Source organism: Carassius auratus, unplaced genomic scaffold, assembly GCF_003368295.1.
Source record: "Carassius auratus strain Wakin unplaced genomic scaffold, ASM336829v1 scaf_tig00216545, whole genome shotgun sequence".
Taxonomy (NCBI): Eukaryota; Metazoa; Chordata; class Actinopteri; order Cypriniformes; family Cyprinidae; genus Carassius; species Carassius auratus.
In genome coordinates, this window is record NW_020528624.1 from 959,877 (window position 1) to 1,073,145 (window position 113,269).

Genomic DNA, 113,269 nt, shown 5'->3' on the forward strand with positions numbered 1-113,269 from the left:
AGGGGAGTTCCCAGACTTAGTCTGTGCACACACCGCGCAGGCGGCTACAAAACGAGGAGTGTCCCGTTTGCGGGAGGGCCACCAGAACCATTGGCCTATGGAAGCCAGGGTGCCCCTAACGCCGGGATGGGCAGCTAATTTGGACGAGTGAGCCCACTGGAGGACTGCCGGATGGACGGATGTGGGGACGAAAAGAAGATTAGTGGGACATCGATGGCCGCACCAAGAACCGGCCGCCCAGGCGGATTCAGTATGGTGGACAGCTCCGCAACAGCACAGTAGAGAGAGATCGGCAGGTCAGGAGATGAGCAGCGGCAAAACTTCTAGGCTCACACTCTCGGCAACCCCAAACAGACTGGACTAGGACTAAGACAAATGACAGGGGATAAGACATACAGGGTTAGCGATCTTTAGAGAAATAATCTGGCGAGGGAGGAGAGGGAAAGAAGTAGGAGTGCTAATCAAAGGGGAAGAGGAAACAGGTGCGGGAAGCCAAGTGCAAAGAGTAGCGCAATGAGGAGCAGCTGAAGGAGATTAACAACAGAGGAAAGGTGAGTGCAGAGTAGGAGAGGAGGAGAGAAAGAGTCTGAGAGAAAAGGGGAGGGGGAAAGGGAAAGAGAACCAGGATCATGACAATACGTGAGTGAAACAGGTAAGATTTGTGTAATAGATCACAGAAAGTCGCCACACTGTTCAGTGTTCATGTGTTTCCACACTACAGAGTGTTAAAGTAGCACTGAACCAGTGCTGGAGTTAAGAAGATAATTATGTGATGATTGACCATTAATGATGAACAGCTGCTAACAAGAGGAAACACAAGAACTACTACCATACAAAATATAATATAAAAAATAAAAGACATAAATCTCTCAAGATCTGATTAAACAACTCCTAAAACAGCTTCACCAGCTTCTCATTATTAGCCGGACTGACTTTATTTATCTCAGATGTCTAGAGAAGCTCTTATTGAGAATGAACAGAGGTTTAGATATTATTTTGTTTCATTTGAAGTCACCATCAAGGAGATCAGTGTTTCCTTGTGTTGGGCTCTTGACCCTTGAGTCTTTGGTGCTACTGTTACGCTGATTGTTTTCACTATGTGTTCTCAAAAAACAAAAAAAAACTAAACAAAAACTTAAGCATAATCAACTACACAAAGAATAAATTATGTTGTGGGCAGATGGTCCATCCGAACTTATATGAAGTCCAATTTCTGATTTAGCATTGTTCATAACTTCTAATCAAGCAATATTGTAAATATCAGATAACATGAAGAGTTAACAAAGTTTACAAAACAATTCAAAGACCAGAGATCAAGATTCAGCATATGAATCTCAACAATGTTGAGTCATCAAAATGCTTCATGTTGCAATGCATGCTGGGTATCAGCATATTACAAGACTCAACCATGTACAGTGTATTCATAGTGAATCATCTGCCTGCGATCCTGCTTCGTGAAGGTCACACATTACATTAACGTTTGTTGTCCTATGCTGTTATCAATCTCTCTCTAATCAGAGTGTGCGCTAGACTGTCAGAAGTTTATTTCCATGCTTGGGCAGTTTTTACCCCAAACTAGAGCGTGAGTGGGTGTTGAGCATGTTGGAGGAAGGGGTCCAGGAGAAGTACTGTGATGCTATGACATTTAATTTATAAGTCTGTGAAAAGTGATTTTGTGTAATAAAACGTGCTTCACTTGCAGAACACAAGCTTCTAGAGGCACATAACTCTGAAGTTATTTAGGTAAATGGGTGCAGAAAAGTGTATATAAACCGACACATTTATTGTGATATTGTGGTTTAATGGCAGTTACTCAGCAATCTGACTGTTGTCACTTTAAATGAAGTATTGAATAGAGCATTGTGGTTTAGTTTCTTCTTGGTGTTGCTATATCTATAGTTTCTCTTCAATGGCAAATCAGATTTTTCGACAGGTGGACACCTATATAAACAAATGTAAATTAATATCCACTGCATAAAATATTTATTGTTCTTTTCTTAAGCTTTAATGTCACAAAGACTATCTAGAAGTATTTTTCATCTTTTTCTTTAGTTTTAGGTTCAGTTAATCAAAAATTACTTAAACATAACATTATCTCTCGTTTTCTAAAGAGAGAATATTAGGCCAAGGCAAATGAGAAAAAGTAACGTAAAAGTAACATAACGCATTAAAAATGAACTAACCTAACTTTTTAGAAAGTAATGCAATATTGTGATGAAAAAAAAAATCACTGAATGAAAATACTTAGTAACATCACATGTAGTTATATGTAATGGTTTATGTAAATAGCTTTTTCATGCAATGATGTTTGAAACCGTTTCTGTAACTGTAATTTTGAATTTTTTTAATTATTCTTCCTTTCAGTTTTTTTGTAAGTATGTTTAAAAGTGATCCATGAGGCAAATCTATAAATTATGTCATATTAAGTTGACCAACGGCGAGTGAAATAAAAGAACGGTCCCGCCTCCCGAGCGCGATTCATCCAATCACAGGAGACGGTGTAAGTTTGAAACAGCGTCAGATCACGTAACACGCACTTCATCGCTTACAGCTGTATACAGTGTCGAAGTTTCGCTTTCATAAAAGTTCATCCTGCTCGCTGAATTAAAACTTCTGACCCGCGATCAGTATTAAAAAGTCTGCCGGAGTATAAAAGAGCAGCACATTCGCGTTTTAGATTAATGGACAGCATTGAACTCGTTTTAAATGCAAACTAATATGTGATTACAGAGCTTGGATTATCTATTGGACCGTTTTAAAGAAGAGTGTTACGTTACACTATGGCGGATGGAGCGAGTCTAAACGCAAGTTGTTTGACCTCTCGAGCAAAGAAAGTCAACAACAGCAGCAGCAGCACTTCAACAGCAGCGAACATGAGGAGAAAGACACGACAGAGCAACAGAAGAGACATCCACAACCGGGTATGATGCTGCTGCTGCTGTGTTAACTGGAAAGCTAGTTTAGAGCAGGCCAGAGACCGCACGAGTCTTCCTGTTTTTACGTTCAGTCTTACGCAACCAACTTTTTGACGCAGTTTATTAGTGTTTGTGTTCAGAAACCATTTCTGCATGCCACAGTTGAAGTTGTTGTGATTGCAGGTCGTGTTGGAGAAGGTCCTGGGCATCACTGCCTCCAGCAGCAGTGCTTTAACCTGTGAGCCCAACACTGGTTTAGTGGCTTATCCAGCAGGGTACGACCGTCTCTATACATGTGTTATGTGTCCAAGTCCATACTTTAAGGAATAGTTCACTTAAAATAAAAAAAAAAAAATGATCTACTCACCTTCTAATGGAAGTGAACGGGGACTGGAGCTGTCAAGAACTGACAACAAAACAAAACAGATAGCACACGTGCATTTGCATGATGTCTGCTTTAAGATGTCAGTTTTACATGCATTTTAAATCATAAACAAAAAGACAATCCTTGAAACATCTATTTGACTTCTGATAGAAACGTCCCATAGACGTACTACAGATGAAAACTATGTCTTGTAGACGTCAAATAGACGTCTCCATGATGTCCGTGTGCTGTCAGGGGATGTAAAGTAGTGCATATGTTTTGTGCGCTATATTTGCAGTCCTCTGGAACCATATCTTAATTGTGTTAAACAGACAAATAATGAAATCTTTCGCTGTAGCTGTCAAATATGGTTTCTTCAATGATGGTTAATCGTGAGACCTGTGGGAATCAATAGTGCATTTGGTGCAATATGCGTTTTCTTTTTGTCAGTTTGGGAGCTTATAACAACTTAAATTCTGGTTTAATATATATTTTTTCATTTCTAATGACATTTAAGACTGAAAGCTGTTTAGAGAAGAGTTTTAGAGACTTTTATTGTGCTTTTTCTTCCGTGTTTCTCCAGTCCCCATTCACTTTCATTATATGGAGAAGCCTGCAGACATTCTTCAGATATCGACCTATTTTTTTCCACAGACTAATAGTTATACAGGTTTGGAATTACACATTTTGATGAACTTTAACCTTTAATTAAGTTTGGACACCTGTGTGTTCAAGAGAAGCTTGAGTTTTTAGGTGGGACTTCCACCTCTGTTCACTAGTTTAGGGTCAGTAATGCGTTTCTCTTTTTATTATTATTCAGTAAAGGTTCATTAAATTGAGCAAACTATTTTAAACCCATTTCTCATATTAAAGACACATTATGTCATATTAAATATTACATTTTTCAACATTAGGAAATGTTTCTTAAGCACCAAACCAGCCAATATTAAAATGATTACAATAGGAAATAGTTATTTTAAATCGTAATATTTAGCAATATGTCTCTTTTTAATGTATTTTGATTAAATAAATCCAGCCTAAATGAGCATAAGAGACTTCTTTAAAATGAACAGCTTACCAAATCTTTTTCTTTTTTTTTTTTTTTTTTATTCAAACGTGTGTGTATATAATGCATCGTCTGTAAACTAATATGTTGGTGGTGTATGTTTCAGTTGTGTTATTGTCATCCTGAGCCCAAAGAAGAACAAGCAGACTCACATATTTAACACATCCAGGTAAATAACATTCATATCTTTAATGCCACAGCATTATGTTCTACACTGTAACTTAATTAAGTCCAAATCATGTGCTTGTTGCCCAGGAAAACCTTCAGTGCCTTGGCTTTCTCACAGAATGGAAAATATTTGGTGTCTGGTGAGGTAAGTGCTCTGACGACTGTGCTAAGTGTCCTTGTGTGCAGCGTGTAAGAGGGACAGGAGGCAGTCGCTCATTGATTGGTATGGTTATGATGTATATGTTGTAAAGGAGATTTGACTGGGCTGCTCCGACACATTCCGGCTCCCTGCTCGTCATGTTGAGGCCCACTGTCTGTCCCAGCTTGGTACACCAACAGAGGATGGTTGTAGCGACAGCAGATCACAAATGCTTGAGTGTAATCTGAAGATTCCTGTGTTATCTTCGTATCACAGCAGCTGCTTCTAGATGAGCATTAGTCACCATCTGAACTCGTGGAAGGCACATGTTGTCCTACTTTCTGATACACAGTTTTATTTATAAGCCTCTACTCCACCCATACTTTTCATCATTGAACACTAGAAGTAAATGAACATCCAAATAAAATTTGGTATATTACTAGTACTATATACCATTTCTAATGTGCGTATGGATAAAATACTCCAATTACATAATGCATTTTTCTAAATTAAATAATAAGGTACAAGGTACATTTTCTTTTTTTATAAAGTCATGTTAAATGTAGTTAGTTTCCCATTCATTAAGATTGAAAAATAATCTTGCGAATGACAAAAATGGACTAAAATTAAAACTATTAATTCAAATGTTAATTATGTATATAGAAACAGTTCTATAACTATATAATATATATATATATATATATAGAGAGAGAGAGAGAGAGAGAGAGAGATGCTACACACATATTACTCCATTAAAAAAAGGTTCACTCAACTTTGATTTACTTTTTGCACTGACTCAGTGATCTGAACTTCTGAACTTTAGTATTCTCAGTGAAGTGATGCTGATTTTGGTGTTATTGAATCATCTTGAGAGATTTAGTTGGTTTGATTTGCAGTTGGTATGTTTCAATCGCTGGCATCAGATCTCATTATTTGCAGTAGAAATGAATTTAAATGGGAATGAAACATTTGAAAGAGAGAATTATTTACGATTGAAATAAAAATAACAATTGAAAAAAAAGGGGTAGTGGTTCAGCAACTCTGCACTAAAGAATTTTATGATTCTGATTTTGTGCATCGCTGTCGTTCATTGGTCCGTGTCTCTTTCCCTGTTGCTGGGCAGAGCGGGCACATGCCCTGTGTGCGGGTGTGGGACGTGGCAGAGCGGACACAGGTGGCAGAGGTCCAGGGCCATAAGTACGGGGTGGCGTGTGTATCGTTCTCCCCCAACGGAAGCTACATAGTGTCTGTGGGATACCAGCACGACAGGACGGTCAACGTCTGGGAGTGGAAGGTGGGCACACAGTCACAGCCAGCTGCCACGGACCTGATATTGGATTTTGATAATATTACAAAGATATATATTTTTTATTCTACTGTATTATGTAATATTATACATTATAGATTAGAGTTTTGGCCATGTTTCAAATTGACACGTCCCTCACAAAGTAGCAACTTGTCTGTTATCGACTTTTTGTGATGATGTTGTAGGGTGTTCCCAAATGAATGCATTTTGTCAAGTAAATTGAACTTGAACAGATATCTTGTTCTCAGCGCATAGGGAGCGGTGAACACTGAGTTTGGTTTACAAGAATGCTTTTCCATCTGTTCCCTGCTTGTAGAAGGGGACTGTGATTGCATCCAATAAGGTGTCCAGCCGCGTGCTTGCGGTGTCTTTCTCGGAGGACAACAGCTACTTCGTGACCGCAGGGAACAGACATGTGAAGTTCTGGTACCTTGATGCCTCAAAGGAAAGACGGGTGAGACATTTGACACATTTCTACAGCCTTATTTACTTCTTTACTTTTCATATATGCCAGGGGTCTGCAACCTGGCTGAGATCTGCAAAAGTTATGCAGTATACATGGCAAACTGTTATACATGGTATTGTTAAAATGTGCTGGAAATGTTCAAAAAGCACTGATACACACACTTACAGCTGTCACTAGCGGTTATTTTAATAATTGATTAATCGGTCGATTATTGTGACGAGTAATCGGATAATTATAATTAGGTTTTTTTGTTGTAATAAAAATAGACCTAAGCGAACAACAGCCTTTAAAATGACTTTAAATACATAGAGGCAGTGAGGCCGTTTGTCTTTTTGCTGTGAGACTTATGTAAAAGTAAGAATAACCTTTACTATTAACATAAAAAAAATTTAAAGTCAAATATGAAACAACAGGCTTTTTTGATCCCTCAATCATTCAATTGCAATAATTCACAAATGAGTCATTAAAACCCGATGCATGAAAAACAATACTAAACAAATACGTATACAAAAAATATATATTTTCTACATTTTTATGCTTTCGTATGTGTGTTTGATAATTTCTTTTCATACATGTTTGTGTGTGTATACATGCCTGAAAATTTTTTATTGTTGATCTGAAACTAATCCAGTATAGTTAACTAAATGATTACTGACTAAATGACTGAATAAAACACTAGAAGAAGAGTCTGCACCCTACACCAAAACAATTCATCAAGTGTGACACAAAATTAATGCTTGACAACGTTATCGCCAAATCATTATTGTGAATTTTATTGCATCGTGATTTGAGTGAATCGTATCATCCCTAGGCTAGATGTAAAAAGTTCTTGATTCATAACTGCATTTCCTGTGTTTGCCCACATCCTTCTGTGGCTGTGGGTTTGTTGTCTTGCCTCGTTTCTTCTGGAAGCGTTTGTGAAGATCCTCTGTTGTTGCTGATCATGTTGTACTGATTGGCTCCTCCAGGTGAACAGCACCGTGCCTCTGATTGGTCGCTCAGGGCTGCTCGGGGAGCACCAGAACAGTCAGTTCTGTGGTCTGGCGTGTGGCCGTGGCTCTATGGCCAGCAGCACCTTCTGTATCACACACACGGGTCTGCTGTGCCAGTTCAACAGCAACAGACAACTCGATTCCTGGGTCGATCTCAAGGCAAGGAACACACTGTGCCCCTCTGTCATTGCTTGAAGCCATAGTTCACCCAAAAATGAAAATTAGCTCATTATTTACTTAACTTCAAGCCATCCTAGTTGTATTTGACTTTCTTCTTTCAGACAAATCCAATCAAAGTTATATAAATATATAAAAAACAACAACAACAACAACAAAATCCTGGCTCTTCCAAGCTTTATATTGGCAATGGTCCAAAAGAAGTTCAATAAAGTGCATTCATGAGTCATAAAAAGTGTCCCACATGGCTCCGGGGGGGTTTATAAAGGCTACGATATTGCTTTTTCCAGTCATCTTGTCTGAATCAGGAGAGAAATACGCACAGAGAAAACGCTGTTTACAAGTGACAACAGTTATAAGCTAATATGTCAGTGGATTTTGAAGTGAGAGGACAACAGGGGATGGACCTTTTCATTGGAGGAAGCATTGTTCTTGATTATTCTGGCATTTTGGCTAGAAGCGATGTTTTAAAGTTAAAATGCCTTCTTGATGGATTTGTTTCTTACCAAACATTTATTTTTCACTTCTCAAGGCATTAATTGATGGACGGAAGTGGAGTATTGTGGTGTTTTTATCAGCGGTTAGCACTCTCTTGATGCACCCGTTCACTGCAGAGCATCCAAAGAGCAAGTGATGTAATGCATGTCTCAAATCTGTTCAGTATGAACTAGTGCATCTATATCTTGGATGGCCTGCCTACATTTTCAGTGAATGATTTCTGGGTGAACTATTTCTTTAATGCCAGTATAAGAAATTCAAATATTGAATGCACAGCACGTCTTGGAGCCAAGTAGGACAGGATTTATTGGATGTTCTTCAGAAAGCATCCTGTCATGTGTTTTTGTTTTGCTGTTGTAGACGACATCAGCACAGTGTTTATCGGTGAGCGAGACGTTTGTTTTCTGCGGTTGTGCAGATGGCACAGTGCGTGTGTTCAGTCCTCAGGACCTGCGTTACATCAGCACCCTGCACCGGCCGCACTGCTTGGGAGTAGATGTGTCCCAGGGCACCCAGCCAGGGTAAGAGACAAGCCTGAACCAATGAGGAGTGGAATACAGCTGCAACTAGTACTGTATATGTTGATATCTTTAATCACTCACACAAACACACATTTGTTTCCTTTCTTTGCTATTTAAACACATTATTGTGTGGTTGCATGCCAGTGGCATGCTAGAGACCGCTGTTTTCCTTATTGTTACACTCCACTTGCTTTTTTAAATGCATGCATACATACTGTGTGAGCAGCAACTTGAACTGAAAAAACTAATATATTTTTGGGATATAGTCGTGACGGGTTGGAATTGCATATAAAAATTGCTTAAATTGTGAAATGTAATGTAAAATGCTGGTACATAAAACATCTACAATTGTTTTAAACAATATAAATTTGTATTTTAGTTTCCCTCACTCCACTAAAACTTAAATTTTGAATATTGAAGACATTTTTCATTGATTAACTCCCTTTTCATAGGCATCTGTTTGGCTCCAACCCAGAAGCCCAGTATCCAGATACCCTGGCTTTAACCTTTGACCCTGTGAAAAGGCACTTGACGTGTGTGTATAATGACCACAGTGTGTACGTATGGGACGTGCGGGACATTCGAAGCGTAGGGAAGGTCTACTCCGCTCTGTACCACAGCGGATGTGTGTGGAGTGTGGAGGTGTGTGAGAGACGAACCAGTTCATGTTGAGATTATCAGATGAATGATGCGCTATAGGGCAGTTTATTAATGCATCAGTATTCTCTGCAGACCTACCCTGAGCTTGAAGATTCATCTGCGGCCTGTTTGTCACCCGGCTCTTTCTTCACCTGCTCATCCGATAACACCATCCGCCTGTGGAAGAGCGAGTCCACGCAGAGTCAAGCCTCAGGACAGGGCCTTCGCCACAACCTTTACAGCCAGGTACTGACTACTGCTAGACAGAACATTACGGTCATGCCCTGTCCTTGTGCGGAGCGGGTACAAGCGTGCACCCACGAAAGAGCGCCTGATTACTGGACTCCGTTATCTTTCACATCTGATTTCACTAATACTGTCAGAAAACCACAGGGTAAACACAATTGGTTATGTCTGAAGTGAAAACAAACGGTTGAGAGAAACTGATGCGGACCTGTATATTAGATGTGTGCAACTCGACTTTCTTCTTTCAGACGAATCCAGTCAGAGTTATATTAAGTATTAATAATAATACTCTATCATTGCAGTCAGAGGGTGTTGCAGATGAACAGTCCAAAGTCGTCAAATAAAGCGATTGCATCCATAATAAAACGTGCATCACACGGCTCCAGAGGGTGAATAAAACACTTTTCTCTCTCTCCTGTTATCTGTCATATACTTATATGTCATATGATGTAGGATGGCAGCGTAGCGTGATTAGTGACGAATGTGGAGAGAGAACAAAACAAAACTCCGGTCACGAATAAGTACAAACCGAGGATCTGCAAAGAAAAATGTCAGAGGATTTCGATTAAAAACCAAGTGCAGCCCTGGTTTTCCTTTGCTAAAGCAAGGAAACTTTGCTTCCTTTGCTCCTATACTCAAACTCATGAGAGTAGCATATCTCAGAGGCACGCTGCTTCATCCACCGGGACGTCTTCTGTGTATGTCAGATACAGGAAGTGAGAGTAAAGTCTTTATTACGTTTAAAACATGGATATTTTTCATTCAAAAACACATATATTTACTTCAAGATGCCTTTATTTATGCCCTGGAGCCGTGTGATGTAAGTTTTATTATGGATGCACGCGCTTTATTTGACGACTTGTAGACTGTTCAACATCAACACCCGCTGACTGCAGTGATAGAGCCTGGAATAGCCAGGACGAATACCATTTTTAATTTAACTCTGACTGGATTCGTCTGAAAGAAGGAAGTCATATACACCTCGGATGCCTCGAGGGTGAGTAAAACAGCCTAATGTTCCTTTTTGGGTGAACTAACCCTTTAAAGTGACAGCAGACTGAAGCTCTTTGCACATGGAGTCCGAAATTTTTACATGCATTTTTCAGTTTTTTCGGACGAAAGTTTCTGAGGCAGTGTGTAAACATGATTGACACAACATGAGGTCGTATTTATTTTTCAAAGTGCGAAAAATTTGGACGAAAATTTCTGACTTCTGTCATCATTTACTCTCTCTCATGTTTGTCCCAAACCTGCATTAATTTCTTCCTCGAGTTGAACACAAAAGAAGATATTTTAAAGAATAAGGGTAACTAAATGTTGCTGGTCCCCATTGACCCCAAAAAAATGATAATATGGATGTGAATGGGGATCAGCAACTGTTTCATTCTTCAATATAACTTATGCTCAACAGAAGAAAGAAACTCATTCAGGTTTAGAACAACGTGAGAGTGAATCAATGATTTTTAATCACTTTGATGTTAATAATACAACAAAATAAAAAAAAATCACTTGACTGAAGAACTTTATACACACTTCACTGTATAAATTATACATGAATTCTTATTAAAGCAACTGTATTAGTGTTTTTTTCATATTTATTCAATTTCTTGAATGCTACTGATAAATACTACTGTATCTGAAAATAAAGAACTTTGTTTTTTTTGGTCATGTGTATCTTTTGTTCTTTTTATTTTATTTTTTATAACTGAGATAAAATTATGACACCAATATATTTGGATTGCTCACCCAAAAATGAAATTTCCAAAAGTCTTTCAAGCAACTTTCTCTTAATAAATCTGTTTCTGAAGACTTAAGCTGCTTATTCTTTTGTATTACTTTTACTGTCTTTATGCATTTTTTTATTTTATTTTGGTGAAATAAAATTTCAATCGAGGTACAAATATCTCTCAGATTTCATTGAAAATTTCTTAGTTAGTTTGTGTCTTGAAGTCTAAAGGCTTGTGGGTTTGGAACGATGTGAGGGAGAGTAATTAGTGATTCTAGTCTTCACTGATTTGGATGGGTGTGAATCTCTTCAGGATATCGCACGGATCGTGTATGTGGACGAGGACACGCAGTACCTCAAAGCTGAGGCTGAGAAAGCCGAGGGGGCAAGCCAGGATGGTAAATCTGGGATCAGGGTGCTGGAAATCAGCCCAGATGGCCAACTTTTGGCTGCTGGAGACCGCAGTGGGAACCTGAGGTGAGAGGAATGAGGATCTGTGCAGAGAAATAAATCATAACTGAACATACGCTGAACCATCGGTCACTTCTGCAGGATCTTTGGCTTGCATTTCATGGACGAGCTGCAGAAAATCGAGGCTCATGATTCGGAGGTCTTGTGTCTAGCCTTCTCCCCGACTGAGTCTGGTAACGAGACAGGTCTTTTTGTCCCCAAATGCATATAATGTACAAACAATTACATTTAATTTGAGTTGAAATCTGGGGCTGTGAAAAACTACAGTGTATGGTCAGTGTAGATGAGTGTGTTTCTCCTGCCAGGTTTGCATCTGTTGGCTTCTGCCAGTCGTGATCGGCTCATTCACATCTTTGACATGGAGAAGAAATGCAATCTAGTGCAGACGGTTTACGATCATTCGGCCTCCATCACTGCCATCAAGTTTACAGGTGAGTTCACAATAGACAAACACTTAATGATCATAAATGCTCTTCAAGATTCAGATGAAGACATTTCTCAAGCGTGTGATGCATGTGTATTTGTAGGACTGAGTTCAGAGCTGTGTATGGTCAGCTGTGGGGCCGACAAGAGCATCTATTTTCGATCTGCTGAAAAGGTGAAGATGTTGGAAATACATTTCATTTATTTGTACACATCAGTTTGTGTTACTGCTGCTATATTATAGAGGTGGTTTCTTATATCTGCTACATAGATAGTGTAGAGATTGTTCAGTGATAAATGGGCTGCCCTGGAGCAGAGAATTCAAAATATTGCCATGATTCTGGAAATATTCAATAGTTATTTCATTTATGTCAAGCCTCTGATACATATATTAGTAAATGAGGAAGAAAAAGGATCAAATTGCTCAGTGTTTTTAATAAATATAATGTATTAATCTTTAATATTAATTATATTCCCCATAATTAATTATTTTTATTCAATTTTTCTTTTAATTTTAGCAGTAGACATGTGCATAAATAAAAATAAATAAATAAATAAAAAGATAAATAATTGATTAGACATTCTTTTCGTTATTAAAATGGAATTAAACCAATAAAATTAAATTCAGAAAAAAAATTCAATGGAAAAACAGAATTTGGGAAAAATAGAGCCCTAAAAAATAACTTTTGGTAAACTTTATAATATTGTTGTTAGATTGTGTTTCAATTTAAATAAATCAGACACACCTTTTGATTTAATTACATTTAATTAAACCATTAAATAAATAAAAAATGCGATTGGAATTTGGGGAAAAAAATAAAATGGCAGTGGACAGGTGAGATGGTTGCTCAATAAACTTTGCTTTGCATTAGATTTTATCTGTTTGTGTGTCTCTTCTGAAAGACCTCGGAGGGCTTGAACTTCTCCCGATCCCATCACATCGTGGAGAAGAGCACTCTGTATGACATGGACCTGGACGCCACACGCACACACACGGCCATCGCCTGCCAGGACCGCAACATTCGGTAGGGCTTTGTGTGAGCTCTTACTTCCTTCTACTTATACATTTGTATTGGTCTGTTTGTATTTAACATTTTTAACACTGATACTACGATAATAAATTGAGTTATTTGCATGAATGCCATTTAAAGCCTCTTTTACATTTTCAGAGTGTACAATGTGCAGAGTGGCAAGATGAAGAAGTGTTTCAAGGGCTCCCTGAATGATGATGGGACACTGCTTAAGGTTTGTGTATGATGGGAATAATGCTTTTTATGGTAGTTCATGCTTTCGTTAAAAAAAATCTTTTCATTTTTGGCAGTGACTTTGTGTTTTTGCTCTCAGGTTCAGTTGGATCCCTCTGGGATGTTTCTGGCCACCAGTTGTTCAGACAAAAATATCTGTATCTTTGACTATGAGTCGGGCGAATGTGTAGCCGCCTTATTTGGACATTCAGGTAAGATTGATTTTTTCTTAATATGAATTCATTCTTTTCCCACATAAATCTCCTTATTGTTGAACAAACTTTTATCCCCGCTCAGAAATTGTTACAGGTATGAAGTTCAGCCAGGACTGCAGGCATCTGATCACTGTCTCTGGTGACAGGTACATCTTTAAATGTTTTTATATTTTACTACTTCATTTTCATTATTGATCTAATGTTTTTCTACAGTATAAAATATAGGAACAATTAAACTACATAAAAAAATTTTTTTATACATTCCTTATATATCATACATATAAAATATTTAGTAAAGTATAAAGCCATAAAGTCTTAAATGTTATAACCATTATCTTGAATTGAATTTTATGCGGTTTTTAATTTGGGTGTGGAAAACAGGAAACGTGACACTAATATGATTATTTAACTTCAAAAGTTTGGATAAATTAATGTGAGCGCTGATTGTTCAAAGTCAAAATGTGCTGTATTAAATATTATATAGTCTCAAGGTTTCACAGCAGTTTGCTGTCAATGAATAATTATGCTTTTATGCCAAGCAGTTGTTTATGATCTACTGCTGATGAATTTTGACTAATTAATGGTATTTGTATTTCAATATGTTGATGTTAAAGGGTTAGTTCACCCAAAAATTATAAATAGGCTGTTTTACTCACCCCCAGGGCATCCTAGGTGTATATGACTTTCTTCTTTCAGATGAATCCAGTAGGAGTTAGAATAAAAATGGTCCTGGCTATTCCATGCTCTATCATTGCCCTCAGCGGGGGATGCATTGCTTCAGTCCAAAAGAAGTGAAATAAAAAGCCCTCATCCTTAAAAAATGGTCTTGCATGGCTCCATTTATTGTTTTAAATATCCATATTTGAAGCCAACAAGGAAGTGACTAAATCTGCAATTCATTGACTGGCCACTTGAGGCTGGCTGCAAAAGGGAGTCAATGCCATAGACTCCCCATGTTAAAATGCTCAACTTTACAGCAGGAAAAAACAGGTTTACAGCCTGGTTCAAAAAATTATTTTGGTCTAAATAGCAGATTTTGCCCTTCATGACAATTGTGAGGGGGGTGAATTATTTTTTTTATAACTCATCCGTTTAAATTATATTAAGACTTAAAGTTCTGCATAATTAAGGGCGTGGCCACTTGAGTGACAGGTGGATTGCTGCTGATGACGGTGCCATCGCGCTAGGTGGGCGTGGCTTCAGCAACTAGCTCTCGCTTTTTTGCCCATTTTTGATTGTCCGGGAGAGTCGCACGCCAAGATGGCGGCGGCCCGCTCTGCACACTTTAGGCTTCAAAAACACTTCAAGAGTCTATGGGTGATGTCACGGACACTACGTCCATGTTTTTATACAGTCTATGGTCACTTCTGAGCGGCGCATGCACAAAGCTGACCTCATTCCCTCGGAACTGCTTCGATTACAACAGTGAACGCAAATTAGATTCAAGTGATTATTACGTTTTGAATATAGATATTTTTTTTCTTACAAAAACACATCAATTTGCTACAGAAGGCCTTTGTCCACCCCTTGGAGCCGTGTGAGAGACTTGTTTTTTTTTATGGCTGGGCACTTTTTATTTCACTTCTTTCGGACTGAAGCAATGCAACACCAGCTGAGTGCAATGATAGAGCTTGGAATAGCCAGGACAGTTTTTAATATAACTCCGACTGGAATTAGTAAAGCATATACATTGCAAAATAAGAGTCCCTGTGTATTTTGGGCTTGTTTATAATTAAACGTCTTGCATTTATTCTTAGTTTCCTTTTCAGTTTTTTTTTTATTGGTATTTTTGAGATTCACATCAGCCAATATTGATTGACCTTAACTCTAGAGCTGCAACTAACGATAATTTTTTCTGTCGACTAATCTAACGATTATTTTTCTACAATAAATAATTAATCTAATGTTCTTTTTTCAATTAGCTAATGAATCCTTTGGAGAACTTTACAAAAAAAAATATAAGTACAACTTCTAATATAATATTTCAACCTTTATTCATTTTCAACCAATGTGGTTGAAGTTTTTACAGTATAAAATAATAAAGTAGTCTGAGATGTCATGAAATGTTCTTTAGCATCACAAACCATAAAATGTAGTCAGGGTTCTGCTATGGTTTAGCTTGGTTTCCAGAGATCTGGAGCTGATTCGGGGTAGCTCGGTGGTTTGTGACTGTTGTCTCACGGCGCGCTGTCTTTTAACCTGATAACTGTCACTCACGTTTATGAAGATAGACTTGAATGTGCATGATACAAACCTAAATTTTTATATTTCTCGACCGAAAACATTTTGTAACATGATTTTGATGTGCCATTTACATGGTAATGCAATGTCTGATTTTAAAATGGGTTTTAAAGGATGACTTTTGAGATTTTATGTTTTCAAGTGATATATAACTTCTGATGATTTCTAAAATGTGATAGAGAAAAAGGCAACGAGGAAGTCTTTTGTTTTTTAAACAAAGGTCAAAGCTCCTTTTGTAATGTAGATTTCTGAGGGTGCACTCTTGTCATAAATTGATCTATTACTTTTCCTACATAATTTTTAACAAAAAATATTGGAATAATATATATTGGGGAGTCTTAGACCTTTCCAACGATATATAGTTTGTCAAGATTAGATTAAATTTGATTGTAATATAGTATAGTCAACGTAGGCGTCCCGTATACGGGACGGGGTGACATTTAACAGGTTAAGGGGCCGTTCACATATCACGTCATTTACAGTGTAGTCGCGCAATAAGCGCGCTCATAATGGAAGCGGCGCGGTCGCAACGCACTCTTTTTTTCCAGGCGCGTCCGCACCGCATCGAGTTAAAAACATCTGTGCTGAGTCCCAATTCGCATACTATCCGTCCTAGATAGTAGAGCTGCACGATTAATCGTTAAAAGATCGCGATCTCGATTCAGACACCCTCTCGATCTCATTTCTAAAAGACGACGATTCCCCGAGTCTGTTAAACCTTTGACAAAGTCTTACCGGATCATTCAAATCCGTGCGCGCACTGCCGCTGACACAGAGAGAGCTCTTACCATGTTTGGTTAAGAAACATCTTCACAAACAGTCTTTTCAACTACACAGTATTATATCTGTCTTACAGTCATTTATATTATCACAGAAATACTGGGATAAAGTTTATAGTTTAAATATAAACATTGATGTCTATGGCAGCGATCAAAATATAACAAATCCCCTTTTGAAAGTACTGCGCTTTAAATAACGTTTGTGTCGATTGCATTGTTTCACCAATAGGTGGAGACAAGTGTCTTAATTTATTTGTCAATGAATTAATTTTTCATTCAAGAGAATCGTTCAAAAACGCTGATTCATCCAGAAATGAAACAAGTGTAGTAGGTTTATGAGTGAGTCGTTGAATCAGTGATCTAAACAACTTTTTCATCATTCTAATATTAAAAAAACTGGGGTTTTAAATATATTATATATACACTACCAGTCAAAAGTTTTTGAACCATAAGATGTGTAATGTTTTTTTAAAGTCTCTTCTGCTCACCAAACTATATTTATCTGATCCAAAGTACAGCAAAAACAGTAAAGTTTTGAAATATTTTTACCATTTAAAATAACTACTTTCACTTGAATGTATTTTAAAATGTAATTTATTTCTGTGGTGTGCAGCTGTATTTTCAGCATCATTACTCCAGTCTTCAGTGTCACATGATCTTCAGAAATCATTCTAATATGCTGTTTTGCCGTTCAAAAAAAAACATTATTATTATTATGTTGAAAACAGATGAGTAGATTTTTTTCAGGTTTCTTTGATAGAAAGTTCAGAAGAACAATAATTGTGTGTAATAGAAATATTTTGTTATAAATGTCTTTGTCACACTTGATCAATTTAAAGAATCCTTGCAAAATAAAATAATTAATTTATATACTTGTGATAATGATAATGTTAATAGTAATAATAATAATAAAGAATCGTAGGAGAATCGTGATCTCTATGTGAGATCAAAAAATCGTGATTCTCAATTTATCCAGAATCGTGCAGCCCTACTAGATAGTATGCGAAACTAGAATTAGTACGTCCCAAATCGTAGTATGTTGAAAAGAGTATTCCAAAGTGCAAGAATATCAGACCTGAACCAGGAAGTTGGTCACCAGATCACACGGTAACCAGTTAAACCGTAACACCGGAGAGCGCCAAGATGTTTTCCTCTGAGGTGCTCGCGCATCGCAGTTGTGCTGCCGTGGTACACCATATCAGTTTTGCAAAGGGAACAAAGGGCCATTTTATTTGTCCTTTGTTTAAAGTATTCCCATAGTTTTGATAACAGTGGTCTCTGTTTTTGTGATAGAATGCAACTTTCTCCATTCCCAGTATGCCATTACGCGAGATGTAAACAAACAGTGTGACGCGTATCTTTGTAGTCGACGTAATCGATGACGTCGACGCGTTGTTGCAGCACTAATTACCTCATTGTGTGTAAAAAGGAGTGGTTCACACAAAAATACAAATTCTGTCATTAACTCATGCCTTTCCAAATGAATGACATTTTTTTTGTTCTGTGGAACATAAAAGATATAATGAAAGTCAGTCTGAACCGAAACTGTTTGGTTGCCAACTTTCTTTTATTTTCCGTAAAAGAAAGCATGAGGGTGAGCAAATAATGACACAATCTTAATTTTTGAGTGGAATATCCCTTTAAGAACTTCCCAAATCTTTGGGTTTGTGTGTGTATCCAGTTGTGTGTTTGTGTGGCGGCTGGACTCTCAGATGACCAACTCCATGAGGAAGAGGCTGGCAGAGAGGAAGCAGCAAGCAGGCCTGAGGGTTCAACAGGCCCCCAGCCAACAGCAAGCCATCAGGTAGAGTCACTGCAAATATGATCTGTAGAATATAGTTGAGAGTTTTGTTTTTTATGTAAAAAGTGCCAGCTGACTAAAGAAAATTGAAAAAATGCTCTTGTCTTTTGCTAAGAATGTAGGAAAACTAAATTAAATTGGATTATGGATGTTCGTTGTGTAATTTTTCCTAACTGACAACCGATGCTCGTTAACAGATTATTAATCGTTAACCGACACGATTATTTTAAATCATTGAATTAAAATAGAAACGAAAAATGTCTGTGACCTCTTAAAAATACTAACATTTGTTTCCCAGGGATTCATTTTACATTCACAAAAAGCAGCAAACAACAAAACCCAAAAAAGTTCTTTATCATAATACAATACATTGTCGGAACATATGGAAAAAAATGCTATGCTTAGTTTAAATATTGTCAAATCTGTACCGTTAAGCGCTATCACCATACTGCTGTAATGCAAAACATTTTGTTTTACGTGGATATTGGAACACGATGAAGTAGGCTACATAATGAATAATATTTTGACATTCAAATATGTTGCAAATACGGAAACCTTTATTTATTTTTGAATAAACATTAGTATTTTAAACATTAATTTACATAAGACAGGAAACCAGCAATTTGAATTTGTTTTGGCTTGTTTATATAGCTATAGCTTATTTTAAATTCTTGTTCTTTTTGTAAATACTGTTAATTGAAAGGATTTGTTGTAGAGTGAGGGGAGCTAAAATAGTCTAGCTATGTTTAAAGTGTTTATTATAATGTTTGTAATCATTTTGCATCGGCATTAGACCCATTTCTGAATGAAATTAATAAAATGTGACTAATGCGAGTTTATTTTATTTTCTACTTCTTTTTTTTTTATAAGCATAACATATTTTAACCATGCAGCAAACCTTTTAAAATATTAAGATAAATTACAGAAAAAAAAGTAAATAAATAAATGTCTTTTTAAACCATTTAACAGATTTTAGTTAAAGATTTTAGATTTTAGTTAAATATTTGACTGATTGATCAGTCAAATATTCTTATGGTCGGTTAATGGTTAAACAGTTAAAATGAACATCCCTAAAATGGATATGATGCATATGCTGTTGTGCATTCTAGTCCTTCGATGTTCCAATGAGGAATCTTGCAGATATTAACGAATTTCTTTCTTTTTTTTTTCTTTTTTTTTTATATTTATTTAATTTTGGGTTATACTGTATGATAAAAATTATTGCCAGCAATTCAAATTAGTGTCTCATTTAATTTATTTTATAATTAAATTCCTGTTGCTCAGGAGAGAGACCTACATCACTGTACCCTGTAGTGCTTTGCCTCACACGGAGGAGGAAGAGGAAGGCAGCTTAATGCCAGAGGAGACTCCAGACGATGATGTGGAGGACTGCAGGACTCCAGACAGGCTTGATTCTACTGATGGTGTGTTGATTTAGCTCTTCTCTGGTGATATTGAGAAGTCTTGGGCCTCTTGGTCACATTAAGTGCATAAGCAAAATGTATAGAATAAAGTTTAGAATGGAATTTAATGGGCTTGACTTTTCTTCTTTAGCATCTGTGGATTCAGTGGTGCTCCAAACCAATGGCAAAATGCCCATGTGGATTCGTAGACTGGTATGTATGTTCCTGTTATCAAAAAAAATGTTGTGCATATTGTTTTCTTTCATGACTAATGGATCTCTTTGATGTTACAGGGTGGAGGAGGTGAAAATGGTGGTGGTGGCATAGCTAGTAGAGCTCAGTACCAGCCACAGGGACGCTGGGCAGTGCAGTCAGATCCACTAGCCATCCGCACATTACTGGAGATGAAGAGCATGCAGCTTCCCCTCTCACACACTCCCTGCAGAGCCGTGGGAGAGGAAGAGTTTGAGGAAGACTCTCGCTTTCATCCGCAGAGTTTGGACAGCCTGCTGGATGAAGATGTTGACGACGATGATGATGATCTAGAGGAGGAGGAAAAGATTTGCAGTGTTAGTTATGCAAAGCTGGTGTCTGTTTTTTGTGTCCGACTGTCTTTGTGCATGGCTGCATCGTTTGGGAATAATTAAATCTGTTCTGATGAAGAAACAAACTCCTCTATATTTTATACATGGTGGGCCCGAGTAAATTTTCAGCAAATTTCATTTTTGGGTCAACCGTTCTTTAATGCGCCATTCACAATGAATGTCCCTAATCTCTATGTGTAGTCTGCACAGTTAGAGATTGGAATCAGATGAGTCATATTGCTGGTAAAATGTCAATAGTTGTTGTTTAAGAAGTAACATTCTACTGTTATGTAAACTACAGCATTGTATTGTGTATTAAATCGTTAACCAGATATACAGTCTATCTAATTTAAACTCGCACATATTGCAAATAATTCCAAAACAAATGATTATCCCTAATAATTAAACTTTGTAACATTTGTTACAGGATTCCCAAGTTGGGTTTAGCTCTTCACTCCAAGGGCCAGATTTTCTGCAGTTGCCACATGGAGAGGAGAACTTCCACCCAGAGCTCAGCTCACCAGAGAAGACGGGCTATATTTTGTACCCAGCCAATAGCACAGCTCTGTCCACTGGAGAAGGGTAAATTGCTTGTAACAGCATCTTGGCTTGGTTCATTTTTAATTTAGGAAATAGGTGTATTTACATTCATTCATTTGGCAGATACATATCCAGCAACATGAGAAATGCTGCAATGCAATTTTGTTTTTTTGGTTTAATTTATAAAAAAAATGCCTGGATGACTAAAGCCCCTTTCACACTGCGATTCCGGAAAATACATGGGTAATGTGTCTCGGCAATTGTTCCAGGGTCGCTAAATTTTGATCCTTTCACATTGCCAGTGATTACCCAGAATATGTGCGTTTGTTCACACACAAACCGTAAAGGTTCCTGTAAAGACATGTGACATCAGGATGTGACGTGTAATGTACGAGTCGAAAATACTTGGCATGTTAACTTACATTTACATTTAATCATTTAGCAGACGCTTTTATCCAAAGCGACTTACAAATGAGAACAATAGAAGCAGTCAGGTCAACAAGAGAGCAACAACAGTATACAAGTGTCATGACAAGTCTCAGTTAGTCTAGTATAAAAAGCATAGCCAGGTTATTTTTTTTTATTTTTATATAGATGAAAAGACAAGAAAAGGAAAAGTGCCAGTGTTAGTTGGTCAAGTGCAGGTGAAAAAGATGAGTCTTTAAACTTTTACTTAAGCTGGTGAAAGATCTCCGCTTCAGCGTGGATAGTGAGGAACTAAATGATCTTGGCTTCATTAGGGTTTGCAAATGTTTTGGTCCGAACGTTGATCTGCCTTCAAAACACCTGCTAAAAGAGTTGCGCGATAACGTGCGTCATCAGTATGACACAGTTTTTATGGCATTGGTTCTAGCTTTTGTTCACAAAGCGCTCGTTCCGGGACTGAACCCGGCAATGTTACTAGGCCCACGACCCGGCATCAATCCGGGAATCAATCCCGGGAAGTGTTTGCTTATTCACAAAGAAGGCGACCCGTCAATTTTCTGCCAATTTTCTGGGACCAGCGTGCAGTGTGAAAGGGGATTTACTGAAAGGAAAAGGGGGCCTGGCATCGACCCCTGAGGAATCCCGGTGTTTGCTTGATATGACTGTTTCCAGTCACCCACGAGTTAGTTTGGTTGGAGGTAATTTTACACTATTCATGAAAAGTTGATGTGCTGGAATCAAGATATGGGTGGGACCAAGCAACTTATCCATGTGACAGTCTTTATACAACCTTGTTTCTTCCATTTATTTACAGAGAAACTAAAGTAGTTTAAAGTAAACTAAATATTGCTAAATGAAAGTCCCTTGTAATCAGAATTTTTTTTCCTTCCCTCCAGAGAGTTTGATGTTAAAGCTTTGTGTGAGGGTGCAGATGAGGACCCAGAAGAAGAAGAGCTGAGCCCAGATAGCGCTTGTTCGGCTAGTTCAGCCTCCCATAGTGACCAGCCCCATGACCGTGAGTTATATTACACTGTGTTTAGTGGATGAAAGTACCTAAGGTAGTAAGACACTAGTAGTGGCCTTTTAAGAGTTGCAGGTCCACCTGTTGATGTGGCTTGATCGGTTTTGTTGCTTTTGTAGAGGACACAGACTCCCTCAGTCAAGTGAGCTCCACAGGAAGCTCGGGAGTTGAAGAAGAAGAGGATGTAGAAGAATCTGGAACATTGCTTCGCCAACATTTTGACACTTTGGGTGTGGCTGCTAATGGTACGAGATATTTGCAACTTTAGCTCTTTTACTGTGTTAGTGGAAATTAACATTTTACTGGCTTCAAAAATGTCATTTTTTCTATACATAATACATGGAGTACACTATATACTTTTGTCCAATCTGAGGATATCAAACACATTTGATATTTTGATCCAGTTTTGTAAAACGCATTGGATTATTTCCTAGCACCAAAGCACATTTCTGCATAAGTTTGTTGCGTTTAAAATAACTTAAAAGTCTGATAGTGTGTGTGTGTGATTCTCAGTCTTTAGTGTATGATGCCCAGTTTTTCACTGTCACCATTTACAATGTCGCGAGTGTTTGCATTTTCTGCAGTGAATAGGTGAACAGCTGATAAAAACATTACAGTAATCAACAAGTAAACCACACCACTCCTGTCCATCTTTTAACATCTTCTGAACAGAAAAGCTGCATGTTTGTAGAAAGAAATCCATCGTTTAGGCATTTAAACTGTTGCTTTTTGGTTAACTGGAGATGTGTGGATTACTTGTGCATTTGAATCAGCTGTTTAGACTCTCATTCTGATGGCACCCATTCACTGCAGAGTACCCACTGGGGAGTAAGTGATGTAATGCTAAATTTCTCCAAATCTGTTCCGATAAAGCAGTGGTTCTCAATTCTAGACATGGGGACCTACTGCTCTGAATGACTCTTATCTAACAAACTCATGGATTTCTCTCCTAACGAGCTGATGTTCTGAATCAGGTGTGTTAAAGGAAACATGCAAAATGTTCAGAGCAGGGGGTCTTCAAGACTGGAATTAAGAACCAGTGTGAAATCTTGGATATACATAGAACTACAATTTTAGGAATGTGTTTTTTTTACTCCTTTTAAGACGATGGTGAAATCATATTGCTAATTTTATTTGCTGTGGAAACCCTTGTAGAAAAGTTCAACACGGACTTGAGCAGTCTCCAGCCCATAACAGAGAGTAACTTCCTCAATCCTCGTCTGAGCATTTCCACACGCTTCCTCTCCCGCTTTCAGAGCCGCTTTCGGTGAGTAAACATCTTTTGTTCAAACTGTGTAATAGAGAAATATAATTTTCCATTTATAGTCCTTCCCTTTGTAAATAAAACAGTGGAAGTATCTGTGTAACTACATACTGTAGTGTGGGTGACGTGTATCTGCTGTTTCAGCACTGTTGGGACCAGTAGCAGTGCTGTTTGCCGGCCTGCAGCCTGTCTGCCCAGTATACCGGATGAATCCAGTGATAGCTGTCCAACCTTCGATGACACAATGGTAGGATGCTTAGTCTCATGAATAATGTACTCTGAATGACACATGTACAAGATGATCCCAGTGGTAGTTCATACTGATCATTATTCAGATTGAACACGGTCACGCCATTCTGTGGTGTTTCTTCTGGTGTTATTTATTTATTCTGAGAAGAACGAGCAGAATGGTGCAAACGATCATGAATTTAACCACTTCTCCCATATTGTTAAAAGTGATGGCATCCTTCTGTAATGTGCAACCTCTCTAACATTTCTTATTCTGATTCTTTAACGCGATAGTTCACCCAAAAAGGAAGGCTGTCATCGTTTATTCGCCCTTATGTCTTTCCAAACCCACAAAAGTTTATTTAAAAACAAAAACAAAAAAACAAATGACGCTGTGTAATGAAACCTCACTGTTTTCTGTTCCTCAATTTAAACTTTTTTTCTGCTAAAATCATAATACCACATCCTAAAGGTAATCTACACGAATCAAGCGGTTTAATTCAAGTCTTCTGAAAAAACACAATAGCTTTATATGATGAAAAGATTTAGTGTAGACTTGTATTTTTATATAAACATTGAGTAATGCATATAGAGTATATAGAGCACATCATATATGGTAAATGGAAGCTCAAACATGCTTGTTTGATGCTAGAGAACCAGCGAGGTTTGTTCTTGTGTCTCACTCAAGCATGATTGCACTTTCCACAAGAACCAATGAGATTTGTCCTTATGTTTAAAGTCAGTATAATTGAGCGGCAGTGGCAATATTGGATGTGCTCTATTTCTGTGCATTGATTAAATCTTTAACTGGGAGTAAAAAAATAATAATAATGATCTTCATATAAATTAAGTAAATGACAGCATTGCATTTTTTTGGGTGAACTAACCCTAAGTCTTGTGTGTATATCTGCTAAAAGTGAATTGTCCTGGTTTAGGATTACACTTTTAGTTTATTTGGCTTCAAAAATGGTTTAAAACAACAAAACTTCTGAATCTGAAGTGTTGTTGTTGTTGTTGTTGTTGTTTTTTTGGTGAAATGTTAGCTAGAAATATAACATGTTAGGATAAGATACTGTAGGTAATCTTAGTAGAAACAAAAGATTTCAGAGGTGATGAGACTTAAAGTTTATCTAGAGACTTTGTCTTGGGTTAATATTTACCTTTTTCTTCTGCTTTTAAGGACAAGTCCAAGGTTCTTTCAAACAACAGTGGAAGCATTGAGGAGAACGAGAAGAGTGGTATGTCCTGTTACCTGTTAATAGAGTGCACTTTACTTCCATGAGTGAAAATGTTCCGTAACAGGGAGGTTAAAGGCCCCGAAATACTAACTGTAAAGTTAGTTTTTTTTTGTCTTTCGAGCATTCTCATGACACCCACACCGCTGGAAGCAGTGTTCAGATGTTAATATGTGCTGCACTTTTTCCTCTCAATAACAAAAAGAACTCACAACAAAATCGACAGCAGTGAGAAAACAGCGGTTAAGAAAGCATCAGATCATTGTGATGTGGTTATGTTCGCACAAGCTCTGCAATTCGGCACTCCAGTTATGACACTTGACATTTATATAGTGTTTATGATTGTTTTAAAGCAAGCAGCTTACAATATTATACAGGAAAAAAATGCTTTCCAATATGTTCATGTTTTTATTCGCATCTGACCTCAACGGACTGATTTGGATCAAAATGGAGGCATACCAGTTTGTTCCTTAATTTCTCTAAGTATATCGGGGCCTTGACAGTATCTGACTGGTCATGTGATCTCAACATATCTGCCCCATGAGGTGCCCTGCTCCATGTAAAAAATGCACAGCTGCAATTATTGCCCTTGATTTTGCTCTCAGAATTGAATACTTTGTCTAATTAAAAGATATCAGAAGATCTGGCACTGTTTTGTAATTGTAAATGTAATGCTGAATTATAATTTATATGCTGTATGCAATATATGCTGAACTCTTGTCCTCCAGTTACCAAGAAACGCTCCTCAGTGGCTGCTCGGAAATCTTGCCATGCTCTGGGAGGTCTGTGAGAGTGTGTTGGGTGGTTTTTAATATCTGGGCTTATTGAATTACCAAATCAGAATGGTTTCACAAGGGTGTCTTAGTGTTTTCGTACTTGTTTTACTCTCTCTTTTAGTTTGTACACATCTTGGTTTTTGGTTGGCCTTGTGCAGTTGGGGTTAAACCACCAGCTTTAAAAAACGACATCTGGAATTTCTTTTTTTAATAAACTTCTAACATCTCTTTTCAGAAATCACAAACAAGAGCATTCTGTCCAAAGCTCATCATAACACTACAGGCATTCTCGCCACCAAATCTACCAGCAGTGCGTGTGACCCATTGGTTACACGCTCCCGCCAAAGCTACATGGGTCCCACTGCAAGCTCCCGTGCAAAGAAAACCCAGAGCAACTCTGTGGAGACATCAGAAGAAACGCAGTTAAACGCCCTGTCTTCGTCTCTGGACCTAACTGTGGACCAAAGCAAAGAGAACATTGTTCCTCCTTCCTCTTCAGGTCTCTCCTCTGGATCATCTCAACCGACACCAGCTCTCTCTACTCCTGCCTTGGGTAACCACAGTGCCCGGGCAGCTCTTCGATTGGACCTCATCGGCCCCAATCGTGCCAGTCTGTCACCGTTGGCGCTCAAGAGCCGTCTAGGGAAAGCTGAACGTCCCGAGTCTCCACGTCGACAGGCTTTGGTGACGCCCACAGAGATGCGGTCACTGGGGAAGGAGTGTCGGAAGCAGATCATTAATATTGAGCAGAGCTTGGTTTCGAAGACTTCAGGCAGGTCTTCGACAGGGTCTGAAATGTTTGCCAGGAACTCTACAGTGTCAGAAACCAGTCCTTCTGTGATTGAGGAGCTGCAGTTTACAGAGTCATGTGGAAACACACAGGCCACTGATCAGATCTCAATGACTCTAGACCGAGAAGATCCTTCACAAAATGACTGCGCTGGAGAGGACACAGGTACTTTTTATCCTCCATGCTAGAATACGTTTAGATAACAAGACACTAGTTGACCATGAGCATGTCAGGGATAGAAGTAACACCATATAGATGTTCACAGATTTCAAATCATGTTTACATTGCTTAAAATTAAGAGTAAGAATAGTTCACCCCAAAATGAAAATTTGCTGAATATTTACTCAAACTTAACTACATCTTGGATATCCTGAGGGTGTTCACCATCTGCTTCACATTTCTACTAACCAGATTATTGGCTTAATTAGGTTTTTCCAATTGGGTTAATTTGTTATGTTTCTTAACAGAATATGACTACGGTAAATTCTGATTAATATTGGGAATTTATTTAATTGTATTTTCCGGACTATAAGTCACACTTTTTTTCATAGTTTGGCTCGTCCTGCGACTTAGTCAGGTGCGACTTATCAAAATTTATTTGACATGAACCGGGAGAAATGAACCAATAGAAAACATTACAGGAGAACTGAACAGCATAGAGCGCCCTCTCGCGGCTGTAGACGGTATTTGCTCAGTCATTGATGGTAATGTTTATTTCTGTATCGTTTCTTTCCACAGACTCGTTGAGTGTCCAGATGTGTAAGGAGATGGTGAATGAACTCTGGCAGACCATCCATAAAGCAACTGGCTTTTATAACAAGGTGATTTATCAATCTCTATCTCTGTCAGGGATGACTTTGGGGACTGTAAACACATATTTTTCAAAATGGCACCGTTATCGTTTCCGTGTAAACATCCTGTATGGGAATCTTTTGTAATAAGTCACAGTAGACATGCGCAGTTTCACACATGCCGGTATTCGGTAATGCCATATATCACGGTAATGAATATGCACAATATTGTTATCGAGGGCACTTCTAAATACCATAAATAATTAAATATTACAAATTATAAAAAATTTGCAGTATGCATTTTGTATATGATTCCCATCAACTGGTCAAAATACACAACACTGCTGTATGCTGCTTGAAATGTGTGTGCTCTGATGTAAACAAGCACGTATGAGAAGCACATGAGGAACACTTTAGAGACGCCCTGAATATAAGCACATTCACTCTCTGACAGCAGATGGCGCTAAATTGCAAATAATGCTGCCCTTAAAGGGTTAGTTCACCCAAAATATAAAAAAAATATGTCATTAATAACTCGCGCTCATGTCATTCCAAACCCGTAAGACCTCCGTTTATATTGCATATAATCATCACTTCCCTACGGTGACTGTTTATTAACAAGGTGACAGCGCCAACTACTGGCCTGGCTGATATGTAAACATTAATCATTTTGAAAATGTTGTGTATATGAGAAACCTTTTAAAAATGCAAGGAAAAAATGTTGCTGTTTTTTGACTACATTGTTGTCGTGTAAACGTAGCCTTAGAAAGTGAATGGAAATGCCTACAGCTAAACCATACCACAAAACCACAAAAATCCATTAAATGGTAAACACGTCTTCTATCCCCTCTCTGTAGTTGTGCTCCATCCCGGAGCTGTCGGAGCAGCAGGAACAGATGAAGAGTATTTTGCAGGAGGTGTTTGTGGGGGTACAGAGTGAATTGAAGTCCCTGTGCCCACAAGAGACACACCCCTCGATCGTAAGCACCCGTCCCGTACCGGAGGAATCCCCCGGCCGTCAACTACGGGACGAAAGGACTGTGGCCCTCCTGGAGAAATATTCAGAGATGCTCTTACTGCGAATGACTGAAAAAGGAGCACAGGCCACACTGGAGTAACGGCCCGGTTCCCATCATTTTATTGGCAAAATTGAACTTCTAATGGTGTATATGAATAAACACCTTTAAACTTTAATATCTTCCATTGGTTTTATGTTTTTAAATAAAGATTTAAATGCATATTTGGAATTATTTTTATTTTTTTTGTTGGTAAAACTTGTAGGTCTGGCAGGTCTTTAATACTTTTTTTTTTTTTTTAGCACTATGTGGTCACACATTTGGTCACATACCCTTTTTATCCTTTAGTGACCTTCAGGACCCCCCCTCCCAAAAAAAGGTTATTTCCATGGCATTTCATGTACAGTTTTCAAACAGTGTTATCCTCAGAATTCAGACCGTTGAATTATGTACTCGGTTTTGTTCAAGTTCTTGATGTTTGATGCTTGTGTAGTTTTACACCATATCACACCACCACAACCGCACGGACTAACTAAGAGATGTTCCACTGTCATGTTATTTTGAGTGTTTTTCGGAATAATGATGTGTCAACATTTCCCTAAGCATCAGGCTGTGACTCACAATTTGTTTCCCACTGGTGTGCTGATTATGTTTTCTCATGTTGGTGTGCAATCCTTTTTTTTTCCACATAAAATGTATAGTTTTTCCAAAGGCTTTGTAAATATGTTTTAACCAGCGATTTACACTTTATTTTAATATTAAACATTCAAATATGATTGTTTTTGTGATTCCTTATTGATTCTGAAAGAAGTGCATTTGCTAAAACAAATCCAGAGTAATCTGTCCGAAGGGTTGCATAATAATTTAGGGTTACACGCATGTTATTTTGGTAGAAACAGTTGGTTCGTTTTTGTAATGGACACTAATAGAAATAGTTACCCAATATTTTCTAAACTTACTATGACTGACATATATTTCACCGCATTGGGTGACAAAAGTTTCTAGCAAATACCATTTCTGTTTATATAACGACAGAGGGCGCTTTGAGGCTCATCACTCTGTATCACCCATGAGCTGCATTCAAAACATTAAATAACATTTTACATATTTAAATTCTACGTATCAGAAATATGCCACAGGACATCTATGAAATAAATATAAATATCGTTATTTGACTTTTGTGACCACAACGATTGTGATTGGTCCATCTTGACTAATCGTTAAGTAAAGTAACTTAAGTCACATGAAAGCACTTTAATATTCCCTGAATTGAAAACGCACATTAAAGAGTTTAAATATTAATTATAATTTAATGCACCGTTTCTAACCAATCAGAGAAAACGCATGGGCCAAGAGGCCACGCCCATTTTCACGTGATTTAGATCTGCGAGATCTACTGTCTTTCCGCTCTTGCCAGTCTGTTTCCACGCTTGAGACGCGTTCACGAGTTGTGTCATGATTACTCATGAGCGTCAGCGTGTGTTTACAGCCACTGAAGTGACGCGTCGCGTCTCAGCGCGCGGAGCTGCGCCACAATCCACTTTCTGCCGCTTTCCTGCGCGGTGTGCGCTTCACAGGAATGGAAAACAAAGTTCCTGATGACGGGGCGTACATCCATGAACTATGTCCAAGAAAGTAGATTATTGTTGTTGTATTCATATTATCATTTACGATTATGGCGGCGTCGCAGCGCGCGAGACACCCTGAACTTAAACAGAGCGAAGCGTGGAAGCGTCACATTATCAGACAGCTGAAATATCGCAACAGGACACAGACGAGCGTCTTCCAGGATCTCATAGAGTCATGTAAGCTTTATTAGTGCTTTTTTAAAATACATGTTTTGGTGATTTAACGTTTTAGGACATGCAGTGCAACTTTTTATCATGCAAAATAAGAATCTGTTGTTTTGGATGCAGTTTATAAATCTTTTTCCGTTATATTTAATTAAATAAATGAATTATATATGTGATTGAGTACCTAAAGATACTATGTGATACAATTAATCATCATAAAATATTTCGTGGTTTATTAATATTATAATTCAGATGATATAAACTCAATTCAGAGTCGTGTAAGTCCACACTGTGATTCTTGACACTTAAGTGCAAATAGAAAGCCTTATTAACAAACACACTTGGAGTGAATGTAAACATCGGCTGGCCTCCTTTCAAATAAATCATGCTTGTTCAGAAGAAGTTTGTCTTTTTGTTCTTCTAGATCACAGTCTGCTGGAAAAGACCAATCAAAGAGCCCTCATAACCAAAGGCATTCTGGGATCAGGCTCAAGGTAACCTTTACTCCGAGTCATAATATCATTTAATGTGAGACTGTAAAAAATCTCAAATGTGCAATCGCCTTTAAGTCAGTTTCGTGCAGTCATTGTAATATATATAAAATAGTCTAAAAAAAAAAAAATATATATATATATAATGTATGCATGTATGTATGTATGTATATATATTTCACAAAGAAATTTCAAATAGAAAGCATTTATTTTAAATAGTATTTTAAATTTAGACTACATAAAAAATAAATAAACATATTTATATATAATAAACACTTTAATTGTAATAAAAGATGAATAGATTACTGCACATTACTATGTAATGTGTTGAATTGTGTCAGTTTGATTGTATTATTATGATTATTATTGCTGAATTTGTAATCTGTAACCTGCATCATGTATTTTAGACATTACAGCGTAGTAATAGAATGCATTCGGATCAGTTTTTCTTATTCAGCCCAGCCAAATCTGTTTCAAATGCTGTTTTATGACCCTTGCAGGTCCTCGCTATCTGAAGATTCGCTGGCGTCTCTGAAGACAAGCACCGGGGAGGTAAGAAGTGACTCTATGTGTGGGAAGAGCAGCATCAGCCTCTCTCAAGACAAAGCCGTTACATGATTGGATCTCTGTCAAACCTTTATACAACAAACTGAATTTATGGCACAAGTTGTGACCTGTTTCACTGAGCAGGTTTACAGGTTTGCCTGCTGTTCTCTCTTCTTTTAGCAGGCAGTCAGTTATCAAATCCACAAGCTTGTTGCAGTTCCACAGACCTCATGGCTTCTTACCTGTAAACATGTCCTCCCTGGAAAATGTTATTCCCAAACATATTAGTGTAACGTCAGTGAGAACATTATTTGGACACATAGTAGGGAAATCATTTTCACTGTGGTCTGAGCATCAGGCATAACCAGTTCTCACACCTAATCTTGCACTAAAGCTGTCTTAAGACCAGTTGGGGATTTTTTTTGTAAAAGTATGTGATAAAACCTGCTGCATACCTCTGCTTTATCAACACATACGTCCTCTCGCCGATATCGAACTGTTCTAGCTTATGAATGTGTGCTCTGTGAATGTGTGTGGATATATTGTAAACCAGCAGGTCTGGATTTGTGTTCTTTGGTTGAGATGCTTTGTGGCTTGATAATTGTTTCTGTTCTTGCAGCTCGCGTATCAAGTGGTGGAACTGCAGCAGAGGATCCAGATAAAGGAAGTGACACTGGATGAACAGCATACCAAGTAAACCTCCTTATCCTTTTTATGACACGAAACAGGAAACCACCCTTTTAAAGTGGCCATATTATGACCATTTACATTTTTTGTGTGTCTGTTAGAAAACACTTAATGTGATTTGAAGTTATGTGATCTCATTGCTTCGACACCTCTCTGCCTGAAACACTCACTGTTTTAGTTTCTGTCTCTTTAAAGGCCCGTCTGCTCTGATTGGTCAGCTGTTAAAGAGTTTGTTTTGGAAATGTAACATTGGGCTTCAGCTGTAAACAGTGTTTTATCTGTGGTAATTGCGTCATCGGTATTGGAAGTCCATACATTGGTTTTTGCCTTCACTACAAAAAAAACTAAAACTGCATTTCATTGGCTCAGGGAAATCATTTAGACAATTGTTTATTGAGGGTGGGCTAAAGCAGCTAGTAGGTGGACATGCACATGCTTGTGTCATTTTTATCAGTCAGCATTTTCATAAGATTAGGTGACTGCTTTTACATTTACATTTAAGCTTTTGGCACACGCTTTTATCCAAAGCGACCTACAGTTCATTCATGTGTTCCCTGGGAATCGAACCCACAACCTTTTGCGCTGCTAACACAATGCTCTACCACTGAGCCACATGAACGCAAATGGGACAGAGCCAGCTTGGAGAATGCAGGCATCGATCCCTTTACTTCTTTTACTAAAACTTATAGACCTTTTTCAGGGTCTATTTTGTATGCTATATGTGGAAAGTGCCATTTATTCACACTCAAGCTGGTTTCTCAATATTATTAATTGAATCAAAGCTCTTTACAGCTTGAGGTGAAAGATACTACTTTCATTGTATCGAAAGAAAGACCTGGGACGTTCTGGCTTACATCTCTTTCCATTTTTAGATGCATACAGAAAGTTCCATTAATTATTCCTTTTTATAGCTTGGTCTGGATGTGCACCGTTGAATGTATAATGTTACTAATTGAGTTCCTTACAGTCTATTGTAGCTCTTGCATATGGATTCTGAATTTTGTGTTTTTTAGGGTGTATGAGGTCCAGAACCATCTCAGTGTTTTGGCGTCAGAGCACAGCGTGCTTCAGGAACGTGTGTCGGAGGTGCAGACGAGGAACCGACTTCTGAAACAGGAATATGATTCCCTGCTGGAGCAGCACCGGGACATGGAGAGCACGTACCGACAAGAGAAACTGCGCAGCTCCGAGATCCTGGAGAACATGATCCTTCCAAAACAGCAGGCTGCAGACCGCATGAACCATCACAACGAGAAGAGAGTGAGGTCAGAGGTCAAACGTGTGATAAGAACAATGCACTCAGAAAGAACTGCATTGATTTTGTCATCATTAACTCAACCGCATGCTTTTCCAAAACTGACTCTTCTGTTGAACACTATACTCTTTAAAATATATGCTATTGTGTTCAGTAAATGATGACATAATTGAAATATTTGGGTGTACTTTGTGGCCTACTACATTCGTATTAGTGTCCAACTATTTTATGAGCAAATGTCCATTCCATAAGCTCCACATGCTTCTTGATCACATTTCCTCTTCTTTCTTAGAGCAAAGGAGGCCAGTCTTCACAAAGATCTTCAGATGGCTGCCAGTCAGAATGTGAACATTAATGAGTAAGTATCGGCTGTTTAAAGTGACGCTGCAGCGTTAATCTGACTTAATGTCAGTCCAAACCAGGGGCAGACTGGCTATCAGGACGTTCTGGAGTCCACCCTGCCTGATTTATCATCAAAGAAAGTGTATGATGAACTGACGCTGACAGCCAACAAAAGAGGGATCTATTTTTGCTTATAAGAAACTGAAACTGCCATATACGGCCCGAATAGTCATCACGTACTGTCCGCTGGATAATTTTAAGCTCGGATGATGAATTGTAAAATATTTGAAATGTAAGTCACGTAACGACTGCGTTCAGTTTAATGCTATCTCCAACCAGGAGAGGTCGTAGTTTCCAGCTGCTCCTCGTATTCATTTCAGCGTAGTATTACGTGCACTCTAATGTAAACATTCATTAACATTAGTGAATAATACATGAAAAACTGACCATGAAAACAGCATTGTCCAGTCAAGATGATAAACAGATAATTACCAAGTTCAAGGGGATGCTTTTGATCTGTTTGGAAAACTGTTATTTTAAATCGTCATCACACCACTACGCACAAACCACGGGGACGCCAGAGTTGAACTTGCCTCAAATATAGAAGGTAAAATGCATTGTCAGCAAGCTTTTAGCCAAATGCATGACAGAAATGTTTGACCTTAGGCTTTCCGCTGGTCCTTAAAAAATCTTCAGTTAAATCGTTTAAATTTACTATAACTTCTAATATCATACAAAGTCTTAAATATTAAAGGTCTTAAATTTGGGGACAGAAAGACAAAAATTGCAATATAGATTCCTATGTAGATTAAACTTAAATGCTATGATTTCACTGAATAAACTTGAGCGATGAATGTTTCAAAGTCACGCGTGCTGCAGTTACAAGGAAATCCACTATATTTCTGCTAGTTCTGAAATTGAAGCTAATTAGCTTTTTCAGTAAACCTGTTTGCTATTTTTGCTACATGTTTTTAAATGTGAACCAGTGGTTCAACCGAAAGCTAATTTAATATAACTGATTAATAATAGCTTGATTGTTTAAATTAATATAGTAACTTATACTTTTGACTCTTCCCATTTCTCAAAAATAGTTTTAAGGCTGAAATGTGAAGCGCAGGTCTCAAAAGGTCTTTTAAAGCTCTTAAATTTTATTTTTGAAATCCTGCAGTTACCCGGTTATTTTATGGCACCATTTGGAATAACACTTTATTTATTTATTTCTAATAAGCCCTTTTATAACGGTCCTCTCATGTTGTTTTGAGAATATTCTATAATAAGAAATAGGACCGCAGTACATTTGTTTCTTGCTAATTTACAGACTAATTTGCTACAGCTAATTTGGGGTGATATTGCTGACAACCGTTTCCCTTCTCAATTAGACTGCAATAACTGCACAAGTTTGATAGCTAATAAAATCTTTAAAAACAAATTACATTAATTGTACTTTTATTTCCTTCAATAAAAAGGAAATGGAGTGAGACGATGTAAAAGGTGTGTGAACGTGGATTAGTAATCTGGCCCCTTGGTATAAAGGAGAAGAAATGCTGGCCCTCGTCACGATCAGAGTTACCCATCACTGCTATAGAGCATGTAGCCTGTGAGCACTATATTAAAAACTCAGGACACCCCTAGTCTGAATGTTCACTGCTATTTATTACTCCACATTGTCTGACATGAATATTTCATTCATTCATAAAGAGACAGCAGTGATCTTACAATGGGTTAGAGAGAGTTTTTATTTATGGTTTTGCTTTTGCCTGTCAGAGAGTCTGGAAATGTGTCGCCTCCTAAACCATCATCCCCTAATCCTGAGTCTTCACAGAGGTCAGAGAGAACCCATGCACCACTTTTAAGGTAACTACTACAGTGTTTCTTTCAAAGGTAATGTAGTTTATGAAAGTACGTGTTATCCCTCGATAGTTGTTCTCCTGGTGTGAAGTTGTAGTTTTTCTTCTCAGGTCTGCTTCAGCTACATCCCCCCGCATCCTCAGCTCCATCAGAGGACTTTTTGAGTAAGTTTCACGAATCACTGTGTAGAATACGTTTAAATAAATTAACTAATGTGTCATATTATTACAAAAAATATATATATAGAAATATTAGTAAAATGGAGTAGGGGCCTTGTCATACACCCGGCGCAGTGCAAGTGTTTTTGCTAGTTTCAGCCTGACCTCATTTTCCCGTTGTTTAATATCATTTGTGCGCTCAGGTACGCGTGCTGGTCTGAAAAAGAGGTGCGTTTAGGCGCATTGTTGGCATGTTTTGAGGAATTGAAAATAGACTGCACCATAGACCAACTCAAACCTGGTCTAAAGTCAATGTGTTTTCTTTATTTAAAGAGCGCGTTAGTAATGTGCGACTATAGATGGGTGCACAACATGCATATACTTTGCTTATTACACACACAGGGCGAACACGCCATGGCACGAACACAACATGCTTTAAAAGGGAATAGAAGATGGTACACTGATTGTTCATTGCACATTACACCCAAAAAACACCCATTATTCATTAAGATAATAGGGACAACTTAACGCACCGACTGTTTTCCCGTCGTTAAACTAGCAAAAGTGGATTTGTGCTTTAGACCATGCGCTTGGATCGTTAAAACAGGGCCTTAGTGTTTTTTATTTTATTTAGAAATGCAACAAATTATGAGCAAATTCCAGAATCATATAGCTCTTAAACTTAGGAAATTCAATCATTGAGCCCCTTTTTTGCTCAAAAAGTAAAGCTGCTGTTAAAATCTAAATATGATTTAAATCCACTAATATAGTTGAATCTAGATCATAGTTAGTTTATAGGCACGAAGCGATCATGCCATATGACAAGTGACGGTTTTGAATAAACCAATCAGATATTTAAAATAGTTTTGTTGAATACATTAATATTGAATGAATGAAATATTGTGAATTTGAGTTTGGACTTTGTTTTCCTCATGCACCGTTGCCCTTCACGGAGTTAATCGTGTTATTCTGTTCAGGTGTGTGTAGTTAATTCCTGTGTGTTCGGTTCTAGTTTGTCCGGTCTCGTCTGCGTTTATGATACCCTGTGTGTTGGATTAAAGACTTTAATATATTTTTTCTTCGTCTACATGCATTTAATACAGCGTAGCTGTGACATTTTTATTTGAATACATTTGAATTTTTAGTAAAGACATCCATTTTATCTTCATAGAAGTTTGTTTTGGAAACATTATTATTACTGTTATATTTCTGCTGTACGCTACTCTGTGTAACATCATTAATACTATTGTTAATTTGCAGTGGTCACTGTGCAGTAATAACTTGAGTTACTATGCTTTTGGGAAGCTAGGTGATTTCTCCAACATTGTATCATAACTATGGTGCTAAAGCAGCAAGGAGAAAAGGTGTAGGTTTTTCAGTAAATATAAAGTCAGTATTTTGGCTAATCAGAAAATGATTATAGTACATTTAGCTTCATATTTACATCTAATCTAGAATCCAGGAGCGTCTGCAGACTATATCTAGACCTGGACATTGGTTTAAAAGAAAAGTACTTTACTCTATTTAAAAGAATGTTCTGCTGTAAAATTTAATTCAAATAATTTCAAAAATAATCTGAATCTGTAACCCATTTTAACGCCCTACCCTCAGTTCTGTCATTGATTGTTGTTGTTTTGTGTGTCCAGGAGTAAGATCAGAGGGAGATCTGTTTGCCGGTCAGAGGAAGATCTCTATATACCGTTAGGAGTCTGTCTGGCTGCAAGAGTCCCCACCAAGGCCATTTTCACAGTGGTGCGTGTTACCGTTTACAACAATATCAGACAACAAACGTTACTTCTCACAAGCGTAGGTCCTGTTGGGTTATGAAGCAAGCAGAAACCAGTATAACTTTGAATCCTGAAAACGATGGGGAAACAGTCTGTAGTATAGTGATAGACAAGTATAATATTGATCTCATGGTTCTTCAGTGGGTCATATTTTACAGATGTCTTTGAAAGCACATTGCCTGTAGCGGTGTCTGTGGGACAAAGCGTCTGCGTCTGTCATGTGCATCCACCTGCTTCATATGTCCGTGTTCATGTAAACAGCTGACAGCAGGAACCAGCCCTTGTTGTGAAATGGAGAGGAGTTGCCACTTCTGTAAATGGGATATGTATTAAAGTATTGAAGGGCTTGTCACCTGCAGCTTAAATTTCCATCTGAGTGTATTATTTTTACACCTTAGTAAAGTTGCTTCCCTTTCTGTAGTTTTCACATCAGTGCACTGTTTAAAAATAAGATCACCCACGACCGTTATTATTTGTGCCGTGATAAAAACACAAGGTAGTGAGGTTCCTCAAAATTATTTAAACACACTCCTTGGTGAATAAAATTATTTATTTGTTTTACTTTTTACTGGTAGTGTATCAGAGTTTCCAGAGAATTATTAGGCATCATAATGGTTATAATACAATGATTATAATACTAAATGTTACAAATTGGCATATTGGTGTGATTTCTGAAGGATCATTTGAGACTGAAGACTGAAGTAATGCTGTAAGTTCAGCTTTGATAACAGGAATTAATTACATTTAAATGTATGTTCAAATAGAAAACGTACAAAAAGTTTTAATGATATTTTACAATATAACATGCAGACTTCTTTCAAAATCATTAATGGATAGATTTCTAGGATATTTTGGTTGGGAGTTGGTATGGTGTTGTTAGGTTGCTAGTGTTTCCAGAAAATGATTAATATCTAGATGCAATGCAAGTCAGTTAAAAGTGTCAGTGGATAAGTGTCTGACTAATGCATAAATGTACGTGTAATTCTAAGAAATGAATGTGTGCTCTGTGGTTTCAGGATGCACATGAGCTGGGAATCAACGCTGTGAGGTTCAGTACCAGTTCAAACCTGTTGGCTACAGGAGGAACTGACCGAGTCATCAAACTGTGGGGCATTGAAGCAGGTACATCACAAAACTGATCTAGAAAAAACACATCTTCTGTTTAATTGTCAGCTTTAGCCATAAAGACGAGTTCAGATATAGATAGTATCGAGTGATTCTGAATGCTTTTGTCAGTACATGTGACTGCCTCTGGCCACCAGCAGATGTCAGGACTCTTATTCATATACATATAAATCCTAAGTCAGGGTACATTAACCAGAATGTCACATCACCACAATAAAAACACAGATTTTGCATGGACAAGCATTACTGTGTGTGCTGTGATGTGCTCTGTTATGTGAATATTCTCAGGCTTGATGTTTCATCCTCACAGGAACTCTTCAGAACAGAGGGACGTTAGATGGAAGTAATGAGGGGATCACCAGCATTGAGTTCGATCCTACGGTATGAACACACTCAAATCATTGTGTTGTAACTTCTACACAGAACATGAGCAATGTAATGAGACCATATACTGTATCACTAAAGCTCTCACTCCCTGCAGCTTTGCAGAGTTTTACAAATGAGCCCAGCTTACAAATGGTCTACTCTTTGTTGGTTTTTGGTTGTAAGCATTGTTGTTTTGTTGCTTGCTTGTTGTGTTTACTGGTTCTTAGAGCAAGCATTTTGCTTCAGTGTCTATAGCAGTCGTTTCTGTGTGCACTGCAACCAAACACGGATCTGTGCATCGGACTGCTTCAGATTCACTCATTAGGACCTGTTGTGATTAATGTCTGCGTTTATGAGCACAACAGATATTTCTGAGATTGGTTGCAATGCTTGTGCAACTGCTACAAAACAAATTAACAAAACTTTGATGCGATAAGAGTATACCCAAATGAAAATGTAAATTTCAGTAATGTTTTGATGAATTCCAGGTTACTCAGAACTATTTAGTGCTGGTTTAACTGAATTTTGAGTGTTTGTTGTTGCTTTTTATTGGACTTTAGTTCAGGGATTGTTGATTCCAAGGACCCCAAGAGTATGGTGATACCCTACACACTAGCTATATTTTCATGTTTAATCATTATAATGTGCCTTAAAAATAGTATGTGTGCTATAATGTGCTTCATAGAAAGGTAAAACCCCAATTCCAGAAACAAGTTGGGACATTTTGTGAAATGCCATAAAATCAAGAGTGTTATTCCTTCATTCTCTTTAACCTTTAGTTAATTGACTAAAGTACAAAGAAATAACTTAATTTTATTTTGTAAATATAACAAATTTTAATGGCTGCAACACACTCCAAAAAAGTTAGGAAACCACGCTGTTGTTGCACATGCAGAATGAGACATGACATCATCTTGATCTAATATCCATGGATTTTCCTCGAAAGATGTCATCTTAATGGCAGTATGTACAATTCTTGTCACAGTATTACTGTGTGTATTGTAGTTGGTAAAAGACCTACATTATTTTCGATGTTCTATAGAGAAATGTGATTTTTAATGTGTTTGACACTTCGCTCTTGAAATTTGGCACAAAGTGATGAGCCATGATCCAGCTTTACCTGCAAAGATTGAGATGCAGCTTTTATACCCAGCCACGATCTCCTCTCCATTACCAATTCACCTGCTTACTGTGAATGTTTTCAAAACCGTTTAATTTCAATATTCTGTACCCTTTTCACTTTTATTTAACTCGATCCGCACTTTTGTGGCGTGTGTTGCAGCCATCAAAATTACAAAATACATTCAAGTTGGTCAGTTAAATCTTTGAAAAGTCTTTTATTAGTATTTTTGTTAATTAAATGCAAAAGAGAATTAACAAATCCTAGATTTTAATGCACTTTGCAAAATGCCTGAACCTTTCTGGGACAGGATCCTGTAGCAGATCTAGACAGGTGGTGCTGGGGAGGAGGAGGGATAAAGAAGATGCTCATGGCATGTGGTAATGAGCTGTACCTGGTTGGGCTGGGATGTGCATAGATAGGAAAGAGACATTGTTTGGCTACACTACCAGCTTGGGAGAACCACTCTGAAACTCTGAAAAGAAACCCCCCGCTTTAGATGATCTGAAGAACAACGGAGTCATTGCTAATTAGCATATATCATTGAGCGGTGTATAAGAGCCCTCTGCCACTGGAGGATCTTTAGTAATATAAGGAGACTGTTCTTGTAAGGCTGTGGTTACTGCTCTAATGCATTGTGGGATGTGTCTCTGTGCTTTTCCATCAGGGCACTCGGATTTTAGCTGCATCATATGACAAGTCGGCTCTATTTTGGAGGCTAGAGGACAGCGTTCCCAAGGTAACAGAGCTTTCCTCTCGCCCATCCAAACCTCCCGTACGCTTGTCTGTCTCTCTGAATCACTCTGGAGCACCGTCAGATGAGACAGACCAGTATGAACCATGATGTTAAAGAGGTTTAGTCCTGTGCCTGCTTAGATTCCATTGTGTTTTACTGGACAGTGAGGCGCGGGAGAGTTTTATAGGGGTGGAATCAGATTTTCACATAACTTGAGGCAAACAGGATGGATATGGGTCTTTCTTACTATGCAGTATTTGTGGCCATCATATTTGTCTTAATATATTGTATAAAATAATTTTTGGAAACATAACAGTTAAGTGAACATGGGTGAATTTTTAGTTTTAAGTCATGAATAACTTGCTTGAATTATAACTCAGCATTTACATTTTTTTTTTTTTTTTTTTATAAGGTACAAAGTTCAAAAGTTTTGGCAGGACAATGACCCATATAGATAAAAACGTGTTTGTAAATGTATTAGCCTGACAGAAAGGGAGGACAGAAAAAAGCAAACACAAAGAATATTGTTTTCATTCATTTCAAGAAATGGTCATAAACATCAATTTCCATCATAAACATGTCTGGATCAATCAACAAGGAAAATTTACGTTTAGTCCACAAGACAAAAAAATTGTTGAAATTATTAAAATAACCCCAATAACTCCAGAAAGAAACAAGATGCATTAAGAGCTTTTGAACACGATGAAGATGGCCAAATTTGTCTTATTTTGTTGAAATATATATTTTTTCCATTTAGTTCTGCCCTTCGTAAGAAACAGAAGATACTTGTATGTTTCCCGGTACACAAATTAAGAACAATTTACCTTGATCTTCAAATTCCAAAAGTTTTCAGCCCCCAGCTCTTAATGCATCTTGTTTCCTTCTGGAGAATCAGTGAATGTTTGAATCTTTTTAAATAGTTGTGTTTGAGTCCCTCAATTGTCCTCAGTGTGAAAAGATGCATCTCAAAATCATAAAGTAACTGCTTGAAAGGGTTCAAATATGCAAAGATGCTGGAAAACTGAAGAATCTGCAGGAGCTTAAAGATGTTTCTGAAGAACGCTGCTCAGTTTAACTGTTCAGAACAAACAAGGGACTCATGCACAACCATCACAAAACAGAAAGACAGTCGAGGATCATCAGGTGACAGAACACAGTACTAAGAACCAAGGGTTCCCAAACTTTTGAGTGGGGTTATTTTAATAATTTCAGCAATATTTTTGTCTTGTGGACTAAATTTAAACATCTTTTATGTACAATATCTTTATGGAGCACCGTACATGAAATGCAGGAAAATATATATAGGCTAAATTGTGTGCACGATTTACTAATTCGTTCCCTCAATGAACTAAAACGTGCACACGATTATTATTGTGTTTCCTCGATCTAGTGTTCCGTTCACTCGATTTATAAATTGTGCGCATGATTTAGCAAATCGAGGGAACACAATAGTAATCGTGACACATTTTAGTACATTGAGGGAACGAATTAGTAAATCGTGCACACAAAACACATTTTTTTTTTTTCTGCATGTCATGTACAAGTTACCGTAATATCTTACTCGGGACAGTACTAAGTAAAACAAATAACATGCATTCAGTATGATCTCTTATTTTTTGAAAATGATTCACATTTTCACAGATTCTCCAAGGGGTGCCCAAACTTTCGAGCCCGTGTGTGTGTGTGTGTGTGTGTGTGTGTGTGATATAACCATTTAAAAGTGTGGGGTCAGGGTTTTTATTTTTATTTTTTAAATGCTCTATATAGGTTTCCAGAGATGCTGTCTAGCCTCTCATTAAAAGGATGTCTGTTGTTTCTCTAGCTTACGCTGACGGGTCATTCTCGTAAAGTGACAGCAGCCAGATTTAAATGCAGTCAGAAGCAGGTGGTCACAGGCAGTGCGGACAGGACCGTGAAGATCTGGGACCTCCAGCGAGCAGCGTGTATGTGTCACAGAAATATGCAACAAATCACTCATCAGTTAATTAACTAGGAGTACATTTGGCATCTGTCTGCAATAATTAGTTCAACATATTAACACAGGTCAGTAATTTCCACATTTTTCTCTCTGTACTACTCGCAGGCATACAAACCATTGAGGTTTTGTCTTGCTGTAGTGATGTTGTGTGCTCAGAGTACCTTATCATCAGCAGCCATTATGACAAAAAAATACGGTTTTGGGACAGCAGGTAAGAACGGAGCAATTACAACACCCACTGCGAACACTCCTACAGTATCTAACATAAAAACTCATCTTAATACATGTTTACGAAATGTTGACTTCTATTTAGTGTTTCATAGCCAGCCTTTGACTGTGTGTATAAAGTGTGGTTCACATTGAGGCTTTTGCTTCACTTCAGAAATCACACTTGCAGGCACTTTTTCTTGCATGTCTGGAGAAGTAGGTTTATCGTGTGTGAGACTTCAGCATTGGATGTTTCCCCATTTATGATGTCTTAATTTATGAATCTGAACACATTCTGTCCATCACCGCACGTCTGTCTGGTGTGATGAGCTAAAACAGTGCAGCCTCAGGTGTGTGTGGATTCACCGCTGGCGAGCGACGGCTTATTAACACTTTTGTGGTAATGTGCGAGACTGGTTTCTCCACAGGCCCGGTTGTGCCGACAGAACTTCTTCCACACGGGTTGACCGTTGATCTTCAAAGCTGTTTGTGCTGCTCTGCATGGGGGTCATTTTCCAGATGTTCCAGATTTTAATTTCTTTTTTTTCTTTAGGCTAAACATTTTTATGCTTTAGGTTCAGTTTAGGACATGACTGTCCTCCCCCTTTTTTTTCTATTTTTTAATACGTTTAATCAACTTAAAATCATAACTGCAACATGAATCAAGTAACATAATAAAAACCGGAAAGACCATCTAGTAAAAAAAAAAAAAAAGATCTCGTTTTCATGCTACTTGGGCAAGTTTTAGGCCAATTAAAGGTAAAAAAAAAAAAAGTACCAGTAATAAAATTTGGCACACTATGCTCCTTCTGTATATAATCTTTTAAGATAATTAACCATTTTTTTTCCCTTCACAATTCTCATATATATCTTGTATAATACAGTATTATCATATACAAAAAATTTAATAAAAAAAATTAATTTATTTATAATTTAAATGATGATATGTTGTAATGGGGTCCCAATGCAAATAATTTAAATAACCCTAAATTGTATTTTTGATTTTGAGGAAAAAAAGTGACATTTAATGGAGTTTATTTATATGTATTATTATTATTATTATTATTATTATTATTATTATTTTATCAATAAAGATTTTTTTCTTAAAACAATTTTTAAGAGAGAGAAGGTTTTATGAAAAAATCTAATATTGATAAAAAAAAATGTATAATAAAGGAAGTTATTAAAAAAAAATAAACCGTAAATGTCACCTTTTTTCAAAATCAAAAATACATTTTAGGGTGATTTTAATGACCAACCAAAAACATTACAAGTAATTACTCATTAAAATTCAATTTAATTTTAAGAATATTAATTTGGATTAATAAATGAAGTTGCACCATGTCCTTAACAGCCACAACTGTCTTTCACTTGCATCCTGCTGATAGTTCATACTGAAATCTGATTGGTCTGAAATCCCTCTCCAAATGGCAGTAAAAACGATCTTTTCTGAATGACTGTGATTGTGTCGTGCAGAACTTTTGCTTCCAGTGTGGACCGACAAACTACTTACTGGAAACTTTGCATCAGTTTTTTAACTATTTTCAATTAACTATTACTATTTATCCAAGTTGAAATCTCTCCTTTTCTCATTACGGCATAATAGGCTGTAATACCACAAACATATCAACCATGCAGTTGAGCTGCGCTACGAGACGCCACATGACAAAATCACATTGCTCATTATAATTAATGGTTTACTCTGGAAGTGATGTGATGTCTAGTTATTACATAGAAATGACATGCAAACCATGACCGTAAACAAACTTGACAACAACAACAAATATTACTTTGCATGACAAAAAACACGCAAGCCAAGAATAGAGCTACCGTTCTGGAAGACTAATCGACATGTAGCTGTAACATAATTACTCAGTTTTATAATAGGTTTAAAAGTAGCGTTCACAACAATAGCAATCAGACAGAAGGAAAGGAAAGGAAACAGACAGAAGGAAACAAATATGGTTAAAGTTGCAATAACTCAAATCCACTGGATGAGAAAGCAACAATAGCATCTTAAGGTAAAACACTACAGACAGAACCACTGGTTTTACATGCACTGCTGAATTTGGAGCTCTTCTGCTTTCATATTTCTAGTCTTTATCAGACTGGTGGAAAGAAAATATCCAAAATCTGCATTTGAATGTTTATTTGATTTACATTTTTACTGCATTCCGTTGCATCTGTAGATTTCTATTATAATACATTTTCAAAATGATTTTTTTTATTTTATTTCCTCCTGCAACGAGGCAGAAATCTCTGCTTCTGTAGCATTTACATAGTTTTGTAAATGTTTCCTATCTTAAGCATGACGTTTCAGAACACTTGTAACACAAAACAGTCGTCTTAATGGTGATCTGTTTTGGCTAAAAAGTTTACCCGGTGCACCTGTGGTGTCTTGCCTTAAACGTCAGCAAACACGTGTCTTTTGACTGAATACAGAGATGCGTAACAACAGCTTACATCATTTGCTTCTACATATTAATGGTGTTGCATGAGTACCACCTCGTACCAGTCGAAGCAACCCTGTAATAATACGCCTCATTCGTTGCGTAACCATCGTTATTCAGAGCCTCGGTGGGTTTCGATTGCTCGGATTGGATAAGAGATGTAATATAATAACACCAAGGATGTTCGTCCAGCAAAGTTCTGTTCTCTGTAGGCCACAGAGCTTCACGGCGAGCGTAATTCATCTCTCAGCACAAAGCTGACAATATAGATGACGCCACCTAGAAAAAGAGCCATTATTTACAGCACGTCTTCGTCCTTGACATCTCTCATTCACTCCAGCATCCACAGCTTTCAGCTGCCAAGGAGACGACGGCTCGCTTGTCTCCTAGCAACTGTCAGCTCACAAAATTGTCTCATCTTCTTTGTGCTGTATTATGACATTTGCGTTTTTCTCCATGCAACACTTTAACCATTTTTGTTTCTTTTGGAAAAGACGGGTTTCTTTTAAGTAGCAATTTAATGCCGGACGGATTCACTAAACATCTCTTGTATAATATGCATGCACAATATGTGTCACTTTAAGATGTAATAAACACTCGAGCCTGTCTCTGTGATTGAAATTCAAGTCATTGTGATGCGTAACATTCAGAAAAGCAAGGCCTCTCTGGTTTAGCGAGTGACACCCTGGATGTCATAAATGTTTAGAGTCACAATCTCTCCCCTCGTCCTTGTCCAGATGATGACTTGTTAGAATATAAATGGAAACCGCAGACTTTAACCTCAGGTTCTTGTGTTAAGTACATCACTCTCAGTGCAATGAGACAAACTATCATGCCATCAGTCTCCTTAACCTCGATGGAGAGCTGCACCTAAGCTTCAAGGTGCTTAATCTTTCCTAATATACAGTGCATATATAATATGAGGCCAGAAGGCAATCATGAGCCGGGTTCACTGTGGCGTCCCATGACATTTTTAAAAACCGATCCACTTTTTTACTGATGGCTATTAGAAATCTTAAGCTACTATCTATTAGAACTATAATTGAACACAAAATGAACGGCATGAAAAGTAGGTAGTTTTTAACTCTTCAGTTGCCTTCACAAGTTTCTTTAATGGGTTTCTGTAATTACATCCTGTAACTAATTAACGTTTAAATATATTTTTCATATCGAATCTCCAAATTATTCTAGGAACCATATAAGGGGTATTTCGCACCGGAGAAACACTTTTTATTGTTCCTAAAACTATTAGCGGAAGAACCCACTTTTTGGCACGTTCGCACCACAGAAACTGGGAATGATTGTAGTTCTAGGAAAGCCTTTTGGGGGAACTATATTAGCTCCTGGATCAGAGTAGGATCTAACCCTGTGTAATAGGAACTAACAGGGATGTAAGTGTCTGCTGATTGGCAGAACACATGGCATATGCCACTGGCGCTCTCATTTTAAAAAAAGCTGTGTAAACACATACTTACTCCACTAACATGGAAAACAGCGATAGATGGACTGATGCCAGAGCTCAGGCACTTTTCCGTCCTCCATTCTCCAGTTGTTGACATTGTTGAATGCCGCTCTTAAATGACGTTTGCTGTCAGAGTTGCTTCTGGCGGTCGTGAATGCAACCAGGAAAATGGCCCTAGGGGAGGTTTAGTTCTTGGGGTGGCTAGTTCCTAAAACTACTCGCTGCGAAAGTCCCTATAAAAACAGCAATTTAAATATGTAGATAAATATGGCATATATTACTGGTATATAACTGGAAATGAACTTTTTTTTTTTTTTACAATTACAGAACATGGAAAATATTACAACACCTTTTATTGAAGAGAAAAAAAAAAAAAAAAAACAGTACTTCATGATTTGAATAAAAGGCATGCTGTGTTAATCATCACATTAAACTGAATGTACTTTTATTCCTAGCCCTAAAAATAAAGCAATCCAAATAAGCAAAATATATAAGTCATGTTTACCCGATTGCTGTTTTAATGCTCCGTTACACTAATCTGAAGGCAAAATTAAGTTTGGTTTCTCAGTCCATGTCTGTGTTCTGTAGGGCAGGGAGCTGCACACAGGAAGTGCCTCTTCAGGGCAGAGTGACATCACTGGACCTCTGCCCCAACCACAGACAGCTGCTCAGCTGCTCCAGAGATGACATCCTGCAGCTGGTTGACCTGAGAAAGAGTAACGACAGGGTGGCCTTCAGGTAGAAACAAACACACCGACGGGTTTGGCACAGGTGGCAGAGTATTTTTAACAGCACAATACACCCAAACAGATTTCATGCAGGGTTAAAAATGAACACTTGCTGAGCAATAAATATAAGAAAACCTGCCATGCAATTAAAAACCCTGCCATTGTTAATTAGGAATGACAACAGACATGTTTTAATTGAGAATGTAAGAATAATCAGTGATTTAAGAGTTCCTGTAGTTCAGCGAGTTGAGCATTGCACTGCCAAGTCAGCATAGCATCGGTGATCTATATATTGCTCTTAATGTATAATGTGATATGATGAGTAATCCTCAAAACTGATTAATTAAACATCTGCTGAAAATCTATTTAATGTAAATTTACCTTTGTAAAAACAAAAACATACATTAAATGCATTAATTAAAAAGTATTAATTTTATTTAAATGAATAAATATTGAAATAGTATGTTTTATTGATCAAAGATGACAGTAAAGTCTTTTGCATTGCATTGTTACAATTGCATTTTTTAAAGCAAACAAAAAAATGATAATACTATTTTATAATATAAGTTTTTTTTTTTTTAAAGGGTAGTGCATGTTATATACACAAAAAAGCAGTGATTTTTCTAAATTCAGACAAAGCTTTATGATATACAATGAGTTATTATTATTATTATTATTATTATTATTATTATCATTATGGAAATTACAGACTGATTGAAAGGCACTGCACTTCGGAATAAGCTCATAATGTTTATTAAATTCATTTCTTTGTCACTTGGGACTTTGTTATTTAAACCATCAATCATGTATATTCAATACCCCGACACCAATGACAGAACGGCTCCCTTCAGCATTATGCTTTGTTTTAAAGAAGCTCCAAATGCATTAACAGAGAAACTAGTTATATAGACAGAACATGGCCTGAGGCATTTAAAAAGTATGTTTATATCAAACTGTATGAGCACTCGGATTAGTTTTGTTGTTAATTTTACAGAAGACTCTCTTTTTCTTGTTTGTTTCAGAGCAGAGGGCTTCAAATGTGGAAGTGACAGCACCAAGGCCATTTTCAGGTGAGTGAAGTCAAACCGAACACTTCGAGCCATTGCCACCCATCAATACTGAGCACTGTCTGCGCAGTAATAGGTCATTCGAGATTGCATGTGGTGTGATGCTTTCAACCCCTGAAACCTACTGCTGTACTGTGCTTCTGGCATCTACACCAGCCCTGATTTGCAGTCTCAGTCTTTGGAGAGGTCATGTGGATTTACTCTTAGATGGAAAATTCAATTCTGCTAACGTAATGAACACAGAAGGTCTGACTCGCTAGAAAGCTAGCGAGATTTGATTTGTTACTCTTGTCACTTTCTAGTGTTCGCAGGAGTCACGTCTTGTTTTCTCTCAGGTAAAAGTCTTGATTAATCTGGCTGTGCAGTTGCATAATATTTTTGGGCCAATAACCTTGTGAAGGTCATATTTCACCTAAAAAAAAAAAAAAGTTTTACAAGATTATTTTGCAAATAAATAAAGAAACTTATGTTTTAGAATAATTTTTGTGTGAGACATTATTTTCATTCAGTTAAAGTACATTTATTACCTACAACGGCATTTTAGTGGCACGTAAAAAAACTAATATTACGAGAATAAAGTCGCAATATTACGAGAATAAAGTCAAAATGTTTCGAGAATAAAGTCATAATAGGCGTACTACGAGAATAAAGTCGTAATTTTGAGAATTAAGTCGTAATAGGCTTACTACGAGACTGAAGTTTAAATGTTTCGAGAATAAAGTCGTAATAGGCCTACTACGAGAATAAAGTTGAAATATTACGAGAATAAAGTTGAAATATTACAAGAATACATTTTCACATATTTGGAATTTTCACAAAGAAAACGGTTTAATTTAATTGTTTCACAAAAATGCAGCGATCTGATCATTTAAAGAGCTTGAAAAACACATTGTATGGCACATAATTTGTGTTTTGCTATATAACTGATTTTGAAAGCTGAGACATTAAAAGAAGGTCTATCACGAATCTTACTGCTATTGGGTGGCTACAAGTAACGAATGCAATGGAAAATATGAAATGTTACTTCCAAGCATACTGTCCCCGTGTGTATGGCACATGGTATGATTTCTGCTAATAATCCCACATATATATGTAGTGCATTTAAAAAAAGTGTTAAATAAGAGAGCTACAGCCCCCCAAAGGACTGTCGATTGGGTGTGTGAGCTGATATTAAGATAAAAAGTTGTTCTTGTTCAGTCTGTTAATAAATATCATATTCTTCATATTAAGATGTTTCCGCGAGTCCTTAAAATTGACTGTTCCTCATCCCAGTAAGATGATGCAGCCGCTTGGACACAACATTTAGACTTCATTCTCAAAGTATTTCGACTTTATTCTCTTAATATTTCGACTTTATTCTCGTAAATTTAGACGTCATATTTACCTACCAAAAATAATTATTAGATTTGTATTTTATTTTATTAAATTAATTATTATAGTGTATTATTTATTTACACTACTGTTCAAAAGTTTGATGTCAGTATGATTTTTTTTGTTGTTGTTTGTTTTTGAAAGAAGACTTTTATGCTCACCCGGACTGCATTTATTTGAACCAAACACACCTTTAAACAGATATATTGTGAAAAATTTAAACAGTTGAATATATTTTAAAATGTCATTAATTCCATTTATTTATTCATCATCATTACTGCAGCCTTCAGCATCACACAGTCATTCAGAAATCATTCTAATGTGCTGATTTGATGCTCAAGTAATATTTCTGATTATTATGAATGTTAAAAACTGTTGTGCTGCTTAATATTTTTGTGGAAATCATGGATTCTTCATTATGGAAATATCAAAAGAACACCATTTGTTTGAAATCCATTTTTGTTGTTGTTGTTGTAAGATTTTAAATGTCTTTACTGTCATTTGGATTTTAAATGTCATTTATGAATAATAGTATGAATTAACTTAAAAACAAACAAAATTCTTACTGCTCTCAAACATTTGAACAGTAGTAGATTTAAACAAAAGTATATACACACACTACAGTATTTGTTAATTCAGAGAATAGTTTGAACGGGATGCTTTTCATTATTCTATTACAGTAATTTGAATGTGAAGCATCACAAACAAACTCTGAAGGTAACAGTGCAGCAGTGACTAGCCACTTTTTCTGGAAGCATTGTCTCTGTAGGGATATAGACTACAATATTACAATTATTGGTAACCCATTTATTTTAAGGACCAGTTGTCACTATTAACTAGTTGCTTATTAGCATGAATATTACTAGCAAATTAGCTGTTTATTAGCACTTACAAAGCACATATTAATATAATATCCCTTAATCCTACACCATACCTAAACCTAACAACTACCTTACTATTAAGAAGCATACAATTAGAAGTTTATTCAGGTAAAACTCTTATTTAAGTGAAGATGTGTTACCTATTCTAAAATTATTTAAATATATAAAATCAAATTGATTGAAACAGCCAATATATATGTGTAAATGTTGTTTAGGAGTGTAAGGAGACTGGATTTCATTGCGTGGACAGTTTCTGTGTCCATATCTATGGCAACAACAACATCTCTGGTTGGTAATCTCAATCTGTTTTAGTTATGGCTAGAGTAGTTCTTCAGTTATGTAAATGTGAAATCACACTAGCATCTGGCTCCTCCAGAAATGTTTGTAATTCACATTCACGTTCTTTATCCAAATTACGTTTCTCATTTTGCTCTTTAGACTCGTTATCATTGCCACATATGTTTCTTGAGTATGAATTTACATAAGAGGCTTATATAACAGCGTAAGATGCTGTATTAAAGAATCCGACAGATGCTTTCGATTTCTAGCCTCATCGTGGAGAGCTTTACTCCAGATGTATTTCCAGTAATCTTCTATATCCTCATGCGCAGTCTGACCCTGCAGTTTTCTCAGCATTGATAGACAGTAAATGCAACACGCTCCATATGATGTGAGATGAGACGCGAGAGTCTCTTGAGCACCTCCCTGCATAGGCATATACAGTTTCCATGGAGACAGCGAGGCCAGAACGCACTGGATATTTTCACAAATGTATCTGGCATGAGCACTTGAAAGAGGAGAGAGAGTCACAAGCAGGATCCTAATGGTCGCTTCATCATTCATCAACACCTTCACTCTGGAACATTTTCCCCTCGTGCCAGGCTAATAACTCAACATCTTCCCCACTAGCCAACACGCTTCTGATAGAAACAGCCCACTGCCAATAGAAACAGTGAATGTCACTCAAACTAATAGCTGAACAAAGCCGATCTATCTACACTGGAAAAAATGATGTGTGGTTGAAGGGATGAGTGTGATCTAATGCAGAAGCTAGCAAGGCTGAAATCGCTTCTAGTAACTTTTGAAGTCCATTGATTAATTTCAGATGCAGGATTGTGAAAAATGTGTCCAGATGGTTATTGACTAAAGTTTATGGCTCTTGCTGTCTATGTACAGTAGGCAGCTATCTTCTAAGATTAAGACAGCATGATCAACAGATTTGAGACGCTCTATATTGGTTTCAGCTTTGGCTCCATCCACCAACTTGTTTCTTTCTTTTGTCATTGTGATTGTGGCAGTCTAAGGTATACATTTGATGTCATGTCTAATTTGTCCAAAATAAGGTTTTTGAAGGCAGCTTAATTTCAGCATGGAATAAGAATCTGCTCTTCCCTAAAATGCAGTCTTGTTCCCTTGGTTTGGGAACAGACTGAACAGATATGGCTTGTACAGTATTGTTCAAAATAATAGCAGTACAATGTGACTAACCAGAATAATCAAGGTTTTTAGTATATTTTTTATTGCTACGTGGCAAACAAGTTACCAGTAGGTTCAGTAGATTGTCAGAAAACAAACAAGACCCAGCATTCATGATATGCACGCTCTTAAGGCTGTGCAATTGGGCAATTAGTTGAAAGGGGTGTGTTCAAAAAAAATAGCAGCGTCTACCTTTGACTGTACAAACTCAAAACTATTTTGTACAAACATTTTTTTTTCTGGGATTTAGCAATCCTGTGAATCACTAAACTAATATTTAGTTGTATGACCACAGTTTTTTAAAACTGCTTGACATCTGTGTGGCATGGAGTCAACCAACTTGTGGCACCTCTCAGCTGTTATTCCACTCCATGATTCTTTAACAACATTCCACAATTCATTCACATTTCTTGGTTTTGCTTCAGAAACAGCATTTTTGATATCACCCCACAAGTTCTCAATTGGATTAAGGTCTGGAGATTGGGCTGGCCACTCCATAACATTAATTTTGTTGGTTTGGAACCAAGACTTTGCCCGTTTACTAGTGTGTTTTGGGTCATTGTCTTGTTGAAACAACCATTTCAAGGGCATGTCCTCTTCAGCATAGGGCAACATGACCTCTTCTAGTATTTTAACATATGCAAACTGATCCATGATCCCTGGTATGCGATAAATAGGCCCAACACCATAGTAGAAGAAACATGCCCATATCATGATGCTTGCACCTCCATTCTTCACTGTGTACTGTGGCTTGAATTCAGAGTTTGGGGGTCGTCTCACAAACTGCCTGTGGCCCTTGGACCCAAAAAGAACAATTTTACTCTCATCAGTCCACAAAATGTTCCTCCATTTCTCTTTAGGCCAGTTGATGTGTTCTTTGGCAAATTGTAACCTCTTCTGCACATGCCTTTTTTTTTAACAGAGGGACTTTGCGGGGGATTCTTGAAAATAGATTAGCTTCACACAGACGTCTTCTAACTGTCACAGTACTTACAGGTAACTCCAGACTGTCTTTGATCATCCTGGAGGTGATCATTGGCTGAGCCTTTGCCATTCTGGTTATTCTTCTATCCATTTTGATGGTTGTCTTCCGTTTTCTTCCACGTCTCTCTGGTTTTGCTCTCCATTTTAAGGCATTGGAGATCATTTTAGCTGAACAGCCTATCATTTTTTGCACCTCTTTATAGGTTTTCCCCTCTCTAATCAACTTTTTAATCAAAGTACGCTGTTCTTCTGAACAATGTCTTGAACGACCCATTTTCCTCAGCTTTCAAATGCATGTTCAACAAGTGTTGGCTTCATCCTTAAATAGGGGCCACCTGATTCACAACTGTTTCTTCACAAAATTGATGACCTCAGTGATTGAATGCCACACTGCTATTTTTTTGAACACACCCCTTTCAACTAATTCAACTAATTGCCCAATTGCACAGCCTTAAGAGCGTGCATATCATGAATGCTGGGTCTCATTTGTTTTCTGAGAATCTACTGAACCTACTGGTAACTTGTTTGCCACGTAGCAATAAAAAAATATACGAAAAACCTTGATTATTCTGGTTAGTCACATTGTACTGCTATTATTTTGAACAATACTGTATATGTCCCTGATGTTTCCGATCACTTGCCCGAGGGGATCTAAGAGAATCAGTTCCACAGAATAATGTGCTTCGGTCTGTAGTCATCAGTCACAATGGACGGTTTTCTCTCTCTTTCAGTCCGGATGGCAGTTTCCTGGCAGCTGGCTCTGCAGACGGTGCCGTCTACATATGGAATGTGAACACAGGAAACCTGGAAAAACGGCTTCCTGAAATGCACAGGTAACTCAGGGATGTCACCATGGACAACCAATCAGGGGTGCATTTCCTAAAAGTATTGCTTGCAAACTACGATTTCAAGTTTCATCATTACCAACAGCGTCCAATGATTCTGTGTTTTCCAAAACCATAGTTCCAACAAACATTTGCAAACAGAATTGTGTGTAAGGAACTACAGCAGTTTCTTGTGGACTAGCCAACAGTTAGTACAGCCTATATACTGTATGTCATTCCACATTTTCATTCTACATCTTTTATGGTGTAAAAACAATAAAAGCACCATCTCTGAACATAAAGTGAACCAATGGCGAAATCTGTCCAATATTTACAGCAGTAATCAGACGTTCATTCAAACTCAAACCAAATGTAAACTCCACCGCTCCATTAACTACAGTTCTGTGTTGTCGACCCAGTGTGGTTTGAATGACGGGTGAGCAAAATAGTTACGATGGTTTCAGGAAAGAGTGGTGACAAGCTAGTTAATTCTCTAATGATTCGTTGTATTACGCAGTGACATTTGATGGCAGCAAGCCTTCTCCATACAGTGATTCGATTGGCTGTTTGGGTTTACAGACCTACTTTAGTGCAAATTTACGGTTGATCTTTTTTTTGTTTTAAACATTTCATTTCAACAGGAATTGTAAGTTTTGCGTGAGGGCGAAAAAGTTGGCCACATAGTTTTCACTCATGTTCAAGATTATGTAAATTCACTGTTCTGGCACGCAGAAAGCTGCTTGGTAAAATTTTTTATGTTTTATGAAATTTCATGAAATTTTATTTTGCATTGGAAATTATGGAAGCCCATTTCCGCCATTTGAATAAAAAAGGTTATTGTTTTTATCTCACAGTTCATTAATATAGATCTAAACTCACAATTGTGAGACATAAACTCACAATTCAGATTTTTTTCTTCTTTCAATTGTGAGTTTATATCTCGCAATTGATTTTCTCGCAAGTCTGATTTTTTTTTTTTTTTTTTTGGAATTAAGTGATATAAACAATAATTTTGAGGTGTAAAGTAAGAAATGCATGATATAAACTCGCAATAGCGAGTTGAAGTCAAATTTTGAGGGTGAGGAGTAAAGACTATTTTCCCAGAATTTATATCACAATTGGGAGGGAAAAATAGGAAATGCTCCCCAGGTTGATACTTTTTTTCCCCCTGATTTATTTACTGCAAGTCATTATCAAATAAGGGATAATGTACAATCAGCCGTTATATCAAATTTTGTCATTATGTCTATAAATGAATCCTAACTTCTGCATGAAATATTTTCATCAAAAATGTACTTATTTCATGTCAGTTTTTTACTCAACGCTATATTTTATTTTTTAATGTGTCTTTAGAATCGTTGGAATACAGCATACTAGTTGTATAGATTACGGTTTTAGTCCATTACTTTTATAATTTTTTTTATTTGGGGTGGGGTGCTGTGAATTATCTCTTTAATTGTCTTTAAAATGAATTCTAAGACAAAATTTCTTTTTGCAGAGCTTCGATAAGCGCTGTGGCCTGGTCGTTGTCAGGTGAATATGTGGTGAGTGTGGATAAGAGCCGTCGAGCTGTGCTCTGGAGTGATATCTGAGAGCAGACGTGGGCTGCCTTTTTCCATCTTATCAACTGAAGTCACTCCTGGAAATGCACTCCAAAACACAGCCCTGTTGGGAAAAGCTCACACGCTGCACTTCGTCAATAACAAGAGCTGTAGTATTGTGACGGTCTTTGTTGTCATCCAAACCGCAGACAGATGTGCTGATGTTACGAGGTCTGGCGACTGTCGAGCGGAGCTGTCTGGGTTCGTTTTAAAACCTTGTTACACATGAACTACTGACGCAGGACATGTCGAAGCGTTTGTAGGCCTTCCTGTTGCTTGATTCTTACTGTAATTGTCAGTAACTTTAAAATGGGAGATCTCTTGACATACACCAGATATAGCTGCCTCTGGGATTTGATATCAAAGGGAAACATGAACAGAATGGATTCAGCCTGTTTAAAGGACATAGCAACACATTTCTGAATACATGGAAACTCAACCCAGTGTATTCGCATCTCAGTCCTATTTTTAGAGACCAAAACACAGAATAGACACACAATGTTGAATGCCTGGTAAAAGACCATTGTATACTGTCACACAATGACATTGATTCTTGAATGCAATATAAAATGAGATATAAATATTATAAATTGAAAAAGATATTTATGCTTTATTGTTCAAAATAGTGGGGTCAGTATTTATTTTTTTTAAGATATGAATGTTTCTATTCAGCAAATTGATCAAAAGTGACGTAAAAAGATAAGAGCTGTTCTTTTGAACTCTCTATTCATCTAAAAATATTACCTTGAAACCGTTTAAGTCAATAAGAAATATTTATTAGCACACGACTGCATTAACTGGCTGCTGAAAATTCAGCTTTGCATCACCGGAATAAATACCATTCAAAATAAAATAGAGAAAAATTCAATTATTTTAAATTGTAATAATATTTTATTATTATTTATAAATTAATATTAATCAAATGCAGCCTTGGGAAGCAGAAGAGACTGACCCCAAATGTTTGAATGCTAGTGTATGTATTTCAAGATGTCTTCGAACACAATAAAAATCTTGGGACCATTGTGATGTATTTGATGATCATATTGATCTGCTTCTATATCACTAATGAAATATACTCAAACTAATTTGTGACATCATCATTATGATAATAATTATCCCATTCTGAAAAACCAAATCTTCAACGGGATGATCCCATTAAAACAAACGGGAGACAGATGCACCAAATATTCTGTTTGTTGATTTTCACATTTAGATTTTCACTCGAATTGTTAAGCCAATCACTTGTAATACATTTATTTTATTAATTTAGAAAAAAGCTAAATGAATCATTTTCCCTAGTGGTCTGAGATATTTAGACCTCACTGTGTGTTGTTAATCACCGCCTCGGGGAAGTGCTCACTGACTCCAGTAATTTATTATAAAAAGGGACTCGAGTGTTTTAAAAATGAATGAGAGGAAGCCTTGCCCTCCTCCTAACTCTTTAGTGCTGCCATAGAGACCCAGGATGCTCGCTGCTAAACTGCGCTCAGATTAGCATTTAAAAGAGCCCTGTGTCTGACGAGAATCACAGCGCAGCGCTCCGACTGACTTTGAAGACCCTCATTACTGCCATCAGAGATCACACGAGTCCAGCTAATGCACCTGATATGATCTGCTGTGTCATTTGCATGTTAATTAGAGGTTAGATGAGGAAAGTCTAACGCCCATCTTACGCTTCTCAGCTGTTGGACCACAGAGATGTAATGTAGAGTCTGGAATATTTATTAACTTAAAGCCATATGTGCTAGTTTATATGATGACGCGCATGTGCCACAGAAATCTCTGATCTCACTGAAGAACATTGTATTGTAACTTAATGAAATACAGAAATGTGTGAATCTCAAAAAAATTAAAATGTCCAGATCACCCCAAAATCAAAAGAAAAAAATTATATTTCATAAGATCATAATTTTTTTTTATAAAAGTTTGAGAAGTTATATTTTCATAATTATTTTTAGATTAAATTAGCATAAAGTCAGAACAACAAATTTTGTCATGATTAAAACTTTTCATGTTAAAAATGCATACAAAATATGTATGTTTGCATATGGTAACAAGTTATATTTTCCCCATGCAATAATGAGAGTTAGGGTGAAAATCATAATTTTTATGAAAAGGAAAAATTACAAAATGTAAATATTTGAATTTAATATGTTTAAAGGTTTGTCTTGGCATGTTTTTCATGAACTTCTTGAAATACTCTGGTTAAGTAAATCAAAGCCACTTCATGATATTAAGTAACAGAGAAACATCTTTTTGACAAGTAAAAAATAACAAAAAAAAAAACAAAAAAAACTGTCAGACATTTTGATTTACATTAAATAATTGATGTACAATTGGTTTAAACAGCTAATTTCTTCATGCATACTTGGAGCAACAGATTTATTTGACCGTAAAAGTGCTGTTGTATTTTTAGAGGAAAGCATGTGTTTTCTTTTTTAATCATATCGTTACGGAGCAAAACTCTGCCTTTTCAAATGTGGATTGTTCTTAAAGCAGCACAATTATCAAGAGAAAAGCTGTATATCTGTTAACAACATTCATTTGTGTAATTTTTTGTTTTGTTTTCTAATGTTTAACTGTTAAATATATTGTCTTTATTTTATGTGACCAGAAAATAAATAAGACCAAGGACCAAAAGTGAGTTTGATGATAAAGTCTGTTGTTTACATAAGAAACTAAAGAAAAATAGCAAATATGTATAAGTTCATGCTTGTTACTACATTAAATGATTGTTTAAATGTAAATATAAAAAAATAAAGCTCATTAATAAAATAAAATAAAAATAATAATCCCATAATGGGTAACTGGGTTATACTGGAACAGGACTGGAAATGTCACTCTGTACAGATTGTAGCTATTGAGAACAACATGTTTGTTTGTAGTTGTGACAAGCTTGTATTTCCCATAAATTGAAGAGTTTTTTTTACTTTTTAATTTATTTATTTTTTATAGTAACTTTAATGAATGTCTGATACACTATAACCAGCAATGTTTCATCATAGGATTTTATGTTAAAACTTTTATTAGTGCCCAATAAAAGTAATGGGACACCAAGCTGTGTCCTGCCTGTGGATTTAGCATTCGAGAACATTCAGAGCATTCTTTTAAAAATAAATTTATTTTAAAACGTTACATGTTTTGTCATTACAGTATGAATCAATTACGTAATGTATACTGTGGGTATTGCTGTCAAGTTTTTTGTTGTTGTTGTTGTTGTTTTTTTTTAAGTACAGTATCATTAATAAGCATCTTGATGTTTATTGCTTATACTGTAATTCTTCTCTGCAGCGAAAATTCATATGTGTAGCCTATGTGTGTGTTTGTATTTTTTTTTTTTTTTTATCTTATACATGCTAAAAACACTAAAATATCAGGGATGCTTTTTCAGTTAATAAAACCATCTTAAACCCACTTGATGGCTGATTGATGTGTTTTATCTCAGCTAGGATTGATTTATTGCTTTGGGAGTTCAGAACTGTAATGTGACACCTCTTCATATAAATGATGTCAATGTCGAGACGTAAATAAGTCTTCGCCCGACAGTGCGCGCGCCGCTTTCACGAGCTCTGCACGATGATGGAGAATATCATCATCACCCGCACACATACCCTCACACACACTTCCAGAGAGAGAGAGACGGCGGAAGAGCTCTGCTAGACTGTGTGGATAGCAAACGGAAGCTTCTTAAGCCTTAGGATTTTCCAAACTGCGTTTGTTGTTGATTACATTCCCCTCTGAAGGACCCCTAAAGCGGCGCGGCGCAGGAAACAGCGGCTGGCGCGTGTTTTATATCTGCAGCGCGAGGTTTGTCTGTTGGCAGGCGGCTGTGGAGATGCTCCTGTAACTGGATTCATCTGGAAAACGCTCAAACCGCGAGGAGAGCTGCTTAAGTGACAGGCTCTCTTTTTCAGCCTGCCTCTTCGTTTTTCTTTTCGCTCCGCTCAGCTCTATCTCCCTCTCTTCTCTTCTCTTCTCTCGCGACCCTCTCTCATCTTCTTCCCACAGCAGAAGTGTTTCTGTCGCACGCAGACCATCGCGATGGTTGATAAAGGCACAAGGTAAGCTGTGTGTTTCTGACGGACTAGCTGGTTCAGGAGGACATTATTATTATTATTATTATTATTATTATTATTATGTAGCTTATGTTCTAGATGTAATTGATCTTTTGCATCACAGTGGCTCAGTCAGTATTGCATCCCATTGCACATCTGTCCATTCTCAGACTATGTTTTAGTAAATGGATGAGATGTCCGAGGTCTTCAGCATAAGTTCTGATTAGTTCATCTTTTAAACTGTATTTAGGTCAGTTGAAGGCACCGGACAGGATAGTGAAGGGAGACTGGGACACAGGCAGGATCTGACCCTGCCCTCATGAGCACATGCACTGTAATAAACCTATGTGCTATGCTAAATGGACAGTTAGCTAGCCTGTATGGATGGATAGTTGCATTTTTGATCCCATCCTCTGTGTGACCCAATCAGAAACAGACCTACGAGCCACCAGAAACCACTGCATAAATATCTCCTGTGTGTTTCATCTGTTGTTCATTTGCTTCAGTTCTCTCTGGGAAGGCTTGAGAGGGAGGTGGAGGTATCACACTGCTTTGGCATAGCAACATTTCCATTGATATTTGACATTTCACATTCGACCAGGACATTCAAAACTCTGCGCAGGACTGTGAAAGCACATGACTGATCAGCTCACTCTTCAAAATCATCTACACCCTTAAAAGTTAAGGTCCTTCGGCATCTATGGTTCCTTGAAGACTCTTTAGCATACATACACAAGAGTTCGTTCTCCATGGTGGAAAAAAGGCCCAAATGTTCTTTACACTGAGAAAACAAATATTATTTTAAGAACTGTTTACTGATAGGATCTCTGAGTAATCCAAATTGGTGCTTCTGCAGTATTATTGTCCATTAGTAAGAGATGTATACCCCTGTGAGTTATGATGGATCCCTCTTTCTTAAAGAGACACTTTGTTACCAAGTGTCTTAACATCGAGCGAGTACCCCTTATTATTATTATTACACCCCTCTTAAACTCTTTCAAAAGACTAACAGCGTAACGTCTGTTATACATTACTGTTTATTCTGGGCAATAATTAGCCACTTAAATAAATAGTTCATTTAGCATTATTTATAATATAATTTACAATATAATATATTTTAACACATTTTGTTTCAAATCCTTATGACTTTCTTTATTTGTGATGCTAAAACGTTGCATTTTTGATAGTTATTGCTACCTATAAACTATAAGTGTTTTTCTACAGAATGTACTGTGCAGATTTTTTAATAAGTCAAAAGACATGATGTTACACATGCATAGTCTAAAGTTTTAATCATCTTTGATTGCAACGATATGAAATGCTCCAATGCAGAGTGTCAGAAAATATTCTGGGCAGGATTGGCTTTTAAAGCAGCATCACTTACAGAGTCACGTGGAACCACGGTCCATAATGAGAGAGTCATTTTCTTCTCTCATCTAGCAGACACCCGATTGCGGGTACCTCACCATTCAGAATTACCAATAAACTCCTTCCTTTTAAACAAAAGCACAGTCTGTTATGGTCAGCTTCAGCAAGAGAGAATGGGAACGTTGGAACATCTTGGAGAGAGTTGTACTCTGCTGACTTGTAACTGATCGCAATGTGCTGAATGAAGAACGACGTGACAGCAGTTCATAATTAGTGAATTAGATGACTAATACTGAATTCATACAATCTCATTTGTACGTTTTCTAACGATCTGCTTACGTTTAGGGTGGGCTTAGAGGTGAACCTTTCTATTATTTATTGTACAATTTTGTATGATTCACTTTGTACAAAATCACTGTTTTCTTTCTTTTTTTCTTTTTTAGCTTAATACTGACAACTATAATGTAGAGGATCGTTTTGGATCGGTCCCATCAGACCAAAAAAAGCATCCCTAGAAGTAATGTGATGCACATAAAAACGTGAATCTCAGAGAACAGCAGAATAGCTGTGCTCAATAACATCTTGTTTATTTGCTGACGATTGTCAAACATCTTTCAGAGATGTAATGACATGAATCTCGCACCAGTTGGAAATGACAGTGATTAGCCCTTTTTTGAGAGCGCTTATTGTGACAGATTAAGAGTTCTTGGTTATGACATTATTTTTCACGGCAGACTGATAAATACCTGTAAGCTCTAAACCCCAACAGATTGGAGCTTGGCATTTTGAGAAAGCACAGCCTGTTTTTAGTGTACTATGATTTAGATGACGAGCCATCTGGAAAACACACAGTACAGTATTCTTCCATTGCTTCACATGGCTGTGTTACTTTGCATATACTCATCAAAAAGATTTTATCTGTTATTATTTCTGTTTATACCATTTGTTTATAAGACATTACTAAGACATTAACATTTTCTGGTAATACTTTACACCAAAGTTTAATTAGTTAGCATTAGCTGTGTTACATATCAAACTCAAAATTATTGCAGGTTTTTATCTGAGTATAATGATAAAAAAGAATAAAAAAATAATAATTAATAAGAATATTCTGATTTGTTACATCCAAATTAATTTTATTAGTATTAGTATTTTATTATTATATTTATTGTGTGATTCAAACCTTAGTTTTGATTGAATATTAATCAAAAATATATATTTATTTTCCCAAAGACAAAAACAATTATTCAAAGTAAAAATATTTATTATAATCATAAAGACCTTACAGTCTTATTATGTTTTTTAGACATTAGCCGAAATGTTACTTAATTATAATATTAATATTAATATAAAATATTTTTTTTTTTATTATTATTAAGTTTTCACAGCTTGATTTGACCATAAACAAAAGCTAAATTAACTATCATATGAAAGTAGAATTTTCACTTAAGGTTAAAAATAATAATAATAATAATAATAAACATTTTGTCAGTCAGCTTTTTAATTTTGATTTTAATTATTGGATGAACCTGCCCTTTGATGATTTTTATGATATTTGTATAATGCACTTTAAATGAAGGACAAAGTGATTCCACTTTTTAAAAAGGATGAAAATGTTGTCCTATATGAATCATTGTGAGTCCCATGTGGTGAACCCCAAGTTAGGAACGATGCTTGTTATTTTACACACATTCATTCATATAGTACTTGCTTTGTTTGAGTTCACCTGGATCGGTCACCTAATGCTGAGATCCTCTTGATGTGTTTCTGGCTAGCGGCCAATGTTGGAGCACCCAGGATAACCTATTTACTGTCCTTATATTAAAACTGACAAAGAAATAAAGACAGAAATAAAATAAGACTTGACCACATCATAATGTAGAAGTGGAAGGCCCATGCACCCATTAACAAAAGGCTTGTGGAGTCATCAGTGTACCTACAGTGTATGTCAATTCTTTAACTGTTAGAGCCAAAGGTTCATACAACCCCACTAAAAATCTATGGATCTGCATTATCAGCCTGGTTTTACTTTTCAACCGACTAGACCTCAGGCCTAACTGGCAGATTTGGTGTCATCAGGTCTTTGACTGTCTTTTTTGTCTGATTTACGATGGTATCAAGCTGTCAGCACTGATGTGCTTTTTCAAATTCAGAGTTGATTTCTGAGTTCCCGGTGCAGTGAGTTTAACATCTTTATAGCTTTTAAAGGTTTATTGTTACTTAAAGTGCTTTTTAGTTCTAAAACCTACAATTGTTCTGTTATGGATCTACTGTGCAGTGATTTCAGGATTGGCTCCTACTTGTGCGGCCCACACTTGAAATCTATTAAGTGTTGATCCATTGTTCATTCTGAATGATTGTTATGCTTTCGCATCAAGCGTCTTTGTGATGATCACAGAGCTCTTCAGTACCTTCTGAATTCTCCTGCCAGTCTGAATCTCCCTCGATGCGTTTGAGCACCTGAAGCACAGTTTCAGTGACTAGGATGAGTTGTGCGTGGTCCATTAAGAGGCAGCTGTGAGCAAATTCAATGGAAATGTAATCCAATAATAGATGGCACGTCTTTAAACCTCTAATGCTTTTGTTGGTGTCATTTTTGTATGTTGTACTTATTTATAGTGAATAACAGTTAAACTGCTATATTCTACCTGATAAGTGGCTTAATCTTAAATATCATATCACACTTAATATGAGGCATGACGTCTCAAGTCTTAACAAACAACAAACAGGTATTTGAATAAATCAGATATCTCTCTCCGTGAAGCCTGGGAATTTCAGCCACCCATAACCAAACTCACAAATAGAAAGTTCACAGTGGGTGTAGAAATACGTTCAGAGGCGTTTTATTGCTTAAATAACAATCCCTCAGTTCAGTCAGTCATAAAGTTTTATGCAACATGTTTATTTTATTTAGTCACACAGCAGTGTCAGACAGGCAATGCCTTACTGGCTGTGAACAGTCCTCAGACACATCAGAATGACGGACACAGATTTATCATCAAATGTGTCCATATGCAGCATATATTTCATTGAACTTTGACCTGCATGACAGGAGGAAGCCATTAGATTCGTCATTTGCCAGGAAACATCAAGTTTGTGGTCTTCAGCTTTTCCCTCGGCTGAAACACAAACACATTATACGCAGATCTTGCTCCCAGAATTCAGGAGTGTTTCGTGTTGGACACAAGCTAAACATCAGGTCTTCACATTCAAATGTTATGTAATGTATGGTGAAATTAAAAAATGAAAAACAATGTAAAAACTCCGTTTAGTAATTAAATTATCCTATGGTTAAAAATCGTTATTTAACAAGACATGTAAATGTAGTATATATAAAATGTAAAAAAAAAAAAAAAAGTATACTTCTAATTTATGATTTACAACTATTATCATGACAAAACACGTACTTACCAAAAATAAAAAAATTACACAAATGTGAATACGCTGTATAACATAATTTGAACTGTAAAAATGCTACAGCCTTTTGAATGATTAATTCTATTGTACCTTATATGGTTACAATTTGTATAATATTTAAGGCAATTCACATAAATGCACAAAAAAAAAAAAAAAAGATTGTAAAAATAAATAAATAATTACAATCATTTACAGCTAATAAGACGTTCACTTACCAAAACAAATCAAAAAGTGTATTTTGTTAAGCACAAAGGAAGATATTTTGAAGAAAGTGGTAATTAGTTGACGGTAGCCATTGACTTCCATAGCTTCCATAAGCTGAAACTCAGTGGCAACCTGTTTGGTGACCCACATTCTTCAACATACATTTTGTGTTCAGCAGAAGAAAGAAATTCATACAGGTTTGGAGTAATTTACTGGGTGAGTAAATGATGACAGAATTGTCTTTTTTGTGTGAAAACTATAGAATGTATCGTTAACAACCCCAGTCTGTAATCTCTATTTGTTACAGTGAAACTCCAGCAATCACAGTTTTTTTTTATAGAGTACATCAAATATCTTTTTAATGCATGTTTTATTTCCACATTAAACTGGAGATTTTAGATGCACTAATCACAATAAAAACCACTTCCATTGTATTTGATGATTAGCATGAGCACCTCTATTCCCTTGATATAAAGGATGGGAGCTGTTTGCTGTGAATGAGTGGAGGTGGCGAGGGAAGGCTTCGCTCTCAGCCCACCATCTCAAAGGGCACAACCGCTGTTTGTTAAGAGCACTGACTTCATTTATTGATTCGGCCTGAAAGCCTCTGACATAACCGTGAGCAAAATCTATTGCCACAGCAAGATAGTCTCAAGCAGCTGCCAATAAACTGGTTGTCTTCCCCGTCTTTTGTCCAATTGGTCTTTTTTTTTTTTTCATGGACCACTAGAGAATGGCTTTCTCTTCTTTAAAATCCGATTAGCTATCTTAATGAGCACAACTCACTGGAGCAGAGGTCAGTCAGTGATCTGAGTCTCTCTCTCAGCCTGCAGAGGATGATGACACCATCCACGAGCAGGGTCTGAAACAACAAAAAGTCATTTTCTTTTTCAGCAGTGATCAGTGAGGTGCTTAACCTTTAGAGAACATGTTAATCATCAATTTCAGGATGTCAGAAGGTTGTTTTCAATTTTATTTGTTTAATTATTCAACTGTGTGTGTGTGTATTTCACACACACATACAGTACATACTGAAAAACTGAAAGAAAGAAAAAAGATTAAAATGTTGTAGGATTTACTGATGGGTTAAAATATATTTAAATAATGAGCCACTGATTACACACACACACACACACACACACTCACTCACACAAACACACACACACACACATATATATATTTTAACAATTTTCACTCAGAAATTGCTAGAACATTTCAGAAATAACAGAAATGGCAAGTAACAAATTGAATTAATCATGAAATTATGTAAATTAAGTAAAATTACTGAAATGTTTATTTATTTGTTTATTTTTTTGTGTAAAATATACTCTAATAATCAGTTTTATTTACAATTACAAAAATCATTTTGACATCACACATAGTGTTTATATAGATTCAAGAATTTGCATTTTTTATATACATATTATTTATATTTAAAAAATACAACAACCTGTATAAAAATTGCCAAAATGCAATATAATTATTTATCTGCCTGTCCACCATGATGCCTAAAGGGTCCAGTGTTACTTTTTTGGATGACAATTTTTTATTTTTTTTTACAGTTTTATTATTATCTTATTGTTTTTGCAGTGGAGGAACGTCTTTCAGCAAACATGCTGGATTTAAAGTGTGAGAGACAATTAATTATTGCATTTTTGATCAATTCAATTAGTTCATTAAAATCTGTTTTTAGTGTTAAAAGTACATTTCTGGAATGAAAATAAATTCAGCAGTTTTTTCAATATTATTTAACCGTACGATTTTCACTGTCTGTTACAGTCGAGAAGGTCAAGAAAAGCGAGGCAGTGCCAAGTGCCAAATAGTGAGAGACAGCTCCTCGCTGTGCTGTAGACCTGAAAACATGCTAGTCTGTTTTATCATGGACCGTGGTTAGTCTGTGTTGTTAGGATGGTGTGCAAATGCTTGTGAGAATGGATACTGATGTCCATGTAGTCAATGAAGACTTGCATGTGAAGCAAGCATGGCAGTCATGCTTAGCGTGCTAAACAGAGAGCGCCTGTCATCTCTCCTTCCGCTTCCTCCCCCAGTCAACCCCCACCTGCCTCGATCCCACCCATGCTCTTTGTTCCTGTGCCGCACATCCTGTGTCTTCAGATGCCTGGGTTGAAGAGGATGCAGTTGAACACAGATTTAACCTGTTCTTAGACGCAGTGAAAATGCGGAATGCGTTGTTACACGTACATCTTGTGTTTGAACTTTAAGCCAGTGCTTGGTGTTATTTATATAATGATCTTAGTTGTGAAAAAGAGAATTCACTGGACAGTAGTGCAGGAGTGTCCAGTCTTACGTTTGCTCCAACAAACACACTTACCTAGAAGTTTCTAGTGAGTCTGAAGACCTTGATTAGCTAGTTCAGGTGTTTAATTAAGACCAGGAACAGGTTTGGACAGCCATGATAGTGTACTGTATATTGATTGTCATAAAACGAACACAGTGGAACCTGGTAAACTGGCAAGTACTTCCTCCTCAAAACTTTACATTCTGTCAACCAGGTACTCTGTCCATTTTGCTCCTAACTCGCCTTATAAGCAATGTATAGTGAACAGAGACTTACATTTATGACTTTTCCTCATATAATGCGGCTTGAGTTACATTTATGATACATTTATTCATCATTTTTGATTTGTAGCGTCCGTCCCCATTGATTCTCATTTTATAGACAAGAGGAAAAGAATGCTCAACCTCCTCCTTTGTAATTGGAACGACATGGAGGTAAATGATGACAGAATTTTCATTTTTGGGTCAATCATTACTTAATTTAGTAAGCATTCAGAATAATTCTATAAAACCAGTGCAGTCTTTCAGAACATGCTACCCTCATAGTGAGAACACATTAACTAGTTTAGTCCGAGCAAGGTCTAAATTATGAACTTAGTTAACTACACCGATAGCCAGTCCTGCTGCTTTAGCTTAAGAGTACAGTAAAGATTGCATATGCTCTTGCATGCACCATATTTAAAAATTCATACATACACTTTGAAATCACTTACTGTATGTTCCCTTGCTATTAAAACTTGGAGTGAGAAAGCACATTATGGGCTGAAAGCTTCCTGGTGCCTCTCAGGTTTAATTTCATGAAGCCGTTGTCTGTGACATGTTTATGTTAACACACAATCTAATGCTTTTAGGAAATGCCAGGTGTCTATATATGGCCAAATCAGCTTTGGTGGGTAAAGAATTGAATACAGCCTTCTATAAATCAAGGTAATCACAAATCTGAGAACCTTTCTCAAAGCTTAACAGTTATTCATGTTCTCTGAATCAGGTATGGTCTCATAGTGTTATGTAAATGAACACTATAATCTCTCAGTCTGAAGGCTTTGTGTAATTTTTATTAAAATGGTTAATCACTGAAGAAATATATAGTTTTTGGATGTGTCCCAAGACATCTTTCTGTCTGCCTTCACGAGTGAAGAGTCTAATCTGGTTTATTTGAATGAGGCTAAATGTAGGTCAGAGATGCTGCTGCCAGTATTTGTTTCTTTATTCTGAAAAAAGATTGAATAGTTATGACTTGTGATGAATATAACATGTGATGAAGTCTACTGTACAGTGTTTCTGTGATCCAAAATGTTGACATACATCATGTTGTAATTGCCTGGCTTTTGCCAGAATCTGTATTATGTGGTTGTAGGGGGCATTTTCAGCAGCTGTGTCAGCTTTGTCAGACCACCACAATGTTACATTTCACCAACATTTACACTTTTATTCATATGAAATGTTTAGCAATATAAATAAATATTGCAGTTTTACTTAATCACAGGGATTAAAGCAAAAAATAAATAAATTCAATTATATCCTGAGCCTTTATCTTTTTTTTTTTTTTTCGGGCGTTGCGGGGGCGGACACATAAACAGGGTTATTTAGCAAACAAAAAAAGAAAATGATTTTCCTTGAAACTAGCTAACGTACCTGCCATTACCTTTAGCCCTTGAAAGGCTCTGACTACAGATATAGTGGGATATTTGAAGCAGCAATAACAAGAAAGGTTACTCACTACAATATGGTGCAAACACATGTAACGTTTAGGATGCTTTTGATAAGTTTCGCTGGTTAGCTTTGTTCTTGACAGGGTACAAAATGACCTTCATTCAAAAACATGACATTTCTGAAATTGTTTTGTTAAAAAAATGGTAAATAAAATGAATATAAAATACGAAATATACAAAGACAGTTTACTACAGAAAACTACACTCAGTTCAAGTAACAACAACTACAACATTAAAATCATCCAAGAACTGGTAACTTAAACTGGGTTCAGACAGATCAGAATTAAATTCCAGGACTTTCAAGAACTAAAATCAGATCTGACTTATCAATCAATATTGTTATTATCTTTCAAATTCTAATACACAACTTTAACATTTGAAAGGATACTATGGCAAAGTTATCTCTTTCCTCATTCAAGCTCATTTTTTTTCAAGAATATATTATTGACCTAAAGAATGAAAGCTATGTCATACACTTGTAAAATTATGAGCTTTATCGTGCTCATAGACATAAGGGGTGTGACAATACATTTAGCTCACAAGGTGAGACAAAATACAGACATTTGGTTCACTAGAAAAAGACAATGATTTAATATTTTAAGAAATTATTTATACAAAATATTTGTCTTTTAATCACAAAAAGGAAAACAATGCATTCCCATCTAGTACTTAACTAAAGATTATTTTGCTAATCAAGCAATCTACTGATTATTTTAACAAATGAGTAATATGATGTTTTTTAGCAATACAAATAAAATTAAGTGGAACAACAGTCTTTAATATGAGTGTATTTATATATAAAGTAACGGTAAATAAAGTATTAATACTAAGTACATGGTTTTATTGAATAAAATTGTTAAATACATAATGTAATATGCCTATATTATAACAAATAACTGCAGAGGGTGCAGTGGTAATATTTGGCCATATGCAAAATCAAAAACTTTTATTTTGAAATCATAATGTACAAAAAAAATCACATTTAGAAATTTGTTGATGTATTCTCCTGTGTTGGCATAGGTTAAAATGATTTCCATTACAAATCAAGTGAGTTTTCCCAGATGAATGTAAAGCAACCCAAACTCACTGCATCTTCAGCGGAAGAGTTTAGCCCCTTTCACATGTACAGTCTTTACTGGTAAATTACCGTTAAGTGATCATGTGTGAACAGGACCTTTTCAAAAATCCTGAGATGACATTATTACTCTTAGTTGTTTATAGAGCTCCTCTGCTTTTTTAAATAGCTTTTTTATGTAAATATGAAGCTAGATGGAAATTTTTGACCTTTGCGCCTTGCAGCTTTTTCAGTGTGTCACACTCGAAACTTCTTTTCCATTCAACAGCTGCGACTCTACAGTTGGATACTATTATGCACGTCTCAGGTTCTGATTGGCTAATCATGTTAGTTTGGTTGAGAGTGAAATAGGGCTGGGATAAACGATTATTTTTTAAACAGTTAATCTAGCGATTATTTTTTCGATGCATCGATTAATCTAACGATTAATTTTTTCAGACCGATTCGATTTCGATTATCTCCCCATTAATTGACTACTAACAATTTATACATGTTGATTTACATATCTGAATGAAAAAAACATGAATTCTTAACATTGCAATATATGTTTATTGCTCTTAAAATTACAAAATTAAAGACTGACTAAGAATGCATTACTTTGCACTTGTATAGAGATAGCATTCAATAAAAACTTGAAGCCTTGAAAACACATAGCTTACTGAAACAAGCTTACTGAACACATAGGACCTAGCTTACTGAAAAAAAGTTCTTCTTTCAGATGAAAATAACAACAACTTGATGTCGAGCATTCAATAAAAAGCTCACCCAAAATACTTGTTTAGAGCAATTGAAAGATTACAGTAACCAATGTAAACTTGAGGGCTTTAAGCTAATACAGAGAGTGCTGAATGAACAAAAAAATTAACAGTGGGAGCCAGCAGCCTGTCATGGAGAAAAAAAATCTCTGAATGCTCCACGTGAAACTTTGGCGTTCCGCCCTTTTTCTATCGTGTCAAATGATTTTGGTTAATATGCACAAGGGAGAGAGAGAGAGAGAGAGAGAGAGAGAGAGCAAGACAGCGCTCGTGTAGTGTGTAGACTGTGAGTGCGCGAGCGTGCGTGAAACTTTGGTGTTTCGCCCTTTTTCTATCGTGTTTAATGATTTTGATTAATATGCACAAGGGAGAGAGAGAGCAAGAAGTGCTCGTGTTGTTTGAAGACTGTGAGTGAGCGCACAGCCGGGGCTCTCTCTCGTACGCGCCCTGTCAGGCATCACTCACCGATCAAATAAGGCTTTGACAGCCGCCAAAAAAAAAAGATCAATGCAGAAAAACCCCTGGATTGGTTTATATAACGTTGGACAGAATGTTGATCCGGCCATTGCGTATATTCAGCGCACATAAGGTAAACGTTTTGCAAACGTTTTTTATAGAAATAAAAACAGGTCGACGAATCGATGCACATATTTCGCGTCAAAGGTATTTTTTGCGTCAAAGTCATCGATGACCTCGATGCGTTGTCCCAGCCCTAGAGTGAAAGCTGTGCTCCTCTCATTCATTTGTAGGCGTACTCATGAATGAATTCAGTTAGAATTTGTTGAAGCATCGAAAATACATTTTGGTCCAAAAATTGCAAAAACTATGACTTTATTTAGCATTGTCTGCTCTTCTGTGTCTGTTGTGAGAGAGAGTTCAAAACAAAGCAGTTTGTGATATCCGGTTCCCGAACGAATCATTCGATGTAATCGGATCATTTTGAACCAGTTCACCAAATCGAAGTGAATCGTTTTAAACTGTCCGCGTCTCCAATACGCATTAATCCACAAATGACTTAAGCTGTTAACTTTTTTAATGTGGCTGACACTCCCTCTGAGTTCAAACAAACCAATTTCCCTTGTGAATGAGTCAATGTTTTATTCATTATCTGGCTCGGCTCGGTGTTCATCTTCAGTTCTCTCTTCACAGCAGTTCAGTCAGTTTACTGTTCGAGTACATGAATTACTTCGGGATATTGGTTTGCTTTAACTGAGAGGGAGTGTCAGCAATGTTAAAATGTTAAAAGCTTAAGTCATTTGTGATTTAATGCTTATTGGACACGCAAACCATTTAAAAACGATTCAGTTCGATTTGGTGATGTTTTTCTTACCTTTCTGGACATGGACAGTATACCGTACACAGTTTCAATGGAGGGACTAAGAGCTCTCGGACTAAATCTAAAATATCTTAAACTGTGTTCCAAAGATAAACGGAGGTCTTACGGGTTTGGAACGACATGAGGATGATTTATTAATTACATAATTTAGATTATTTGGTGAACTAACCCTTTAAATAGAGCACACTAAGCTTAATTGGAGCAGTGACAATTTTTGATCATTTTCATGTAATCTTTATTAAAATGACAAGATTTAGCAAAATACACATTCTAGGTCATATATTAAGTTCATACTGTACATATTTTAGTATGAACAACTATCATTAACAATATCTATGAAATGATACTTTTTCTTATTGATGTCACACTAAAGCTGTGTGATTTTTACCTTACCATACAATAATATGAAACCTTAAAATATTATAGCAGTATAAAACCACAGACCTGGAGTAAACTATCAATTTCAAAAAGTCTGGTTTATGAGATTATAGAGCAGACTGTTGCTCTGAATGACAGTGTTAAATTAAACATTTTATGGCTTTAATAAGAACAATAATGACTTAAAGGGTTAGTTCACCCAAAAATGAAAATTAGCCCATAAATTACTCACCCTCAAGGCATCCGAGGTGTATATGACTCTCTTCTTTCAGACAAATCCAGTCAGAGTTATATTAAAAATGTTTTAAATCTTTCAAGCTGTTTAATACCACTCAGCGGGTGTTTCAGTGCATCACTGCAAAAAGTGTCTCAGACGGCTCCGGGGGTTGAACAAAGTCCTCCTGTAGAGAACTGATGCGTTTTTGTAAGACAAATATCCATATTCAAAATCTAATAATCACTTTAATGTAGCTTGCGACAACAGTTGTACATGGAAGCAGCTCTGGGACAATGATGTATGAGGTCGGCCTTGAGACGAAAATGTTAGGGAGGTATTGATTTGGGATAGAGATTAATTTAGGACAAATCTGCCACGAGGTTCGGAAGTTCTATGCGTAAATATGAACCGGTGGAACATAAGCTAAAATACACTTGCTGCATGTTTCATAATACGTTCCAAAATTTCAATATGTGGGAGTAAGAGAAGAGCAGACATATAGATAAATCTGACGACGCGAGAGAGAACTCATTTGGGTTCGGTTATCAGAGCGCAGACACTGAAGCATACACACACAGAGTGTCTTACAGTGCACAAATACTCTTTCACATTGCATAAATGGAGAATTACACACAAAATTATGTTGAATTGTCCGTTTTGACAAGTATTCACGTGAACACTGTTGATTACGTTTTATGTGAACATAAACAGCAGGGAGAACATTGTTTTTGTACATTTCATCAGGTTTTAAAGGGACAGCAATCTAATTTAATAGATATTGTCCGAGTCATTGATGTTAATCAAGCAACAAAGACAGAAAATCACACACTGCTCTTGACTGAAAAACTTTAGTAGCCCTCAGGATTAATCTAAATTTATTTATAGAAATAAATATGTCTGCTTGAAATGAAGAATATGGTAAACAAGATGCTATAAAGAATGCATAATTAGTAGGGCTGTGAATCTTTGGCAAGGCAGCGATTCGATTTGATTACGATTCATAGGTTTACGATTCGATTCAAGAACGTTTTTTGCAAATTTAGAACGATTCAATTCGATTCGATTCACAATTAAATTAGATTCGATTCGATTATAATGATTAGATTCTGCATTCTTTAAGTGCATTCACGGGATTATTTAAATGCTTCTACTTAATTTTTTAAATGCTTAGTCAGGGGGCAAATTACAGTAGCATTTATGGTTAGAGAACCATAGGTTAGAAAAAAAAAAAACTTTTGTCCATTGTTAAATGCTGGATTAATGATGCAACATGGCATACGTAAAAATGTATGTAAGCCAAGTTTTTAAAAAAGAGCTTTAAGAGTATTATGTATAAGCTAACATTTTGTCACACCAGGGGCGTAGCCATAATTTCAGAAGTGACAGAAATGTCACATACAATCATTTTATGTATGTAGCCTATATAATAATAATAATTATTATTATAATAATTATTATTATTATTTAAAAATAAATCAAATACACTGCTGGACAATAATCAATCATTTGTAATCTATATTTTTTTCCTAATGGCAATTTTATGATTGCTTTATATACTAGGCTACATTTAATTAGCAATTATTAAAATTTTCTTCACAGAATAAGGTAGAAAATATACTTTATAGTTTCTGTACTGTAATAAATGTAATTTAGCACTGCATCATTCATAATTTTTTTTTTTTTTTTAGTTTCATCAGTTCATTCTGCTTTTATTCAGTTAAGCTGCAGATATAGCCTGTCACGTCTATGAGAGCGAGGTCGCTTCTCTTTCAGTGTGAAAACGTCTTCTTCTCTATTTAACTTTTCCTCTCCATCAGCGAATTATTCTGAGAGAAAATGCACCTGATGTCTGTTTGCTAATGAAACAAACGCTACTTTCATGCATCTTATTATCAGATAAACCTCACGCTCTTATTTCAAGGTCGTTGTTAATGCTGTGGTTAATTTTAAAAGTTTCCTTCGTATATTCGGTTCATCCGCATTGTTTAAAAACTTTTATCATTCAATGGATCTGTGCGTATGATTTAGACACTTACATTTCTGCTCCGTCCATGCAATAAATACAGCTGTCGACGGCTCCGGTAACTCCGTCGGTAAGATGCAGAGAGCCATTGACAAACTACAGAATAGTAAAACTACTTTACGTTAGCATTACTGGCCATGAGTCCTATAGATCACACATCAGCTGCGTCAGAGACGAACGGATCGCGAGCGCAATCCTGTGACAGTCACAGGCGGTAAACAGTGGAGCGCGTGAAGGAGAGATAAGAGGCACGATTCACGAACACTCTTCAAGGTCTCCATTAATTTGTGCATGTAGTAATTTAATGTGTATACATTTTGAAAGCATTGAATCGCTATAGAAATCGCGATTCATTCGATTCTTAGCATTTTGAATCGATTATACTGTCCAAGATCCAAGATCCAAGCACTATAACTTGACAATCATCGCCCTTATTTCTTCTCATTCTTTTGATGCGTGTAGGTCATGTTATGGATATTTTTACCTCGATTTCTGCATATGGCACCTTTAAAGAGTATTATGTATAAGCTAACATTTTGTCACACCAGGGGCATAGCCATAATTTCAGAAGTAACAGAAATGTCAAATACAATCATTTTATGTATGTAGCCTATATAATAATAATAATAATAATAATAATTTTGAATTTTGAATTGATTACTGTCCAAGATCGGCGATTCACGATTCAAAAATCATGTTTCAAAATCGATGCATATGAATCGACAGGGTTTGTAATCGATGCATCGAGAAAACGAGTGAATCGTTACACCCCTAATAATTAGCCTATATAACCAGTGGTATTTCGTTAATAAGAAGTCCATGTTCTTTATGCGAAGTGGTTTTATTTAATTTTAACATGGAGGTATGTTGTGTGTCACAGCAGTTAAATCAGTGTATATCATGATAAAACCTTAATATCAAACCTATATTATGAGTTCGGAAATTTTAGAGGAATGCTTAATAAATGCAATACACTGTAACTAAGCTCATATTAAGATATTTAGTAGAATAAAGCAAGATTAAAACTAAAATCTATTCAGATGACTAAAACATGAATAAAACAAAATGGCATTTTTAGTCAAAAGACTATGTCTAAAACAAAATCAAAATTTGAAGTCAAAATTAACACTGATAGAGTAGTTGTGTACACACACTGCAACACACATTTCAGTTCAAACCCCTTGTAAAAGTGAATGAAACAGCCAATGACTCCTTTAAGAATTTGGGTATTCAAGCAATTGTTGGTCCCCTTTGGAGTAAGAAGAAGAAAAAAAAAAAAGAAGTTAACGGGACCAGAAACTTTTTGGTTACCTGCATTCTTTAAAATACCTTTATGTTCCACAGAAGATAGAAACTCAAACAGGTTTGGAACAACTTGAGGGTGATTAAATGATGACATAATTTTAATTTCTTTTTGTGTACAATCACTTTAAGTAAGCCATTCTAAGAGTTGCTTAGAAATCCCCCTATTTATTTTAAGTTTAGTCCTATACATCAACACCTACTCATCCAATGGTGTGATCAGGGAATCTGTTGTTTGATCAGTGGGTGACAGGGTGGGCGCATTTTCTGAAATATTTTTTGTGGTTTCATTCAGTGCCACTAGTGGCGAAGAAATTACATAATGCTGTTTTTAGTTTGATGCTGTTACCTTAATTATTATACTTTTTAAAGTAGCTTCCCCAATGTTCGTGGTCTGAGTATTAAAAATGGCCATCTCTTGTAAATGTTCAGATTATTATGAGTAGTATAAAGAGGTCAGAATATAATGAGGAAACTCTAGTTATAATCAAATCTCATATATCTCACATCCTGACCTTTCCTCTTCATGAATATTATAACTCAAGAGCCTTGCTTTTTCCTATTGATCAGTTCCTCAGTATTTCTCCCAGGAAAGCTTAGTGTGAAAAGGCTGAATATTTATCACTGTAATTGCTGTAAATGATCTAAATCACTGTCTGTCATTATTGTGCTGTCAATGCCTGAGCTAAGGGATTGTAATATAAGAATTATGAATAAGATTATTTATATAATTTATTATAATTTATATATATTTTTTTGTATCTGATATTGCAAGTGGAAATGCCCATTTAAACTGCAATTGTACTTATGAGTGGTCAGAGGATTTTATTAACACATGCACTTAAAAATCATCATGGAGAGATTTCTTAAACTGAAATATGCAATAAACTTTAATTTAACAACATTATATGTAACATACAACCCTAAAGAACATAACAGATAAGAAAAAAATAAGAAGTTATTTCAAAGAAAAAATATAAAATTCAAACAAAATTTTAAAAGCAATGCAGAGAATTCTTCCGTTAACCATTTAACAGGTTTGTACTGTAGCATTGTCACAGTTTTTATTGTTAAAATCAGTCATTTTCTATAGTGTTGTTACAAAACTGAGAGACTGTTAAAACTGACCACATCTCTTCTACCACAAATGATTTACTGTAGTCAACAAAAATATTCCAGTTTGACCATTGCCACTGATTTTTATTTTTAGTAAATCATGAAAGACTGGAAAGTCATGAAAAATTATGTAAAGAGTATTGTTTATTTATTTATGTTTTGTTTTTTTTTTACTCACATTTTCTAAAAAAAAAAAAAAAAAAAAAAACTCTAAATGGCTTGGTTTCTCACTGACCTGGCCAACATAAAGCCGGTGCCCTAATATGCTCATTTGGATTACAAAACAATTTAATTAGAGGCATGGCATATGAAATGGTAAAAGGCATTATTCATTGCCATGCCAGCTATATTTTAAAAGAGAGGTCTCTTTCACTGAATGCCACTGTGCTTTCAGGGTACATTTCTCTATTTATTTAAGCAATGCCAGCTGTACTATGGTCACTTAAACAGTGAGACTTCACTGACAGTCACTGTTTTATATTTATTCATTCATCAGATGCTATCTGACTTACAAATGAGAAGAAAATAAAAAATAAAATAAAATAAAATAAAAATTTATTGGCATGAAGTTTCGTGCATAATAACAAACAGCAACAGGAGTGCAACATTCTCGGAAAAATATATATGCAGAGGGGACGGCTGCCATAACAAAAGAAAAACATCACTGCAGGCTTCAACCCGGCTGCATTTATGATTTAGGCATTTCAAAATCTCCAAGATTATTTTAAATAATGATTCAATCCATTTCAAACAACTGTTCAAAAATGAAACTTTAAATGGACTTTTTTTTTTTATTGAACGTAACCAACACTTAGGCTAGGCGGCACTAGACAGGCATGCGCAAAAAGGCTAGGGCCATTACACATTTATTGGACAGGAAAACAAGTCGATCAACATTTTCGGGGTCCAGAGCAGAGCGTTTTTTATTCACTATATGTCCAGCTGTTGAGAAGATGCGCTCCGACCAAACTGATGTCCCAGGGACACTCAGGTACAGCTGCGCAAGGTGGGGGTATTACTGCCAATTTTATACCACAAAAGCCGATCGCTGTCAGCTTGCAATGGTGGCTCCTTTTCATAACTCAGAATCTCCTGTAACTAGATGTGCGAATGAGGCGAATTCGAGTCTACGCTTAAACGTGTTTTTACATTGACTTAACATTGAAATAATTCGCGCCATACGCTCTATTCGCGTTTGGTGTGAACGATTTTCTGTCTAGCTTTCGCAACCCATACTGCACTTTCGGAATTCTTTATTTTCTTAATTTGCTTTTTTGTGAGTTTTGTTAAATCTAAATCTTTGATTTGTTTAATTCTTTTAAAATTAATAGTGTATCTATTTGGTTAAAATCGATTCCCTATTTTAAATGTCTTGCTTTGTTTAGCTTAGTTTTTTTTATACAAGGCCCCCTTGGAGTTAATATAATGAAGCTAATATTGAGATTTATTACAACTTTGTTTTGTGCAAAATAGGTTGCACATCAGTGCCATCAAAAGCACTTCAAATGTTTTCTCTAATGGAGAAGCCATAAAAATACCACAAACTTGTGTTTTTGAAGACTCTAATGAGTCACACTCACTACTTTAACAGTAAGCAGCTTTTTGCTAACTTCTAAGATCTCCATCATTACACACATCTTTATTGCACCAAAATACTTCCTCTGAAAGCCTAATGTCCATTGATGAGGACACTCTAATAAGGATGTAAAGTTGAGAGGATATGCTGGTGCCCTGCGGGATTGTGGAGACACCACGGCTAACTTACAGCAGCATTAGGACTTAACAGAGAGGAAAGCTGGGTAATTTAATTGAAGCCCTTTAACTAGAACAAACATGCCTGTAGGCTATCACTAGAAATGGTGCTGAAAAGCTTTTGTGTTTCATCTGCCTAACTTTAGCATGGGCCTAAAGGTCTTGCTCGAGCAAGAGTGGCTAGCAGAAGCTTTAGGAACGATATTAACACTGTTTTATATTTAATACTGTCTTCTACTTGCAATTTAAAACACTGACCAGGTACTTTATCACAAAATGCAATGTGCTTGATTAGACTAACCATTTCCAATGTCACAAATGAACATGGAATAATATCAGCAGCAGTTTTTTTATTTTTATATATCTGCTTCTTGAATATTTTATCATATTGGGTAGAGTTAAAAAGGTAAAATCACCCCAAAATTGTAATTGTCATCATTTACTCACTCATGTCATTCCAGACCCACAAGACTTTCATCTTCAAAGCAGAAATGAATATGGTTTCAATGAAACCTTTCTGTCCCTCAAACTGAAGTCCATCTGTAGCTTTATTATTTTCAATAAAGCTTCAACATCTAAACCGTTTTGTATGAAATAAAGTCAGACTGGTTTGTAATCAGTGAAGAATATGCACTGTAAAACCCGACAAGTTAACTTAACTCAAATCGTTTGAGTAAACCGATTGCCTTGACTGTAATACCTGACAAGTAAACTTAACTCAAACGGTTTGAGTAAACAGATATCCTTAAGTTATGTTAACTCAAACCATTTGAGGAAACTGATTGCCTTAAACCATTTAAGTTGAAAAAACTAACAGTTATGAGTAATCTGAACTTAATTCAGTTGAGTTCACTGAAAGAAGATATACATTCCAATTAAGTGATTAAGTGATTAATTGAGCTTTAGTGATGAACACCTGCTGTTAACAAACAGAATCACTGAAGAAAAGAGAGAAAGGAACGACAGCTGACTTCAGACACAGCCTCACTCAAACCTGACAAGTTATGTTAACTCAAACCGTTTGAGGAAACTGATTGCCTTAAACCGTTTAAGTTGAAAAAACTAACAGTTACGAGTACTCTGAACTTAATTCAGTTGAGTTCACTGAAAGAAGATATACAGTGCAATTAAGTAATTAATTGATTAACTAAGTGCTGATTGTGAATTAGTGATGAACAGCTGCTGTTAACAAACAGAATCACTGAAGAAAAGAGAAACACAAGAACTACTACAACTGACTTCAGACACAGCCTTAGATGAAATCAACTGAAATAAAATACATGAAATCTCTCAAGATCTGATAAAACAACCCACAAACAGCATCAGCAGCTCCACTTATTAATAACCAGACTGACTTTATTTCTGTCAGACGTCTACAGAAGATCTTATTGAGAATGAACTAAGGTTTAGATGTTGATTTATTGTTTCATTTGAAGTAACCATGTTAGAGATCACTGTTTGCTTTAGTTGGGCTCTTGACCCTTGATTTCTGTCTTAGTCTTTTCTCTGGCTGTTATAACCATGTGTTTCTAAAACACATTTGTTGTAACTCAAAAGCCCAGAAGAAATGCCATCAGGTGTTACACCTGTACCTAGGTGTAGGTTATTGTACTTTATATCGGTGATGATAATTATTCATTATTATTCACAAATATTGATCTGTACAGAGTCTAATCTCTGAGGAAACAAATGTGTAATTAGTAGAAGTGGATCTAATACAAGTGACACTAAGAGTCTGTGATAATCAGTTAATATAAAAATGGCTTCATAAACATTTTGTACACATACATTTGTATTCCATCCCAGTAGTTGGTCAGACACAGACATCAATAATCAGAATATGAACCTCAAGAATGGTGACAAAAAAAACATGCTGCAATGCATGCTGGGTACTATTGTAGAACAAAACTCATCCATGGCTCCCAGCATGCTCTGCATGTTTTTTTATGGTCACCATGGTTGAGGGTCATATTCTGATTATTGATGTCTTTGTATGACTGTTTAACACTGTAGAAGACCACAATGTTTGGAAAGTCTTTGTATTAACTGATTATTACAGAACCACTTGCTCTTAGAATCACTTTTACTATAACCAATCAAATTACACAACACTTATTTCATCAGAGATTAGACTCTTAGCAGTTCAATAACTGATGATTATCATCACCGATATAAAGTATAACAACCTACATCTAGGTACAGGTGAACACCTGATGGCATTTTTTTCTGGGCTTTTGAGTTACAACAAATGTGTTTTAGAAACACATGGTTATAACAGCCAGAGAAAAGACTAAGACAGAAATCAAGGGTCAAGAGCACAACTAAAGCAAACACTGATCTCTAACATGGTTACTTCAAAAGAAACAATAAATCAACATCTAAACCTTAGTTCATTCTCAATAAGATCTTCTGTAGACGTCTGACAGAAATAAAGTCAGTCTGGTTATTAATAAGTGGAGCTGGTGATGCTGTTTGTGGGGTTGTTTCATCAGATCTTGAGAGATTTCATGTATTTTATTTCAGTTGATTTCATCTAAGTCTGTGTCTGAAGTCAGTTGTAGTAGTTCTTGTGTTTCTCTTTTCTTCAGTGAATCTGTTTGTTAACAGCAGCTGTTCATCACTAATTCTCAATCAGCACTTAGTTAATCACTTAATTATTTGAATGCAAAGTTTTAAAACTTACAGGGTTTAAATCAAGGCAATCTGTTTACTCAAACGGTTTGAGTTAAGTTTACTTGTCAGGTTTTACAGTGTGGGATTGGGATCTAGAGAGATCTGTTAGTGTTTAATGTTCAGTTTTATTATTTGTATTCATTTATTTACCTTACAATGAAGGTGTTTGATCATCATCATAATTTAGGAAATACCTGTAAATTAACAGTGTTGTCCGCTTCTTTAAATAAGGAAATGTTTACTTTACTTTTAAGTTTTTTTTTTTTTTTTTAATCATAAAAATGGATTTGTCATTGTATTAATAACAGGGTTTTTTATTTTAAATTTGATATACATTTGTTTGTAATATAATAAAACCGAATAAATACTGTATATATAAACAGTAATTCTCCTGTATAAAAAAATATTTGTAATTTACAGTAATTTGTCTTTAATATAATACTTAAAATAACTGCTGATTAGTTAATTTAGAGAGAATTTTATTTTCATTTAGAGTTTTGACTACAATTAAAAATAAAAGAAAACAACCTGATTTTCTTCTTCTTTTTTTTTACAGTGATAATTGTCTACAATTGAGATAATTTATCACTGTAGCATACTATTGTTTGAAATGTTAATCCACTTTAAAAGGATGCATACAGTGCAGGAAATATCCTAGTGTACTGTGCAGTAAGCAGTGTGCTACTGTGGTATTTCATTCTGAACAAAGTCAATGTCTTTGTAGATTTGAGTTTGGATTAGTCATTAAGTTTGGATTATTGTCAATTTAAAAATAAAAAAAAATGTATTTCTTTTATTGTTGTTTATAAAGATTGGTGCCCAGAAAGAAAAAAAATATATAATAATTTTGTTTTGTTTAGGCTATATACAAGCAGATAAAATGCCTTAGCGTTCCTTAAAAAAATTAAGCCATCACAACAGCAGCAAGGCTGATTTACAACTTTATTTACTGTTTTTTCGCTGTAGGGTCCAGCTCTGAGAGGAACGGGTGAACTCTGGATGAGGAGCTGAGAGATCGTTATTATTTCAGTGCCACCGTGGCAGCCAGTCTTTCTACAGAGTAAAAGAGAAATAAAGAACAAATAAGAATAAAAATAAGTTTTGAAAAATAAACACTGTACTTCTATACCTGTGCTAACTTTAAAACAATCACAGCTGTAAACGACTAACATTTCTCAAAGTGGCACAGTTAAAAACAACTTTATAATGTGAATTCACATCAAAACAAACCTTGAAAAAGAGAAATGAGGATACTTAGAGCATTCAGATTGGGTTTTTTTTCTTTAGGGGTTCTGCTCCAGCCAAGCAACTGCCATTGGTTTACAGAGCCTAAGGCTGTCAAAGAGACAAGTGCGATTTCTCAAGACACCTGTTTCAGTGATGTCTTGTCAGGTGATAGGGACATTTTATGCATGTTATCTTTTGATAACAAATTGCTTACAGCTCATTTAAATAGATGCATCTTAGCAAAACTTTATTTATATTACCATCTTATGTTACTCTTCTTTTTCTACAGGGTTTTCAAGAAGGCAAGTCCAAATGGGAAGGTAACATTGCAATATTTTTTCCCCTTCTTCGTGTCTGCAATAATGCTTTAATTCTGATACTGCAAATGTTTTTCTGTCAGCGAGTGCAGCACTGCCTGTTATGAAATGTTTATGATTGAATAACCACAAATATTGAGCAACAGAGTACCTCTTGTTCCAAAATCTGATTTGATGCTTGCGACATGGTTAGCCAGACGGATGGGTCCCAGCTCGCAATGTTTGTGCGGTTAGCATATAGCCACAAATCTATATGTATCATTAGCAGGGAGACCTGTGGTGCGGCGCGACAGTCCTTGAGCAGGAAGCGGGTGTGGGGCGAATATGAAAGAGGGGCATGTGACTCAGCACCCAGCCTTCTGCAAGGATCGGCACAACACAACCATTACAGAAACATGAAATCATATGGGACAATTCAGCAATGGGTTTTGATGGAAAATACACTTTTAAAGACAAATTAGTGCTCGTAACTTCATAAAAACATTAATTTTGCTGGGGTTAATAAAAGATAAATATAAAACTTAACATGCACAATGGTGCAAATGGGCATTTTAGCTTAGTTCAAATTGTTCAGTCCTTGAATTGTTTTGTGTGTCGTGCTAATACTATAATTTTGTGATTGCCTTTTCAGTTAACTGTGTACCTTGGTAAGAGGGATTTCGTCGACCACGTGGATCTTGTGGAGCCTGTCGGTAGGCAATAAGAGACACAATCTTAACTTATAGTTGCACTTTATGTACAGCTATCATGTTACATTGTAATTTCATTGTAATAAATAAGTCATAAATATGCATGTGTACTTTGTAATTATGCAATAAAGCTGCTTGCAAATACAACTGATTATTTTCTGCCAAATTATTCATCAAAAACACATTTTATCATTTCTCTTTTTAAATAGAGTTTAATGTTTTGGATTAAAAATTAAAGTATTAATATAACAATCATTTCACAGGTATAAAGATGACTGTAATGTATTTTTTTGCTCTTTCAGATGGTGTGGTTTTAATTGATCCAGAGTACTTAAAAGAGAGAAAGGGTGAGATTCTTCTTCTTCTTCTTCTTTTTAAGTGCCGTGATATAGCAATAACCAAGCTGTGATTTTGCTGAAGTTCTCTGCCTCACAGATTTTTCTCCTCGGTAATTTCACTTGTCTCCTCTATAAAGTTTCAGACGAGATCTCAGTGGTCAGATTAGAGAGATACCAGCAATTATAAATCACATATCTCAATATGAACTCAATCCTCACTCATTACATCTATCTCCAAGATTAATATCTGAGCTGTGCTTTCCACATTCATTTTCTAGCTCTGTACGTACACTTACTCTATGCCAATAATCATCCCATTTGTTGCTGGTTTTCTTCTTTTAGAAACAGGGAGTACAATGTTGACTGTTGATCCATTAACCATACGGTTACTGAGAAGTTTGATTTTATTCTTCCTCAGTTTTTGTGACACTGACGTGTGCCTTCCGCTATGGAAGGGAGGACTTGGACGTTCTTGGCTTGACGTTTCGTAAAGACCTCTTCGTGGCCAACATCCAGGCATTTCCCCCTGTGCCTGAAGAGAAAAAGAGCCTGACACGTCTACAAGAGCGACTGATAAAGAAACTCGGAGAACATGCTTACCCCTTCACCTTCGAGGTGTATCTTCTTACTCATTTTCTGGACATAATGGCAACTATGTCATATTGGATTCAGTTCTAATTCAATTTGGTCCCTTTCTTATATCTGTTCTACAACTGCAACCTCAAATTTAAATGTTGAACATTTTCTTACAGATTCCGCCGAATTTACCCTGTTCTGTCACGTTACAACCAGGGCCAGAGGATACAGGAAAGGTACAATTTCCTTCAAATAATGTTTCACGATGTTGGTTTTGATAGATAAGCAAAAGGGCTTTGCAGAGTTTCACACTCCAGAGTAACATTTTCTTATTCTTATCTGCAAAGGCCTGCGGGGTTGACTTTGAAGTGAAAGCTTTCTGTGCAGAAAATGTTGAAGAAAAAATCCACAAAAGGTACAGCCTTTCACAATGGCACCCAAATGAATAACTGACAAAGCAACACATGTGACATTGCCTTTCTTTTGAGCAGTTTTGCAACATTGTCGGTTGGAAAATATGGACACAGTAATATGCACACTAACACACAATAATTTATTTATTATTAGTTTGTTTCTGCACGTACTGTTTGCTATTACTGTTTTAATACTCGCTATTACTGTTTTAATCAATTCAAAGCAACATGCTTGAAAACCACTCACAACACCTTAACAACACATTCTGTTGCCCTGACAACCACTCACAACATAGATTTGGTAAAAGTCAGTAAATATCACAAATTATAATATGTATGTGCCATTAACTGCCGTTCTACAGGAATTCAGTGCGTCTTGTCATCAGGAAAGTGCAGTATGCTCCAGAGAAGCCGGGCCCACAGCCGATGGCTGAAACCACAAGACAGTTTCTCATGTCAGATAAACCTTTACACCTGGAGGCCTCACTTGACAAAGAGGTAGGGATGTCTGGTTATTCAGCTGGTCTGGATACGATATCTGACTATTGAGGAAAGACAACATAGAAAGAGAGAATTCTCCTAAATTAATCCAATGACAACGAGTACATCTAGTGATGGAACCAGGGTATTACAACTGAAATCCTGCAGGCACAATGTTAGAGTGGTAGTAGATGCAACTACTACTACTACTACTACTACTCCTAATTAATAATAAACATACTTTTTAAAATTTCTCTTCATTTTTTATATTTTCTGATGACCCTATGAAACCTCAGAAACCAATATTATTGAAGCTTTAAACAAAAAATATTCTAATAAGAAATTTGGCATGAATGCATAATCAATCTATAATATGTATCACATTCACAAAATCAGGAATCAGAAAATTAATTAGATTTATTTAATTACAGTTAGACCTGGTACCTCAGAATGCCATTAAGGAATTTTGGCATGTTATTAAATGTAATGTCTGTTCAATGTTAAATATTTTATATATTTGTTGTATTATGTTTTGTTCATGGACAGATCCCAGGTGTGTGTGTATTGTGTATGTGTGTGTGTGTGTGTATATTATATATATATATATATATATATATATATATATATATATATATATACACGCACACACACACACACACACAAACACACACATGGGATCTGTCCCTGGACAAAACAGAAAAAATAGTAAAATAATACTTTCTTCAGAAACACATACTGTACAGGGTACAGATATATTATGACCTCTGCTGCCATTAACTCTTGTTTTTTGAATGATGCTGGTATTAACTTATTTAACTGTTTAATGCCTTTCAGATTTACTATCATGGTGAACCAATCAGTGTCAACGTCCATGTCACAAACAACACAAACAAGACAGTAAAAAAAATCAAGATTTCAGGTCATTCAGTTATTCATAGAGGACAGACTTTCTATTTACACTAGTGTGTAGTTAAGAAACAATAACACTTGTTTCTGTTATTGCAGTGCGACAATATGCTGACATCTGCCTCTTCAACACTGCCCAGTACAAGTGTCCCGTGGCCACAGAGGAAACGGAGTAAGTGCTCTGCGAACTAAACACTCAACTTACACACAACTTTACATCCCATTAATTACTCTCTGCCTTGTTCCTGTTCTAGTGATATCGTGGCCCCCAGTGCGACATTTTGTAAAGTATACACTCTCACACCTTTCCTCGCGAATAACCGAGAGAAACGTGGCTTGGCTCTGGATGGCAAACTCAAACACGAAGACACAAATTTAGCCTCAAGTACCTTGTAAGTACAGTCTCTCATTTGAAAGTGGATTGTGTTTATTCTAAGTTTTATTAACTCTCCTCTCTATGGCATTGTTTCTTAAAAGGTTAAGAGAGGGGGCCAATAAGGAAATTCTGGGCATCATTGTTTCTTATAAGGTGAAAGTGAAGCTGGTGGTGTCTCGTGGAGGGTACGTTTGCATTTTGCCCATCCTGTGTGGCGTGTGATGCTGGAATTTACTTTACAATAAGATTAAACAAATATCATCATGGCACTTTGCAACACCTTCTGACTCCCAACTTGTCACACACTGGTCAGGACCCCTTGGTATCACTTTGTAATGCACAGGGTACGGTACATCTTTAGCACTACTTTGTGATATGCAGGGTACTCCATTGCTTACAGTTGTTTGCCTTATGCATCAGACCAAGACACATTTAATGATTTTCATGCATTTGTAAAAATAGAAATTATTATATCTACATTGATACTTTCATAGATATTTTAAGCTCCTAACCTCTAAAGCTGCTCACTTCTCAACATTACAAAACACATAACAGGACAATAAAAGTACAGTCACAAGTATTCACTGCAAAAACTTACCAAAAATGTCAAAGTATCACAAACAAGTCATGTTGCCTTTGAAGTCTTCTGAAAACAAGATGTAACACAAAAGACATGGAATAATTCTGACAGTAGTTGTTCCTGCATGTTATATCCTGTGTTTTAGATTGACGTGTTTGGGTTTAGGTGCAGGAGTTGGATTATGTGCTCAAAAATGTCTTAATAGTGTAATGTAATGTAAATAAAATTACTGTGGGTGTTTAAATTGAAAACAGCCAGTGGTGTTCTGAAATGAGGAGGCAAAGTACTCCGTTTTTTTTTTTTTTTTTTTTGATCAATTGTAAATTCATGTCCTATAGAAGTCACATTTTCTCTTTTTTTCACATCTATATTTAAAAAAGAAAAAACTAACTAAATTCTATTTTAGATCGTATTTTTACATTATAAATGTAAACAATATTTTATTAAAGCCAAGTATGAATCTCATCAAGTTAGTGTTTTAAAGCATGTTTTATTTATTCCAAAATAATAACTCAAGACAGTAATAGTTTAAACAATATATTTTATATGTTCTTTTTCATATTCCTGTAGGGGGAAGTCATGGCCTAATGGTTATAGAATCGGACCTGTAACCCAAAGGTTGTGGGTTTGAGTCTCGTGCTGGCAGGGATTGTAGTTGGGGGGAGTGAATGTACAGTGCTCTTGTTCACCTTCAATACCACGACTGAGGTGCCCTTGATCAAGAAACCCAGGCCACTGCTCTGGGTGTGTGTGCACTTTGGATGTGCAAAATGATTAGCCATTATATAATTTTATCGTGACATGTCCTTCGCATCAGAATATTGATGGCAAAGGTTTACCCTGGCCTGCACATTAAAAAAATTATGCTAAAGTGGTACCCTGTTTGATAAAATCTCACCTGACCAGGTGTCAATATGTGACAAGTTGTGAGTGAGAAGACGTATATATTTTTTTTCAAAGCATTTGAACTGAATGTTTGGTGGACTATACATTTGACAAAACAAAAATAAAAAATAAATAAATAAAACCTATCCTAGCAACTGCATTGCAACATGCTATAAACATCCACAACTCCCTGGCATTGTAGAGTTTAGCAAAGGCAAGGACTGTTCACAAATCCTTTAAAAATCAAAATCTAGTTATCATTATCATTATAACTAGTCAAAAGGGGAATTTTAGACTTCACAAATGTCTTAACGGGGTCAAAATGAGCAGTATTGGATTTATTTGTTTTATTAAAAGAAAAAAATTCTGGGCTCATCTTTATTCTGGTTTTATCTCTTTACAGTGTAAAGAAAGATTTTTACTGTAGATAATTTTTTTTTATGTTATGTTTAGTTGTTCACTTCTCATGTACAATAAATGAACTCTTGAATTTAAAATAAATGATTATTTGTGTGGTAATGTTAGACATTTTAAACATTATAACTGTTTATGTAATGAGAGACTGTCAAAAACGTGGACACAAATGGTCTTTTGGATCATGACAAACTTTCATTCTGTTGTGCTTGACTTTTGGGATAAAGATAGACAGATAGTTAGTTAGACAGATGAATTTGACCCTCTTTAGTCATTCTAGGGTTACTTTGAAATGACTATGCTAAATCAATATGAAATGCTTATTATTGCAATACAGTAAGGTCATGTTTTATTTTAATTTTTCCCAGGCTGCTTGGAGATCTTGCCTCAAGGTAGTGTGATCTTTATGTTTATTCCTACCAGAAATTATCCTTTTTTTTATTGTGTGCAAATGTTTGACACCCTCCCCCTGAAACCAGATTAAGGCTTCTCCATAGTGGATTTCATTGACAAGGACTGACCATATATTAAAGAGTCTGTCTCACACGGCTGACTCCAGCCATTTGTGCACATTAGAGATTCTTATAAGTAGCCAAGCTTTTGACTAGAAGCAGAGACAGGCTCAGACACTTGATAAGATACCATGAATTACTGAACATTTGTGCTGATGCTTTTAGGCCCGTGGTTCCAGCACTCTGTTAGCATCTCATGAGTGATGGGATTGAGTTTATTTGGTTACCATGCCTCTTGGATGCCTTACTCTCATGATTTGCTTTTCCCTCTTCAGTGATGTTGCTGTTGAGCTCCCATTTACATTAATGCATCCCAAACCATTGGAGGAATCGATTTACAGAGATGGTATGTGCTAGATTGCCTTTTTATCTGCTTCCATATTGCTCTGGGTAACTAGTTTAAAGCCAGGATTTATTTTTAGCTTGAGATCAGTTACAGCACCTATAACCTAGACTTTCCTTTATGCATATTGAATAGTCTGGGCAAGTTAATGTGTTATTATCGCGTTAATGCATTAATTTATTAATGCCGACAATTATTTTAATCGCACGTTAATGCAGTTTTTTATTATTATGAAAGTCCGTTGCTAGCTGGCTCTGAATCCCATAAAGACAAAATCATGGGTCACAGGAGGGGTTGCTCCCGATCCAATTATTCAGGCTAAGCATCAACATTCACAAACCACTGTCAACAGTTTTTTTTAAATCTAAACAGAGAAGAATGCAACAAGCTCGAAATTATGACTTTATAAGTTGGAAATAGGAAGTTTCCGATAGCACGTGAAGACTGCAGAGAAGCGCTCTTGCTCAACACAGTGGAGTGAATTGTTTTGTTAACTTTGTGGTTTATTATTTTCAGTTGCATGGGACGCGGTAACACACGTCCCTCTCACAATATATTGCTTTACAGATCTATCACTTTTGCCACTCAGAGAGCAATCATGCAGCACGTATCAGAAGATCTGCAGTCCGGTGTAGTTAGCACAGTTATTCGTTTTTTTATAATAAACTATAAAATATTTTCTATAAAAACGTTAATGTCCGGCAGTGACATATGGCTTATATTATATTTAATTTAATTACATTAATGTTATAAGTTGAAATTTAGGCTACTATGTCAAAGGAACACTGCTGTAAAAAGCACCATATTTGTTTCAAGTGTTTGCAAACCTAATGTTATTACACCTTTGTTCATATAGCAGTAGGTCTATAAATATTTTTGATTAATCACGATTAAAAACATTTAATCATTACCCAGCACTAATATATATATATATATATATATATATATATATATATATATACACACACACACATATATATATGCACAGAAGGAATACACTGTCAGTACTTAATTCCTTGTGTACAAATATGTACAGAACTTTCAAAAGCTAAAAACTGATAAATAATGTTTTGTGGTTTTTTGATTGAATAGCTGGCATTTTAGTTGCAAAGAAATAAAAAAATAATGACCGTTTTGATGAATAAATACATTTTTGTGGAGACACCTTCGTAAAAGGGATTCTTTAAGAGTGCCAATCAATATTCTTTCTGCAACCTTCTTGTTTTAGCTTCAGAAAATGATGCCCCCATTGACACAAACCTCATTGAATTTGACACAAAGTAAGTGAAAGTCTTTCCATTGTGCAATTGGACTTTAACCTACTAAACTGCTTTGAGCCTTGTGGTAATATAGTTACATATAATTCTTATTTGTTTGTTTATGTATGTATATTTGTATGTATGCATGTACTTATGTATGTTTAATTCTTAGCAGGGCTGCAAAAATACTGTACAGTAAACTAGTAATATTGTAAAACTGTTTTCTTATTGAATACTTTAAAAAGTCATTTATAAATGTGATGCAAAGCTGAATTTTCAGCAAACATTATTCATCTTTAGTGTCACATGATCCTTCAGGAAATGTTTTAGATCACTGTTTTCAGCATCTCAGAACTGATAATGGTAAGAAATGTTTCTTGGACACCGAATTGGCGAAGGATCATGTTACACTGAAGACTGGAGTAATGATGCTGAAAATTCACTTTGTAGTGAAACCTATATAGGAATTGCAAGAAATTGTATGATCCTAGTTCAGATTCTATTCCACTAAAATTCCCTTTGTTTGATTTCTGCCAAAGCTAATTAAAGGAAGACACATATTTCTGTAATTGTTTGTCCTCAGTGACGATGACATCATCTTTGAGGACTTTGCTCGACAACGACTGATTGGGGCAAAAGATGACAAAGATGAAGACGAGGAGGGTGCCGATTCGCCCAAACTGAATGACAGATAGATATGCAGATTCCTGCAGAGTTTCCTGTGTTGTGATGATACAAGAGACCTTTTTGAGATAACCTGGAAAAATGGGACACCCTTTAACACACTCACAGTGGTGCAGTTTTTGTGTTCTTGTTCACATTTGTCTCTTCCATCCTGCAAGGGTGTACAGTAAAAACTTAAGTGTAGAAAATGTGAACTTGTCGTTGAAGCGATTAGAAGGTGAGATTTTAGTTGAAAGGTCGGCCGCTGAGTGCCTCGGATATTTGAGGCTCATTTAAGGTTGAGGCAATGGCTTCTCATCATAGCTAAATCAAACGTCAGTGGTAGCATGCCTTTGTTGTTGCTTTGTTTTATAGATTCTTCCTTTGATTAGAACAGAGGAAGAATTTAAGGACCGTGGCTTAGTATTGAACCATATTTAATGTATGGAATTAGTTATTTTAATGACTGTAAAAGGAACTGGATTTAATATGTTTATTATAAAAGCTGCCAAATTGAATCATCTTTGTAATGTCTCATGTCTCAACTGAGAGCTTTTGAATCAGTCATTGCATTGCAGTGCAGAGTCATTGAAAGTTTTCTTTCTTTCCACTTTTTGAAAGAAATGATATCTCAAAGTTATCTTACCTAACAAAAGTTCTGAATACACTACTGATAAAAAGACTATATGACACAATGCAACAACGACTTTTTTTCTCTCAACAATCTTCAACTATGTCTAAAAGTGGATTTATATGAAATGATTTAATTATAAACAATGTCTATATATAGGGGACTATATATTGCTATATGATATTTTTACATAAGAGAAGCTTCAAAACACCTGTGAATAGTCTACAAACTACAAACATTCTAGTTACACTATCCTGAATAAAGTATATGTATGCTTAAATCTGTCTCTTCTGTGGAACAGAAAAGAACTTTTCAAGAATGTACTGATATTTTCCCATTACAATCACAATTAATTGAGAGCTTTCAAGATTCAGTAAGGATTTAAAAGCTCCAGGGTATCATGAAAAATCCCTTTATCTTGTGCCATGTGCACACTGCATGAAATGTTCTGAATTAAAAGGGCTTGTGTGATTAAGAAATCAACATTTAAGTTGTTATTCATTAATAATCTGTCCAGTACCCTGGAACTTTATTTAATAATTAAATATTCGATTTTGTGAATAAGATCAGATGATTCAATGAAAAGATCAGACTCAAAAGAACAACTTGTTGAATTGAGAATCAGTTTAACTGTTTCTCTAACAGTTCAAGCTCAACTGTTTACTTCTGTCCTCTTTTTAAAGCTGCTTTACGGCAGAATTTTGTTTGCATTATCGAAAAACTATTTTATGGAGCCCCACACATGGCATACAGGAAAAAAAATATTAGGCTAAATGATGTGCACGATCTACTATTTCATTCCCACTATTTATAAATTGAGCACAATATTTAATAATTATTTCCCTTGATTTGCTAAATTGTGCACACGATTTATAAATCGTGATTACGAATTAGTAAATTGTGCACATGATTTAGCTAATCAAGGAAACAAATTAGCAAACAGAGGAAACAAAATAGTAATCATCTGCACGTTTTAGTACATCGAGGGAACAAATTAGTAAATCGTGCACACAGTTTATTTATTTTTTCTTGCATGTCATGTGCGGGGCTCCATACTATTTTCCTGTTTAGCACTGTAAAGCTGCTTCAACACAGTATGAATTGTATAAAGTGCTATATGAATAAATATGACTTGACTTCAGCACACTGACTCAAAATGAACCCTTTTATGATCATTTCTAGATGTTTTTCTCCATATGGTCATTTTTAAAGCTTGAAAGCTCCAGTCCGGCACATTCTTTCAATTTCTTTTGAGTTCCATGAAAGAAATTAAGTCGTGCAGGTTAAGAAACAAAATAACAAAATAATAAATAACAGAACAAATGATGACAGAATTTAGATTTTTGGGCAAACTATTAATTTAGAGGAGTTTGGACAAGAACAAAATTGTCCATAAAATATTTAGTCACATCCAGTAATTCTCTGAACTGGAGAGCTACCAAAACTAAAATACACTTCATTGGAAATGTAGCTGTTTATACATTGCAAAGATTATGTGCTTTCTATATGAATGAGGCCTTGACTTACTGCATGAAACATCAACAATTTCTATGTTTTGTGAATGAAACATTTTGTAAAAAAAAGAAAGAAGAAAAAACAAACAAAAACAAAAGAATGATTACATGAAAATTTATTGTTCAGTGAACTGATATAGCCTAATATAATTTTCATGTCTTTGATAACCACAATTATAAAATAAATAACTTGTCTATTGTCCTAAGGCAAGATGTGTCAATGATACTGTTGATTAACTGTAGGAAGAAATTACAATATATTAAATATACATTGTTGTTTATATCAAGTCTGTGTTTCTTCTTTATATTCTATGTATTTACATTTAATTTTACAGCAAGTGATACAAATTAGGTACAATGAACAATTCAAATGAAGACTTTGAACTATTTGAACACTTTGTGGTTAGAAACATCAATCTCACATACCTACATTGTGTCGACCCAGATCCGGCCCACATCTGGCACCCGTTGAAAGATCTGGCCCACATGTAGCATGGAATGATGGCCCTTGGGCGGACCATTCCTGTTTGCCAGATTTGAGCCACAAGCAGGCCATAGCAATGCCACAAGTCAGCCAAGAGTAAAGACATTAACCAGAACTGGACCTTATCTGAGCCACAAAATCTGTGTATATTAAATATGAAGTAATTTTAGCCTTAGTAAGCCTGTTAACAAGCAGAATCACTGAAGGAAAGAAGAGAACAGAAAAAGAGATGAGCAGAAACACAAGAACTACAACTGACTTCAGCCACAACCTTAGATGAAATAAACTGAAGATAAAAGAAGACATTACATTTCTCAAGCAGAGGAGGATTAAACAACTCCAGACTGACTTTGTTTCTGTTAGACATCTACAAACGTTTTTATTGAGAATTAACAGAGGTTTAACTCTAATGTGTTTCACCATAACAGTGATTAGCGTTTTCATTAGTTGGGCTCTTAACTCTTGTTATATATTTTGTCTATTTTTGGCCACTGTGACAGGGTGTTTGTTAAACACATTTGCAGTATCAACGAAAGCTAGAGTGACATGATATTAGGTGACGGCTGTTATCTGTTGATGGTTTTATAATCATCATGAAGTACACTCATTCACTGATGTTTTTTAATCTAACAATTATGTTGTTCCAGTGATACATTCATATTACAAACCCTGTGTTTCAGCTGCATGAGATCCAGCAGTATTATAACAATCATTTAAAATCTTTTAACAAACATGAGCTCAAAAAGTGGTCTATGCTGACACACACAGATACAAACAATCAGCACATGGATCTCAATAATGGTGACAATCAAAAATATTTAGATAAAGTGATCAATTCGGGTGAAATGCTCATTTTCACTAAATCTCCTGTTAATCTTGAGTACCTATAGAGTAGTACTACATCCTTCATAACTCCAAAAAGTCTTTAGTTTTATTATATTTATAAGAGAAAGATAGTATGTACCATTTTTTTTTTTAAACGGCTGGAGGCGTGACGTGTGGGCAGAGCTAAAGAATAATGAGCGCGAGTAGGCTTTTGCATTGAGAGCGTCTGGAAGCTGTGACTTTACCGTGAGGAAAAAACCATCATCCAAAACAAACCATGGCTAACAGTCAGATTCAGCCGTATATTTATGATCCAGAGTCAGATCCGAGGCTGAAATTGAAGAAGAACAGCAGCAGCAACGACTACAACAGGATGTCTCTATGTGGTATGTATTGAAACTGTATATATTTGCTTAGCGGTTTTGGAAAGTGACTAAGTTCCACTTTATGTCGTCTTTTTTTTTTTCTTTAAAGGTGTACATGTGGGAAGTGCAGTTTGATGCCAACATCGCATGTTGTTTACTTGATGTGCTTACGTGCCGATAGTTAAGTAAACAACACAGAGATATTTGAAGCAGTTTTACTCACCGCCTGTGGTTCCAACTCACGGTCGTAACCCTTTTTCGTTGGGATTGCATCATCCTTAAGAAATAAACGATATGCAATTCCGGCGTCAAACTGGACCTTGTTTGTAAAACAAGCATCTTCGAAATGCAGGGAACAAACAAAAACACTTGTACAACTCCGTTGATGCCCTGTAAAAATAAACTCCATCCACTGGTCCCTTAATGCTGTTTTTTTTTTTTTTTTGCTAATCTGTGCAGGGTTGTCTTGCCCTGGAAACCAAAAACTCTCTCGCTCTGGTCAGTGAATGTCTCTGCTCTGCTCTACGGGCGCGCACACACTCTTCCGGGAGAAGTGCCCTTAGGACCCATATGAGGAAATTCCGCTCCATCTAACGTCACACAGACCCATACTCGAAAAAAACTTTCAGAAACTTGTGACAAACCGGAAGGAGTATTTTTGGAACAAGAATACTCCTTCAAACGTACAACTTAATTTTTGAAACTTTGTCCATGTTTAGCATGGGAATCCAACTCTTTAACAGTGTAAAAAACTCAGTATGCATGAAATAGCATTTCACCCCCCCTTTAATGAAACAATTGTTAGACAAAAAAAAAAAAAGATTATAAAACCATCAACAGATAACTGCCATCACCTGAACTCAATTCACTTTAGCTTTCTTTGATTCCACAAATATGTTTAACAAACACACCGTCACAGTAGCCAAAAAAGACAAAAGATAGAATAAGAGTTAAGAGCGCAACTAATGGAAACAATAATCACTGTTATGGTGACACACATTAGAGTTAAACCTCTGTTAAGTAAAAACTCATGTAGATGTCTAACAGAAATAAAGTCAGTCTGGTTAGTAATAAGTGAAGCTGGTAATGCATTTTGTGGAGTTGTTTAATCCTCCTCTGCTGGGATCTCCAGAGATTTCATGTCTTCTTTTATCTTCAATTGATTTCATCTAAGGTTGTGGCTGAAGTCAGTTGTAGTTCTTGTGTTTCTGCTTATCTCTTTTTCTGTTCTCTTCTTTCCTTCAGTGATTCTTCAGTCCACAGCAAACTCACAGCAATCTCCAACACTGTGAGGAATATTACGAAGAATTTCAATCCATGTCTTGAACTAATGTAGAAACGCTATCCACTGGCAATTATACCCACAAATATAAACAACAAAAATATCCAAGAGGCACTTAACTGCTGTATAGATGTTCAGGGTGTTCAGCCGCTCTCTAATTCTCATCTAGTTTACTCTTTGGATTCGTTCCTCCAATTCCCCAAAAGAATGCTGTGTCTAGAGTTCCACCTTCCCGCCTCACTAGTCCTTCCCGCTCGGTCCTTCCTGCTCGGTCCTCCCCACGGCATTAATCCGTCCGCACCGTCCCCGCGGCACCAATCCGTCCGTTCCGTCCGTTCCACCCCCCCACCGTTTCCGTCCCCATTCCTGTTCCGTTCCCACTCTTTTCCCACTCTGTTCCTCCGCTCTTCATGTCAAAATGTCCCTTTTATATTCCACCTAATCAGTCCGCGTCCCAATCGCCATTGACTTGCCTCTTATTGCATAGCTGAAACCCATCCCTTCATTACATCGCGACACCTGGACACAATACATGGGGGAAACCCCGGAGCCGGCCTGGTGTTACACCAAACTGCTCCCACCTGGAAACATTTCCCGGGACAATAGTTCCTCCCTGTCTGTCGTCCCATGACAGTATCATCAGTTCATCGGTTCTCAAATAGGACGCGTCCAAAAGAAATGGTTTTCGGTTCCGTGTACTGGTGATCCGAAACCCGATGCAACCGGTTCTTGACTCGAGAATGAGAATCAGCTCATCGGTTCTCAAATCGGACACATCCGACAGAAACGGTGCTCAGTTAAGTGTACTAGTGATCCAAAAACCGATGCATTTGGTTCTTGACTCGAGAACGAGAACCCCAGATGGAAAGCAGATGTTGATTCAATGTAAATTTAAATGTAAATGTCAGTATCGATCATCAATCAAATTTTGTTACTTAAAGTCTGAAGTGGATTTTTTTTTCTTTTTCTTTTTTTATGGAAACAAGCGGTGAGAAAACATATAGAGAGTGCAAGTGTTAGAGGGTCAAGTAAACTATTAGATAGGTCTCATAGTATACACACACACACACAAGCAGACTTTGTAATGGGCTAATCAGGGTTTGAGTGTTTTTGTAAATTCTGTGTGTTTTAATGAGCACGCGCTGAACACTGGAGTAGCGTTCATTCAGATTCAAACACTGGAGCGGAGGGAGTTACAGTACCATGGAAATGGGGCGATCGACAACATTGTCAAGCTGCAGCTCTGTTTCTCGCTGCTGTGTTCACTTGCTTTTGGTAAGTTTAGTAAATAAAAAATTGCACAAATATCATATACCACTGTTGCGGACATATCTCTTGCTTGTATTTGACCCGCATCTGTTGAATTTACTTCATAGAAATGGTTTAGTGTTTTCGAACAAGGCTGTGAGCATTGTAACGGAAACAGGTCAATTTAGCTCAAAGGAAATCATTTAATATTTTAAAGGGAATTTGAACAGAATTACTGTTTCACGGCTGGTCACTGAGACACCCTGCGATTCAGTGAACGAGCCGTTTAACATCAAATCTGCGCTGGATACTAATCAAACTATAGTGAAACACTATCAATTAGCACAGTAACAAGATCGGCAGTTTAAGACATTAACTTGTAAGCACAAAACACAAGATACTTCTCTTTTCAATATGAATAAGGCTTTATTAGATAAATCTAAGACATATAAACTAATCTAACACACAAACCCACGCACTCACACATTCACAAAAGTTGCATGAAGATCAAAAGTTAGGGAAAGATGAGTTTAAGAGAATGGAAATATGGAATCCCAAGTTTACAGCAATATGTTAAATTGCATAGACATGAGCAACCATCAATCACTTAATTAACACTCGCATTGAGTTCCTCAATGGGGTTAAAATTATATTAGATACACCAGCACAACAAATATTTGGGGATACATTGCCTTCGTTTCCTGTGAAATGGACTCCCGTTGAAAGGGGTATCCCGGTGTCGCTTATTGGCTGGAAGTTCAGTAGTGGATGAAGTGACGTCTTGGGAAGCCCGTGGTTGTTGGGCGTTGGCTGAAAGTGCAGAGTCGTGTGCGCTGGTTGAAGTTGAACGGGCACCCGAGGTCAGGCGTCGGAGACTCAACGTTACAAAACTTAACTCAGAACACGAAACTCTCAAACGGAACAGAAAAGAAATAAAGTTTGATGAGACAAGGTTGTGTTCCTTCTCATCGTGGCTAAGTAGCAGCAGGCTTGCAGGCCGAAGCACGCTGGAACCGCGCTCAAAGAACAGTGATGACTAAACAGCATGGCTAGAAGCTACAAGCTAGCAGAAGCATAGCTAGAGACTAGAAACTGGCATGACTGATAGCAGCAGCATAGCTAGAGACTAAAAGCCAGAGACTAAAAGCAAGATTTCATGGTGTCCAAAGTATTTAACTGGCCTGTTGGCCACACCTCAAATGTTGTCTTGACCAATCAGATATTGTCTTGGCTCGGGGGTATCATAAATCATTTGTTTATCTTACCAAGCATGTGGTCCGAATTTTCCTGCTCTTGCAGGGTATAATTTTGGACATGATTCCTTTAACACGAATATGATACATGTGACAAATAAATGATTGTCAGGGCTATTTCAAGCAAGTAGATTCAATCACACACATACCAGACATGACTATGTATCCTTCAGCTATCCCATAGTTATTAAAAAAAACATACACAATAAGTGATTATAACATGATAGTCAAATGTGTGGGTTACACATAAATGAATATGGAGTGAAGCGATGGACTGATTAATTTATAAGTCTTTTTAAGTTCATTCTGGTCCATATACATGTACAAAAGCAGTTTCTTTGCCATTCTCTTGACAAATATTTCTGTGGAGACAAAATCCCTTCCCCCTTAGGAATTTAAGTCTGGTTCTGCTAGGTGGGGGGAAGTCAATGGAAGTGTTTAACTCATGGGTTTCCATGTGATGTCCAGCGTTGCATTTCAATTACGAACAACAAATTTGACACCAAATTTCTCTTCTTCGAATTGAAATTGTAAATAATTGTTCTAGTGGTGTTAATGTTGAAAGCTGTTGTGTCAACAAGTTGGTTGGTTATCTTCCTTGGGACTTTTTTATGTTTTATGACTTCCTGAGGAATTCGGCTTGTGTTCAACACAGCTTTGATAGACTCTTTAATTTGTCTGGTTCGACTCATTTCTGTTACAGCATCTTAACAGTTATCAGAGGAGGTAACGTATGCTTACTCAATAGACTGAGCTTTTATGAAGAGTTTGGGATTTTAATAACACATTTATGTGTAGGTGAGAGGCATTGACAGTTCCGTAAGATATTTGCTGTTAATTTTACAATGGAGGATTGAAAATAGGCTTTTTTATTTAACCTAAATAACGTTATACACTAACATTACTGTTAAACGATGACATCATTACATCAGCGTCACAGTTCAAACTCATTTTGATCTCGTTGTTACAGTTTATGCTGCCGGAAGGAACATGGAACCGAGGATTAAATGAAATAAGGCTTTATTATATCCAACACAGGGGATATCCAACATGGAACTCAGAGGAAGACACACGTAAGTAGTTTGTAAGTTTGTAAGTAGACCCGACAAAACAGAACTGAAAAGGCAAGGCTTATGTACAAGGGATAATTGGAAACACAGGTGGATGGATAAATTAACAGGGACATGGAACACATGGGGAATAGAATAGACACACCTGGGAACTAATCAAACCAAATACGGAAGACAGAAACTGGGTCACAAGGGCAAAAACACACTAAATGAGTCCAGGTATGTAACATTACTCCCCCCTCCCGATAGGTGCGTCCTCGCACCGTAGAAACAATAGAGGGAGGCGTGGGTGGGAACTTGGGAGGAGGTTCTGGTGGAGGACAGACTCCCAGGAGGGGGCCAGCAGACAGGGACCACGGAGGAAGGAGCCAGGGAGGAGACGACAGAGGGAGGAGCCAGGGAGGAGACAGGAGCAGGAGGAGCCAGATGGTCCACCAGAGACCAGCCAGGACGGAGATCCATGGTGGAGTCGACGGCGGGAAGAGCCATGGTGAAGAAGGGGCCGACGACACCAGGGGGGCGACAGGCGGAGACTGCACCGGTGGGTGAGGAGCACAAGATGGAGCAGCACAGCCGCAGAGCCAGGGTGACGTGACGACTAGGTGGAGCAGAAGGCTCCGGCGACCAAGGCGGAGACGGGGTCCTGGAAGACCACTGTGGAGCCGGGGAAGGAGGTGGAACCAGAGGGAAGGAGGAGTCTGACAGAGCTGGAGGGATGGAGTGAAGAGGTGGAACCAGAGGAGTGGAGTCCCGAGGCGGCGGATGGTTGACAACTGACCAAGGTGGAGCCGGAGGGACGAGGGAGCCCAGTGGAGCAGGTGGGATGCCAGGCCACGGTGGAGACGAGGGAGCTAAGAGCCAAGGCGGAGCTGCTGGGTCGAAGGACCGAGGAGGAGTCCAGGGCTTCGGAGGCTGGAGGCGGAGACAGGGCCTTAACGCGCCAAGGCGGAGCTGGAGACTGGCAGTCCAGCGGCGAACCATCGCGCCCAGATGGTGCGGACTGAGGGTGAGCTGCGGGACTGACTGGCACCAGCAGGGATGACAAGGAACTGGCTGGTCTAGAAGGAGGAGAGAGAGGAAGGATGGAAGGAAACACAGGAGGACCAGGGCCGGACGGAACCAGCGGAAGTGGAGCAGAGGGAACGGCAGGCCCAGGAGGAGGTGAGAGAGGGAGGCTGGGATGGAATACAGGAGACACAGAAACTTCAGAGCTGGGCGGAACCAGCGGAGACACAGAAGTTTCAGAGCTGGGCAGAACCAGCGGAGACACAGAAGATTCAGAGCTGGGCAGAACCAGCGGAGACACAGGAAATTCAGAGCTGGGCGGAACCAGTGGAGAAATGGAAAATTTAGGGCTGGGCGGAACCAGCGGAGAAACAGAAAACTCAGGGCTGGGCGGAACCAGCGGCGAAACAGAAAACTCAGGGCTGGGCGGAACCAGTGGAGACACAGGAAATCCAGAGCTGGGCAGAACCAGCAGAGAAACAGAAGATTCAGAGTTGGGCGGAACCAGCGGAGACATAGGAAATTCAGAGCTGGGCGGAACCAGCGGAGAAACGGAATATTCAGGGCTGGGCGGAACCAGTGGAGAAACAGAAAACTCAGGGCTGGGCGGAACCAGCGGCGAAACAGAAAACTCAGGGCTGGGCGGAACCAGCGGAGAAACAGAAAACTCAGGGCTGGGCGGAACCAGTGGAGACACAGGAAATCCAGAGCTGGGCGGAATCAGCAGAGAAACAGAAAATTCAGGGCTGGCCAGAACCAGCAGAGCAACAGAAAATTCATAGCTGGACGGAACCAGCGGAAAAACAGAAAATTCATAGCTGGATGGAACCAGCGGAAATGGAGCAGAGGAAATAACTGGAGGAGGTAGGAGTGGGAGACTGAGAGGGTATACAGGGGAATCAGGGCTGGACAGAACCAGCGGAGAAACAGGAATATTAGGGATTACTTTCATAGACCAGTCCATCAGATCCATAAGTTGCTCCATGTTACCCGAGACCGGACACAGCTCACCCTCAGTCGCGGAAGTGTGGGCAGGGCTTTCTTCCATGCCCTCGATCTCCACTAAGACTCCCACGACGCACGGTGTTGCCGGCTCACAAACCTGGTCAGTTGCGCTCTCAAGATCCTGCTCCTTGTCACTGGATGGCTCGGGCTCTGCGGCTGCGGTGGGCTCTGGCTCCGTGTGGCGGGATGGTGTCTGGCTGGTCTCTGGGTCGGGAGTGGGACGAATGCGGCAAATTCCTCCCGAGGACCATCTTCGGGCGACTACGCTCTGCACTTGGAGTTCAGGCTGGCATTATAGAAGGAGCAGAGCGTGTGGTCCGGGTAGCTGGTGGCATTAGCTAGCAGAAGAAACCGTCTGGTATGGTCCTCAAGAGAACGTCCTTCCTGCTCCAGCAGGAGGAGGAGGAATTCGGGGATATAGAGGGGATCCATCAACACACAAATGGAAAGAAAAGACTGTGAAAAAACGGAAAACAAAACGAAGGGAAAACACGCAATTTTAAACTTTTTAGGTCGGGTCTTCTGTTACAGTTTACGCTGCCGGAAGGAACACGGAGCTGAGGATTAAACGAAATAAGGCTTTATTATATCCAACACAGGGGATATCCAACATGGAACTCAGAGGAAGACGCACGTAAGTAGTTTGTAAGTTTGTAAGTAGACCCGACAAAACAGAACTGAAAGGACATGGCTTATGTCCAAGGGATAATTGGGGAAACACAGGTGGATGGCATGACTAAATTAACAGGGACATGGAACACATGGGGAATAGAATAGACACACCTGGGAACTAATCAAACCAAATACGGAAGACAGAAACTGGGTCACAAGGGCAAAAACACACTAAATGAGTCCAGGTATGTAACACTCGTCTAATAATAAACAAATATTGATAGAAGTGTTCAGGATATTTATTAAATACATATTCTTTCTCTTTTCTAAATTTCTAGTAGCTTGGTTCCTTGTGATAAAACTGTCATTGTATTCTGAATATTGTTGGCTCTGTGACACTTGTTATATTTCTAGATTGCTCTAGTGTTTGATAGCCTTCTGCATCCCAGAGTCTGAGCAAGCCTCCTGTCCAACAGCATCTCCAAGGCACACTGAACCATATGACTATCAGGTTAACCCCAAACATACACTAAGGGTGTACATCTCTAGTTCGGTTCATTTGGTCCGAACCAAGGGCAAACAATTATACATTGTAATATTTTTCAGCTTTTTTGGTTCCTTTTCACACCACACTGATTGCTTTGGTCCAGTTGAAACGAACCAAAATGCATTCACATGTCAACATCCACATCACTCATTGGCCCTAAACTGCTTTTCGATTGGTCAGAATTTAAGTGCAGGAAAATTCCAGCATAAAGATGGCATACAACAATAGACTGACTCGTTCATGAGTCAAGAACCGGTTGCATTGGTTTTCAGATCACCAGTACTTCTCTCGTACAGTTTGATTCAATAAACCGGTTTAAGAAAACGGTTCACCGGTTCTTTTGCGCTCGACGTAATGGCGTCGTTGGTGATGATTGCCCTTGATTCAAGCCTTTCGTTTACCCGTGCTCATAACACTAGCACAGAATCAGATCAGAATTAATCACCAAAAGAATCAGTTCGGTTCAGATGCTCTGTGTGTCAATCTGCTTCACGCTGAATCACACATGCGCAGTATCATCAGCTCCTTGGTTCTCGAATCAGATGCGTCTGACAGAAACGGTTCTTGACTTGAGAACGAGTCAGTCTGTTGTTCGTTATTTGGCTCGGCTTGGTGTTCATCTTCAATTCTCTCTTCACAGCAGTTCATTCGTTCACGAACTGGATATCACAAACTGCTTTGTTTTGAACTCTTTCTCACAACAGACACGGAAGAGAAGACAATGCTGAATAAAGTTGTAGTTTTTCTCAGGTTCAGCAGAAGAAGCAAGTCGATGGCTATGGGTGAAAAGAAGAGAATCCGCCTGGGCCCCTAATAACACTTGAGGTATGTACTGTAAGGGTGAAAGCAGAGGGGGGCACACCTGGGATGCAAGGGGCTGCCGATGCGCCCTCTGGAGGTGTCGTGGGCTGCATCCGAAAACTTAGGCACGCGACTTGCTGCCCAACTGTCGTATCAGGCAATGACTTTGCAGGGAGCGTTTTTGCACGAAGGCACGTCATGAAACTGATTTTTGACAGACTTCTGAGGCAGAGTAATGGTTTAATGATCTACAGAAAAATATAGAGAGTTTTTGTGATAACTAAGTGGATATTTTGTTACTGCAAATATGATCAGAAACATACATTTACACACAAACTGACCACTGACCGCAACTTTAAGATGCGTCTTTATTTTTTTGCTTAACTTTCACAGAATGTAACGCAGAGGATTGTGGGTTATCAAAGGCAGCGAAGGATACATCTATGCTGCCTTCAAAAATCGGCAAGATGAAGGCATCTCAGGAGACAGGAAGTGTATGGAGCCAAAAGAGTATCAATAAAGATAAATGCACACACTACATCCACATATGCACACACATAATTCATAAATACACACACAGGATACACAAATGCGCACAAAATTCACAAATGCACATACAAAATGTAAAAAGCACAGAAGATTCACAAATGCATACAAAATTCAGAAATGAACACAAAATTCAGAAATGCACACACAATTCAGAAATGCAAACAACATTTACAAATGCACTCAAGATTCACAAATGCACAGGACAAGATTCAGAAATGTATTTCTGATGCACACACACATATATCTTGATTTACAAACTGCTTGTGGTCTGTGAACTTCACTGCATTTGTGTGTGAATTTTGAGACTCCTCTGACTGAGGTTTCAGGAGTCTAAAAAGGTGACTCCCGAGAAAATAAGTAGTCCACACCCAAAGTTTTAACCATGTGAATTATTCTGGCTCGAAACTTCTCAGGCTACTTTAGGGCATCATGCTGATGACCCATACCAAGTTTCATGATGATACATGAAATATGATAGCATTCGTAAAATATAGCATTTTACTACAAAATCAAAATGGCCAATGCCCAAAATGGCCGATATGGGAAAATTGGATATGGTTCGACTCGGCATTATTACATCCGAGATCAAATGACACATCCAAGATGATATCATCGTGCTAATCATGATCCGGCTAATTGGGTTCTTCGAGCACACCTGTTGTGTATTATTAGTATCGCTGGATTGAGTTATCTGAGATAATTGCGCGTTCATGTGTTGTCTTAAAAGGGGATATGTATTGATACTCAAAACCATGATGACATTTATAAGGAAACAGCCAAACAAACAAAACTACATAAATGTTATAATAGATACATGTTTTTATTTTATTAGAATTTTTTCATGATTTCCAATTATTTAGATTCGCAATTTATAATAGTTGTGCAGTCTTTACATTTTTATTTCAATGTAGAAATTATCTATTCATTTCATTTTATATTTGGAAAGATTTGTTACGTGACAGCATTAATGAAAGTTTCTTAAGGGTCAATATCATGTTATCTGCATCTCCTGCACTCCATCAAGCCACTCTTATAGCAGTCATCACTCAAAATAATGCACTACTCTATTATCTGTATAGGATGTGTGTAAGACTCTAATACAATTATGAAATAATCATTTTATGACAAATAAATATTTCAGTGAGTAAAACTGGCTGTGTCTATAGTAGTCTGTTATGGACTACACAGCATTTTTATATTATTTTAAAATAATTTTTAAATGATTATTATTTTAAATCATTGTCCCTGGATCAGTACGATACTCTTGTAATAAAGTAGCGGTGGTAGCAGACATATTTTGAGTATCAGTTCTGGTTGAAAAGAAACAATCTAATCCTGTTTACATGAAATAAGCCTGCTCCCGAGCAGGTTTAAGCTTACGGACTTGTTGCTATGACAGCAGCTCCGGGATGAGCTTCGAAGAACCAAATGATCCAAGATCACACCAAATCGTCAACATTCAAATCCAGCTAACTGATTTAGCGGCGTACGAAGAACAGGCCCAAGAGTGTTAAATTAATTTGCTGTGTAGCTTCAAGACATGCTTGTAGTAAACCACACCTAATTTAGTTTCAATACGCCAAACCGTTGTTGCGATATAGGTTCACATCCATTTTCCATGCTTTTTGGCAAATTAGTTGTGCGTTATTTAAGAAAGTTTGAAGAATCAACTTGAATTCCATAACTTTTTGCCAGCATGGTCTGGAGATGATCTGAGCCAGTTTTGGGGAGAATCATACTGTCACGGTGTCTGGTCTGTGTTTCCCTGGGTCTCCAGTAGTGGTCTCACTTCCCCATAGGCACCTCACCGCAGGCACTACAATTCCCACAAGGCCTTGTCCCTTCATCACAATAATTGCACTCCTGTTAATTGCACTCAGGTGTCTTCACTTCATGGTCATTACCCTGCCTATTTAAACCGGTCTGTTTCTGTTTGTTTCATGGAGTCCTTACTTTCTGCCACCTGGTTTCCTTGCGGTCCCCGTATTTCAAGTTCCTGTTCATGTTCCTGTTCCTGTTCTTGTTTGTTTGTTTGTTTTTGGTTTTGACCCCTGCTTGTTTTGATTCTGATATTTGGATTACCCATTAAACTCACACTGCTCTTGGATCTGTTGTCTCCTGTGTTCCCGATCGTTACACATAGCCTACAGACGGTCTAGGACAAGTAAAAAAAGTAGTTTTTTCAAAAACATAACAAAAAAACCTAAAGCTTGCAATGGATAAAATAGGTGAGTAAATGAGTAATTAAAAGCATTTAAGGATTATTTTAGTCAAAATGGATGAAAAATCACAAATACCACCTATTAATATGATTTCTTGGCTTATAACTTTAACCAATAGGGGGCGCTGTTACCATATTAAAGTGGCCTGATCAGTGTGATGTTATAATCGCACATACAAAGTTTGGTGTCAATATGTCAAATATTTTCCAAGATAGAGCCTCAGATGCAGTTTGGCACTATGCCTAAAACTTGTAGCGGTGCTGTACAAAAACTGTTTTGTTTATCTTCACAAAATCCATTACTTTTTGTCACCACAGTCTGAAGATAATCTAACCTGATTTTGGTTTTTCGTTAATTTGGTTGAGAAGTTAAATAAAGTAGGTTTTCAACATAAATACAAATGGCGGACAGAAAGTTCGACTGACTATAGGAAAAATTGGTATCTATGTTGTTGGCATAACCCAAGGAATATTTTCATTCTGGTTTCATTACAATAGGCAAATGTAATAAAACTAAAGTTATTAGCATTTTTGGAAATTTTGTAATTAATGGTTTATTAGTCCTAACCAATAGGCGGTGCTGTTACCAAATGAATGTGACATGGTCAGGATGAGATGATAATGTCGCAAACAAAGTTTGATATCAATATGTAAAACATTTGCAGATAGCATATTAAATGCAGTTTGGCACTGTGACCTACATTTTTTGCAGTGCTGTATGAAAATGGTGTCACTTATCGACACAACAATCAGAAAAAGTAAGTTTTCAACATACTTCAAAATGGCGGACGGGACGTTTTGAATGTCTATGTGGAAATTGGTATCTATGTTGTTGGCCCACGGAATATTTTGACACAAGTTCCATTACTATACTGTAGGTGAATGCAATCAAAAGTTATTTTAATAATTAACAGTTAATGAATGGTTTATTACTCTTGACAAATAGGTGGCGCTGTAACCAAATTGATGTTGCGTGATCAGTTTGAGTTGACAATGCTACATATGTAGTTTGTTGTGAATATGTCAAAGCATTGCCAAATACAGCCTTCAGATGCAGTTTGGCATCTTTCTATCAAATTTGTTAATGGTCTACCGTATTTTCGGACTATAAGTCGCACCTAAGTCTACAGCCGCGAGAGGGTGCTCCTTGTTTTCAGGGGTAGACTAAAGGAGAACTGAGCAGCATAGAGCGCCCTCTCGCGGCTGTAGACAGTAATGTTTTCTCTTGCTTCATTTCTCTCGGTTCATGTTAAATACATTTTCATAAGTCGCACCTGACTATAGGTCACTGGAACAGCTAAACTATGAAAAAAGTGTGACTTATAGTCTGAAAAATACGGTTAAATGAGAACCATTTTTTATATAGACACAAAATAAATTTTTGCCAGCATTGTCTGAGGATGATCCGAGTCAAATTTATTAAAAAATTGGACTGACCGTCTAGGACTAGTTTGAAAAAGTAGGTTTAGAAACATAAATCAAAATGGTGGACAAGAAGTTAAGTCAATTATGGCAAAAATTGGTATCGATGTTCTCTGCATGATTGAAGGAATCTATCAACATCAGTCCCATTAGCAACAGTTATTAGCATCTTTATAAATGTTATTGTAACTTTTTGACCACAAGGTGTCAAGGCTGCAGGTCGTCTCAGGTCATGCTTTTTATAACTGTCATGATTCTGCCCTCGTGTCCTTGATTTTTCCCTAGTCTTGAGGCAGGATCATGACAGACCCGTGTTTTGTGTACAAGCACATGGCCTTGTCTTTGGGCCATGTGCTTGTGTTGTCTCGTTCCCTTGCCCCGCCCCCCTTGTTATCCTAGTCTTGTCGTGATTGTCCTATCTGTGTCACCTGTCATGTCTTAATTAGTTCCCCTATTTAGATCTCCTAGTGTGCTCTGTCTTTCGTCGGGTTAATTGTACCTCATATGTGTTCCTACTGGTCAGCTTGTGAGAGAAGTTTATCCTTGTAACCCCCTTTGAGAAGTCTTTGTGTAACCGTGAGTGTTTGTTTGTAGTTAGTGTTTAAGAGTTTGTTATCATGTCAATCCTGTCCTGTTAAGTTGTTTAGTTTCTGTCCTAGCCGTTGTTTTCCCCCTCGTGGGTTTTGTTTTTCCCCTTTTTGTTAATAAACCCTCTGTGTAACCGGATTTCTGTCTGCACTTGAGTTCCTCCTTGCCAAACCCTGACAATAACAGACACCAAGCTTGGTCTCAATATGCCTAACCGTTATGGAAATATTTCCAAGAATTATTTTGCATGTTATTCATGAACAGTTGGACGAATCAACTTGATTTCCATATTTTTTTTGCCAGCATGGTCTAAAGATAATCTGGTTAAATTTTCATGGCAATCAGTACAGTGGCCTAGGACAAGTTTGAAAATGTAGGTTTTATGAACAATAAAAAAAAAAGACAAAACTAAACTAAAAAACTAAAAATTGTATAATTTTCTGGCTTATGGTTAAAAAGTTATTAGCATAAACATGAGTGCAACTTTAGACAAGTGGTGGCACTAGAGAGTTTGAGTTAGAAACAAATTTGCTATGGCGACTTTTCTCACTGTCCTCTATCAGTATGCCAAATTTCATAACTTCTATGGGCTGCCACAGACTTGCAGTGGAAGAAGAAGAAAATCACGCTAACGGATACAACAGGTGCCTAAGCACCTTCGGTGCTTGGCCCATAATAAATCATTATTTACCAGTCAGTGGATGAGTGTACAGGACAGGGCAATATTCCAAAACAAATTATCAAGTGTCCAAGGCCTTGTTATTGTTACCTTCTGGGCAGTTAGTTTCACTACAGACCTCATCTTGAGGTGAAGAATGGAGAAGGTGGCCGTTGCTTTCCCGCTGCTTTGTAGCTCTGCAGCATATGTCTTCAGTGACAGAGAAGTAAAAATATCCTCTGCCTTTTGAGGAGAGTTGAACAACAACATCTCACATTTGTGTCGTAGTTTAGCTACCGACGGGTAGGTGAGGAAGGGCACGAGATTGAGTGATGTGATGTTTTTCAAGACTGGATTAAAGCTCTTTCTCTTGGTAGTTGTGGCTGGACTAAAGTCGGAAAAAATAGTAGTGTCACATTGTACTGCACATATTTCACTGGATATGCCTGCCGAGCACCTTTCAGGATCACCAACCTGTCATGCCATCTTAGTACATGGAAGATGAGAGTATGCGGCCGATCTGAGTGTATCTTGGTGTCATGGCCTTTCAGTGAAGGAATCCACTTGGAAAGATAAGCTCTGAGAAAGCCAGCTGCATTGGAGCCCTCTGCCCCTTCTGGCAACCTCACCAGTCCTACATTATGCCTCCTGCTTCTGTCTTCAATGTCCGTAATTCTTCCGGTGAGTTGTTCCAGCTGATTTCTTAAATTTGTATCCATCCTCCTATCCTCAATGCTGTTTTACATTTGATTACTTTATTCCATTTCTATACCTAAAAACTAATGCTAGACCTACAGTACCTAAAATAAATTTAAAAAATAATCTGAAAATCACTGTTTATTTTTATTGTCGTATTTATTTGTGTTGTTGCTTGTAGTTGGATAGAATCATCTTATTTTTTTATAAAGTAGTTTTTCCATAAACATAGCACATACCTAACTGTACCGAAAACCGTGACTCTAAAACCATGAAACAAACCGAACTGTGAAAAAGTTGAACTGTGCCACCCCTAGTACAGAGTCTATTGCTTTCTCTTACAGTCGAAGCCAAAACAAAATCAAGTGTACTTTGTTGCTCTTTGAGTGCTAGCTTGATGCCGTTAGCTATAGCAGCATCCAGATCCTCTCTAGAGAAGGTGGGACTTTCGACCGACCTTCACTGCCGGGGTACCCATAGTGGGCTAGGTAAAGTAGGAAAATAATTATTGTAGGAGCCATAGGAGCCAGCCATATGATATTTATGTTTAAGTTAATTTAGTGACCCCTGCTGGTGAATTATGATATTGTGGTCTTGAAAGGCCTTGGAACAGAATGAGTTAAATTGCACACCTGTGCCAATTAGTGGCAGACAAAGGAGTTTGAACTTGGTGTTGGAAATGAATGGACGCCAGCAGGCATATGGTTTTCAATTTATTTACTTATGGATTTTTATCAGTTAAATCACATTTTATTTTTACTGGAATAAACCAAGAATCTGTTGAAACCCCTGAGGCGTCTGAAGTGACTTACTGGAAGGCACTACATAGTTGAAAACCTCTGCTATTGGAAAGTTTGATTCAAGGACTTCTAGGAATACTTGAAAGACTGGGAGCAGCGTTCTCTAAAGTTTGTGAGTAAACCGCTGAATTGGACCGGGCCGCTGAGCTCTTACAATGACTTTGAACATGAGCCAACGTGTTTACACCATAAACATAAATTGATCTCATTGATGTGTTGAACTTTGGAGTTGATCCTTGAAAAATGTCTGACGAAGAGACTGTAGAGCAGGATTCGTCTGAAGAAAAACTGTTTAAGTTAATTGCTTATACACGAAGGGGAAAGCTTGGTGTTTTAACACGCAAACGAAATGAAATTAACAGTCTTATTGAAGCAGGACAGGACAAAGAAACTGTCAGGAGACAAGTTAACTCGTTTGATGGATTTTTTGCTGAGTTTATTAGTTTACAAGCAACTGTACAACAATTAATAAAAGATGAATTTGAAAAGGAGGCTGATGATTTAGACTGGTACCAACCCAAATATCACCTTTTCAAAAGCTTCTTAGATGATGTCAGGAACTGGCTCGAGGTTGATCAAGATGATGATAATGAGAAAGTCGAGCAGGAAGATATTGGTACTGTTAAGCCCCAAGATAGCGCATCTCAAGTAGCGCACAGTGTCACGCATAGCTGCAAAGCGACAAGCGCTCTCAGTGGCGCATCACGAGAATCTCTCACGCATCTAAAGGCTGAAGCAGAATGCGCGGCTATTAGAGCAAAGGCACAGGCTTTGAATAATAAACTTGATCTTGATATTGAAGAAGCAAATATTATTGCAAAATTAAAGGCACGAAGAGAGAAAATGGTCATAGATTCCGAACTGGCTGCCGCAGAGGCAAGGGTTAAAGTATTCAGGGAAGCTGAAGAACAACGTTCAGTGTCGGGCGAATATAAATACGGTACACCGACCGAATATAACCTCCCTGCAACAGCACAAAGACCAATGAAATCCAAGAGAGAAGGATCAGCCCCTCGAAGTGACCCTAGGCAAACTTTAGGTGCACAACAAAATGTAAACTCGAGCGTTTCAGTGCCAATAGAAAGAGCGATTCACCCAAATGGCTATGACAAAAACGTCACTGATATTTTAAAAAGTCAAACTCAAATCACTGAAATGTTAGTGAAACAACAAACACTTTCTCTTCTGCCAGATAGAGAAATTCCCATATTCGATGGTGATGTTCTTCAATATAGGACATTCATCAAAGCATTTGAGCAATGTGTTGAGAGTAAAACTACAAATATGGATGACAGGCTATATTACTTACAACAGTATACAAGAAACCAGCCCAGAAACCTTGTCAGTAGCTTCATGCATATGGATCTTACCGTTGCATATAAGGAAGCTAAAAGGCAGCTCGAATACCATTTTGGAAACTGCTATAAAATAGCATCTGCTTACATGAATAAAGCCTTAAACTGGTCAACCATCAAACCAGAGGATGGAAATGGGTTGCAATCATATGCTCTATTTTTACATAGCTGCTACAATACAATGCAAGACATTGATGGATTAAAAGAGCTTGAAAGTTCCACTAATTTAAGACTCATTGTGTCTAAACTCCCATATAAGCTGCGAGATAAATGGCGAGCAAATGTGTGTAGCATGCAAGATAACAAACACAGAGCAACATTCAAAGACTTAATAGACTTTATTGATAGACAGTCCAGAGCAATGCTTGATCCAATATTTGGTGACATCCACATCTCAATGGAGAGCAAAATAACGTCAAGACCTAAACCACAAAAACCTATCACCAAACCTAGTGGGAGGACCAGCTTTGCCACTACAGTTGCTCAAGCATCTGAAATAAAAAAGAACGAGTCACAAAATGAACACAAACGGAATGCAAATGTGTGTTACCTTGAAAGACCTTGCTTATTTTGTGAAAGAAATCACACATTTGAAAATTGTGAAAAGTTTAAGTCCAAACCAAATAGTGAGAAAATAGAATTCCTGAAAACAAGCGGGATGTGCTTTGGTTGTCTAACAAAGGGACACGTTAGCAAAACATGCAAAAATAGAATGAAATGTGAAACATGTTCTCTGTCTCATCCAACTATCCTTCACATTCATACTGGTAAAGTAAAAGATGTAATTAAAGATGACTGCATTGTAACTGGAAACAAACCATTGAGTAGTGCCATGGTATCCGTAGAAGATGATGAACTAATGGAGGTCGGTCAATCAAAACAGTGCACTCTTGCTATTGTGCCAATGAAAGTAAAGGTCTCAAAT

The 113,269-nt window shown here is 37.0% G+C and overlaps 3 protein-coding genes across 4 annotated transcripts; all 3 read left to right on the plus strand.

Annotated features, from left to right (window-relative positions):
• Positions 1 to 2,522: 2,522 nt before the first annotated feature.
• On the plus strand, positions 2,523 to 28,595 carry LOC113098381 (WD repeat-containing protein 62-like). 2 transcript variants are annotated; one of them, XM_026263417.1, is made up of 32 exons: positions 2,523 to 2,921; positions 3,099 to 3,190; positions 4,452 to 4,514; positions 4,601 to 4,658; positions 5,776 to 5,946; positions 6,275 to 6,412; positions 7,393 to 7,575; positions 8,452 to 8,612; positions 9,065 to 9,254; positions 9,345 to 9,497; positions 11,537 to 11,700; positions 11,776 to 11,867; positions 12,000 to 12,125; positions 12,222 to 12,292; positions 13,021 to 13,142; positions 13,287 to 13,362; positions 13,462 to 13,573; positions 13,659 to 13,722; positions 18,278 to 18,400; positions 19,682 to 19,821; positions 19,952 to 20,013; positions 20,094 to 20,369; positions 20,812 to 20,966; positions 22,247 to 22,365; positions 22,491 to 22,616; positions 23,527 to 23,638; positions 23,780 to 23,882; positions 25,044 to 25,101; positions 25,827 to 25,880; positions 26,110 to 26,829; positions 27,403 to 27,485; positions 28,313 to 28,595. In XM_026263417.1, the coding sequence occupies exons 1-32, from the start codon at positions 2,781 to 2,783 to the stop codon at positions 28,571 to 28,573; spliced, it is 4,569 nt and encodes a 1,522-aa protein (XP_026119202.1). In that variant the 5' UTR covers positions 2,523 to 2,780; the 3' UTR covers positions 28,574 to 28,595. The 2 variants fall into 2 exon arrangements, with proteins under 2 accessions (XP_026119202.1, XP_026119203.1); XM_026263418.1 differs by lacking the exon at positions 25,827 to 25,880 and having other exon boundaries at positions 2,524 to 2,921.
• Positions 28,596 to 29,872: 1,277 nt separating this feature from the next.
• LOC113098383 (autophagy-related protein 16-2-like) lies at positions 29,873 to 58,394 on the plus strand. Its single transcript, XM_026263421.1, has 18 exons — positions 29,873 to 30,276; positions 30,689 to 30,758; positions 31,256 to 31,307; positions 31,921 to 31,994; positions 33,002 to 33,253; positions 33,536 to 33,601; positions 35,350 to 35,439; positions 35,544 to 35,597; positions 37,238 to 37,343; positions 38,395 to 38,500; positions 38,814 to 38,884; positions 40,657 to 40,728; positions 42,548 to 42,668; positions 42,809 to 42,914; positions 47,411 to 47,560; positions 48,573 to 48,620; positions 54,061 to 54,162; positions 55,652 to 58,394. The coding sequence occupies exons 1-18, from the start codon at positions 30,147 to 30,149 to the stop codon at positions 55,743 to 55,745; spliced, it is 1,764 nt and encodes a 587-aa protein (XP_026119206.1). The 5' UTR covers positions 29,873 to 30,146; the 3' UTR covers positions 55,746 to 58,394.
• Positions 58,395 to 59,222: 828 nt separating this feature from the next.
• LOC113098384 (beta-arrestin-1) lies at positions 59,223 to 93,799 on the plus strand. The gene is made up of 16 exons (XM_026263422.1): positions 59,223 to 59,815; positions 82,952 to 82,982; positions 83,611 to 83,671; positions 83,971 to 84,015; positions 84,425 to 84,621; positions 84,759 to 84,818; positions 84,930 to 84,997; positions 85,358 to 85,493; positions 86,310 to 86,394; positions 86,481 to 86,553; positions 86,636 to 86,773; positions 86,859 to 86,942; positions 89,005 to 89,028; positions 89,424 to 89,494; positions 90,720 to 90,771; positions 91,334 to 93,799. The coding sequence occupies exons 1-16, from the start codon at positions 59,796 to 59,798 to the stop codon at positions 91,443 to 91,445; spliced, it is 1,257 nt and encodes a 418-aa protein (XP_026119207.1). The 5' UTR covers positions 59,223 to 59,795; the 3' UTR covers positions 91,446 to 93,799.
• Positions 93,800 to 113,269: the final 19,470 nt, after the last annotated feature.

Excerpts from the sequence above, each read along its gene's own strand:
- LOC113098381 (XM_026263417.1), top strand. The coding sequence starts at position 2,781 with ATGGCGGATGGAGCGAGTCTAAACGCAAGTTGTTTGACCTCTCGAGCA. Across the intron at positions 13,723-18,277 it reads ATCACTGTCTCTGGTGACAG|TTGTGTGTTTGTGTGGCGGC; the intron begins GTACATCTTTAA and ends GTGTGTATCCAG. Across the intron at positions 23,883-25,043 it reads CAACCTTCGATGACACAATG|GACAAGTCCAAGGTTCTTTC; the intron begins GTAGGATGCTTA and ends TCTGCTTTTAAG.
- LOC113098383 (XM_026263421.1), top strand. The coding sequence starts at position 30,147 with ATGGCGGCGTCGCAGCGCGCGAGACACCCTGAACTTAAACAGAGCGAA. Across the intron at positions 30,277-30,688 it reads CCAGGATCTCATAGAGTCAT|ATCACAGTCTGCTGGAAAAG; the intron begins GTAAGCTTTATT and ends TTGTTCTTCTAG. Across the intron at positions 54,163-55,651 it reads CGGCTTCCTGAAATGCACAG|AGCTTCGATAAGCGCTGTGG; the intron begins GTAACTCAGGGA and ends TTCTTTTTGCAG.
- LOC113098384 (XM_026263422.1), top strand. The coding sequence starts at position 59,796 with ATGGTTGATAAAGGCACAAG. Across the intron at positions 82,983-83,610 it reads AGGCAAGTCCAAATGGGAAG|TTAACTGTGTACCTTGGTAA; the intron begins GTAACATTGCAA and ends TTGCCTTTTCAG. Across the intron at positions 84,819-84,929 it reads GGCCAGAGGATACAGGAAAG|GCCTGCGGGGTTGACTTTGA; the intron begins GTACAATTTCCT and ends TTATCTGCAAAG.